Here is a 121,896-nt window from a genome sequence, read left to right on the forward strand (position 1 = left end):
CAGAGGGGCGGCCTGAATGAAAAATGTGTAAAATCAAGCACCGTGAAGGCATTGTGTGAAAATTGTCAAGGATTTTCCAAAGCGGGCAAAAATTGAAAAAAATGACAGGGCCGGTAGTGTTGAAAAAGTAAAAAATGGGAAGGGTGGGGGATTGTCCCAAAACTTGCTACAAGGGGCCAGAGGGGCGGCCTGAATGAAAAATGTGTAAAATCACGCACCGTGAGGGCATTGTGTGAAAATTGTGAAGGATTTTCCAAAGCGGGCAAAAATTGAAAAAAATGACAGGGCCGGTAGTGTCGAAAAAGTCAAAAATGGGAAGGGTGGGGGATTGTCCCAAAACTTGCTACAAGGGGCCAGAGGGGCGGCCTGAATGAAAAATGCGTAAAATCAAGCACCGTGAGGGCATTGTGTGAAAATTGTGAAGGATTTTCCAAAGCAGGCAAAAATTGAAAAAAATGACAGGGCCGGTAGTGTCGAAAAAGTCAAAAATGGGAAGGGTGGGGGATTGTCCCAAAACTTGCTACAAGGGGCCAGAGGGGCGGCCTGAATGAAAAATGTGTAAAATCACGCACCGTGAGGGCATTCTGTGAAAATTGTGAAGGATTTTCCAAAGCGGCCAAAAATTGAAAAAAATGACAGGGCCGGTAGTGTCAAAAAAGTCAAAAATGGGAAGGGTGGGGGATTGTCCCAAAACTTGCTACAAGGGGCCAGAGGGGCGGCCTGAATGAAAAATGTGTAATATCAAGCACCGTGAGGGCATTGTGTGAAAATTGTGAAGGATTTTCCTAAGCGGGCAAAAATTGAAAAAAATGACAGGGCCGGTAGTGTCGAAAAAGTCAAAAATGGGAAGGGTGGGGGATTGTCCCAAAACTTGCTACAAGGGGCCAGAGGGGCGGCCTGAATGAAAAATGTGTAAAATCAAGCACCATGAAGGCATTGTGTGAAAATTGTCAAGGATTTTCCAAAGCGGGCAAAAATTGAAAAAAATGACAGGACCGGTAGTGTTGAAAAAGTCAAAAATGGGAAGGGTGGGGGATTGTCCCAAAACTTGCTACAAGGGGCCAGAGGGGCGGCCTGAATGAAAAATGTGTAAAATCAAGCACCGTGAGGGCATTGTGTGAAAATTCTGAAGGATTTTCCTAAGCGGCCAAAAATTGAAAAAAATGACAGGGTCGGTAGTGTCGAAAAAGTCAAAAATGGGAAGGGTGGGGGATTGTCCCAAAACTTGCTACAAGGGGCCAGAGGGGCGGCCTGAATGAAAAATGTGTAAAATCACGCACCGTGAGGGCATTGTGTGAAAATTGTGAAGGATTTTCCTAAGCGGGCAAAAATTGAAAAAAATGACAGGGCCGGTAGTGTCGAAAAAGTCAAAAATGGGAAGGGTGGGGGATTGTCCCAAAACTTGCTACAAGGGGCCAGAGGGGCGGCCTGAATGAAAAATGTGTAAAATCAAGCACCGTGAGGGCATTGTGTGAAAATTGTGAAGGATTTTCCTAAGCGGGCAAAAATTGAAAAAATGACAGGGCCGGTAGTGTCGAAAAAGTCAAAAATGGGAAGGGTGGGGGATTGTCCCAAAACTTGCTACAAGGGGCCAGAGGGGCGGCCTGAATGAAAAATGTGTAAAATCAAGCACCGTGAAGGCATTGTGTGAAAATTGTGAAGGATTTTCCAAAGCGGGCAAAAATTGAAAAAAATGACAGGGCCGGTAGTGTTGAAAAAGTCAAAAATGGGAAGGGTGGGGGATTGTCCCAAAACTTGCTACAAGGGGCCAGAGGGGCGGCCTGAATGAAAAATGTGTAAAATCAAGCACCGTGAGGGCATTGTGTGAAAATTGTGAAGGATTTTCCTAAGCGGGCAAAAATTGAAAAAAATGACAGGGCCGGTAGTGTCGAAAAAGTCAAAAATGGGAAGGGTGGGGGATTGTCCCAAAACTTGCTACAAGGGGCCAGAGGGGCGGCCTGAATGAAAAATGTGTAAAATCAGGCACCGTGAAGACATTGTGTGAAAATTGTGAAGGATTTTCCATAGGGGGCAAAAATTGAAAAAAATGACAGGGCCAGTAGTGTCGAAAAAGTCAAAAATGGGAAGGGTGGGGGATTGTCCCAAAACTTGCTACAAGGGGCCAGAGGGGCGGCCTGAATGAAAAATGTGTAAAATCAAGCACCGTGAAGGCATTGTGTGAAAATTGTCAAGGATTTTCCAAAGCGGGCAAAAATTGAAAAAATGACAGGGCCGGTAGTGTTGAAAAAGTAAAAAATGGGAAGGGTGGGGGATTGTCCCAAAACTTGCTACAAGGGGCCAGAGGGGCGGCCTGAATGAAAAATGTGTAAAATCACGCACCGTGAGGGCATTCTGTGAAAATTGTGAAGGATTTTCCAAAGCGGGCAAAAATTGAAAAAAATGACAGGGCCGGTAGTGTCGAAAAAGTCAAAAATGGGAAGGGTGGGGGATTGTCCCAAAACTTGCTACAAGGGGCCAGAGGGGCGGCCTGAATGAAAAATGCGTAAAATCAAGCACCGTGAGGGCATTGTGTGAAAATTGTGAAGGATTTTCCAAAGCAGGCAAAAATTGAAAAAAATGACAGGGCCGGTAGTGTCGAAAAAGTCAAAAATGGGAAGGGTGGGGGATTGTCCCAAAACTTGCTACAAGGGGCCAGAGGGGCGGCCTGAATGAAAAATGTGTAAAATCACGCACCGTGAGGGCATTCTGTGAAAATTGTGAAGGATTTTCCAAAGCGGGCAAAAATTGAAAAAAATGACAGGGCCGGTAGTGTCGAAAAAGTCAAAAATGGGAAGGGTGGGGGATTGTCCCAAAACTTGCTACAAGGGGCCAGAGGGGCGGCCTGAATGAAAAATGTGTAAAATCAAGCACCGTGAGGGCATTGTGTGAAAATTGTGAAGGATTTTCCAAAGCGGCCAAAAATGGAAAAAAATGACAGGGCCGGTAGTGTCGAAAAAGTCAAAAATGGGAAGGGTGGGGGATTGTCCCAAAACTTGCTACAAGGGGCCAGAGGGGCGGCCTGAATGAAAAATGTGTAAAATCAAGCACCATGAAGGCATTGTGTGAAAATTGTCAAGGATTTTCCAAAGCGGGCAAAAATTGAAAAAAATGACAGGACCGGTAGTGTTGAAAAAGTCAAAAATGGGAAGGGTGGGGGATTGTCCCAAAACTTGCTACAAGGGGCCAGAGGGGCGGCCTGAATGAAAAATGTGTAAAATCAAGCACCGTGAGGGCATTGTGTGAAAATTGTGAAGGATTTTCCTAAGCGGCCAAAAATTGAAAAAAATGACAGGGTCGGTAGTGTCGAAAAAGTCAAAAATGGGAAGGGTGGGGGATTGTCCCAAAACTTGCTACAAGGGGCCAGAGGGGCGGCCTGAATGAAAAATGTGTAAAATCAAGCACCGTGAGGGCATTGTGTGAAAATTGTGAAGGATTTTCCATAGGGGGCAAGAATTGAAAAAAATGACAGGGCCGGTAGTGTCGAAAAAGTCAAAAATGGGAAGGGTGGGGGATTGTCCCAAAACTTGCTACAAGGGGCCAGAGGGGCGGCCTGAATGAAAAATGTGTAAAATCAAGCACCGTGAAGGCATTGTGTGAAAATTGTGAAGGATTTTCCATAGGGGGCAAAAATTGAAAAAAATGACAGGGTCGGTAGTGTTGAAAAAGTCAAAAATGGGAAGGGTGGGGGATTGTCCCAAAACTTGCTACAAGGGGCCAGAGGGGCGGCCTGAATGAAAAATGTGTAAAATCACGCACCGTGAGGGCATTCTGTGAAAATTGTGAAGGATTTTCCAAAGCGGCCAAAAATTGAAAAAAATGACAGGACCGGTAGTGTCGAAAAAGTCAAAAATGGTAAGGGTGGGGGATTGTCCCAAAACTTGCTACAAGGGGCCAGAGGGGCGACCTGAATGAAAAATGTGTAAAATCAAGCACCGTGAGGGCATTGTGTGAAAATTGTGAAGGATTTTCCAAAGCGGCCAAAAATGGAAAAAAATGACAGGGCCGGTAGTGTCGAAAAAGTCAAAAATGGGAAGGGTGGGGGATTGTCCCAAAACTTGCTACAAGGGGCCAGAGGGGCGGCCTGAATGAAAAATGTGTAAAATCAAGCACCGTGAGGGCATTGTGTGAAAATTGTGAAGGATTTTCCTAAGCGGGCAAAAATTGAAAAAAATGACAGGGCCGGTAGTGTCGAAAAAGTCAAAAATGGGAAGGGTGGGGGATTGTCCCAAAACTTGCTACAAGGGGCCAGAGGGGCGGCCTGAATGAAAAATGTGTAAAATCAAGCACCGTGAAGGCATTGTGTGAAAATTGTCAAGGATTTTCCAAAGCGGGCAAAAATTGAAAAAAATGACAGGGCCGGTAGTGTTGAAAAAGTCAAAAATGGGAAGGGTGGGGGATTGTCCCAAAACTTGCTACAAGGGGCCAGAGGGGCGGCCTGAATGAAAAATGTGTAAAATCAAGCACCGTGAGGGCATTGTGTGAAAATTGTGAAGGATTTTCCTAAGCGGCCAAAAATGGAAAAAAATGACAGGGCCGGTAGTGTCGAAAAAGTCAAAAATGGGAAGGGTGGGGGATTGTCCCAAAACTTGCTACAAGGGGCCAGAGGGGCGGCCTGAATGAAAAATGTGTAAAATCACGCACCGTGAGGGCATTCTGTGAAAATTGTGAAGGATTTTCCAAAGCGGGCAAAAATTGAAAAAAATGACAGGGCCGGTAGTGTCGAAAAAGTCAAAAATGGGAAGGGTGGGGGATTGTCCCAAAACTTGCTACAAGGGGCCAGAGGGGCGGCCTGAATGAAAAATGTGTAAAATCAAGCACCGTGAGGGCATTGTGTGAAAATTGTGAAGGATTTTCCAAAGCGGCCAAAAATGGAAAAAAATGACAGGGCCGGTAGTGTCGAAAAAGTCAAAAATGGGAAGGGTGGGGGATTGTCCCAAAACTTGCTACAAGGGGCCAGAGGGGCGGCCTGAATGAAAAATGTGTAAAATCAAGCACCATGAAGGCATTGTGTGAAAATTGTCAAGGATTTTCCAAAGCGGGCAAAAATTGAAAAAAATGACAGGACCGGTAGTGTTGAAAAAGTCAAAAATGGGAAGGGTGGGGGATTGTCCCAAAACTTGCTACAAGGGGCCAGAGGGGCGGCCTGAATGAAAAATGTGTAAAATCAAGCACCGTGAGGGCATTGTGTGAAAATTGTGAAGGATTTTCCTAAGCGGCCAAAAATTGAAAAAAATGACAGGGTCGGTAGTGTCGAAAAAGTCAAAAATGGGAAGGGTGGGGGATTGTCCCAAAACTTGCTACAAGGGGCCAGAGGGGCGGCCTGAATGAAAAATGTGTAAAATCAAGCACCGTGAGGGCATTGTGTGAAAATTGTGAAGGATTTTCCATAGGGGGCAAGAATTGAAAAAAATGACAGGGCCGGTAGTGTCGAAAAAGTCAAAAATGGGAAGGGTGGGGGATTGTCCCAAAACTTGCTACAAGGGGCCAGAGGGGCGGCCTGAATGAAAAATGTGTAAAATCAAGCACCGTGAAGGCATTGTGTGAAAATTGTGAAGGATTTTCCATAGGGGGCAAAAATTGAAAAAAATGACAGGGTCGGTAGTGTTGAAAAAGTCAAAAATGGGAAGGGTGGGGGATTGTCCCAAAACTTGCTACAAGGGGCCAGAGGGGCGGCCTGAATGAAAAATGTGTAAAATCACGCACCGTGAGGGCATTCTGTGAAAATTGTGAAGGATTTTCCAAAGCGGCCAAAAATTGAAAAAAATGACAGGACCGGTAGTGTCGAAAAAGTCAAAAATGGTAAGGGTGGGGGATTGTCCCAAAACTTGCTACAAGGGGCCAGAGGGGCGACCTGTATGAAAAATGTGTAAAATCAAGCACCGTGAGGGCATTGTGTGAAAATTGTGAAGGATTTTCCAAAGCGGCCAAAAATGGAAAAAAATGACAGGGCCGGTAGTGTCGAAAAAGTCAAAAATGGGAAGGGTGGGGGATTGTCCCAAAACTTGCTACAAGGGGCCAGAGGGGCGGCCTGAATGAAAAATGTGTAAAATCAAGCACCGTGAGGGCATTGTGTGAAAATTGTGAAGGATTTTCCTAAGCGGGCAAAAATTGAAAAAAATGACAGGGCCGGTAGTGTCGAAAAAGTCAAAAATGGGAAGGGTGGGGGATTGTCCCAAAACTTGCTACAAGGGGCCAGAGGGGCGGCCTGAATGAAAAATGTGTAAAATCAAGCACCGTGAAGGCATTGTGTGAAAATTGTCAAGGATTTTCCAAAGCGGGCAAAAATTGAAAAAAATGACAGGGCCGGTAGTGTTGAAAAAGTCAAAAATGGGAAGGGTGGGGGATTGTCCCAAAACTTGCTACAAGGGGCCAGAGGGGCGGCCTGAATGAAAAATGTGTAAAATCAAGCACCGTGAGGGCATTGTGTGAAAATTGTGAAGGATTTTCCTAAGCGGCCAAAAATGGAAAAAAATGACAGGGCCGGTAGTGTCGAAAAAGTCAAAAATGGGAAGGGTGGGGGATTGTCCCAAAACTTGCTACAAGGGGCCAGAGGGGCGGCCTGAATGAAAAATGTGTAAAATCAAGCACCGTGAGGGCATTGTGTGAAAATTGTGAAGGATTTTCCTAAGCGGGCAAAAATTGAAAAAAATGACAGGGCCGGTAGTGTCGAAAAAGTCAAAAATGGGAAGGGTGGGGGATTGTCCCAAAACTTGCTACAAGGGGCCAGAGGGGTGGCCTGAATGAAAAATGTGTAAAATCAAGCACTGTGAAGACATTGTGTGAAAATTGTGAAGGATTTTCCATAGGGGGCAAAAATTGAAAAAAATGACAGGGCCGGTAGTGTCGAAAAAGTCAAAAATGGGAAGGGTGGGGGATTGTCCCAAAACTTGCTACAAGGGGCCAGAGGGGCGGCCTGAATGAAAAATGTGTAAAATCAAGCACCGTGAAGGCATTGTGTGAAAATTGTCAAGGATTTTCCAAAGCGGGCAAAAATTGAAAAAAATGACAGGGCCGGTAGTGTTGAAAAAGTCAAAAATGGGAAGGGTGGGGGATTGTCCCAAAACTTGCTACAAGGGGCCAGAGGGGCGGCCTGAATGAAAAATGTGTAAAATCAAGCACCGTGAGGGCATTGTGTGAAAATTGTCAAGGATTTTCCTAAGCCGGCAAAAATTGAAAAAAATGACAGGGCCGGTAGTGTTGAAAAAGTAAAAAATGGGAAGGGTGGGGGATTGTCCCAAAACTTGCTACGAGGGGCCAGAGGGGCGGCCTGAATGAAAAATGTGTAAAATCACGCACCGTGAGGGCATTCTGTGAAAATTGTGAAGGATTTTCCAAAGCGGCCAAAAATTGAAAAAAATGACAGGGTCGGTAGTGTCGAAAAAGTCAAAAATGGGAAGGGTGGGGGATTGTCCCAAAACTTGCTACAAGGGGCCAGAGGGGCGGCCTGAATGAAAAATGTGTAAAATCACGCACCGTGAGGGCATTCTGTGAAAATTGTGAAGGATTTTCCAAAGCGGGCAAAAATTGAAAAAAATGACAGGGCCGGTAGTGTTGAAAAAGTCAAAAATGGGAAGGGTGGGGGATTGTCCCAAAACTTGCTACAAGGGGCCAGAGGGGCGGCCTGAATGAAAAATGTGTAAAATCAAGCACCGTGAAGGCATTGTGTGAAAATTGTCAAGGATTTTCCAAAGCGGGCAAAAATTGAAAAAAATGACAGGGCCGGTAGTGTTGAAAAAGTAAAAAATGGGAAGGGTGGGGGATTGTCCCAAAACTTGCTACAAGGGGCCAGAGGGGCGGCCTGAATGAAAAATGTGTAAAATCAAGCACCGTGAAGGCATTGTGTGAAAATTGTCAAGGATTTTCCAAAGCGGGCAAAAATTGAAAAAAATGACAGGGCCGGTAGTGTTGAAAAAGTCAAAAATGGGAAGGGTGGGGGATTGTCCCAAAACTTGCTACAAGGGGCCAGAGGGGCGGCCTGAATGAAAAATGTGTAAAATCAAGCACCGTGAGGGCATTGTGTGAAAATTGTGAAGGATTTTCCTAAGCGGCCAAAAATGGAAAAAAATGACAGGGCCGGTAGTGTCGAAAAAGTCAAAAATGGGAAGGGTGGGGGATTGTCCCAAAACTTGCTACAAGGGGCCAGAGGGGCGGCCTGAATGAAAAATGTGTAAAATCAAGCACCGTGAGGGCATTGTGTGAAAATTGTGAAGGATTTTCCTAAGCGGGCAAAAATTGAAAAAAATGACAGGGCCGGTAGTGTCGAAAAAGTCAAAAATGGGAAGGGTGGGGGATTGTCCCAAAACTTGCTACAAGGGGCCAGAGGGGCGGCCTGAATGAAAAATGTGTAAAATCAAGCACCGTGAAGACATTGTGTGAAAATTGTGAAGGATTTTCCATAGGGGGCAAAAATTGAAAAAAATGACAGGGCCGGTAGTGTCGAAAAAGTCAAAAATGGGAAGGGTGGGGGATTGTCCCAAAACTTGCTACAAGGGGCCAGAGGGGCGGCCTGAATGAAAAATGTGTAAAATCAAGCACCGTGAGGGCATTCTGTGAAAAATTGTGAAGGATTTTCCAAAGCGGGCAAAAATTGAAAAAAATGACAGGGCCGGTAGTGTCGAAAAAGTCCAAAATAGGAAGGGTGGGGGATTGTCCCAAAACTTGCTACAAGGGGCCAGAGGGGCGGCCTGAATGAAAAATGCGTAAAATCAAGCACCGTGAGGGCATTGTGTGAAAATTGTGAAGGATTTTCCTAAGCGGGCAAAAATTGAAAAAAATGACAGGGCCGGTAGTGTCGAAAAAGTCAAAAATGGGAAGGGTGGGGGATTGTCCCAAAACTTGCTACAAGGGGCCAGAGGGGCGGCCTGAATGAAAAATGTGTAAAATCAAGCACCGTGAGGGCATTGTGTGAAAATTGTGAAGGATTTTCCTAAGCGGGCAAAAATTGAAAAAAATGACAGGGCCGGTAGTGTCGAAAAAGTCAAAAATGGGAAGGGTGGGGGATTGTCCCAAAACTTGCTACAAGGGGCCAGAGGGGCGGCCTGAATGAAAAATGTGTAAAATCAAGCACCGTGAAGGCATTGTGTGAAAATTGTCAAGGATTTTCCAAAGCGGGCAAAAATTGAAAAAAATGACAGGGCCGGTAGTGTTGAAAAAGTCAAAAATGGGAAGGGTGGGGGATTGTCCCAAAACTTGCTACAAGGGGCCAGAGGGGCGGCCTGAATGAAAAATGTGTAAAATCAAGCACCGTGAGGGCATTGTGTGAAAATTGTGAAGGATTTTCCTAAGCGGCCAAAAATGGAAAAAAATGACAGGGCCGGTAGTGTCGAAAAAGTCAAAAATGGGAAGGGTGGGGGATTGTCCCAAAACTTGCTACAAGGGGCCAGAGGGGCGGCCTGAATGAAAAATGTGTAAAATCACGCACCGTGAGGGCATTCTGTGAAAATTGTGAAGGATTTTCCAAAGCGGGCAAAAATTGAAAAAAATGACAGGGCCGGTAGTGTCGAAAAAGTCAAAAATGGGAAGGGTGGGGGACTGTCCCAAAACTTGCTACAAGGGGCCAGAGGGGCGGCCTGAATGAAAAATGTGTAAAATCAAGCACCGTGAGGGCATTGTGTGAAAATTGTGAAGGATTTTCCAAAGCGGCCAAAAATGGAAAAAAATGACAGGGCCGGTAGTGTCGAAAAAGTCAAAAATGGGAAGGGTGGGGGATTGTCCCAAAACTTGCTACAAGGGGCCAGAGGGGCGGCCTGAATGAAAAATGTGTAAAATCAAGCACCATGAAGGCATTGTGTGAAAATTGTCAAGGATTTTCCAAAGCGGGCAAAAATTGAAAAAAATGACAGGACCGGTAGTGTTGAAAAAGTCAAAAATGGGAAGGGTGGGGGATTGTCCCAAAACTTGCTACAAGGGGCCAGAGGGGCGGCCTGAATGAAAAATGTGTAAAATCAAGCACCGTGAGGGCATTGTGTGAAAATTGTGAAGGATTTTCCTAAGCGGCCAAAAATTGAAAAAAATGACAGGGTCGGTAGTGTCGAAAAAGTCAAAAATGGGAAGGGTGGGGGATTGTCCCAAAACTTGCTACAAGGGGCCAGAGGGGCGGCCTGAATGAAAAATGTGTAAAATCAAGCACCGTGAGGGCATTGTGTGAAAATTGTCAAGGATTTTCCATAGGGGGCAAGAATTGAAAAAAATGACAGGGCCGGTAGTGTCGAAAAAGTCAAAAATGGGAAGGGTGGGGGATTGTCCCAAAACTTGCTACAAGGGGCCAGAGGGGCGGCCTGAATGAAAAATGTGTAAAATCAAGCACCGTGAAGGCATTGTGTGAAAATTGTGAAGGATTTTCCATAGGGGGCAAAAATTGAAAAAAATGACAGGGTCGGTAGTGTTGAAAAAGTCAAAAATGGGAAGGGTGGGGGATTGTCCCAAAACTTGCTACAAGGGGCCAGAGGGGCGGCCTGAATGAAAAATGTGTAAAATCACGCACCGTGAGGGCATTCTGTGAAAATTGTGAAGGATTTTCCAAAGCGGCCAAAAATGGAAAAAAATGACAGGGCCGGTAGTGTCGAAAAAGTCAAAAATGGGAAGGGTGGGGGATTGTCCCAAAACTTGCTACAAGGGGCCAGAGGGGCGGCCTGAATGAAAAATGTGTAAAATCAAGCACCGTGAGGGCATTGTGTGAAAATTGTGAAGGATTTTCCTAAGCGGGCAAAAATTGAAAAAAATGACAGGGCCGGTAGTGTCGAAAAAGTCAAAAATGGGAAGGGTGGGGGATTGTCCCAAAACTTGCTACAAGGGGCCAGAGGGGCGGCCTGAATGAAAAATGTGTAAAATCAAGCACCGTGAAGGCATTGTGTGAAAATTGTCAAGGATTTTCCAAAGCGGGCAAAAATTGAAAAAAATGACAGGGCCGGTAGTGTTGAAAAAGTCAAAAATGGGAAGGGTGGGGGATTGTCCCAAAACTTGCTACAAGGGGCCAGAGGGGCGGCCTGAATGAAAAATGTGTAAAATCAAGCACCGTGAGGGCATTGTGTGAAAATTGTGAAGGATTTTCCTAAGCGGCCAAAAATGGAAAAAAATGACAGGGCCGGTAGTGTCGAAAAAGTCAAAAATGGGAAGGGTGGGGGATTGTCCCAAAACTTGCTACAAGGGGCCAGAGGGGCGGCCTGAATGAAAAATGTGTAAAATCAAGCACCGTGAGGGCATTGTGTGAAAATTGTGAAGGATTTTCCTAAGCGGGCAAAAATTGAAAAAAATGACAGGGCCGGTAGTGTCGAAAAAGTCAAAAATGGGAAGGGTGGGGGATTGTCCCAAAACTTGCTACAAGGGGCCAGAGGGGTGGCCTGAATGAAAAATGTGTAAAATCAAGCACTGTGAAGACATTGTGTGAAAATTGTGAAGGATTTTCCATAGGGGGCAAAAATTGAAAAAAATGACAGGGCCGGTAGTGTCGAAAAAGTCAAAAATGGGAAGGGTGGGGGATTGTCCCAAAACTTGCTACAAGGGGCCAGAGGGGCGGCCTGAATGAAAAATGTGTAAAATCAAGCACCGTGAAGGCATTGTGTGAAAATTGTCAAGGATTTTCCAAAGCGGGCAAAAATTGAAAAAAATGACAGGGCCGGTAGTGTTGAAAAAGTCAAAAATGGGAAGGGTGGGGGATTGTCCCAAAACTTGCTACAAGGGGCCAGAGGGGCGGCCTGAATGAAAAATGTGTAAAATCAAGCACCGTGAGGGCATTGTGTGAAAATTGTCAAGGATTTTCCTAAGCCGGCAAAAATTGAAAAAAATGACAGGGCCGGTAGTGTTGAAAAAGTAAAAAATGGGAAGGGTGGGGGATTGTCCCAAAACTTGCTACAAGGGGCCAGAGGGGCGGCCTGAATGAAAAATGTGTAAAATCACGCACCGTGAGGGCATTCTGTGAAAATTGTGAAGGATTTTCCAAAGCGGCCAAAAATTGAAAAAAATGACAGGGTCGGTAGTGTCGAAAAAGTCAAAAATGGGAAGGGTGGGGGATTGTCCCAAAACTTGCTACAAGGGGCCAGAGGGGCGGCCTGAATGAAAAATGTGTAAAATCACGCACCGTGAGGGCATTCTGTGAAAATTGTGAAGGATTTTCCAAAGCGGGCAAAAATTGAAAAAAATGACAGGGCCGGTAGTGTTGAAAAAGTCAAAAATGGGAAGGGTGGGGGATTGTCCCAAAACTTGCTACAAGGGGCCAGAGGGGCGGCCTGAATGAAAAATGTGTAAAATCAAGCACCGTGAGGGCATTGTGTGAAAATTGTGAAGGATTTTCCATAGGGGGCAAAAATTGAAAAAAATGACAGGGCCGGTAGTGTCGAAAAAGTCAAAAATGGGAAGGGTGGGGGATTGTCCCAAAACTTGCTACAAGGGGCCAGAGGGGCGGCCTGAATGAAAAATGTGTAAAATCAAGCACCGTGAGGGCATTGTGTGAAAATTGTGAAGGATTTTCCAAAGCGGGCAAAAATTGAAAAAAATGACAGGGCCGGTAGTGTCGAAAAAGTCAAAAATGGGAAGGGTGGGGGATTGTCCCAAAACTTGCTACAAGGGGCCAGAGGGGCGGCCTGAATGAAAAATGTGTAAAATCAAGCACCGTGAAGGCATTGTGTGAAAATTGTGAAGGATTTTCCATAGGGGGCAAAAATTGAAAAAAATGACAGGGCCGGTAGTGTCGAAAAAGTCAAAAATGGGAAGGGTGGGGGATTGTCCCAAAACTTGCTACAAGGGGCCAGAGGGGCGGCCTGAATGAAAAATGTGTAAAATCAAGCACCGTGAAGGCATTGTGTGAAAATTGTCAAGGATTTTCCAAAGCGGGCAAAAATTGAAAAAAATGACAGGGCCGGTAGTGTTGAAAAAGTAAAAAATGGGAAGGGTGGGGGATTGTCCCAAAACTTGCTACAAGGGGCCAGAGGGGCGGCCTGAATGAAAAATGTGTAAAATCAAGCACCGTGAAGGCATTGTGTGAAAATTGTCAAGGATTTTCCAAAGCGGGCAAAAATTGAAAAAAATGACAGGGCCGGTAGTGTTGAAAAAGTCAAAAATGGGAAGGGTGGGGGATTGTCCCAAAACTTGCTACAAGGGGCCAGAGGGGCGGCCTGAATGAAAAATGTGTAAAATCAAGCACCGTGAGGGCATTGTGTGAAAATTGTGAAGGATTTTCCTAAGCGGCCAAAAATGGAAAAAAATGACAGGGCCGGTAGTGTCGAAAAAGTCAAAAATGGGAAGGGTGGGGGATTGTCCCAAAACTTGCTACAAGGGGCCAGAGGGGCGGCCTGAATGAAAAATGTGTAAAATCAAGCACCGTGAGGGCATTGTGTGAAAATTGTGAAGGATTTTCCTAAGCGGGCAAAAATTGAAAAAAATGACAGGGCCGGTAGTGTCGAAAAAGTCAAAAATGGGAAGGGTGGGGGATTGTCCCAAAACTTGCTACAAGGGGCCAGAGGGGCGGCCTGAATGAAAAATGTGTAAAATCAAGCACCGTGAAGACATTGTGTGAAAATTGTGAAGGATTTTCCATAGGGGGCAAAAATTGAAAAAAATGACAGGGCCGGTAGTGTCGAAAAAGTCAAAAATGGGAAGGGTGGGGGATTGTCCCAAAACTTGCTACAAGGGGCCAGAGGGGCGGCCTGAATGAAAAATGTGTAAAATCAAGCACCGTGAGGGCATTCTGTGAAAAATTGTGAAGGATTTTCCAAAGCGGGCAAAAATTGAAAAAAATGACAGGGCCGGTAGTGTCGAAAAAGTCAAAAATAGGAAGGGTGGGGGATTGTCCCAAAACTTGCTACAAGGGGCCAGAGGGGCGGCCTGAATGAAAAATGCGTAAAATCAAGCACCGTGAGGGCATTGTGTGAAAATTGTGAAGGATTTTCCTAAGCGGGCAAAAATTGAAAAAAATGACAGGGCCGGTAGTGTCGAAAAAGTCAAAAATGGGAAGGGTGGGGGATTGTCCCAAAACTTGCTACAAGGGGCCAGAGGGGCGGCCTGAATGAAAAATGTGTAAAATCAAGCACCGTGAGGGCATTCTGTGAAAAATTGTGAAGGATTTTCCAAAGCGGGCAAAAATTGAAAAAAATGACAGGGCCGGTAGTGTCGAAAAAGTCAAAAATAGGAAGGGTGGGGGATTGTCCCAAAACTTGCTACAAGGGGCCAGAGGGGCGGCCTGAATGAAAAATGCGTAAAATCAAGCACCGTGAGGGCATTGTGTGAAAATTGTGAAGGATTTTCCAAAGCGGGCAAAAATTGAAAAAAATGACAGGGCCAGTAGTGTCGAAAAAGTCAAAAATGGGAAGGGTGGGGGATTGTCCCAAAACTTGCTACAAGGGGCCAGAGGGGCGGCCTGAATGAAAAATGTGTAAAATCAAGCACCATGAAGGCATTGTGTGAAAATTGTGAAGGATTTTCCAAAGCGGGCAAAAATTGAAAAAAATGACAGGGTCGGTAGTGTCGAAAAAGTCAAAAATGGGAAGGGTGGGGGATTGTCCCAAAACTTGCTACAAGGGGCCAGAGGGGCGGCCTGAATGAAAAATGTGTAAAATCAAGCACCGTGAAGGAATTGTGTGAAAATTGTCAAGGATTTTCCAAAGCGGGCAAAAATTTAAAAAAAATGACAGGGCCGGTAGTGTCGAAAAAGTCAAACATAGGAAGGGTGGGGGATTGTCCCAAAACTTGCTGCAAGGGGCCAGAGGGGCGGCCTGAATGAAAAATGTGTAAAATCAAGCACCGTGAGGGCATTGTGTGAAAATTGTCAAGGATTTTCCAAAGCGGGCAAAAATTGAAAAAAATGACAGGGTCGGTAGTGTCGAAAAAGTCAAAAATGGGAAGGGTGGGGGATTGTCCCAAAACTTGCTACAAGGGGCCAGAGGGGCGGCCTGAATGAAAAATGTGTAAAATCAAGCACCGTGAAGGCATTGTGTGAAAATTGTCAAGGATTTTCCAAAGCGGGCAAAAATTGAAAAAAATGACAGGGCCGGTAGTGTTGAAAAAGTAAAAAATGGGAAGGGTGGGGGATTGTCCCAAAACTTGCTACAAGGGGCCAGAGGGGCGGCCTGAATGAAAAATGTGTAAAATCACGCACCGTGAGGGCATTCTGTGAAAATTGTGAAGGATTTTCCAAAGCGGCCAAAAATTGAAAAAAATGACAGGGCCGGTAGTGTCGAAAAAGTCAAAAATGGGAAGGGTGGGGGATTGTCCCAAAACTTGCTACAAGGGGCCAGAGGGGCGGCCTGAATGAAAAATGTGTAAAATCAAGCACCATGAAGGCATTGTGTGAAAATTGTGAAGGATTTTCCATAGGGGGCAAAAATTGAAAAAAATGACAGGGCCGGTAGTGTCGAAAAAGTCAAAAATAGGAAGGGTGGGGGATTGTCCCAAAACTTGCTACAAGGGGCCAGAGGGGCGGCCTGAATGAAAAATGTGTAAAATCAAGCACCGTGAGGGCATTGTGTGAAAATTGTGAAGGATTTTCCTAAGCGGCCAAAAATTGAAAAAAATGACAGGGCCGGTAGTGTCGAAAAAGTCAAAAATGGGAAGGGTGGGGGATTGTCCCAAAACTTGCTACAAGGGGCCAGAGGGGCGGCCTGAATGAAAAATGTGTAAAATCAAGCACCGTGAAGACATTGTGTGAAAATTGTGAAGGATTTTCCATAGGGGGCAAAAATTGAAAAAAATGACAGGGCCGGTAGTGTCGAAAAAGTCAAAAATGGGAAGGGTGGGGGATTGTCCCAAAACTTGCTACAAGGGGCCAGAGGGGCGGCCTGAATGAAAAATGTGTAAAATCAAGCACCGTGAAGGCATTGTGTGAAAATTGTCAAGGATTTTCCAAAGCGGGCAAAAATTGAAAAAAATGACAGGGCCGGTAGTGTCGAAAAAGTCAAAAATGGGAAAGGTGGGGGATTGTCCCAAAACTTGCTACAAGGGGCCAGAGGGGCGGCCTGAATGAAAAATGTGTAAAATCACGCACCGTGAGGGCATTGTGTGAAAATTGTGAAGGATTTTCCAAAGCGGGCAAAAATTGAAAAAAATGACAGGGTCGGTAGAGTCGAAAAAGTCAAAAATGGGAAGGGTGGGGGATTGTCCCAAAACTTGCTACAAGGGGCCAGAGGGGCGGCCTGAATGAAAAATGTGTAAAATCAAGCACCGTGAGGGCATTGTGTGAAAATTGTCAAGGATTTTCCAAAGCGGGCAAAAATTGAAAAAAATGACAGGGCCGGTAGTGTCGAAAAAGTCAAAAATGGGAAGGGTGGGGGATTGTCCCAAAACTTGCTACAAGGGGCCAGAAGGGCGGCCTGAATGAAAAATGTGTAAAATCAAGCACCGTGAAGGCATTGTGTGAAAATTGTCAAGGATTTTCCAAAGCGGGCAAAAATTGAAAAAAAATGACAGGGCCGGTAGTGTCGAAAAAGTCAAAAATGGGAAGGGTGGGGGATTGTCCCAAAACTTGCTACAAGGGGCCAGAGGGGCGGCCTGAATGAAAAATGTGTAAAATCAAGCACCGTGAGGGCATTGTGTGAAAATTGTCAAGGATTTTCCAAAGCGGGCAAAAATTGAAAAAAATGACAGGGCCGGTAGTGTCGAAAAAGTCAAAAATGGGAAGGGTGGGGGATTGTCCCAAAACTTGCTACAAGGGGCCAGAGGGGCGGCCTGAATGAAAAATGTGTAAAATCAAGCACCGTGAGGGCATTGTGTGAAAATTGTCAAGGATTTTCCAAAGCGGGCAAAAATTGAAAAAAATGACAGGGCCGGTAGTGTCGAAAAAGTCAAAAATAGGCAAGGGTGGGGGATTGTCCCAAAACTTGCTACAAGGGGCCAGAGGGGCGGCCTAAATGAAAAATGTGTAAAATCAAGCACCGTGAAGGCATTGTGTGAAAATTGTGAAGGATTTTCCACAGGGGGCAAAAATTGAAAAAAATGACAGGGCCGGTAGTGTCGAAAAAGTCAAAAATAGGAAGGGTGGGGGATTGTCCCAAAACTTGCTGCAAGGGGCCAGAGGGGCGGCCTGAATGAAAAATGTGTAAAATCAAGCACCGTGAGGGCATTGTGTGAAAATTGTCAAGGATTTTCCAAAGCGGGCAAAAATTGAAAAAAATGACAGGGCCGGTAGTGTTGAAAAAGTAAAAAATGGGAAGGGTGGGGGATTGTCCCAAAACTTGCTACAAGGGGCCAGAGGGGCGGCCTGAATGAAAAATGTGTAAAATCACGCACCGTGAGGGCATTCTGTGAAAATTGTGAAGGATTTTCCTAAGCGGCCAAAAATTGAAAAAAATGACAGGGCCGGTAGTGTCGAAAAAGTCAAAAATGGGAAGGGTGGGGGATTGTCCCAAAACTTGCTACAAGGGGCCAGAGGGGCGGCCTGAATGAAAAATGTGTAAAATCAAGCACCGTGAGGGCATTGTGTGAAAATTGTGAAGGATTTTCCAAAGCGGGCAAAAATTGAAAAAAATGACAGGGTCGGTAGTGTCGAAAAAGTCAAAAATGGGAAGGGTGGGGGATTGTCCCAAAACTTGCTACAAGGGGCCAGAGGGGCGGCCTAAATGAAAAATGTGTAAAATCAAGCACCGTGAAGGCATTGTGTGAAAATTGTCAAGGATTTTCCAAAGCGGGCAAAAATTGAAAAAAATGACAGGACCGGTAGTGTCGAAAAAGTTAAAAATGGGAAGGGTGGGGGATTGTCCCAAAACTTGCTACAAGGGGCCAGAAGGGCGGCCTGAATGAAAAATGTGTAAAATCAAGCACCGTGAAGGCATTGTGTGAAAATTGTCAAGGATTTTCCAAAGCGGGCAAAAATTGAAAAAAATGACAGGCTCGGTAGTGTCGAAAAAGTCAAAAATGGGAAGGGTGGGGGATTGTCCCAAAACTTGCTACAAGGGGCCAGAAGGGCGGCCTGAATGAAAAATGTGTAAAATCAAGCACCGTGAAGGCATTGTGTGAAAATTGTCAAGGATTTTCCAAAGCGGGCAAAAATTGAAAAAAAATGACAGGGCCGGTAGTGTCGAAAAAGTCAAAAATGGGAAGGGTGGGGGATTGTCCCAAAACTTGCTACAAGGGGCCAGAGGGGCGGCCTGAATGAAAAATGTGTAAAATCAAGCACCGTGAGGGCATTGTGTGAAAATTGTCAAGGATTTTCCAAAGCGGGCAAAAATTGAAAAAAATGACAGGGCCGGTAGTGTCGAAAAAGTCAAAAATGGGAAGGGTGGGGGATTGTCCCAAAACTTGCTACAAGGGGCCAGAAGGGCGGCCTGAATGAAAAATGTGTAAAATCAAGCACCGTGAAGGCATTGTGTGAAAATTGTCAAGGATTTTCCAAAGCGGGCAAAAATTGAAAAAAAATGACAGGGCCGGTAGTGTCGAAAAAGTCAAAAATGGGAAGGGTGGGGGATTGTCCCAAAACTTGCTACAAGGGGCCAGAGGGGCGGCCTGAATGAAAAATGTGTAAAATCAAGCACCGTGAAGACATTGTGTGAAAATTGTGAAGGATTTTCCATAGGGGGCAAAAATTGAAAAAAATGACAGGGCCGGTAGTGTCGAAAAAGTCAAAAATGGGAAGGGTGGGGGATTGTCCCAAAACTTGCTACAAGGGGCCAGAAGGGCGGCCTGAATGAAAAATGTGTAAAATCAAGCACCGTGAAGGCATTGTGTGAAAATTGTCAAGGATTTTCCAAAGCGGGCAAAAATTGAAAAAAAATGACAGTGCCGGTAGTGTCGAAAAAGTCAAAAATGGGAAGGGTGGGGGATTGTCCCAAAACTTGCTACAAGGGGCCAGAAGGGCGGCCTGAATGAAAAATGTGTAAAATCAAGCACCGTGAAGGCATTGTGTGAAAATTGTCAAGGATTTTCCAAAGCGGGCAAAAATTGAAAAAAAATGACAGGGCCGGTAGTGTCGAAAAAGTCAAAAATGGGAAGGGTGGGGGATTGTCCCAAAACTTGCTACAAGGGGCCAGAGGGGCGGCCTGAATGAAAAATGTGTAAAATCAAGCACCGTGAGGGCATTGTGTGAAAATTGTCAAGGATTTTCCAAAGCGGGCAAAAATTGAAAAAAATGACAGGGCCGGTAGTGTCGAAAAAGTCAAAAATGGGAAGGGTGGGGGATTGTCCCAAAACTTGCTACAAGGGGCCAGAGGGGCGGCCTGAATGAAAAATGTGTAAAATCAAGCACCGTGAAGACATTGTGTGAAAATTGTGAAGGATTTTCCATAGGGGGCAAAAATTGAAAAAAATGACAGGGCCGGTAGTGTCGAAAAAGTCAAAAATGGGAAGGGTGGGGGATTGTCCCAAAACTTGCTACAAGGGGCCAGAAGGGCGGCCTGAATGAAAAATGTGTAAAATCAAGCACCGTGAAGGCATTGTGTGAAAATTGTCAAGGATTTTCCAAAGCGGGCAAAAATTGAAAAAAAATGACAGGGCCGGTAGTGTCGAAAAAGTCAAAAATGGGAAGGGTGGGGGATTGTCCCAAAACTTGCTACAAGGGGCCAGAGGGGCGGCCTGAATGAAAAATGTGTAAAATCAAGCACCGTGAGGGCATTGTGTGAAAATTGTCAAGGATTTTCCAAAGCGGGCAAAAATTGAAAAAAATGACAGGGCCGGTAGTGTTGAAAAAGTTAAAAATGGGAAGGGTGGGGGATTGTCCCAAAACTTGCTACAAGGGGCCAGAGGGGCGGCCTGAATGAAAAATGTGTAAAATCAAGCACCGTGAAGACATTGTGTGAAAATTGTGAAGGATTTTCCATAGGGGGCAAAAATTGAAAAAAATGACAGGGCCGGTAGTGTCGAAAAAGTCAAAAATGGGAAGGGTGGGGGATTGTCCCAAAACTTGCTACAAGGGGCCAGAAGGGCGGCCTGAATGAAAAATGTGTAAAATCAAGCACCGTGAAGGCATTGTGTGAAAATTGTCAAGGATTTTCCAAAGCGGGCAAAAATTGAAAAAAAATGACAGGGCCGGTAGTGTCGAAAAAGTCAAAAATGGGAAGGGTGGGGGATTGTCCCAAAACTTGCTACAAGGGGCCAGAGGGGCGGCCTGAATGAAAAATGTGTAAAATCAAGCACCGTGAGGGCATTGTGTGAAAATTGTGAAGGATTTTCCTAAGCGGGCAAAAATTGAAAAAAATGACAGGGCCGGTAGTGTCGAAAAAGTCAAAAATGGGAAGGGTGGGGGATTGTCCCAAAACTTGCTACAAGGGGCCAGAGGGGCGGCCTGAATGAAAAATGTGTAAAATCAAGCACCGTGAAGACATTGTGTGAAAATTGTGAAGGATTTTCCATAGGGGGCAAAAATTGAAAAAAATGACAGGGCCGGTAGTGTCGAAAAAGTCAAAAATGGGAAGGGTGGGGGATTGTCCCAAAACTTGCTACAAGGGGCCAGAAGGGCGGCCTGAATGAAAAATGTGTAAAATCAAGCACCGTGAAGGCATTGTGTGAAAATTGTCAAGGATTTTCCAAAGCGGGCAAAAATTGAAAAAAAATGACAGGGCCGGTAGTGTCGAAAAAGTCAAAAATGGGAAGGGTGGGGGATTGTCCCAAAACTTGCTACAAGGGGCCAGAGGGGCGGCCTGAATGAAAAATGTGTAAAATCAAGCACCGTGAGGGCATTGTGTGAAAATTGTCAAGGATTTTCCAAAGCGGGCAAAAATTGAAAAAAATGACAGGGCCGGTAGTGTCGAAAAAGTCAAAAATGGGAAGGGTGGGGGATTGTCCCAAAACTTGCTACAAGGGGCCAGAGGGGCGGCCTGAATGAAAAATGTGTAAAATCAAGCACCGTGAAGACATTGTGTGAAAATTGTCAAGGATTTTCCAAAGCGGGCAAAAATTGAAAAAAATGACAGGGCCGGTAGTGTCGAAAAAGTCAAAAATGGGAAGGGTGGGGGATTGTCCCAAAACTTGCTACAAGGGGCCAGAAGGGCGGCCTGAATGAAAAATGTGTAAAATCAAGCACCGTGAAGGCATTGTGTGAAAATTGTCAAGGATTTTCCAAAGCGGGCAAAAATTGAAAAAAAATGACAGGGCCGGTAGTGTCGAAAAAGTCAAAAATGGGAAGGGTGGGGGATTGTCCCAAAACTTGCTACAAGGGGCCAGAGGGGCGGCCTGAATGAAAAATGTGTAAAATCAAGCACCGTGAGGGCATTGTGTGAAAATTGTGAAGGATTTTCCTAAGCGGGCAAAAATTGAAAAAAATGACAGGGTCGGTAGTGTCGAAAAAGTCAAAAATGGGAAGGGTGGGGGATTGTCCCAAAACTTGCTACAAGGGGCCAGAGGGGCGGCCTGAATGAAAAATGTGTAAAATCAAGCACCGTGAGGGCATTGTGTGAAAATTGTGAAGGATTTTCCTAAGCGGGCAAAAATTGAAAAAAATGACAGGGCCGGTAGTGTCGAAAAAGTCAAAAATGGGAAGGGTGGGGGATTGTCCCAAAACTTGCTACAAGGGGCCAGAGGGGCGGCCTGAATGAAAAATGTGTAAAATCAAGCACCGTGAAGACATTGTGTGAAAATTGTGAAGGATTTTCCATAGGGAGCAAAAATTGAAAAAAATGACAGGGCCGGTAGTGTCGAAAAAGTCAAAAATGGGAAGGGTGGGGGATTGTCCCAAAACTTGCTACAAGGGGCCAGAGGGGCGGCCTGAATGAAAAATGTGTAAAATCAAGCACCGTGAGGGCATTGTGTGAAAATTGTGAAGGATTTTCCTAAGCGGGCAAAAATTGAAAAAAATGACAGGGCCGGTAGTGTCGAAAAAGTCAAAAATGGGAAGGGTGGGGGATTGTCCCAAAACTTGCTACAAGGGGCCAGAGGGGCGGCCTGAATGAAAAATGTGTAAAATCAAGCACCGTGAAGACATTGTGTGAAAATTGTGAAGGATTTTCCATAGGGAGCAAAAATTGAAAAAAATGACAGGGCCGGTAGTGTCGAAAAAGTCAAAAATGGGAAGGGTGGGGGATTGTCCCAAAACTTGCTACAAGGGGCCAGAGGGGCGGCCTAAATGAAAAATGTGTAAAATCAAGCACCGTGAAGGCATTGTGTGAAAATTGTCAAGGATTTTCCAAAGCGGGCAAAAATTGAAAAAAATGACAGGACCGGTAGTGTCGAAAAAGTCTAAAATGGGAAGGGTGGGGGATTGTCCCAAAACTTGCTACAAGGGGCCAGAGGGGCGGCCTGAATGAAAAATGTGTAAAATCAAGCACCGTGAGGGCATTGTGTGAAAATTGTCAAGGATTTTCCAAAGCGGGCAAAAATTGAAAAAAATGACAGGGCCGGTAGTGTTGAAAAAGTAAAAAATGGGAAGGGTGGGGGATTGTCCCAAAACTTGCTACAAGGGGCCAGAGGGGCGGCCTGAATGAAAAATGTGTAAAATCAAGCACCGTGAAGACATTGTGTGAAAATTGTGAAGGATTTTCCATAGGGGGCAAAAATTGAAAAAAATGACAGGGCCGGTAGTGTCGAAAAAGTCAAAAATGGGAAGGGTGGGGGATTGTCCCAAAACTTGCTACAAGGGGCCAGAAGGGCGGCCTGAATGAAAAATGTGTAAAATCAAGCACCGTGAAGGCATTGTGTGAAAATTGTCAAGGATTTTCCAAAGCGGGCAAAAATTGAAAAAAAATGACAGGGCCGGTAGTGTCGAAAAAGTCAAAAATGGGAAGGGTGGGGGATTGTCCCAAAACTTGCTACAAGGGGCCAGAGGGGCGGCCTGAATGAAAAATGTGTAAAATCAAGCACCGTGAGGGCATTGTGTGAAAATTGTGAAGGATTTTCCTAAGCGGGCAAAAATTGAAAAAAATGACAGGGCCGGTAGTGTCGAAAAAGTCAAAAATGGGAAGGGTGGGGGATTGTCCCAAAACTTGCTACAAGGGGCCAGAGGGGCGGCCTGAATGAAAAATGTGTAAAATCAAGCACCGTGAAGACATTGTGTGAAAATTGTGAAGGATTTTCCATAGGGGGCAAAAATTGAAAAAAATGACAGGGCCGGTAGTGTCGAAAAAGTCAAAAATGGGAAGGGTGGGGGATTGTCCCAAAACTTGCTACAAGGGGCCAGAAGGGCGGCCTGAATGAAAAATGTGTAAAATCAAGCACCGTGAAGGCATTGTGTGAAAATTGTCAAGGATTTTCCAAAGCGGGCAAAAATTGAAAAAAAATGACAGGGCCGGTAGTGTCGAAAAAGTCAAAAATGGGAAGGGTGGGGGATTGTCCCAAAACTTGCTACAAGGGGCCAGAGGGGCGGCCTGAATGAAACATGTGTAAAATCAAGCACCGTGAGGGCATTGTGTGAAAATTGTGAAGGATTTTCCTAAGCGGGCAAAAATTGAAAAAAATGACAGGGCCGGTAGTGTCGAAAAAGTCAAAAATGGGAAGGGTGGGGGATTGTCCCAAAACTTGCTACAAGGGGCCAGAGGGGCGGCCTGAATGAAAAATGTGTAAAATCAAGCACCGTGAAGACATTGTGTGAAAATTGTGAAGGATTTTCCATAGGGGGCAAAAATTGAAAAAAATGACAGGGCCGGTAGTGTCGAAAAAGTCAAAAATGGGAAGGGTGGGGGATTGTCCCAAAACTTGCTACAAGGGGCCAGAGGGGCGGCCTGAATGAAAAATGTGTAAAATCAAGCACCGTGAGGGCATTGTGTGAAAATTGTGAAGGATTTTCCTAAGCGGGCAAAAATTGAAAAAAATGACAGGGCCGGTAGTGTCGAAAAAGTCAAAAATGGGAAGGGTGGGGGATTGTCCCAAAACTTGCTACAAGGGGCCAGAGGGGCGGCCTGAATGAAAAATGTGTAAAATCAAGCACCGTGAAGACATTGTGTGAAAATTGTGAAGGATTTTCCATAGGGGGCAAAAATTGAAAAAAATGACAGGGCCGGTAGTGTCGAAAAAGTCAAAAATGGGAAGGGTGGGGGATTGTCCCAAAACTTGCTACAAGGGGCCAGAGGGGCGGCCTGAATGAAAAATGTGTAAAATCAAGCACCGTGAGGGCATTGTGTGAAAATTGTCAAGGATTTTCCAAAGCGGGCAAAAATTGAAAAAAATGACAGGGCCGGTAGTGTCGAAAAAGTCAAAAATGGGAAGGGTGGGGGATTGTCCCAAAACTTGCTACAAGGGGCCAGAGGGGCGGCCTGAATGAAAAATGTGTAAAATCAAGCACCGTGAGGGCATTGTGTGAAAATTGTGAAGGATTTTCCAAAGCGGGCAAAAATTGAAAAAAATGACAGGGTCGGTAGTGTCGAAAAAGTCAAAAATGGGAAGGGTGGGGGATTGTCCCAAAACTTGCTACAAGGGGCCAGAGGGGCGGCCTGAATGAAAAATGTGTAAAATCAAGCACCGTGAAGGCATTGTGTGAAAATTGTCAAGGATTTTCCAAAGCGGGCAAAAATTGAAAAAAATGACAGGGTCGGTAGTGTCGAAAAAGTCAAAAATGGAAAGGGTGGGGGATTGTCCCAAAACTTGCTACAAGGGGCCAGAGGGGCGGCCTGAATGAAAAATGTGTAAAATCAAGCACCGTGAGGGCATTGTGTGAAAATTGTGAAGGATTTTCCTAAGCGGGCAAAAATTGAAAAAAATGGCAGGGCCGGTAGTGTCGAAAAAGTCAAAAATGGGAAGGGTGGGGGATTGTCCCAAAACTTGCTACAAGGGGCCAGAGGGGCGGCCTGAATGAAAAATGTGTAAAATCAAGCACCGTGAAGGCATTGTGTGAAAATTGTCAAGGATTTTCCAAAGCGGGCAAAAATTGAAAAAAAATGACAGGGCCGGTAGTGTTGAAAAAGTCAAAAATGGGAAGGGTGGGGGATTGTCCCAAAACTTGCTACAAGGGGCCAGAGGGGCGGCCTGAATGAAAAATGTGTAAAATCAAGCACCGTGAGGGCATTGTGTGAAAATTGTGAAGGATTTTCCAAAGCGGCCAAAAATGGAAAAAAATGACAGGGCCGGTAGTGTCGAAAAAGTCAAAAATGGGAAGGGTGGGGGATTGTCCCAAAACTTGCTACAAGGGGCCAGAGGGGCGGCCTGAATGAAAAATGTGTAAAATCAAGCACCGTGAGGGCATTGTGTGAAAATTGTGAAGGATTTTCCAAAGCGGCCAAAAATTGAAAAAAATGACAGGGCTGGTAGTGTCGAAAAAGTCAAAAATAGGAAGGGTGGGGGATTGTCCCAAAACTTGCTAAGATGAATAGAAGATAGTGACACTGTGGTTGACTGTATAATGCTTGCATCCAAATTCAGGCAGAGCCTGACGGTAGGGCCGCCACTCATCAGTCAGTATTGTGCAGAACATGGTGCAGAACTCGTGGGATCGACTCAGACATTGTCTTCTGTCCTCTGTGCTTCACACCCAGCATTCCAAACACCCACTTTTTCCGTGTCCACCCATCAACCATTCTTCTTAGAAATGGTAGTTATTCACATGATGATGTGTTACTAATATATCATCATTTGACCTTTAAACATAAAATTCAACTAATTTAATTTATTTAAATTAGTTATAAAAATTATTATTATATCCCTGTAGGTATGGATTCCCCCACCATTGTATCAGCAAATCCTTCCTCTTCGTGCAAATAGTTTTCTCATGACAATGTTTTCAAATTGGCCGCAGCATTAGTGCGCATTATGTGGCAGTCTCCTTACCTGTTATTCATACAGTGACAAAACCCAAATATACAGCTCCTCGTGGAAAATAAATTTGTCACAACGACCTATTGAGTCCACCATTTTGGATTTTCCATCATTTCAAATATTATTACTGATAAGGCAGTAAATATATAAAGAACAATCAAATAAATACAGTGTTTCCCACAGATCTGAAGGCAATGTGTGGTGGTAGGCCGGGGGGGGGGGTTAAAAATGATAATAATAATAATAATTCCTTCGTTAATAACACACCCAACTTTATTGTATTAATATTCACACCTTCACAACACCTATTATGCTACATTTTGTAAACCGCCTACTGATTCCTTCATTAATAACATAGCTAATTACACTGGTCGGACTGTTCAGCTCGGTTTCAGACTGATACCTCCGGTTCAGGCTGGTCCTCATCCTCAACACGTCTCTTTTTCAATCGCGGAAAATATATTTTTCAATACTCATCTGGATTGAAGCAGCAAACATTCAGTGTAAGGGTAAAAAAACTACATAACAGTACTCATAACAACTTTATTTGATTCACAGCTGCTAGTGTTTTGACCTCGACAACCCAACTACATTTTACCGCAAACTTGCGACTAATTAACTTTATTAAGAAGGTCGGGTCGGGACGGGACAATATTGTATTCAAAATATAAAATATTTTATAAGACTTTTTAATGTGTGATTTTATAAAGGTGCACGTGATACCAACCTTTCTTGAATTTCACCAGCCGTCTTCTCTGCACTAAGGCACAGCTTCCACGCTTCTAGGGATGATCTCGCTGATGGAGACACACGTGGTGTGCACGGAGGGGAGGGGAGGGGCTGTGTGTGTAGAGGCTATGTGAGAGAGACGCGTGAGTGACAGAGAGACGCAGGGAGAGCAGGGAAAGGAAATGCAGCTTAACGAATACGATGCGTATTTTTTAAAATAGCGTTAAAAAAATAACGAAACGCAATATGTGGCGGCCGGTGTTGAATCTGTGGCGCACCGCCACGAATTAGTCTATGTGTGGGAAACACTGAAATAAATTAATAGTATTAATTACTGCTGTAAGCGTATTCCATCACTTCCGGTTTCCGACTGTGTTACTGATAGCGTGTCTGCTCTCTACTTAGCTAATTTTGATATATTCTTTATTCCAGTGAATACTTATCCATTGTACACTTAAGCACACGCTAGTCTGTAGTTTGCTGTATTCTGTTTTAAAGCGCCCTTGCTTTTTTGATCTTTTAGCAACCTACTGCTTAACATCTGCTGCTTTTGCTCCCCTGTTAGCTCTACAGCTAATCGCGGTTAGCGGTTAGCCATGGCTTCTCTCTCTCTCACTCTCCTGCTCTGTCTTGCTCGGTGTGTCACATGTTTAGCTACTCCTCTGCCTCCTTTGACAGAGGGTACCTCTAGTTGTGAAGCCAACATTTAGCTTTTCTCCTACCAGACAGAAAACAGAAAGAGATAAAGATAAGTAAGTCCATAAAACAATATCCCCGAAACAAAATCACATTTTATTCACTAAATGCATCAGGGTAGACACAAAGGAATTTGACAAGCAATCAGCATTTTAATGCAAGACTAGACAGACATACAGTGAGGGCACAGATTCAGCAAGATATGCACAATAAGTGCAAGTGATTCCTCTGTAAGCATGCTATTTTACCCATAGACTACATATACATTTTATGGCTTTTCCATCACATCAGATATATCACCCAACTCATAACAACAGTCTTCCCAAAAAGTATTTGAGGTCAATGAGACATTTATCTCCTAATTTGAGACTTAATAGTATTACCTGGTAGTTGGTTTTGTGGGTCTTGGTAGGCGATGTCGTGGATTTCTCGGCCCTGGAGTGCTGATGGCTTCATGAACCTTGCACCAGACATGAAAACGGGTCATGGGTGAAAAAGGTGAGAAGGATACGACCCCTCTAGGGAGTTTAGGGCTTGAAAGCATCAATCTGCATTTTGAGAGGAAATTCAAGCAGAACTACAACCCGACCCCGTATAAGCGGGAGAAGACGGATGGACGGAGGACAGTACAGTTTGATGAAAGTGCAAAGATTAAAAGAAACATGTTCAATGTAAATTGAACACCAACACAACATACAACTAGTTTACTAGTGCACAAGTGTGGATGTAGTAGTTGTTGGAAACTCCTGTACTTGCACAGGATTCACACTGACTGATAAATTCAACACAAGACTCTCAGCACATGCTGTGTGTGTGTGTGTGTGTGTGTGTGTGTGTGTGTGTGTGTGTGTGTGTGATCAAAACAGTCTACACTCAGATATGCAGAAACACTTCAAAGAATAGCAAACAACCTGTTTTTAGAATCTCCACAATATCAAAACATCCCAACAACAAATGTTTTCAGAGTCATAAAAAAAACACAATGCACATTAACAACACACACACACACACACACACACACACACACATTGGAGTAGTTCCCTTATGCAATTACCTTTTTCCTAGCAAACTCCTCCACAACATCGCTAAAGTCCAGGTCTCTGACAGGTTCAGACTCTGTTGCCAGTAATGAGAAGGACTTCAGGCTCATTTTTGATTCAGTTTGTCACCGGCAACGTGAGGAACATCCTCAAAGCCACATAAACATTAGGGAAGACTAACTGCAGGCCAAACTTCAATATCAGCATGTTTGAGGGTGACTTGTCTGTTTCAGCCAACATGAAGGACCGGAACTGCAGACACGTAAAACACGCTGTTCCGCCTACGGGACCGACCGGAAGTTGGGAGGTAGCCACAAGTTCCTCTGAATGTTTTAAACACCGACCCTTAAACATATATATTCATGCCATACATTGTTGGAAAGCTTTCTCCTGATTCATTCAAGACCACTCACGAATTATATGGTTGCTCACAGCCGTAATAGTATTAGCGATTAGCTCGGCTAGCCACTCAGCTAAGTGAGAAAAGCTATAATGCTACATACCTTCAAAGTCTTCTCTTTATCCACAACGATCATCTTATGGCTCAGGACTTTCTGTACAGCTCGCCAAATATCCATTCTGCTGAAATATGAAATCCGTTTCCTTCTAACAGAAATACTTTCCTCAATATGTCCATGTATTTAGTCCAACACGTAACGTAATACACGCGGAACAAACCATATACGGTCCCTTTTACGTCATTTCCTGACTCACGCGTGCATCTGTGGGACACGTGACTGTTTCATACGACACCACACACCAGCCAATCAGTGCTTAGGATGAGGCAGCACATGTCTCCAAAGCCAATGAGGACATGTGACCGACGACAACGTGGGTGACAATAGGTGCGTGTATTAATCGTCTATCTATGGTATTAATGAGGTCTACTCACATAAAAAAAACACCAAGTGACGGAGGCCACTTGACACCCCCCCCCACCAAAAAAAAAAAAAAAAATTCTATCTATGGTATTAATGAGGTCTACTTACAAGAAGAAAAAAAAAACACCAAGTGACGGAGGCCTCTGGGTATTTTTTTCTTCTTCTTCTTCTTTTTTTCTCTCTTCCCAATTCAAGGCTCCCGTACAGTTTTTGATGAAATTTGTCATCTGCAAATTTGTAGTTAATAAAAGACTTACATGAATTACTGAAAAGGGGACTTATCAGCCAATCAAAAATAAGCAGACATATTTGGCAGCAGAGTAGGCCAACCCTTACATTTTACCTCTCCGTGGAGCAGGAAGATGGAAGATCTTTCTCTCTGGAGAAGGAGGTTCAGTGTGGAGAACACTGGAAGCACTGCTTGAAAGAAGAGGAGGTAGACTTCTGTCATCGGGTTGGAAAATGCATCCACCAGCCTTCTAAACCTTGGTTGATTCTGATCTGTAAATAAAAAGAGGATATACTTATAAAATTATGTATTTAGTCTGGTGTAATGCAGTTGCACTATTGTCAATGAAATAAACAACATACTGCATTGGCTTCCCGTAAAATTCAGAATAGAATTCAAAATCCTTCTCCTCACCTTCAAAGCTCTTAATGGTCAGGCCCCATCATATCTCAAAGAACTGATAGTACCTTATGTACCTACTAGAAGACTGCGCTCCCAGCATGCAGGTCTACTTGTGGTTCCTAATATCTCTAAAAGTAGAACAGGAGGTAGAGCCTTCAGCTATCAGGCTCCTCTCCTGTGGAACCATCTTCCAGATTTGGTCCGGGGGGCAGACACCCTCCCTACATTTAAGAGTAGGCTAAAAACTTTCCTTTTTGATAAAGCTTATAGTTAGGGCTCTTTGAGCTCTTAACTTATGCTGCCATAGGCTTAGATTGCCGGGGGACCCCCACCCCCATGATGCACCGGGCCTCTCTCTCCTCCTCCTCCCTCTCTCTCTCTCTCTACCTATCTATATCCATTAACACTCATGTTCTATTAATGCATTCAATAACCTAAACTTCTTCCCCGGAAGTTGTCTTTCTGGTTTCTGGTTTCTGGCTCTGCTTTCTCGTCCTACAGGTAATCTGGGCCTGTAGACGACCGGATGACGGATTCCAGTCCCGGACCATCTGGCTCCATTGTTGATTTTCATTGTGCCTCTCTCCTCTATCCTTCCTTTCTCTCCTCTCAACCCCAACCGGTCGAGGCAGATGTCCGCCCACTTCTGAGTCTGGTTCTGCCTGAGGTTTCTTCCTGTTAAAAGGGAGTTTTTTCTCGCCACTGTTGCTCATGTGGGAATGTTGGGTCTCTTTAAAGTTAAAACCTGAAGAGTTCGGTTTAGAACCTGCTCTATGTGTAAAGTGCCTTGAGATAACTTTGTTGTGATTTGGCGCTATACAAATAAAGATTGATTGATTGATTGACTTAAAGACTTAAAATAGCTGGTAAGTGGCCCAAACTGCTGCAGAATTCGTGTGATGCACATCTCTAGGTTTAACCATTGCACTGAAATGTGCAGCAGAATCTCCATACTCGCTCCCATGGAAGTCACAAAATTCTGGAATAGATAAGATATATATACATAACATCAATAGCAAAGAAATAAAAAAATGTTTGTATTTGTTTTACAACAATAGAGCTGGTTGAATCACAAACCTGCAAGGTAACCTTTACGGTTGGTGCTTCCCTTAAACCAGTACCCCACATCCACAATCAGATCTTCTGGATCAAATCCGGATGTCTGCAATATATTAAAGATTTATTACAACACTATACAGCAAACAGTTCCACTTGGCATTGGGCTTGGCACAGACTGGGAATGTAAAGAGTACATATTTGAACTTACTTCCAAAAACTTCTGCCCTGCATGCTTGGCAGTGTTGTGTACAATATGACAGGGGCATCCATGTATGTAAATGCTGCCATTTTCTCTCAGCATTCGGGCTGCAATTGAATTTTTGGCACCTGTATTGTACAGGAGCATTGTCGATGGAGAGACCTACACAATTTATCCAAGGGATATTATTTTCCTGCAAGGTGTCATTGATTTTTTTATAAATCACTTCTGCAGTGCCACAGCTCTTTCCACTGGTGGTGCACATATCCAGGAATCTGTGCACAACGTTGTTGTTGTCAAATATTCTCACTGTGAGGGGATTCATCTTCTCTAGACCTGTAACAATAACGTGCATAACTAAACTTACATCTTGTTCGAAACTTATGAGTGTGCATGAAGAAATTGATACAAACTTAAATTACTGCTAGTTGTTAAACTCTTACCAGTATCGTTTGAGCCATCTGTGACAAGTGTGAAAGGAATCTCTCTCATCTTCATCACCAGTTCCTTCTTCAAATGTGGTGCCACTGCTTCATTTATGATGCACGTTGTTTTGGTACTTACGCTCTTAAATCTCTGAGCCATGGGGGAGTCTCCAAAACATTCCTTGTTCAAGGGGCTGAAATGGTCAGCAACAGAAAATGGAATATTGTGCTTCACCATTGCAACAGCAACCTTCACCTCAGCTCTCCTTATCTGCAATAGAAACAACTGATTAATAATCATAAACATTAGATATGTTTTTATGGAAACACAACAATTTGATGGACACTGCAATTAACCAAACATCAGCCACTTGGTTTTCCTGTGCTACCTACCTTGGCCTCTTGTACACTCATGCCTCCAACAGAAGTTGCTGGTGTGCAGAACTGTGCAACACTGCTGGCTGAATTTAGAGCCTGTTCTTTGGCATGATGTCCCTTGCCTTCTACATGCCTGGTTATGTCCCTCACGCCTTGATGGGCACAGGAGTTCTCTTGTCTACAGACTGATCACCAGTAGAAGGAGCTAGTGGTTCCCATTGTGATGAATGGCCATCAGGTTGACCATTCCTTCTTAAGGGTACACCTATAGGTGGCTGCTCCACTTAATCCTCTGTTCTTTCTTGTTTCCAGTGGCTTTTCCACTGTCTCATCTATGGTGTCCTCCACAGTTTCTTCCACTGACTCATTCTCTACTGGCACCATAGCTGTCTTCTTCACTGCCTCCTCTACAGCCTCTTCTACAGTGTCCTCCACAGTTTCCTCCACTGACACCATAGCTGTCTTCTTCACTGCCTCCTCTACAGCCTCTTCTACAGTGTCCTCCACTACTGCCCTCTCCACAGTCTCCTTTTCTTGGCCTAATCTGGCCACCTTTTTAGGGAGCTGGGAGAAGCATGAAAGGATGGCTTTTTTGCCTCTTTCCTGACATCTTTGAAGGCAAATGCAATAATTACTACTATGCATTGTCTGGATAAAATACAATGAAATATTTGTCACACACACACCAGAGATGGAAATGAACTTTTTTGTAAATTTAAAAATCAACCTTCCACTACCAGCCACTTTTATACTCAAGCATCGATGTGTGCACAACAACCTAGAAACATATTTTTCTTGTGCAAGACATGAACATAGTATTCCCCCATCAGTACTTGTTACCATAACGTTAGCTCATTATTATGCCAAACCAATAAGGCTAGAGGGATCTTAATCTTGCCTTGACTTTAGTTCATGTAAACTCCGACAAAAAACTAGCTCCTGCCTACCTTTCTTCTTGCACCAGAAAAATACTTTGACTGGATCTAAATAGATTTGCAGAAAGTGCACGGTTATATAGCTGATATTAATTGATTCAGATCTGAGTGGAATAAGTTAACCCAATCTGCTGCTAAGAGCTGGGGATCATCCCTATGTTCCCCGGGTCCTATGTTCCCCGCTTTGTATGTGACCGGGGAACATAGGGATGATCCCGTCTACAGTTAGCCAGTTAGCTGTGTTAGCCGCCGAGTTAGCCGCTGAGTTAGCAGATGAGCTACGCGCCGAGCTAGCAACCGAGTTAGCCGCCGAGCTAGCAACCGAGTTAGCCGCCGACATAGGTACGCTCCCGCTAAACTGCTAACTGCTAACTGCTAGCTGCTAACTGCTAACTTCCATCCCTGACACACACACACATACACTCGCTCCCACTCCTGCTCTGCCTGGTCAAAATATTCATAGACAGTATAAAAGAGACTATTCCACAGCAACGAATAAATGATGACGTGACTTACTGTAATCATTGGGTCTTTCTGTCCTGCTTCACTTCGGCGAGTGTCTGGATGTGTTTAGTCCGTCTCCTTCTGTTGCCTAACCGCGGAATATCAAAATACAGCAATGCTACTTTTTGATTGGCTGTTCCGTAGATATACTTTATTTGATTGGCTTGCGCGTGGCACGCAGCTTCTGAACTCTCGGGGGAACCATAGACTGTGGGGGGTGTCACTATGGGTGTCACTACACGATCTGAATCCCTTGTCGAAACGCGATTTGAGTCTGACATGCGCAGTAGCGTTCTCGATCGTCCGCCATCTTGGACGGTTATCTACGGCAACACCGCTTGGACAAACTACTGCTACCATAGGTTAGACTGTGGTTTTTTGTACGTTGCGTTTCTCGCGCATGCGCCATGGCGCTACCTGACATCAGTCTGCCGCGCATGCGCTTTGTGTGACCCGATGTGAGTCTGGTTACCCGATGTGAGTCTGTAGCGCATGCGCTTTGTATCTATCCGTGCTGTTACCCGATGTGAGTCTACAGCACATGCGCTTTATGTCTGCCCGAGTTGTTGATATGAGTTGATATGAGTCGCGCATGCGCCACTTTTCGCTCTTTTTCAGTCAGTAAAAAGTTTTCAGTCAGTTTGGGAAAAGCTGAGAAGTGGAAGATTACTCGTTCTTTGAGTAATTACATCTTGAAAGGTAATGTGGCTATCATGGTAATTTGGTAATGATAAAAAGTGTTACACATGGCTCATTAGTGACAAAAAATGTCATAAATCAATACATTTTGTAATCAACATTATTTTAATGAAAAACATGAATATAGCAAGACAGATAGAAGACACACAGAGATAGACACACACAGAGAGACAGACACACAATTGTAATTCAAGAATTGTTTTCTACACAGATGGCAGACTGTTCTACACTGGCCCAAACAAACTTTACATGCGGCTGGTGGTTATGTCTGAGGAGGAAAAGAGCGCTGCTCTGAAAGAGTGCCACAACCAGCAAGGCACAGGCACCAGAAACCGTTTGGTTCAGGATACTACTGGCCCACCATCATGGAGGATGTTACTGACTGGGTAAGGCAAAGTTTGTTATCTGGACGATAGAACTTCCAACTATATTTTTATTTCAAGAAAAACTAACTAACATGAGATATCTATTCAAGTGCATTGACCTCTGTTTCAGGTCAGGCGCTGACATTTATATTTGCAGGTGAAAGAAAATTGGAGTGTGCTTGGCATGGATCTAATTGGCCCATTAAAGGAGAGTGCACAAAAGAACAAATACATTCTGACAATGACTGATCCGCTGAACCGCTACAGTCAAAGTCAGCTGTGGAGATTTCAGCCGCAGTAACTGCCAAGTTTTACATGTTTGGCATGGTCAACAAAATCATAACTGACCAGGGGAGGGAGTTTGTGAATGAGGTATGATAAATACAATATTAGATAAACCATGATCATCTTCATAGCTGCAGATCATTCTTACAGACTTTGTTGTATTGCTCTTGTATACATATTTACAGCTCAACAAAGAGATCTTCACACTGCTAAACATGATGATGTGGTCCTGTTGGCTTCATCAGACCGTGACCTCCAACTCTCACTGGATCGTTTCGCAGCCGAGTGTGAAGCGGCCGGGATGAGAATCAGCACCTCCAAATCCGAGTCCATGGTCCTCAACCGGAAAAGGGTGGAGTGCACTCTTCGGGTCGGGGGTGAGATCCTGCCCCAAGTGGAGGAGTTCAAGTACCTCAGGGTCTTGTTCACGAGTGAGGGAAGGATGGAGCGTGAGATCGACAGGCGGATCGGTGCGGCGTCTGCAGTAATGCAGACTCTGCACAGATCCATCGTGGTGAAGAGAGAGCTGAGCCGAAAGTCTATGGGTAACAGCCATAGACATATATACGTCTATGGTAACAGCACGGATAGATACAAAGCGCATGCGCTACAGACTCACATCGGGTAAGACAAAGCACATGCGCGGCAGACTGACGTCAGGTTGCGTCATGGCGCATGCGCGAGAAACGCAACGGTCAAAAAACACTACTGTTACCTATGGTAACCTATGGTAACAGTAGTTTGTCCAAGCGGTGTTGCCGTACATAGCCGTCCAAGATGGCGGATGATCGAGAACGCTACTGCGCATGACAGACTCAAATCGGGTAGGGACTCAGATCGGGTAGTGACACACACATTATAATGAAAACTGGTCAGGTAAGTATATGAGAAAACGGAAGCGGAAACACAATGACTGGAAAAAGGTGTAAAGTCATAAAAGTAATAATAAAAAGAACAAGATTCAACCTGTTTTTAAATCTTTATTTAATCCTTACATACACTTCATATTTGGACCACAATTAGCCTAGTGTCATTAATAAAGTTCTGAACCACAAATCTTTCATAAATCAAATGTGTCTTTTATTCTAAGTGATGGGGGACAAAATTCAGTGTCCATGTGAACAAAATGTGTTTCAAAGTTGATCTGAAGATTATATGAGGCTTCAGCAGTCTGAGTTAGTCATATCAATTGGATATCTGCCACATTTACGGCCTTTATAGTGTCAAATTTCCTCTTTGTGTTTCCTTGTTAAGTGTTTCCCTGTTGAGCTTTTAAATACATTTTTTGCACATTTTCTGATTACAGCAAGAACACCCTAATCTCTTAACCTGACTATCAAGACAGACTTAAAAAAATGTGAACCTGTTTTAAGTGATTGACTTTTTTCCCCCTTTGTCAAGAAACATCAGTTCATGTTTTAATATTGAGTTTAAGGATAAAGCTGGTGATGTTCAGTAATTTGGTAACTGATAATAAATCCCATGAAAAGCCTGAAACCAACAATCTGTTAGTCTATGTCTCAATACTTTATGCCTCTCCAGCTTCACTGTGGCTCTCAGTCATAAGCCCCCTGGTTCTTTCTGAATACATAAATCTTTATAAATGGGATCTGCGAACCTGTACCCAGAGACATGATCCCTTCCTCGTGTGACTCCAGTGAAACAATCAGAAGTCAAAATCCACAATAGGCATTTTATTAAAATAGACATTAAAAAATCTGAACCTATTATTGAAGTACAGCTAAATGCACGAGTCCATATACACAAATCCATGACTGGTGTCAGATGAAGTCCCAGCTTTGACCGACACTGGTGGATTTGCAGGTAGTCACCATCACGATTCCTCTTACTATTGTCAAACATTTTCCTGATGAGGGGTTCTTCAGATGTGTCTGAAAGCAACAACAACAATGTCAACTTTCAATACAGAACCTTCCGGTATGTTTTAGAGGTTTTAGATTTTTAGATTTAGAAACTGTGAAACAAACTTAGAGGTAGAATGACAAGAATGAGGAAATAAAAAAGTAGTAGTAAGTATTTCCTTGTGCAACTGCAGACAGTGGTGTAAGATGAGTTGCTGAAATGGTTGCTGTAGAAATGTGGGTAATACCTGTGTGAAGATCCATACTTGTTCAGGGGTGGCTTTGGTTACTTTCCCCCTCAGCTGACACCGTTCTAGAGACACCAGAGCTCTTCCAGGGGTCGCATGTAAACACAACTCAAACATGCCAGTGCTGAGCCGTAGCTCTTTCTGGGATGTGTACTCAAAATGCTGAAAGTTACACAGACAAACACAGTATTTAAGAAGCGTAAGATACTCTAATGTTTAATCTCATTATCAGCAGTACTGTAGCTTATGTTGATCTAACACAGTGGTTCCCAACTTTTTGTTATATGAGGTTTCATTACCAGTTGTGAGCAGTTCAACCAAATCATAGTTTTTAGAGTCCAGAAGAGTTTAACATATCTGAACACAATTTCTCATCCTTTATTCATGCGGTGACTCCTTAGATTGGAGGGGTCTCAGCCTCCAGGTTGGGAACCACTGATATAACAGAAGTAGCTGACATACCTGCGCTGCACATTCACTGTTGCATTTTAACATTTTAACTGGTTTCACTTTCTTAGTTTTCTTTTTCACATGCAGACAGCACCTCCAACCAGTGTTTTGCAACTGCAGAAAAAAATATAACACAACATCCAACAGCAATTAACAAACAAAATGTTAAAGATGCTTTTTTGGCAAACGTGAATAACTATGTAATATATTGAACTATGTTTTATTGAAAACAATTCTTGATTGTTCATCAATATGCAGTAATATCCATTTATAAGCAGTTCTTTTTTAACCCCACACTCTTATATATCTTACTTTAGGCTGAAATAAACAACAATAATCCTATTTAATATTAGGGGGGATCCTTATGTCCTTCAGAAAGAAGGACAGCACTGAAGAAAAGCTTGCCTCTTGAAATTGGCATGTTTGGCTTCATGCAGTATGTATTTTAAGGCATTGTAAATATGCAATGATAAAAATCAAATAGACAAATAGACTGACCACTGAGGCAGACGTATTACCACCTTACTTCTTAAAGAGCATAAGACTGAAAGTTGAGACCTTAGTTGATATGATTTTTGTAATAAAACAAAACTCCCTCAGGCTTATAACATTCATATTTTATGCGTATTGTAAATTAAAAATGTTTAAGGACCACACACTGTAATATCTTATAAAAGATGATCAAATGTTGATAAAGTAGATTACCTGTCCGTGTATGACAGGCCTGATGTCAGGCACGTAGGCCTCTGGGTAAATATTCTTCAGGTACCAAGAGAAGTTCCTGCACTTTAATCTCTCTCTGAGTTTATGACGTGCAGTAATATTTCCAAATAAATTCTGAGAAGAAAAGGATAACATAAAAGTAACATATCGTGAGGTAGGCCAGTATCATAAATGTGAAATGACTGACTCATAGTCTACTGTAAAATTGAACAACCCAACCTCTTTAAATATGTAAGCAGCCTTTCTATTTGCACGATAGAGGATCCATTTGTAGTCGTCCATCCAGACCTCGGCCAAGCGGACCAGGTTGCGGGTGATCGCAGAGACACCTTTGGGGAAAGTGTGGGGGCTTTTTGTGCGGAAAATGTGCCCTACAACAGAACAAGGAATAATCTCCAGCTGACCTCCACATTGCCAGACCTACAATAAACAGACACACATTACAAGGTTACTGAAGCTGCAAAGTGCACTATATGTACAGTATATATGTGTCTGAAAAGCTGAAGACCTCTTACCCTGAAAGACATTTCCAAATTCTCCCCTCCCCAGAACTCCATCTGGTCATCATAACTCCCAATATGCTCAAAGTATGATTTGGATATAGAGAAAAGACCACCAGCAAAGGTAGGGGTTCTACAAAATTAGACATAAACCATCGTCACTATCAATGACTATTAGGGCTCATGGTTGAAGTGAGATGTAGAAGAAATAAAACTGATTTTCTGCCATGGCAGTTTTTGCTATTCATTTCATCCATTCATCTACTTAGGTTCATAACATGCAGTAATTGGTTTACATTAATGTAAGGAAGAAAGGGATGATTTAAAAAAAAATGGTACAGCATCATGATATAAGATATAAATGACCATAACTAAGTGATTATGAGTCTGATTCGGATAAAATTCTGCAAAATTCCTCCTTGCACAAAGCAAAATCCAGATGCATATTAAATACTTTATTTTAAAAGTAACAAATTCAGATGATCCAAACAGGATTATACAGCTTTGATGTAGGTGCTATCTGGATCTACAATATATGCATGTGTATTTGTATTTACCGGATAGGCTGTGTTTCCTTCTGCCTTTGCTCCTCCTCCTCTTCAGGGACAATCTCCCATCCAAATTTGAGATTCCAGTCAAAATTCCCTCGAATGTGATAGGGTTCATGATGTGGTTTACTAAACTTTAGGTTATCTCGGTCAATAATGGTGATTTTTGGGCTCACCACAGCAGTAGGCTTTTCTGCTATCCGAGCTAAAAGAGGCTCCAACCATCCAGGGAAGCATTCACCTGAGCAGGAATGTAGAGGATAGGAGCGACATTTGTCAGTCAGTTAAAAAGGTTTTCACAGTGCAGGGTGTTGCTATAGTTATATGGGTCAAATGTGGTGACTCTTGGCCCTCCTATTGTTTTTTATTTGTTACCTTCCAACTATTAACATCTACTGTGTGCTCTAAAACCTTCGGAAAAACAACTTTAAACAACACCTTGGACACCTGTCCAAAATCTATTACAAAAACAAACAATTGAATGTTGCATGAAAATAATGGCAAGCATTGCATTATGGGATACATACAATGGGAGTCCAGGAAGGTGAGGACCTTTCCTTGTGCAGCCTGTGCCCCCAACAGTCTGGCTGTGATTAAGCCTTTTCTCTCTCTCTGACGTAACACATGCACTATATTCAGCTGCTGCACATATTCATCCAAGCGAGTCTTCAAGTGATCTAGTAAATGATGGGAGGGAGGAATCCAAATAAGTTATTGTAGCTTTAGAGCAACAAATGTTATCAGGCCAACAGACTAAAATAGTGAGAGAATCTTTACTGTATATGCAGCTCTATGAAGCTCTCACCATCTGTGCTGGCATCATCCACCAGTAAGATCTCTGTGAGCAGGGCAGCAGGAGCTGTGTGTAAGACACTGTAGACGGTCCGCAGCAGAGTGGACCAGGCCTCATTATGAAACACGATGATCACGCTGGTGGTGGGGAGGCCAGGACAATGGCAAAACTTCTGTTCCAAGCAACTGTCAGGACCAAACTGAAAGTTAAAGGATGGTTCACAGTTGTAAAAATCTGTCTTAAAACAGTCAGGTGCCCAAATGAATACTGAAATATATTTTTCTTGCCATAATAATTTCAGCTGTGCATACTGATCCCTTTATAGCTCATACTGAGCCATTTACAATATAAGTGATGGTGGCCAAAATACACAAGACTCCATTTGTGCAAAAATGCACTGAAAAGTTTATCTGAAGCTAATATGTAGGGCCAGCCGTCCAAATTACAGTAGTCAATCAAGCAGATATATTTCAACTTTAGTCTTTTTAGTGCCAAAGTCCCTCTTTTTGTTACTATACTTCCATCGCAGCTCAACAGAGAAACACAAGGAGAGAATTTGATGCTAAAAATCTAAAGATTTGTCAGATATCCACTTAATATGACTAACTCAGACTTCTGAACCCTCATTAAAGCTTTAGATGAACTGTGTATTTTGTCCCCCATCACTTACATTTGAAGCACAGCCAGTACGAACAGGAGTAATGATTACAGCAAGGAAAGCCTCTTTCAGTGTTCATTTGGGCATCTAACTGATGTTATGTTTTAATTATTATCAGCTGCTGCTATGTGTAGTTATTTATCAATTTGCTGTACTACATGTACATGGCTAAAAAAAAAAAAAAAAAAAAAAAAAACTACAACAGTCATAATCTATTGTGGCTATGGATGTAATAGTGCTCATTTGTGGGCAACACCAAAATAATGTTTCATAACAATCAGTATTAGTTGTTTTATGAGACTATAACTAATCATAACTCAGGTTTAGTCTAATATTCAGGACAAACAAGCCACGATTTAGAGTTCAGGACAACTGCTAGTAACTCAGGACTGTCCTGATTTTTTGGGAAGTCACCCTAGTTGTGACTTCTCTTCTGCAGAGATACTGAACAATGGGTTTACTCACTCTGGGTGTCGAGTGTCTTTCCCCAGATCACGGTGCACGGAGATATGATCACTGGCAAACTGGTTGAACTGGTTTTTAATGAATCCACGTAACTTCTCTTTTTGCTCCTCAGAAGTCATCCAGCTTGACACGAAGGCTTTACCATTTGCGCCCGGTGCCCTGGGATCCTGGAGAGGCCTCTGAAGGTGAGGCTTGAGTTCCTGTTTACTGTAAAATCCAGGTTGACCACAGGCATGATGGTTTGATGATTGTGGCAATGCTTTGTACATGTTGTGTAAATTGTAAATTAAAAGCAGAAAGCAGGAAGCTGCAACCTTTACTGGAAGGCTGAGTCGACAAAAATGCATGGCATGCAGAAGGAAGGACTGGCCTGAAATAAAGCTGAAAAGAGATTTATCAGCACAGAAAGCATAAAAAACTTTATAAAAGTACTGAATCTAAAAATAATGAAATAATGAAAACACTGATCAGCCAGCAACTCAGACACCAATTTAAGGTCATTCATTTTTTGCTGGCGTGACAATTATTTGCTGGTTTACAATTCTAATTACCATGACAGTTTTCCTTGTGCTAATATGTCGACATTTCTTCAAACCAGACACCTGAAGACCATCTGTATCTATGTGATGAATGTACAATTTTGACAAATACAGCACTCATAAATACAAACGATACCCATACCAGTAGATTTGTGTGTTTCTTTCTTTTATATGAGACGTAAAATGTAAAATTAATATACAAAGAAATGTAATAATTTATGAGTTCAAATTATAGACACATCCCCCTCCTCCTGTTTGCTTTAGGTCTACTGTAAAATTGAAAAATATATATGTTGAAAAATGAATAATTAATTGGTTTTGTGTATTATTTTTAAATGCACCACACAATGTTTGTTTATTTTGCTTTACATGACTATAGATACAGGCTTCATATAACATTATACTAGTGTTGTGTACATCGCACATGTTTTGTAATTTAAATATGTAATGATACGGTACTTATATTTTACATTTACATTTTATAATATAAACAACAAAAATCACACATAAACATAACAGTACTATATACAGTGCTATGTATCTGTCACATATTTTATAAATTGTTTAAAAACGTTTTTAAATCAGTACTTACAATACTTTGGCTGCAAGACATGAACACGACCTTCCACTGATGTTCTTGTTTCCTTGTGGCACTTCTCTTTCAGTCGTGACGGAAATTCTGCTCAGGCGTTCATACAAAATGCTGGTAGCCCAGCTGGTGTGTGTCCGTTAAACGATAACAGGAAGAACAATTAAACCTGACAGCAAAATGGTCTGTGGTTGTGCTCAGTCCACAACTGTAGTTCCTCTGCCAGGCATAGGCCTACACATCATATAAATTATTCACATTAGAGGTTATAATAGCTTCATATTTTCTCAAGTCTTTCTTAAAACAAGAGTCTGCCAATGGAAGTGATCTACCAATAATATAATCCCAACATGTTTCTGAGGTGTCAGACACATAAGGTCTTTTTAGTTCAGAATTTCCAATTTCCACAACAAATTCATCCAGAGCTACAAATAAAATAAAACAGGATAAGTAGCACAAATAATTTGATCTTATAAAAACAGTACTTTTTATAGATAGACAGATAGTCAAACTACTGAAGCCTCATATTATTATCAGAAAACTTCGTATTTTTGTCACCTGTATAAGAAATGCATTATAATGGCCATTTGGAGTAATGAATTATTACAGCAGGCAAGAACAGTTAGGCACATGACTAGACTTGAAAAATAGTTAACCTAACCCTTCATGGTAAGATTTCCAACTGGTAGCTAAAACACTGATAAAACTTGACCAAATATCAAATAAATTGTGTGATTAAAGGTGAAATTAGGATGTAGAATTTAAGATATTTTCACAGCCCCAGTTAGATACAGATTGTCAGCCACAAAGAGTCATATAAAGCCAATTATTTCACAAATTAATGTGAGTATATGAGTAAATAAATTATATACAGTGTATGGTTGAAACCATAGACTGTACAGACAATAGTATACGTGTATTAAAAGATAATTTAAATGATGCTGTAATCACAAACACAATAAAATATCCTCATACAGTTCCACCTGAACATGTTATAAAATGTTGAAGCCAAGTGCCCACTAATGATGGGGTCAAGTTCAAGTTGACTCCACTGAGCTTCAACATCAAAATGGAGATTGTGTTTGGGAAACATCATGACACGGTCTGATGGCATTGCATTTGTGAGAAGTTAGACATGTTCCACATAACCTCACTGTACACTCTAACTTACTCTAACTCTGTTAAGTACAAAGGGATCTATTTCAAAGACTAATGTAAAAAGGGTAGGTGTTATAAGTTAATCATTTAGTGTATTATTTATTCCCTTTTGGTTTGTCACAATTTCTAAGGTAGACAAAGAAAACAAGGATATATGATTATTTACTTTATTTATACATGTGTAATATGTACCCACTCACTGCTATCTTGTTTCCATTTCTTCTTTAATTCTGTTTTGACATGACATCATTAAGACCACTAATGAGACAAACACGAGAAGCAGAAACAGGAACAAGCAGAGTGCAGGTGCGAGGAGTTTATGGATGTGCACGGGCCTCCTTATTATTACATAAATTTAAAAAAACCTATATTTCACTGCATATCAAATGGCTTTGTTTATGAAATCACAACTATTCTACAATATGAAGCAAATGCAGCAGCTCTGCTTTACTTTTAGGAATAACACTCCCTATAAGTCAAGGCACTCAAGACAATGGTCTAATAGAAAGCCCACTCTGGTGGAAGATGAAGTACACCACACCAGTAAACTGAAATATGTATCATAAAGATTCCTTTGGTGACCCATATCTCCTTTTAATGTCTGGAAATGTTACGGCGCAGATGTGTCTGAATACTCACTGTTACTCTAGTCTTCCCACTGCACCAGAAGGAAGGTCTTATTTGGATGGTTGTTCTTGGCTCTGTACTCAAGCACATTGGATATGGAATTAAAGTGCTGATTTTTTTAGCTTTGAGTGTGATTATGTCAACATCAAATGAACTAAAATTGTACCCTTTTAAAGGGATGTATCATGCATATTTCCAGGTACCCAAATACAGACGCTTTAAAATACTCTACATATATAGCTACATATACATGTGGTGGGGTCCAAAAGTCTAAGATCATTTTCCTGTTTACTTGAATGCTACATTATGGCAGTCTTCATCTTATAAACTACTGGTGAGGATCCTCCACACATGTGCTCTCAGCAGGAGTCCACTGATGACAATGCATGCAAAGAGAGATTTTTATTGTGTGCTGTACAAAAGCACAATACATTAATAAATACAATATATTTACACAGGTATCAATTTTACATCAGCACCAGTCTGTCCTACAACAAATAAGTATATTTAAAACCATAAATAAAGCCCTGCTTCAAAAAAACTAAATTTCAACATCTGATAAAAAATGGTTTGTAACAACACAAATAGAGCTGTCTGGTGCATGCACTCTGTAACAGTGAAACACTGTCTCTCTGTGGTGACAGAAGAGGCATTTTTCCTCTACAGCAGCATTAATAACAGAGACAAAGGAGTTCACCGCTACAGTGAGTGGGAGAGAAAGAGAGAGAGAGAGAAAGAGAAAGAGAGAGAGAGAGAGAGAGAGAGAGAGAGAGAGAGAGAGAGAGAGAGAGAGAGAGAGAGAGAGAAAGAGAGAGAGAGATCCTCAGGCCGTTCCAGCTCCTGTCTCTGCCCGTCACTGGCCTTTCGGTGTAACAGAGTGAAGGCTGTATTTATATGAGCATACTGCAAGTTTTGAGTGAAGTTTTCCTCAGCTAAGCAAAATCAGTTTTAGTTTGTTTTTCTTTTCATTTTTATGTCGATAAAGATCTATTGCTGGTTGCACGGTGTAGATAGATAATCTCATTTTAGCCTGAGTCTTCCTCCTACAAACTTTCCTTATCACTTCCTCATGGTAATACTTTAACATGCCCTGAAAAAGACAGCAAATGACTGATTTGTCCATGTTCTTTGTTATAGTCACATTATCTCAGATAGAATGTATAAAGCCTTCGGTTTCAATTTGTAGTCTTAAGAAAAGTGGTGTGATAAAGGTTACGGAAATGTTACTACTGTCTGTGATTTATGTGACCTGCAAATTATCTGCTTATCACCAGCTGGCACCTGCTCCCATCCATTTGCTGTAACAGCAACAGGTGTCCCATTGTATCCTCCACAGTTTGGATATTAAGTTGTTCTGTGTCTCCAACGTCATTTCATTGAGAACCAATAACCTGTGCAGCATTGTGAATTGATACAATTGATCAATTAAACATGTTTGCAGTTATCTGGGTTCTCCTTTTTGAGAGAAAGAAAGAATATGACGCTCCACTAAACTGGAAAAATCTTGCTTATTCTGGCAAGAAAGTCTTAAAACATATAGGAAAGCCCTTTGTAATGCCAGAGCTGCCTATTACTTGTCATTAATAGTTTTGATTTTTAAGTCAAAACTCTATTGATCCATGTGTTCCTGTAGCTCTCAGTAGTGACAACTTCATGAGTTTCTTAAATGATAAGACTGTCAGAGACTAAATAAATCATCTACTGCCCTCGATAGGCACTGATTTATCCTCAAACACAGGAAACTTAGAAACCGCTGTCAAACCTGATTTATATTTAGACTCTTTTTCTCCAACTGACCTTACACAATGTACTTCAATGATTACGTCATCCAATCCATCCACCTGTCTCTTAGACCTGATCCCAACTACGCCGCTCAAGGAAGTATTTCCTTCCGCCTTCTTTAGATTAGATATGGTCAATCTGTCTTTAGTAACAAGATATGTACCACAGTCCTTTAAAGTAGCTGTAATTAAATCTCTTCTTAAAAAGCCTACTCTTATTCAGGTGTTTTAGCCAGTTATAGTGCGACTATGGCAACTTCTGTTTTTTCTGTCAATGTCAGGGGTATTAAGAATGAAGTGAAAGGGAAGAGTTTGTTCTTATTTCTTCAGAATAAAGGTGCAGATTTTTATTTCATTCAAGGGACCCACTCTTCTGAGACTGATGTTTCATATTGGAGGAGTCAATGGGGAAGAAATGTATGGTTCTCTCATGGTTCTCTCAATCGCTCAGCAGGGGTCGCCATCTTACAGGGAAAATATGGTGGGAAAATTATAAAATATGATACGAATAAAGATGGCAGATGGATCATTATGTTGGCAGATATCGACCAATCGCCTGTTATTCTGATTAATATATATGGTTGAAACAGTAAACTCCTCAATAACATAATTTTTTCAACATTAGAAAATAAGATAAATCAATGGCTGACACTGTTTCCATCAGCAGAGATTTTATGGGGTGGAGATTTCAACACAGTGTTTGATGATAGTGTGGACAGATGTAAGTACACCAACCAGTTATTATATTTGGAACAATGAAGACATCCTTTACAAAAACCGATCATTGTTTTACAAGGACTGGATGGAACATAACATTTTATTAGTTGACCAACTTATTAATGACTATGGCTTCTTACTTTCTTATGAAGAATTGTTGATAAAATTTCAACTCCTAGTCACACCGAAACAATATGCTGTGGTTTTTGATGCTTTACCTCAGGGTGTGCTTCAGCTTCTTAAAGGGACTGAAAGAATTACTGCTGTTCCACAAAATTATACTTGTGATATTTTTTTGGGCGGAGTAGATATTACAAAAAGATCCTGCTCTAACAGATTTTTGAGAAGCTGCTTACAAACCAAGATCCTACCTAGAGGTTTAACTAAACGGGCTGCACAATTTGGAGAAAGTAACTGGAATAAAGCATGGTTAGTTGGTGAAAAATTCTGTTTCAATAATAAGGTGAAAGAAATCTCGTTTAAAATTTTACATCAAATCTACCCTGCAAAGAAAACCCTTGAAAGATTTAAATTAGACATTGAATATGCATGCGATTTTTGTGGACTTGAAGATGAAACCATTTCTCACTTGTTTTATCATTGCAGCTACAGTAAAACTTTTTGGAATGATGTTTAACACTTTGTGCAAGACAAAACAAATGGGCCAAATCTAAACCGAACATTGTACCCTTTAAACATGAACTGCACCGTTATACTGCCACAATCAAGAATATCAGTAATAAGAAAGCTGCCAAAACGTACTTTATTATGGAGAAATGTTGTGCAAGTGACTTGTAAAAACCTCTGACTGTCTTATGTTTGTGTTTTTGGTTTTTGTTTTTGTCTGTTGTGTTGTATTTGTTGTTTGCCTTATTGTCTTAATAAAAAAAATAAAAAAAATACAGTCTATGGTTGCAGTACATGAATGCAAGGGTGGGTGGGAATGCGTGTGTCACACCCCAAATGCCTGAGACTTGAGAGCCCTGTTGATTAATGTCTCAGAGAGCATCATTTTTGAAGAAAAAACACCCACCATCACACAATATCATATCCTATTTTACCTAAGACATGAAAATATAACATAGCAATAATTATTTAAATGAACCCTTTTTATTTAAAATGGAAATTACAAGAACTTTATGGAGCTGTGGGGTTTATTGTATAACCATTATTAAAGCCATCAGTCATTACAGCTACATCATAAAAAGAAATCCTCATAACTATTATTTTATTAAAACTGTTAATAAGCCATTTGATAAAAAGCTATGCCAATATACGGGTCAAATTTGACCAGAAACAGCCGGTCAACCTGTACATTACGTACAATATTTTAATTTTTGTGTATTTGAGCCACTTTAGGAAAACTCATGAAATTTCAGGGCAAAAGAAAACGACATTTGGTGTTTTTACAGCTGTCAAATATTAAAACGGGTCAAATTTGACAGTATCTAAGAGTTAAAACAGCTTTAAACTATGTGCTCATGTATTTGACTCCATCTCTGTAACCATGCCAACGGTCTCCCGGCCGCTGACGTCTGTCACGTCTCGCCGTTACGTCGTCAGGATAGGAAGTACGGCGAGCAGTCAGACCGCGGTGATGGAGCTCCGTCTCTGTCAGGACTGCGCTCACGATGAGACGTAATATCTGACATTTAGAGGAGGACAACATGCACATCTCTCCTCCTGCTTGACACGGCCATGTGACTCTGGAGTCAGGTATGACTCGGGGTGCTTGTAGCCGGCATTTAGCTTAGCGCTCATCCAGCCGGAGCTCCAGCAGCAGCAGCAGCAGCAACAGCAGCAGCAGAAGCTCAGCTGATCCGCTGCAGCACCTCCTGCAGCCCGGGCAGGAGAAGATGAGGAGGAGGCCTCTCATGTAGGATCAGTGTTCACTCATCAAATACAGGTGATGTCATATCAATAATGTCAGTGCTTAGAGACTGCATTCATTGGTGTATTATTTTTATTATTATTATTATTATTATTATTATTATTATTATTATTATTATTAGTATGTGTAATCCAAGTGTATGTGTAATGTGTAGGTAGACAGCAGTGGGAAATAACTAAGTATATGTGTTCAGGTAGTGTGTTTAAGTATGATTTTAAGGTGCTTTATTTGAGTATTTTCACTTGATGATACTTTATATTTCCACTTCACTACATTTCAGAGAGTGTAAATATTGTACTTTCTACTCCACTACATTTATTTCACAGCTTTAGTTACCATTCAGAATACAGTTTTTTAAAATATAAAATAACACATAACATAACGCATTGTTAAAGATCCCCTCCAGACATGTTTTAAGATAAAAGTGTCTGATATAAGATATAAAGAAATTGTTGTGCTATGAGTATGCTCAATGTAACAGCAACACACTGCAGAGACAGTCATGTTTTAGTCAAATCTAAATAATATGTACAATAAATTAAATTAAATAAAGAGGAAGGAAAAATAGAATAAAATACATAGTGCATCTATATACAAGGTTTTACTGATGTTATTCCTGTTTGAGTAACTTTTCTAAAAACATCAGTGCTCAGCTGTTCAAGGAACCTAAGGAGCCTTTTAAAAAAAGAAACTAAGTATTTGTGACCTCTTTTTAAAGGTTTATACTTTAATGAATCTTTGGAGTGTATTCATAAAGTATTAAGAGATGGTCCAACACATCATGACTTTCAGTTATCATGGGATTTGTGGACAATGACCAAAATGTAGAATATCACAAGATAGGGCTGCGACGATTTATCAGTAAGACGATCAACAGAAAATGGATTGCAGCTATTTTGATTATTAGTTGTTTTTTTAAAAGCAAAAATTGCAGAATGTTTTGAATACATTACTGCAGGCTTTAAGAAACTGTGATTGAAATTAGTTGCGGCTTTATCACCACCCTAATTTGCCAATCTACCACTTAAATCTTTGTAACATGACCAAAAAAAGAACTTATTCAGCTGTATTTTATGTACAAGCAGCTTGTGAGGGTTACAATGATTTTCTGTCTGAACAGGAGACTAAAAAAAGTAATACAAAGAGGCTGTCATCTTAAATCATGTAAGCTTCATTGGTTGGATCTACTTCTCTTGTTTCAAGGTGTTGTAAATGTCTGATTGATGGCTGCTAATGATTTTCCATCTCGTCCACAGTCATGGCGTCCCAGCTCCAGGTGTTCTCCTCCCCCTCTGTCTCCTCCAGTGCCTACTCTCGTTCAAAGAGGCTCAAAGTCGAGAACCCTGCCTGGGATGTGTCCAACCAGCTGGGGGACAATGGTTACTACCAGCAGAGCCCCACACAGGGAACTGCACCCTCCACTTCTGGCTCCAACTTCAACCCAGTGTACAACTCCAACCAGGTGCACCCGCCGACTGCAGGGTCCAGGGAGCAGACCGTGGTGCGGGCAGCAGACAGCACAGGTAGCCTCCGCGGACCTCCTTCATCCTCCTCCTCGTCCTCCTCCTCCAGCCGGCGTATCAAGGATGCAGAGTCCTCCTCCCAGCCGTGCGACCTCTACCACAAGCAGTACAGCTTGAAGAGGAAGAGTGAGGAGGTGGACAGCAGCGACAGTGTCCAGATACTGGAGGAGCTCTCAGCCCCCGTCGTGTCAAACCGCACCGGTGGTGGAGGGGGGACCACCACAGCTCAGTCCATAGCACATTCCACTTCCACCACCAAGAGCAGCAACTCCCACAGCGAGGGCGACTACCAGCTGGTCCAGCACGAGATTCTGTGCTCCATGTCCAACAGCTACGAGGTGCTAGAGTTTCTGGGACGCGGCACCTTCGGCCAGGTGGCAAAATGCTGGAAGCGTGGCACAAATGAGATAGTGGCGATCAAAATCTTGAAGAATCATCCTTCTTACGCTCGGCAAGGTCAAATTGAAGTGAGTGTGTTGTGTTGAAAAAAAAAAGAGCTCCAAGGTAGATAGAGAGATTCAGATTGAGGTTGAGGTTTGCTTTATTTGTTCAAGCCACATTGGCAGAATAAAAAGATGTTTCTCATGGAGCGTATGTGCTAAGACACCTGATATAACAGACAAAAAAAACAACATTCAGTTAAAAGAGACAACATTCAAGATAGAAACGCTTTTCACACTCTTTTACCCTTTGTCCCTGGTTCTTGAATAAAACAGAAATCATAGAAATCTATATTAAAAAAAGATGCTTTTTATATATTTATATATACGCTCATCTTGACTGATAATAATCACATTTTGAAGTTCATATATAAAAAGTAATTCAGTGATAATTCTGTGTGTGCAGTGCAAACAGGACCTGAGAAGCAAGTTCTGCACGACTTTTCATGATGCAAATTAGCCAAAATGTAAACAAATGTAAACAAATGTAGTCGACAGGTGACTCACTGGCTTTTATTTTAAATGTAAATAAGACAAAAGATAATACGAGAGACAAAAATTATATGAATGTTTCTTCATGTTTCAGTAACAATAGTTTAATAAGATGTAAGTCTTTTATGAGAACTGTCCTAGAACATTATGAGAAGCCCATCATATTCTAAAAAGTGACAATAATAAAATACACAGAATGGTAGGCAGGCAAAAAATAAGAGGGTTTAAGGAGTTAAAAGAAAATGTGGTGATCTAATGTTTTCTACATTAATCAAGACATAATAACATCTTCCTCTCCTTCCTCCCTGTAATATGCTGTAGGTGAGCATCCTTAGCCGGCTGAGCACAGAGAACGCCGATGAATTCAACTTTGTCCGCTCATACGAGTGTTTCCAGCACAAGAACCACACGTGCCTTGTGTTTGAGATGCTGGAGCAGAACCTCTACGACTTCCTGAAGCACAGCAAGTTCAGCCCTCTGCTGCTCAAGTGCATACGGCCGATCCTGCAGCAGGTCGCCACGGCACTGATGAAGCTGAAAAGCCTCGGGTTGATCCACGCCGACCTGAAGCCAGAAAACATTATGTTGGTCGACCCTCTGAGGCAGCCGTACAGAGTCAAAGTCATTGATTTCGGCTCCGCCAGCCACGTGTCCAAAGCTGTTTGCTCCACATATCTGCAGTCACGCTACTACAGGTAAGACTGTGCGGTGCAGTAAAGTAAATCACAGCACAGTAAATGACCTGCAGTGATCTTGTCTGATGTGCTTGCAGAGCTCCAGAGATCATTCTGGGCCTTCCTTTCTGTGAGGCCATCGACATGTGGTCTTTGGGGTGTGTCATCGCGGAGCTGTTCTTGGGATGGCCCCTCTATCCCGGAGCCTCAGAGTATGATCAGGTCGGCTGCAGCACTCACACACACGCTTTAAAGTCACATTTATATGCTGCTTTAATAGGAAATGGTTGTAAAGCAGCATTCACATATTTAAACATTTAACAAACATGATTTTTAAAGGAAAAGTTTGACATTTTAGGAAGACTGCATATTTGCTTTTTTTGCTTAGTTAGTTAGATGAGAAGGTCAATACCTCTACTCTGAGGTCTGTTTGTGAAGCAGTTTAGCATTAATATTCCAGTCTTTATGCTACTGTAAGCCACATAGCTTTGGTTAGCTTAGCTTAGCTTAGCATAAACACTCGTAACAAGGAGAAACAACTGGCTCTGTCCATTCAGCACCTGTAAAGCTCACACAATAACACCTTATGTCTTGTTTGTTTCAGAGCTTCAACATTTTCAACTATTTTGATAATTGATTAATTATTTCAGTCATTTTTCATCTAAAAATGCCAACTGATAGTTCTAGCTTCTCAAATGTGGATATTTGTTGTTTTTGTCATATAGGGCAACTAAAATCTTATATTCAGTCTTTACTGTTAGTCAGAGAAAACAAGCTAGTTGAAGGTGTTACTGTGGCCTCTGAGAAAGTGTGAATGCCATTTCTTCTAAATTCTTGAAAATTAATCAACTAATCTAAAAATCATCATTAGTAACCCTAACCCTACTGTTTAATCTTTAAAAAAACATTATTTATTTGAACAGACATGAGAGTTCAATCCTCCTATTTAACTCATCAAGACAGCAAATAAACATATTTCTCCAAAATATGAATATGAAGGGTTTTATCACTCTCTCTGTGACTGTGAATGTGTACAAAGTGTGAAAGGGGGCGATTACTGTTGATGGCAGTTAATTCATAGCAACCTTGTTGAGGTGTCAACACGAGTTTAAACTGTGTTTTGATTTAAATGCCCAGATGTTTACGAATTAGGACGCTGATGATGAACTGCAACATCTCTGGTTCAAATCCATCTGGGGACATTTATTGCATTTTTTTCTCCCTCACTTCCTCTTCCTCTTCTCTCCACTATTGTTATGTAGTAAACAATCTACAATAATTACCCACCAATTGTTTGCATTTCGGTAAAATGTGTTAATTCTTCAAGCCCTCCTCAAAGGTCGACACAACCACTCATAATTAACTGCTACTGCTCAAAGACACAACAACAAGATTGAACATTGGTCACACATTATTACCTGACAGTTTCTTTCTTTTTTATGTTCGCTTTCCTCAGATTCGTTACATTTCCCAGACGCAGGGTCTTCCAGCAGAGTACCTGCTGAGTGCAGGAACCAAGACCAGCCGTTTCTTCAACAGAGGCCCGGACTCGAGCTACCCCCTCTGGAGACTCAAGGTAAGCGTCTCTGCGGAGAGTCGGTCCACAGAGACGACGACACACAACACAACATTCATCTACAGTAAACCTAAAATATGTGCATTCACTGAGGACTTGTTTCGGCTATTTCTCTGCAGACACCTGCGGAGCACGAGGCAGAGATGGGGATAAAGTCAAAGGAGGCGAGAAAATACATCTTCAACTGTCTCGATGATATGATGCAGGTGAGGAAGGACCTGTTTGATTTCAGATTAACATTTACACAACTATTTTATTGTTGTTATTTTAAACCTTTGTAGTTCTGCTCAACCAACTAAATCTACCAAACCCAAACTTTTAGGGCAGTCTTTACCACTTGTATGAGGTATGTAATGCACAAAAAGACATTCGGATTTCCTTACGGTTGCTATAGATACAGATTGTGCTAGTGTATAAATGACATCACTGCTGACATAAGAGATCCTGCTTGAGACATTTTTGAAGTTGAGCTGATTTTTCATCTTGTACACAAACAGAATGAGTCTCTAGCATGTTTTTAAAAAAGGTTTTGAACAAATGAGCTCTGTAGAGGTCTGTTAAACATAAAATTCAGGGTAAATGAGAAAAAATCCTTGTTTTATGTGCATGGCCTCAAAGCAAATCAATTATTTTTTAAGTAGCACTTTCCTACAAAGGGTTAAAAACTCCCCTCTCCAGGGATGCATGGCAGGACGCTGTATCGCTGTGCTTTTACAGTTTGACTAATTACCCGTCCCTCTGCAGGTGAACATGACAAACCTGGAGGGGACCGACATCTTGGCGGAGAAGGCCGACCGACGGGAATTCATAGACCTGCTGAAGAAGATGCTGACACTAGACGCAGACAAACGGATCACACCCATGAAGACACTGAATCACCCTTTTGTTACCATGACGCACCTGCTGCACTTCCCTCACAGCTCACAGTAAGCCAACAACTCTGCGGACTGATGATCATTTGTCGTGATTGTGTTCCCATGATTCCACTAATTGATTGATTGACTGATTGATTGAGCTCTTGTGTTTTTGCTCATGTTGCAGCGTGAAGTCCTGCTTCCAGAATATGGACATTTGCAAACGCAGATGCAGCGCCTTCGAGAATGGAAAAAATATGTTTGCCAGCAACAATACCCCGAGTGCAGCCACCAACCTCACAGTCACCTTCAGCAGCCAACTGAACCAGCACAATCAGGTGAGTCTGGATCAGCACATTAAATCTGCCTCAGGGTCATTTCTGTTCTATATAACATTTCTCTTGTTGATCCAGTTTTTAGTTGTTTCAGGTTATATCATAAGCGTTGTAAAGTGAGAGCTCTCAGGCTTCTTTTATCTACAGTCTTCAAACATGCACTCTTCTCTCTATGCATTAGATCTGATTTATGAGTTTACTATTGTGCGTGTGAAGGATGAAGACATGCATTTCTTTTTTTTGTATTTAGTAAACAAATTAATCATGTCTTTCAGGGTTGAAACTATACCTTTAATGCCCCAGTTTCATCTTGTTTCTCATACTGCACCACTGAGCAGTTGTGGCTCCATATTAGAGATTCAAAATGATTCAATTCAATTCAATCAATCTGCATTAATCAGTCACATTCAGTTCAATCAATCTGCATGAATGGCTGCCTTCTGTATAATGTTTTTATTCATTATTAATTAACTGTTATATTTCAGGATGGTAATTTTAATTAATTTAATTAAGCCAGATATATTTTCTATTATTATGAAACTGTTGAAAAGTGCAACAATTAGAGAGCAAATTAAAACACATTTTTGGATTGATTAGTTTTTATTAAGGCTCACATTCAACTAGAACAAGATGTGACGACTGGATTTTCTTACTGCAATAAGAAAATAAGACTAATAATTGTCTTTTCTTGTCTTTTCTTTTCTGTCTTCCAGATGGCTTCTACAGGAGGCCAGTCTCTGTCTCTCAGCAGTAACGTCCCGCTGCTGAACTACCAGCCTGGCCTCTACCAGCAGGCCACCATAAACATCCCCGGTCTGGCCCAGCAGGGTGTGCCCCTTCAGACCAGACCCACCCAGCTCTGCACCCAAACCGAACCTTTCCAGCAAACACTCATCGTTTGCCCGCCCACCATCCAGGGTGAGAGAGCAAGATGTTAGTGTTACTTCAAAGCAAAGAAATCTTATTTTACACTTACCTTATGAAAAAGAATTTTAAAAAAATGTATTTGTCCATCAGACTCCAAACATTCTTTCTGTATTATATAAAGTATTTTTTTTCTTTTACATAATATAATCTGCCTCTATCTTCTCCTTGCAGGTCTTCAAACATCCAATAAGCCCTCTGGTTACCCTGTAAGGATGGACAACTCAGTACCTTTAGTTCCCCAGAGCCAGTCGTCACAGCCTCTTCACATCCAGCCCAGCATGCTGGCACAGGTACGCAGGTTTGAGTTTAAGGGAGTTTTATTGACTGTGAATCCAGTATTGAATCCATCAGCATCAGCCTGAATCTGCAGAGAGAAGGTGTGACAAGACATTTAACTAACAACCAGAGAAGGCAGAGAAACACTGCTTTCATTTGATTTTAATTGAATTGAATAACTTAGTCTAATTTTATGGTGACATCAGTGCCACACTCAGCATTGTCTAAAACGTGTAGGCTAATGAAAAGCTGCTACCAGAACATTTTGCACATTGCAGAGACCAGAGGTAAAGGAGTTTTTTTAATGAGATTTGTCTTGGAGCTCAGTGAATCCAGGAATCTTTTCACCCAGGACCCAGATCCAAAAAGGAAGTGGCTGTTGTAACCTCACCATAATGATGGGAGCTTCTGTGTGCTTAGGTTGGCAAACATGTTATTGCTCGTATGTTTTCTTTTTCATTTACTTGCCAAAAAAACATTCTCTCCTTTCAACTCCAAAACAAAAACGACTATGAATAACATTTTTTTCTTTTTATTCTGGTGTGGCCTGCTCCACAAAGCAGAGACTTCCCCTTCTTAGGCACTCAGCAGAATATGAAGTCCACCTTAACTTAAAAACTCATCTTTTTCTCACTATTTCAGCCCTCCATCCATACAGATTACAATAGAATAAAACTGCATTTTTCCTCAATCCAAAAACTGAGCTTTTCCAAAAAAAAAAAAAACTGCCTCCAGGGTTTGAAAGTATTTAAATGCCAGCTTGGTGTTTCAGTGTTTATGGGGGCAAAGGAATGGGGGTTTTTGTGAGAGTTTGTATAGCGGAAAAGTGAAGAAGTTCTTTGTGTTGCTGCCAACATCATAAAATACTGATTTATCACCACAGTGCAGAACAACAGAAAGTCAAATACGTGTAAATGAAAACATTCATAAAATAAACATCAGTCATTACTTTAATAGATATTGGCCTTCATGCACAGTTTTGTTGGCCAGCTGAAGAGAGATATTTAGTTAGCTGTGCTTGAAAACGTAGCTGATGTAGTGTAGATGTAGCGTGACTCTGTTAGGATTAGGGATGGGAATTGAGAACCGGATCCGGGTTAGAACCAGTTCCAAATAGTCCAGTCCTTTGGGATCGTCTACGTCCAAGCTTATTGATTCAATTATGAGATACTTTCAGAAACAACACTGGCTATTACATACACAGTACAAACAATACACAGTAAATATTATGGGAAACACCTCCGCTCCCTCTAGACTCCCTTCACACCTCCACTCAGGACTCCTTCAGCCCCCTGCTGGTTTGCACCACAGGTTGGGTCCCCTTGCCAGTTGGCTGCAGAGGTGGAAGCCTCGGCGGCCAACTGGATCAGAAAGTCTTCATGATGGTAAAGCACCATCGGGCACAACAGCTACTTTAGTTTAACATTTTTCTTTTATATTCCTTCTCCTTGATGTTCGTCTGTCAGCATTCTGCAGCAGAGCATGGGATGAACATGTGAACATCACCAGTCTGGTTTTTGCTTTTCTCTGCAGCTTCTGGTATCCTTCTTATTTCTTAGTGTTTACAGGAGAGCAGGTTTTTTCTCAAAGATTTAATTTAGATTTATAACTTGTTGCCACAGAGGTGTGCACAGTATTTGATACTAAGATCTCTTAACTGAATATTTATAGGTTAATTTTCATCATTTAATGAATTTCACTTAAACTTTAAATAGTGTTTTATCAGAACTGCACTAAAACACTGAACATTTCCAAATGTCTGGAGTTTTTGTTGCTATGGAGCAATGTTTTAATGACAGGCTCCTGGTTTTGTTCATATTTCATGCACAGACTCGAGAGCACTTCTTTCTGTTCACAAAGATGCGGGTGACACAATACACATGTCTCGGTGTCTGCCAAAGTTTCCACACTGATGAACACCTGATAATGTTCCAAGTAGCGTGCCAATAAATGTGGCTATATGCCAGCAAAATGCTGATAAGAAGATGACTGTAAGAATTTAAATTGTTCAAAAGAGTCAGCTAAAATGTTTTTTGTGGAGGGAAAAGCATTAAACACCACACTATGGAGAGAACTTCAATTATAAAGAAGAAAACTCTGATGTGTTCCTTTTATTTAGCATAACATATGTTGCATTTTGACTACAGCTGATGGATTCAAGCTAGATATTGTTATCAAAAAGTCATCAAAGACAGAATTGAATAGACATGCTATTCAATTCTGCCGACCCCTAGTGGTTATATCCAAAAAGATGCACACTGCTGAAAAGCTTTAAAAACTTCTCCCAGTATTTTTTTTTTTTTTTTTAAATGCAGTATAACAAATGTCAGCAAGAGCCAGTATAGCAGTGGGACAAGCTTTAACATGTATTCTTTGCTCTTATCTCAGTCTAACACATTGTGTTCAGTTTTAGGCTGGTGGTCTTGTTATTGGACCCTCTCGGTTTTTCCTAGCACAGGATTGTCTGACAAAAGAGGCTCAGGAGTGATTTTCTGTTTTTCTGTCTTTCTTTGAGCTTTGTTTAACCTGCTGTGATTCAGAGGTTGATTTACTTGTAGCACATTTTCCTCTCAGCGGTAACACATTCAGCTCTCTGGTGGCGGCCCAGTGCAGTGACATTTCAATTATGTTCAGCTTGTCAATGTGTCACACAGGCTTTTAATGTGACATCTGAGGTGAAGGTGTTTTGTGCTTCTTCTGGAGCTTGTTGTATGTGTACGGACTGCATGTTCTCATCATGTCGTCTCTTTCAGACAGAAAATATCTCCGACTTCTGTTCCACTTAGGTTTTTGGAAATAGACCAACTTGCCATTTTTTAACATGTGTTTATGTTTGTTATTACAGCAGGGTTGGCCAGCAGGTACACAACAGATCCTCATCCCTTCCACATGGCAGCAGATGCCCAGCATGGCCATCCATAACCCCGGGCAGGCCGTAGTTCCCGACTCACCCATGGGAGCCCCTGTGTCCGACGGTCAACAAACTTCGAGCTGGAGGTGAGAGTCTGTGTCTTTTGAGTTGTTCTAGTGTCAAAAAGAAGAAAGGGAACAATAAATATTAAAGATCCTTTACTAAATACTATGTTTCTGTCACTGACCTTTTGTTGCTGGTATTCGCTTTTTCTTTTTTAGTACTTTTTCTCAACCATTTTACCTGTGAAGATGACTACTCAGGTTGGAAGAGGGTGTTTTGATGGTTGCTTTAACGTCAAAATATAAAGGATCGTTTAGTAAAGCACCATTTAGGCAAACAGCATTTATTGCTGTCTGCAAAACCCTAGATCAAACACAGATAAGGTCTATGAACAACAATCTAAAATGCAATACTTCGGTGCCCTCTTTTTTACTGGCAAGCTTGCTAATGTTTGCTAAAAAAGTGTTGAGACCTCCTACAGTGATCTCATTACCAGGATCTTATGCCCACATGCTAACTTTTGTTGACATTGGTATTTGCAGTCTTGCCCATCATGTTTTTTGTTTTCTCTCATACCAGACACACAGGTCTTCTTTGCCTTCTTTGTTCCCTCTTCAAAATACATCATCATGCGATGCCATGTTCTTTTTCAAACACATTTTTTTGTTACATTTCACATCTATGGGTTACACTACAGCATACTGCGGGTTACAGCGAACTCAATCAGTTAGTGCACTTTTAATCAGCAGGCGTGGAATAAACATACTTAACCCATCCTTACCCCATCATCTTAATCTCTAGTAAAGCCATTATTGAGTATAATTATCATCATGAGTACAATATACACCACAACAGAAGTGATATCTGTTGACGCAGTTTAGATTACACAAGTTAAATCTGTTTTCCTTTTCTCAGGGGTCGTCACGGCAGCCAGTACGATGGAGTCAGCCAGCAGGACTCTGGTGCGGGCCGTCACGCTGCCTCCCAAAGCCACAACTCCGCTACAAGATCCCAACAGGGCAAGAGGTCAAAGGCTCGACATGCTGAGAGCAGAGCCAGGTACCCTGTCAGTCACATCATCTGCATGTTGAGCAAAGGATGATTCATTTACCAACTCGCTTCTTGATTAATGTGTCAATGTCATAAAATAGTATTGTATTCTCCAAAACCAGATACATATTTAGCACTGACAAACTGGAATTAGAAAATATTTGACCTTTTGCATTGAAAGCGGTCTTCAATTATTAAGATGATTCATTGTAAGAGTGTCTGTTTCCACCCACAGACCTGTGTCATCAGTGCATTCGGCCACCAGCGTGGTCCACAACACTTCTACTTTGGCCGGTGACCAGTCTCAGCCCATCGTCATCTCTGACACGCCAAGTCCTGCCGTCAGCATCATCACCATCCACAGCGACTCAGAGGATGAGGATGACAGGAAGTTCCCTGCTGCATGGTGAGCCATGTTCCTTTTTATTTGCTCTTTGACCCATTTTAGAGCACTTGTCTCCATATTAAGTCAGACAAGTCTGGACATTTATTTCAGTAGACTTCTTTTTTTTTACTTTGAGAAAAATTGGGAGGAAACGGTTATTTTTACTCCTCTCTTATCCTCTCCTGCAGCTCTGGAACGAGTCAGAGGACCAATGTGATCAGCTGTGTGACGGTACACGACTCCCATGACTCTGACTCCTCCACCAGCAGCCCCCTCAGCCCCAAGGCCTCCTCGCAGCCCACCAAGTCTCTGGCCGTCATCATGCCCTCAGTGAAGAGCCAGCCTGGGGAGAGCACAACCCACAAAGCTCCAGCGGCTCCAGGTCCTGCAGGGTCACACCACTGCCTGACCTGAAACATTAAGACCTCACTTATTTGCATTCGTATTATCATTACACTAGATGTGACCAGATCAAGTCACATCAGTCGATAAATGATCAATTTTACTTCCAACATCTGTAATCTCTGCTCTTCTTAGTTCTCACATTCTCCTGTATGGTTTTGCATCGTCAGATCAAGTCACAACTGGCTCTAATAAGGCCAAGAAGGGGTCGTCTCAGCAGTCCAGTCGGCCAGCAGACTCCAACACGGAGCGCCATCAGCGGGCTGCATCCAGCAGATCTCAGCCTCTCAACTTGAGTCAGGTAACAGGATTTCAGTGCAGGTACTGCCTCTTAAAGAAAGCAGGTTTTCAAGTCTGGGCCTAACCCTGAACTCTATTACTTAAGCCTGAAACTTTCTCTTCACAAGTATACACATGCTTTGAGCTAATCAAGATTGATTTTTGCATGATGTTGCGTTTCTGAGTTTTCACTGGAAAACACTTAAAGGGGATCTATTAAGCTTTGGGGGATTTTCGAGTTTCAAGTTTTTGTTTTTTTTAATGTAGCACTTTTGAAAGCAAACAGACTTTGCACCAGTGCTTCACAAAGGCAGGCATATGTACAGTATGCATATACATGCATTTACTGTATGTACTGTTATGAAGATAAAAATGGTCAAAGTTCCAAAACAAAAAGTGAAAGTATGATTTATGCTTTTCATTTTAAGTAAAGAACAAAAGAAAAAGTGAAATCATGCCACTGTTTGTTTATGTAGCCTCTTGAGCCGACCGATCACAACAGAGTGGGCTCATCAGCAGGGGGTCCTTAAAGAGACAGGAGCTAAAACTTTTCAGACAGAGGCTGAACTGAGAGGCTGCATAAAGAGTCAGTAGAAGATAACTTGTTTTTTAACTGTAAATTATGCAATGATATTGCAGTTGTGACCCAGAACTTAAATACAAATCTGAAAAATCCCTTTAATCACAACAAAAGTGCAAGCTGCAGTCTGAGTGTTTGAGGTCAGGTTGCTATAGCATGAAACAAGAAGAGAAATCAGATCCTAATCATTTGTGTTCACTTCTGCTCAATAAAATCATGCTGACCAGTACACAAATCTCCAGCTGAACTTTGACACCGAGGTCACATCTTCAGTGTTTGTTTTCCTGTAGTCACGGAAAGACTCTGACTAGATTTAACTAACTTTCAGGACCATAAGGCAAGGAGTTGCATTCATGCGTGGAGCCTAAAAGAGACCACTGAAGTATAATATTTGCTTCAGCTGAATGCATCTGATGTGTATCTGTTCCAGTGGAGTCTTGATAGTGCACAAGAATTGTTTATAAAAATATGAATCTATCTTTTAGCTATCTGAGATCTGCTGTCTACTCCACGTCAACCCATAAAGAGTCTGTTTGTCTGTTGTTTCAGGTACAGCAGTCTGTGATGTCATCATCTCACGACCAAACAGGAAGCAGTACTTCTTTGAGGCGGCAGCCCACATACCCTCCTCCCGTTTCCTCCCACTCATCCTACCGGCTTCACGAAAACACCCTCTTCAGCTCGACCCCCAACCTGTACGCCTACCCCGCATCCGCCGCCCTGGCCTCCGTGTCCCAGGCTGTGGATCAGATGCAGGGGGGCTCGTCTCGCAATGGCAGGGCGAGCGGAGCTTACTCTTCCCTGGCGCTGCTCCAAAAGAACGGCAGCTTAGCCCTGGGAGGGTCTGCTCCGGGACAGTACGGCAACCACCACCAACCACAGCAGCAGCAGCAGCAGCAGCAGCATCAGCTAGGGGGGCAACCTTTCCATCGTTCCAGCGCTACCTACCCCCGAAAACTCAACCAGTACCCCTACCTGTAAAGACTGACGGAGACAGACGCTGGCACCGTAGCTCTGCATGAAGACCAAATCGAGACCGAGACTAGAGACGAGCACAAGCTCATCATAGGTGGCTGTGATTGGACCTGTTTTGACTTTGCTTTATTGTCCAGTCTTGATTGTTTTGGAAATTTTCTGTGATGATTTTGCAAAAAAATCTAATCAAACTTAAGATACTTCTTTGTGTTGCATACTGTAAGACTGAAGAGCAGTGCAGTCTGTGAGTATCTGAACAGCGTTGTGTTGGCTCTGGACTCCAGCGCACTGGATTTAAAACAAAGTATAAGAAGAGGAGAAACATCATGACTTAGAATTACAACATCCTGAGTTTGAAGCAGCGGCGACAAAAGGGTTGCTCCTTCTGATGAACCTACAGATAGCGAGTTTCAGCTCATTGTTTTCCTGTCTGGTTGCAACTTTACTGATTTGGTTCACTCTCAGCGCGCTCATTGCATCATTGTCAGCCACATTAGGTAGCTAATTTTTAGAGAAAAAGCTCCAAAAAAACTGTACACTACGGACAGACACAGTTAGCTGTAGACCAGCTGATGAACATAGTGAAGCATTTAGTAGCCAAAGAGCAGATATAGGTAGTTGGCAGACAGCAAAAACAGAGCGAGAAAAAAGTTTTAGGAGAAGACTACGAAAATGTTATTGCATGAGTTCAAAGGTTAAAGTGCTGAGTTTCAACTTAGGCGTTAAGGTTACTAAGGGCGTTAACATCCACATTAGTTGAAACCGTGTAAGAAAAGTCGCCCTTTTTATACAAACAAATCCTCAAACATAAAGCTGTAACTTCAACTTCTTTCAGACTGCACTATAGGCTGGTTTTCGATGTGAAAAGCCCTTAAAAAATGTTTTATTTGATTTAAGAAATGTGTGTTGAGGAAAAAGTGCAATTTGACTCTTTAGCATTAACTGTTCTGCTGCTGTTAAAGGTTTCATTTACACAAATCGCCTTACTTATTTAGGCCAATTTCTTTTCTTTTATCTTTTTAATAGGTTGCACATTGTGATTAAGTTAATACGTTGTATGTTTTCTTTATGAATGTATTGTGTGTTTGTTATCTGTACTATAAAAAAACAAATGGAGTACGTAAGCTATGTACTGTACTGTATAACGATGTGTCATTGTGCTCTTCAAATGTTTTAATTCTGTTTTAGTACTGGCCACTGACTTAATTATATTTATATGTTTAGTATGTTGAAAGACGCAGTGCATTTCAGTGTAGACTGTGGTATTCAGAGGGGCGGTTGTCGTGTTTTTTTTACAGTTTTGAAATTGTAGTTAAGGTTGCATGTGTCTGAAATGGAGTAGCATTCAAGAGAGGTTTTGTAAAACTGCAGCCGCACCAGTTTTGTCAGCCGTTGCTCGCAGAAAGACGGCAAAATGTTACGTTTAATTTGTACGAGAAAAAAAAAATCACACATCAATGATTATTTGGAGAAAAAAAATTGTAAAAGCTCTTGTCTTGTGAAGTGATGTCTGTGAAGTAAAGCGTTTGCACATAAAATCCGATTGATCACGTAAAAGTCGAAGCCATTTAGATTAAGATTGTGAAATTCACAGTAATGCGTTTTTTTGAGTTCTGACGATGGTGACTCATGAAAATATGAATTTGATGTTTTGTTAACTGCTTCTAAGCAAATCATTGGTTTGGTGAAATGATGGTTGTTCTTACAATCCTGCTGTGTTGTGAAGTGCTACATTACATAGAAAACACAATGAACCTTAACCCGTATATACGCAATAAAATCTTCTCAAAACTGAATTCAGGACTCATTTATTATTCAAATTAAATAATATAGAAATTCATGAACATAATCTCATATATGAACTCCCTGATATGATCAGGGGAATATAAATGATCAATAACATGCATTTATCAAAGAGCCTAATTTACAGTGAAGTGTAAGAGTACCATTTAAGAGCAATGTTGAAGTGATCAATTGATTGATTGTGGTAATGATTGATCATATGGTGCTCAGAGAAGGAATATTCAGAGATCTTGGATTAAAAAAACATAAGATAATGGGGTAATTTACAGCGTTACAGCTGCAAAGTGGGTAGCAAAAATAGAAATAGCATCATTTAAAAAAACAAGCAATAAGAACATTTGGAAATAAAAAATAGTAACAGTATATTAAGAGGAATATTGGTGTATGATAATATTACATTATTGTTATCATTATGATAATAGTTTGAAATTTGCACAGATTTTAAAGTGAAAAAAGATTGCACATTTGAATTAAAAGAAAGTATATCTGTGATAATGCGAGTTTATGTGGTGATTGTCGATTGGCAAAGATTAATCAAATCAGGAATTCTGTCTCACTATGCTGTCCTCACTGAAAGTGGTTGCAGGCAACGTAGTCTTTAGCTATACAGCTAGCTTAACACTAATGCTGCTCTTCATTTTTATCCTCCAAGGAACAGGCAGGTTGTTGTGTTTGGCAGGATTTACTCAAAGAAATATCTTACATTTTTGTAAAACTGTGAAAAAAACACAAATACAAAGCAATGAGCCCTTATAACTAAATGTCAGCACTACTACATTATTGAAATAAGGATAATAAACAAATGTAAACAATTGCTTAAAAGTACAACCTAACACAGAGTCCCCAATAAACTAATTATCCAAAAATATAGGGGAGACTGGGGACAGTTGCAACAGGGGAAGGTTGCAACAAGTTTATTTCTCCAATCAGAAGCATGCTAGAGTGATCACACTCACACTGCACATGCTCAGTTAGACCCTCTGCCCACCAAGAAGAGAGAGGCCATATTGAGCATCTGGTCCTGCTTTTATCAAGAAAAAGTTGTTTTGGTGGTATGAAAGTAGCTTTTTTCATGAGCTGTATTTTTGTCATACTGTCCTGACGTTTTGTATGAGTGAATCCAAACTTACCTAGTTTGAATCATTTTGTTTGAATTCGTTTTGTTGACTATTCAGTCACATGGTTAGCATGTGTCAATGTCAGCGTGGCTGGCTAGCACATGATGTTTTGTCATGATTGAGACCATGAGGACAGATGCAACAGTTGCAATATTGTGATTGATATGTTATATGTAACCATCTTTAAATGGTATGGGTAATTAGCAGACATGTGTAAGTTTAATATGTAAAGGTTTGGTGGGCCTAGTCTCTGAGTAACTGAGAGTAATGTAAAAAGTGTTGCAACTGTCCCCAGGCTCCCCTACTAACAATCTGAAATACTGATAGTCATGGGCATCGCTGACAAATCCCACCCACTTTTTAAAATGATTAGTTTGGTGACAGAGGAAGTATTTTGGCCGAACGTGAATCTGCCTGATGAACGGCGCTCTCTCACAGTTCAACTTCGTTCAAGAGAGTGCTAGATTTCCATAGAGCCTTCCAGGTGAAAACCCGGTTAAAACAGGCCTTAATAGCGGAAAAACACCCAATCTGGCAACACCAGCCACCACAGAGTCGCACCGCCGTGTGCATCATCAAAATGCAAAGCACGGAGGCAAAAATAAATGAAGGCAGCAGCACTACCTCAGACTCTGCCTCCACAATTAATACGGCATCTTCGTATGATTACTTAAAACAGTTTTGAAATCTGACGCATAGTTTCAGTGTTAAAACTGATAAAATATTTGCTGTCTGTGGTTCTATATGGGCAGTGGCTATAATTTTGAAAAATAGCTCACAGCAACATATTGAAAAAAATGAACTATGAACTGCCCATGCTGATCAGGAACACTGATTCCTGCCATGACTGTAACTGCCTCCAGTCTCTAGAGTGTTAGCGTATATGATTAGCATATAACCTAAAGCTAATTAAGCTAACAGTTGTGTCTCCATCATGCTGGACATTGTTTCTTTTATCAAAAATGAATCACCTTTCTTTCATTATATTGGCCTGGCACAAATAAAACAAGCCCTTCGTCATAATGGTAGGTTATATGCTAATTGTAAACGCTAACACTCTAGAGACTGGAGACAGTTACAGTCATGGCATGAATCAGTTTTCCTGATCAGCGTGGGAGAGCATTGACTTCAGTTTAAACATTGTTCTTAGCCATGTAAAGCCCACATCACTTTGAACAATCCAAAAAAAGGTCTGCAATTGTTTGTTTTTCTCAAGACCACCTTTACATAGTTAATTGCAGGTAACAGGGCAGGACAACATTTTTGATGTGTGGATCAAAACTTACATCAGAGTCAGTATTTTGAGCCAGTGGGCTTCACCTTAGTGGACAGCAGACCAAAATTGATGAGCCTTGAGATGACTTTTGTTGTTATTTGTCCCTAAAGCCTGTAATCCCGCAGCACATGTAATGTGTTTATTCTTTATTCATATTACCTTGAGAGCAAGATTTAACTTGTTGCCATGTGTGACAAATATGATCAAGATATGTCTGCAACGATGTCCAACGGTGAAAGTTTAAAAGTTTAAGAGGGGACCTGCATTTCATTAAGTGGAACCATAAAAAACAAACACTATTAATACTATGATTCCTGATTCATTCTGAATGAATCATTCTTTTTCCTACAGTAAACAGATGATAATGATTAACACAAGTGTAGGAGTAGCCTAGAAGTCTGTGCGCAAGTATGTCGTCCAAAAAAAGCTGCATAAGAGAGAAGAGTCATGATCGAAGAGCTATATGTGGTTTTCAAACTTTTTTGAGCTAACTAACAACACAAATCCAATGGTAATGATTGGGGGCTTTTGTTTCATATTAAGGCTGTCAAATGATAAAACAATTAATTAATTAGTTGTACAATTCTATTGTGATTAATTACTATCAATTTCTTCCTAATTCATAATAATGACGCTGTATACAAACAAAGCCCAGGCTTGTAGCCTTAGGCTAAGTGCCAGCTCCTTTGACCTGCTCTATGTGTAAAGTCCCTTGAGATGTGTTTTGTTGTGATTTGCCCTAAAGCCTGTAATCCCAAAGTTGAGTGATGCCAAACTAAATAAAACCATACAAAACAAACAATATGAGACTCAGGAGGTAGAGCGGCGGTCGTCCTCCATTGGCTGTGCCAATGTTATGAAGGCGTTGAGCTCCTGCACAAGTGTAAGTGCGCACGTAGCCTATGTCGTCCAGTAATCCAACACACTCATCCCGTTGAGGCACAAAAAACAACATGTATTCCTCATTACCTCACCTCCGAGAGATTCATTTAGTCAATAGGTGTCCCTAATCGTCGATGGGAGGGACTAAAGACGCAGGGGAAAGTGGATGCAATATTAGAGAGTTTGGAAGCGTCCCACGACTAAAACTGGGGAAGGAGCTGCTACTGATCTTCCAGCGTCTCCTCTACACATGAAGGTGGACGGAGTCTGTGAATTAACCTGAGATGAGTTGAGCAGGTGAGAATCCTACCAGAGAAATCTGTAAATGTCTGATGAAAACGATCACTGCTGCATATTGGTTTCATCACATTCTGCTGTATGTTGTCTCTGCTGCTGCTGCGATGTTTTTGTCATACAGATTGTATTTAATGTTTACAAGTATAAATATTAAGACTTTTTAATCTAAATTGTAATCTACACATATTTTAGAAAGATTTGCATGTATCACTTTCAAAAGTTGTACGTGTCAGAACAGGTGAGAAACAGCTGAGAAAGAGAGAGAGAGAGAGAGGAGTTGTGGTCGATGAGCTTTTTTCAAACTTTTTTTTTTGCCAAACGCCAAAGTGAAAGCCAAAATCTCATCTCAAGCCACTGTTTTCATATTTGTAGACAGTAGGAGACGTTCTTCTTCCACCTGATTCAACTTACAAACACCTGCATTAACTTATTGCAGTAGTCATTCTGTGAGGAGGAGGGGGGCAGCTGGAGGGGGAAAAAATTGTGCTATTCGTTTGTTGTGCTAGCTTTTCGTTCTTAAACAAATCTGGGCTTGTCTGACTGACATGGTAACTTCTGTATATTAATGGCAATAGTCATGATGACTGGGCCAGTGGGACATTTGTCAACGTCTGTGTGGGTGTGTGTGCGCGCGCGTGTGTGAGAGAGAGAGAAACCATGTACTTGAAAGGTTGTATAACGAGTTTGGTCAGTTTACTCTTCATCTCAATCTTAAACTAATTTCTTTGGCGCCATCTGGTGTTAAAAATCAAGGAGGACACTGTGATAGACAGCAGTGTGTAATGACTGAGCATTTTTTTGTGTTTGTGTGAAGGTGTTTCTTTGCTATGAATCAGCGTGTGGACCGAGAAGAGGGACTCCCTCCCCCTAAAAGTTCTCTGTGTGGGGAACATGACAGCCAGACCAAAGCCCAGAGGTGAGATGAGTATCTGTGACACATTACTGTTCTCCACTCACATTGTATATTGGTGCAGATTTAGATGCATTTGCACCTTCAAACCTTGTTAGACATGTTAACAATGTTTGTTGTAGCTATGTGGGTAAGTTTATTGTTACAGGTTTACACACCTGCTGTGTCATAGCTGTTGTCCAACAAAACACATACTCTTCATTGTCAACACTGTAAGTTAAACTTATATTGTCACTTGTCTGTTTCAATCAGGATCCATCAGCAAAGATCAAATTCTCCTGAACTCAGCTGTCTGTCCATGAAGAGTGATCGGTCCATGCCTGAATTTCATCATTTCAAATATGAACACCCCTCAGCTGATCAATGGTAAGAACAGAATAGTCATTGCTTTTCTTTACTTAACTCAGATTTTATCAGCATTGAAATGTAAAATTATTTTCAGCTGTATTTTATCCACATAATTTTCTTGAGATTTTAAGCTGTTCATCAGTGTTGTATCACTCTCGCTCAGCTCTGTGTACATGAAGAGTGATGTAAAGACACTTTCTTTTGAAACAGTCAGTATGTCAGCATGTGATTATTTCACGACAAGTTTTTGTTATCAACTCTGTTTTTCTCAGCAGGATTTTATCCTGGAAGAGTTTGACTGAATCAGTGTTTTGTGTCCATCAGGATCCATCAAAAGAGACCAGACTACTCTGTGTCTGTGGAGAGTGAGTGGTCTATGGGTAGACGTGTTTGTTTCAAACATAGACAGCTGTCTACTGATCAGGGGTAAGTATGTAAAATGTTTGCTTCTATTACTATCCAATTCTCATAAGATGAGGTATCATTAAACGTGGAGATTTATTCTTGTACTTGTTTGTAGTGTTTTTAAAAACAGAGGTACAAAGTCTTTGCAGAGACATCAGCTGAGTGTTTTACCTGGATCCACTCTTTTCTTCACAGAGTTTATCAGCAGAGCTCAGAGGTTCTCAGTGGTCAGTTTGTTCAGCAGCATCAAACACACCTGAGGCCTGTACTACGAAGCTGGATTTTCTCTTATCGAGGTAACTTCAGGGTTAACCCTGGGTTTTCCGTACTACGAAGCTGGTTCACTTCTTACCGGGGTAAATCGCCATGGTAACTTATGCTGAACGGCTAACCTGCTCCGGAGCAGGTTATGTTCTGGATAAGAGATCAGTGAGTACAAAAGCACCACCTCCTGACCAATCAGCTCTCTTAGAAAATGACCTGCCCATTCTTAAAAGATCCTGGCTGTCAACATTGGTGCGCGGATCGCGAGAGGAGAGCTTAGGAGAGAATGAGCTTTTAGGGATAGATGCAATTTTTTAATTGGCCAAAATATATATTTAAAAAATAATCATTGAAGCACGTGGGGGATATTATTCTGTATGTTATACAGTTGGTTTGAAATCATTCACTCAAATTGTTGAATCGCATAATAGGTTTGTATTTTGAATGTTGAATATTAAACTAACTTAATGTCTCTTATGAGAGGAAGGGCACTGAGGAAGCACTCTGCCCCAAACGTCTGTGCCGTAATAAAGTGGCATTGTGTGATCAGAGTGCTGTCCGTTTATATTGTCTGATAAATTAATATTGTATGATCTCGTGAATTTACACATTAACAGAGTCGGCAATTTTCTGCCAGCATTCCTTCCTGGCTTTTGCTGCATCAACAGTGTTGCTTTTGGCCTGGATGATGTGATTGAATTCTTCATATAGTTGAAGAATAATTGTCTGCTCCTCCATGGTAAAGTAGTCTGCTCTGCAGGGTTTCTGCATGTTTGTGATTGGTCAGACGCTGCAAACACCTCCCCTTTATGTGAACGCGCAGAGATCCAGATTGGAAAACCCTGGGTTGATTTACCGAGTTGATAACCAGTTTCGTAGTACCGCTTATCCTGGACTGCGAAGATCTGGTTAAGTCAACCCAGGTAACGGAGAGAGATCCTGGATAGGTTAATCCAGCTTCATAGTACAGGCCTCTGGACTCCATATTTACGGTGTGTAACTACTAACTACAACAGCCACAGACTAAATACCAAACTAGCATTGTGGTCCTGGTAGTCTCCATACTGCACTCTGCAGACCAGCAGGTTTTCAGTCTATCATAGATGATCTGATGTTGATTTCTATTAGTTAAATTTACATTTTATTTTGCTGCAGCTGTTGGAGGAGAACATCGTCTGGTTTGTGAAGTATGAGCTAGATAAGATCAAGATGGTTCTGGATCTGGGTTACCCAGAATACTTGGAGAGACAGGCCGAAGATGATGAGGTGTTAGATGATGAGGAGCAAGAGCAGAGGAGGAGCAACAGAGAGGCATTTCTGAAGATCACACTGCATTTCCTGAAGAGAATGAAGCAGGAGGAGCTGGCTCATTGTCTACAGAGAAGTAGGAGGATTCTAACAGATGTAACATGATGGAGAGGCAATACTAACAACATGGGAGATGTTTATATTTCAAACTCTGTAGTTAATATGATGCACACACCTACATCACATATTATTAATTCTTTTGAGAGGAAAACAATTGATGAGCTGAATAGATTTCATAGTGGAGGTAAATACAAACAATGTTTACAATCTTCCGGTTTACTGTAGAATCACCTGACTGATTTCACTGATTTGTTCTTTCAGGAACTCGTGCTGTACAGTGTCGATATAAACTGAAGTCTAAACTGCAGAAGAAGTGCCACAGTGTGTTTCAGGGGATTGGTAAAAGAGGAAATCCAACCCCTCTGAATCAGATCTTCACAGATCTCAATGTCACAGAGGGGGGGACTGCAGAGGTCAATGAGGAACATGAGGTCAGACAAATTGAAACAGCATCAAGGAAACCAGACAGACCAGAAACAATAATCGGACAAGAAGACATCTTTAAAGCTCTACCCGGAAGAGATGAACCAATCAGAACAGTGATGACTAAGGGAGTGGCTGGCATTGAGAAAACCATCTTAACACGGAGGTTCACTCTGGACTGGGCTGAAGACAAAGCCAACCAGGACATAGAGTTCACATTTCCTATCGCTTTTAGAGAGCTGAATGTGTTGAAAGAGAAAAGGTACAGCTTGGTGGGACTTGTGCATCACTTCTTTGCTGAAACAAAAGACGCAGGAATCTGCAGGTTTGACAAGTTCCAGGTTGTGTTCATCTTTGACGGTCTGGATGAGTGTCGACTCCCGCTGGACTTCAACAACAATGAGATCCTGACTGATGTTACAGAGTCCACCTCGGTGGATGTGCTGCTGACAAACCTCATCAGGGGGAAACTGCTTCCCTCTGCTCGCCTCTGGATAACCACACGACCCGCAGCAGCCAGTCAGATCCCCACTGAGTGTGTCAGCATGCTGACAGAGGTCAGAGGGTTCACTGACCCACAGAAAGAGGAGTACTTCAGGAAGAGATTCAGAGATGAGGAGCAGGCCAGCACCATCATCTCCCACATCAAGACATCACGAAGCCTCCACATCATGTGCCACATCCCAGTCTTCTGCTGGATCACTGCTACAGTTTTGGAGGATGTGTTGACAGGGAGAAAGGAAGGAAAAGTGCCCAAGACTCTGACTGACATGTACATCCACTTCCTGGTAGTTCAGTCCAAAGTGAAGAACATCAAATATGATGGAGGAGCTGAGACAGATCCACACTGGAGTCCAGAGAGCAGGAAGATGATTTTGTCTCTTGCAAAACTGGCTTTTGAGCAGCTGCAGAAAGGCAACCTGATCTTCTATGAATCAGACCTGATAGAGTGTGGCATCGATTTCAGAACAGCCTCAGTGTGCTCAGGAGTGTTCACACAGATCTTTAAAGAGAATAGAGGGGTGTACCAGGCCTCTGTGTTCTGCTTCATCCATCTGAGTGTTCAAGAGTTTCTGGCTGCTCTTCATGTCCATGTAACATTCATCAACTCTGGAGTCAATCTGCTGGGAAAAAAACAGACAACATCTTTGTGGTCTAAAGTGTTCACAAGCAAATCAAGATGTTTCTACCAGTGTGCTGTGGACGAGGCCTTGAAGAGTCCCAATGGACACCTGGACTTGTTCCTTCGCTTCCTCCTGGGTCTTTCAATGCAGACCAATCAGACTCTCCTACGGGGCCTGCTGACACAGACAGGAAGAAGCTCACAGACCAATCAGGAAACAGGAAACTACATTAAGAAGAGGATCAGTAAGAATCTGTCTGCGGAGAGAAGCATCAACTTGTTCCACTGTCTGAATGAACTGAATGAAGGTTCCTTAGTGGAGGAGTCTGTCAGGTTGTCTGATCACAGAGGAAGGCTGTGCTTCTCTGGCCTCAGCTCTGAGCCTCAATCCCTCCCATCTGAAAGTGCTGGATCTGAGCTACAATCATCCTGGAGGCTCAGGAGAGAAAGTGCTGTCAGCTGGACTGGATAATCCACAATGGAGACTGGACACTCTCAGGTATGGACAGACAGATGAGTTGCAGCTTGTTTCTGTGTCACTAACAAACTCAGGAACACTGCTTCATGTTGAAGAGCAAATTAGGACTCTTCTTCGATAGAAAATCATTTTGATTTTGTTTTCTTCCACTAGGATGGACCATGGTGGAGAGCACAGGTTAAAATCTGATGTGAGGAAGTGTAAGTGTGGATTGGATTTGATTTATGACAACTTTTTAAATATTTTTCTTTAAATACAGTAAGCCTTTGTGGTATTAATTTGTCACAACATTACAGACAAAATGTGTCATTACATTTTACAGAAATGGATAAGAAGCAGAAACAGAAAATAAATCCATCGTGTGTCAGATGCTAAACTGCCACTGTGTTGTTTCTTCTTCTCTTCATCAGATGTCTGTGAACTCACAGTGGACACAAACACAGTAAACAGAGAACTCGAATTGTCCGACAACAACACGAAGGTGACACATCTGGGAGAGGATCAGTCATATCCTAATCATCCAGACAGATTTGACTACTGGGCTCAGCTGCTGTGTAGAAATGATCTGACCGGTCGCTGTTATTGGGAGGTCGAGTGGAGAGGAAGAGTGTCGATATCAGTGACTTACAGTGGAATCAGAAGGAGAGGGTACAGTGTCGACTGTGCATTTGGAAAAAATGATCATTCCTGGAGTCTGTTCTGCTCTGATGCTGGTTACTCTGTCTGGCACAATAGGAGGGAAACATCCATTCCCTCCTCTGTCTCTAACAGAGTAGGAGTTTATGTGGACAGTTCTGCCGGCACTCTGTCCTTCTACAGAGTCTCCTCTAACACACTGATCCACATCCACACCTTCAACACCACGTTCACTCAACCTCTGTATCCTGGGTTTCGGCTCTGGTCTGGTTCTTCAGTGTCTCTGTGTCCTCTGTCTAAAAGGAGAGTCTCCTCCCCCGTGTAGACAGGCACTAACCCTGCTTACTGAGGACAACTGCTGAAATCACTGTTCATTGTGTCCGTTGGGCGAAAAAGGGAGGTTCTGTGTGCATTTTCACTTTATTTTATCTTATTCTATCGATCTTATCAATATGACTATTTTTTTGTTTGTTTGTTAGAAAAATAATAATATATTTTTTTACATGCCTTTTATGTCCTTTTCTTGTGAAGCAATTTGGTGTAATATTTTTGTTGTAAATCACTTGTATGAAAAGTGCAATACGTTCTTGTCGTTGACGTCCAATTAATTACGTTTCCTGGTCATCTAGTAGCCGTTAAAAAAAACTCCTTTAATTAAAATGCACATTTATAACTTCACAGCAGATGCTCCACCATTGTTAAAGAGTCCAAGAAAACTATTACAGGGCTCAGAGACCAGCTGGAACAGGCTCGAGGCAAGGACACAAAATTCTCCACAGAGGAAATCCATAAGCTCAGACTTGAGCTGAGTGAAGCAAACCAGAAGCTGCAGCAGCAAAACAACAACTATGCTGCACAGCGGTGTCTTCCCACACAAACCTGGAAGACCACGAAACTGGAAATGACATGAAGAGTGCAGAGGAGCTCCAGCAGAAGCTACAAAAGGCTGAGAGACACTGCTGAATACAGGGAGAATCTAAAGGCTCTCCACTGTTAACTTTAAGAGCTGATAGAAAAACTCTGCATGGACAACATGGACAAGCTGGAGGAGCTGCAGAGAGAGAACGAAAAGGTTGTGGCTGAAAAAAAAACAAAAAAAAAACGAGTCTTCAACAGACTCTCCAAGAAAAGCAGGAGAGCTTAGAGGGAAGCCACCCTGAAAACCAGGCTGGCAGATCTCCAGTCCACTGTGATGGCGTTCTAGGAAAACAAGCCAAAGAAAAAGAAGAAGAGTTGGCAGGTCACACCGTTTGGTCACAGCAAGAAAAAGAGAGAAGAACAGGACTCATAATTATACAGTGGACCCTAACCCTAACCCTTGTCATTGTCAACGTGCTGTGAAAATCCTCCTTTTAATTCATTCAAATTGGGAAAAATTGGAGAAAAAACTATATGTAATATATATTTATATGTATATATGTACATTCCATCCATCCATTTTCCAAATGCTTATCCTACACAGGGCTGTGGGGGGATATTTATATTTTTATAGTATATTTTTATATGCATATATTTAACAGTAATAAATACTTGTAATAAAATAAATAATTGTAATAACATTTGAAAAATTATATTGCTTTCATTTCTGGGTTGCACTTGAGTATTCTTTCTGTAGATTTCTCACTAAATAAATTCAAATACTGTATTGAATTATTAATTTATTTCTTCTTCTTCTTTCTTTTGGTCTGAACACTTAAATTTATTCTTTCTAACATTGTTTCCAGAGGTGTGAGAAACAAAGAAGGTGACATTTAGTCCATGTCTTTATACATATCACTACAGTCTTGAGTTTAACTATTGGTACTATTTTAATTTAATACTGATTTTTTTTAGTAGTTACTGTTGTAGAGAGAAAACCTCTGAATCTTTGACAAACATTTGTGAATACGTACAAAAATCTGTCAGGGTAATTATCCTGGGAGAAGTGATCAGGAGAGGAGATGTGTGCTGGTATGTGGTCTGTTTTCTATGTTCTGTTTTTGTGAATGAAACCTGAAGCCTCTGAAGGTTTGAATGTACTGACAGCTTTAAAAAAAAAACTGAGAATCTCAGTCGGCTGATTGGAGCCAGCTGTGTGTCTCTGTGTGTCTGCATTTCCCTAAAAACAGCTGTCTTGCCAGGAGCGGAGATCAAACCCACAACCTCAAAATCCCAGAGGGAAGCTGACCACGAGGACAGAGCTTAAACCACTGAGCCGCCAGATTAACCCCAACATGTGAAGAAAGAGTTCCTTTTTATTGAGAAGAAAATCACTTGGCTAAAACTAAAGCTTGAAGAACAGATATTTATAGATAATTAGCAGCTATAATGTACATCATATCTGCACACGGTGGTTCAACAGGAGTTTGTAGTGCAGTCAATGAGAGCAGGGCAGCGTTCTTATCAATTAAGGTTTAAACATTCATTTCCACAATTTAGGTTATTTATTTATATTTTGCATATTCCAGAGATTTTTTTTATTATATATATTTTAATACTAAACTGTATGGTAGCAGTCTGTGAGAGGAATGATCCATCTCAGTTGAAAAGATGGAAAACTCTTTTTTTGTAACTTTTAAGAATAACATGCATGGACGGACGTTGGCGTTCAGACCCAAACTTTAAAATGTTCACCAAACTTTCAACATTCAAAGTTGTGTTCTGTGTTGTAATACTGGCTTTTCCAGCAGTTTTCAGATCTTATTAGTGTGTGACATGATTTTTATATAAATCTTAACACATCTCACTCCCACAGTTTTAACTCTCCAAGCAAACCTCCCCCCTCTCAAAATGTTAAAATATTTCTATTAAGAGTTTCAGTTTCTGAGATTGAAGTGTTTGGGACTAGTTAGGATGATAATATTTAAAGAAAAAGAACAAAGTGTGATTGTTGCACCTGCAGTAACTATTGGATACAGGATATTGGATATAGGATACAAGATTTATTTATAGTCATTTCTCTGAGTATTTGCATAGTTAGAAAGAAACAAAATATTATGTCTCACTAGCTCCAGTCTGTGCAAGTAAAGTGATGATGTCAGTCTGTTTTAGAGTCTTTAAATAGATGAGTGAGAGAGAGAGAGTGTGTGTGTGTGTGTGTCTATTCAGCATCCTGCTACATCTGCAGATGCTGCTGTACCTCTTTCCAGTCGGCAGGAGGGAAAACAGGCCGTGAGAAGAAGGGTGCTGAGGGTTCTTAATGACGGAGGTAGCTGCTGATAGATCTCCATCAGGAAGGTTAGAGGAGCACCAATAATCCTGCTGACTGTCTTCACAATCCTGTTTAGCGGCTGTTGTTCGTAGGCCTTGCAGCTCCCAAACCGAGAAGTGAAGCTGTACAGTAGGTCAGGATACTTTCACTGGTGCTCCTGTAGAAGGGGGTAAAATTTCTAAATGAAATGATATGAAATTGGCTGCAGAGTAATCATAGAAAGAGGTAAATTAGTACAGATAATGATGAAACCTAATAAATAAATAAATAAATAAATAAATAAAAATAAAATCTGATTTCTTATTTGTACCTTTGATACATACAAAAAAATAAGTGGTGTATCAAATATTCTCCTCTTAATTATACAGCTTCATGTTTTATTCATCATTCGTCTTAGTGCTGAACAATCATGTTTTGCACAATAAGACAGAAACCAGCAGTCAAATAATACCCACCCTGAAACAAGTTTAATAGGTTTATTCATGAGTCTGCAAATAGGAGCAAAAGTGATGGATTTTTACTTTTTAAGACCAGGTCTCAACAATATTGATCCCTTATGGCAGACTTTAAGCTACCATCATTACCAAATGACAGGAGGTATGATGAGTCTACGTAATGTACATGCCTATTTGTTTATATCTATGTACTAAAACAATAAAAGAACTCCCAGTGGTCTTTAATTGATAAGAAATATTTATTGTTTACTAGTATATTTGCAATACATTTTTTTTTTTATAAAGCTGTGTCACATTCCGTCATCATAAATCTTATTTTACAATCCAAACAGGAACAGGAGACTGTAAATCCAAACACTCCACAGGGTAAAATCTCAACAGAGCTGATGAATTTATATTTCGTTGTTTGTCCATGCATTAAAAAAAACAAAAAAAAAAACATGTACAGATGAAATTGTGCAGATTAACCGAGAGAGCATTCAAGAAATTAACAATATGATAAAGAGTGAGCTATTAATTAATGCATTGAGATAGAAAAAGACACCATGAGACCACACCTGTGTGAAACTCGACGACGCAGCCAATCCGAATAAATTAAAACGTACCTTCATCCACATTTTCACAGGAGTACGAAGATTACATTTTTAGTGGCAGGGGACATTTTTGACCTGCCCCACACACACACACACACACACAGGTGAAACTAATTATATTAATCAAGACTTCACGCTATTGTTAACGTCATCAATGACACCTGTGCTTTTCCTTCAATGAACCAAAATATCCAATGTGAAATAAAAAGTCACTTTGTTCTCGTATTGTAATGTTTTTCCTACATTTTCAATGATTAAAACTCTCAGAAGCTTATTAATGAAAGTCTGTGAAGAATATGTTATTGTAGCACTTTTTAAAAAGTTGTATCTTTTTATTTTCTTCTCCTTTTTTTTTTTTTTTTTTTAAAACACAGACCATAAATACCCTGTTGTTAAGTAGTAGGACGGATAATATCTATCGCCATGGAAACAGGTGAACTTGAACACCACTTATGACAGAAATCACCTTTATATACTGTATTTTTTTGGGGGGGTGGGGGGTGAAGGTGTGACTAGACTCATGATATAATATTGAGATCTCTACTGTTTCCTTTCAGCAGCATTATTTATATTTATATTTATATTTATATTTTTTCAGGTCTTCTCTGTGACAGATGTGCGGGTAATGTGATGATGAATATTTACACTGTGTATCGACACACCAGCTCTCCTAGCTGCACCGTCTCTCTCACCGCTGCACCAGGAAAAAAAACACAACATAAAATCTAAATCCAGGGGAGGAGAAGGGGGGAGTTTAAAAAAATCCTCATATACACACATTTCACACAACTGAACACAAATCAAATTTTTGGAGATGATGCAGTGCTTCAAATCCACAAAAAAAAGTCCAACGCTCGATATCCATTAAGAACAGTCTCTGATTGGTGGACAGTCCAGGGCTGAAAAAGAGGGGGGGGGGGGGGGATATTAACTGGAGGCAGCAGTGAAAGAGGACGTTGAGGCTAGACGTTTAAACACAGAATTGCACACTCGAAACATCCTATCATATCTTTAAGTCGCCCTCTCTCTCGTCAGCAAGACAGGCCAGTCCCTGAAGCAGATGTAGGATGTATCAGACGGAGAGAGAGAGAGGGAGAGAGGGAGGGAGAGAGAGACAGAGAGAGAGAGAGAGGGAGAGGGAGAGAGAGAGAGAGAGAGAGAGAGAGAGAGAGACAGAGAGAGAGAGACCAAGAGAGATACACAGAGAGACAGAGAGAGAGAGACAAAGACAGAGAGAGAGAGACAGAGAGAGATACAGAGAGAGAGAGAGAGAGGGAGAGAGGGAAGACAATGACTCTCTTTAGAACTCCTCGTGAACATTTCTGGCGTAATCCATGAGCTTGCTGCCTGTGAAGTATTCGCTGTATTTGAGAATCTCATCGAGCTCCAAATTATGATTCTGGTTCTCGTCGGCGACGGCGATCATCTGCTTGGCTTCGTTCAAAGCGTTGTGCTCGTTCATCGGGTCCATGTACTCCTGAACATCACACAGGAAGACATGGGGGGAAAAAACTGTCAATGAAGTTTCAATCTCACACTGAACAAAGCTGAAATGACGTCATGTTGTGTTGGGATGCATTCAAGATAAGTGAACAGTGAGGAGAACAGATGAACATTAAAATAGTTTACTCTTGCTGTAATCATTCCTCCTGTTCATACTGACCATTAGAAGATCCTTTAATAATGTACTAACAATATAAAGGCCAAAATCCACAGTGTCCTTCTATGTATTTAAAAGTTGATCTGAAGCTAATATGAAGCTTCAGCCGTCCAAATGAATTAAATCTTTCAACGTTAGTCTTTTTAGTGCCCTCTTTTTCTTACTATACTTCCACCACAGCTCAACAGGGAAACACAAAGAGGGAATTTGATGCTAAAAAGGACTGTAAAGACTTGATATGACTAACTCAGATTGCTGAAGCCTCATATAAACTTCACATCAACTTTTAAATGACTGATGTCCTTCATCACTTCCATTGAAAGCACATTTGAAGGAGATTTTTATTATGAACAGGAGGAATGATTACAGCAAGGAAAACTTGTTTCACTGTTCATATGGAGACTCAAATGTTGTTTTAAGACACACTTGAAAAACTGTGACCCTCTCCTTTACAGTATTTTAGAGTATCAGATAATAAAGACTACATAAACAAAAAACAAGCCTCTCTCTTTCTTATTACGCACCTCCAGCTCCTCCATGGTTACGATGCCATCGCGATCTGCATCGATGACGTCTTCAAACTCCTTCTTCCTCTCACGGACCCAGTCGTCATCGATGTCCTGAGCCTGCTGGTTCTCCACGGTGCCCACAGGTAGAGAGATGAACTCCGACAGCGTCAACTTCTTATCACCGTCCTGGTCTGCCAGCAAAACACAACAAACATCTGATTTTACTCTCTGTATTTGTTTAGAGATAGATTCTCATAAAGGAGCCTCATCACAGGATAATGTTTATTCAAATACACGTCAGCATTTATGTGTGTTTAGCATTTTATTATCAAACATTAAGATCCTCTGTTATCCTCATCTAAATCAAAGTCAGATGATGATGTACTGCTGTACAGACCGTAAAACCCCCCTGAGGAAAACATGTGATATATGACTACACAGTAAAATTGAATTGACTATTATATTTATTACATACATATATTTATTACGTGTTTATCGCCATGTTCTCAGATAAGTCTGAAACAGCTGAAACTACTAAATCGATCCACAGAAAATAAATCTTGCTAATCATTGAAGTAATATGCTCCAAATTTGCTGGTTCCAGACTCTCAAATCTGATTTTTTTTTTGTCTTTTATGATAGTAAACCTGTTATTTGTGAGTTTAGAAGTGTTGTTTGGTCAAAATTAACTATTTAAAAATGTCACCTGCTTCTCTGGGAACTTGTGATGGCATTGTTGACTAATTTATAGATCACACAGTTTATCAAATAATCCAGAAAATCATTCATTTCTGTGCTAATGCATCCCACATAACCTTGATGTCCCTTCACGATAATGTGCAGAGCTGTTTGTGCAGACAGTGTGAACAGAAAGTGAAGAGGCGGTATGATGTTTACGTAACCCTGGTAACATGTTTAATACCAGCTGACTCAACTCTGTCAACTTCCTTATAAGAAGAGGGTGAGCTTATGAAAGTTACTCAGACGGGGAGTTCTGGTACTCGGAAATGAAGCCAACGGAAGTAACTTAGAACTGCATTCTATCAAAAGGCCACCAGGGGGCGACCGTCTCTACACAAGTCAATGGAGAATTCACCAACTTCTCACTTGATTTCTAATCTCAGTAAACATTTTCAAAAATGTGTTTATGGTCTCAATCGCTAGTTTAAAGCCTTCTTCAATGCAGTATGATGTTCATTTGTGACATTTTGGCCTCCCTGATTTTATATTTGACGATAAAGCAGGGTATGCATTAGGGCGTAGCTACGTCATGCCCATATATGTAGAATCCATGTTTTTATTTTTCCCAGCATGCACCTGAAATTTTCAAGATGGCGCTGCCTAGATTCGAAACTATTGGCTTCCGAGCAGCAGTCCACAAACCAATGGGTGACGTCACGGATGATACGTCCATTTCTTTTATACAGTCTATGAGATTACCTTATTATAGTTATTACATTTACATAAAGATCAAAGCAGAGCAAACTTCTCCATGTTTGTAAAACTCTGACACATCTCAAACATCCTACAATGTGTATATTAAAGCTGCTATAATCCAGATTCTTGAGTTGTCCTCTGCTTAACGGAGCTTCTCAGCAACGTTCAGCTCATTGTTTTGGTTTTAACCTTCCACTGTTCATGACCTGCTGAACAGAGAGTTAGTGACTAGCTTGTGGTGAACACAGCAGAGCATTTAGCTGACTCACATTTATCACATGACCACAAACCTTGCTCAAACTATTGTTCTGCATTTGTTGCATGTCTAAATAAGCTTCTGTTTGCCACGTCAGACTGACAAGTGATAACGTGTCAGTGTTTTCCGCTTGTTAAAAACCTCAACTAATGCCAGTTTAAGACACTTGAGCTCGTGATTCAGATATCGGGGTAAGTTAAATGTACCTAGGTCTCGCACGATCTCCTTCACCATGTACTTGAGCATGCCTCGGCTGTGCTCAGGGTGGAGGAAAGACAGGAACTCCTGCTCATTCAGCAGCTGGTCGGCTGGAGGGTTATCAGCCTGAAACCAGCGGTCCTTCAGGCTTTCCAAAACCTCCTGAGCTGCAATGAAAGAAGATCAGAGAGATATTCAGACCACAGTGAACCCGAGTGTTGCTGTTAGATATGCTTTAATAAAGATATCTTCTGCACATATTCTCAGATGTTCTTGAAAAGATGAAGACATTTAATTCTCTACTTACTTTCCTCGTCAAGTTTCAGATCTTCATTATTCTTTATTTTTTCTGCAACTTCTTTTTCATTGAAACCTTTGCTGGCAAGAAATTTGATTCTGTATTCATCCCATGTCACGTGACCTACAGACAAAGCGTTAATTTGGGACACAAAGAGAAAATATTAATTAGTTTATGATGTCGTGTTGCAACGTGACAGATCACGAGCCTGACAGGGTTGAACAGATATGTGCTTCTCACCGTCACCGTCTGGATCGACTGCATGGAAACTGTTCTTGTTCTCCACCGTCGCCTCCTGGTAGTGCTCCTCCGTCTTCTCCATGATCCAGCGCTGCATCTCCTTGGCGCTCACACTCCTGTCCTTGTTGAAGTCAACTCTGCGAGAGAGGAACATTTAACACAGTTTTGAGTTATTGAACTTTTAATGCCGTCATAAAAATGCTCCGTTAAACTTCTAATTACATACTATCAGCTGTAATGACCCGTATGATGGATTCTCTGTCTGGATTGTGTCTGGTGCTTTTATTTAAACCTACTGAGCACTAATATCTTTAACACAGATGCTTTTACCATTAGAAAGGTAAAAAATAGGAAAGGAAAATTTGTCATGTTAGATTAGTTTCAAAAGTATAGAGTGGCTTTTCCTTCTATTGCCACTCTTTTGCTATAAAAATGGCACTTTGATGCAATTATGCAAAAGAAAATTGTTGCACAACTTGTTTCAAACATGATTGCTTTCTTTTTCTTCCTTTTCAACGTGTCTGTTTCCTTAAATTTGTTCTTCAGCGAAAGTTTCTCTTTCTGCATTACTGCATGACTTGACAGGCAAAGTCACACAGGTGTGTCACAATGTTCGGTTCACTTCCTCGTCCTGGTGTGTGTGTGTGTGTGTGTGTATTGTGATATCAAGCTGTTGTCACTGCACACCTGAATCAACACATCTTCTTCAACTTCATCATAAAAGTCATAAGTATAGCAGAGCTGCAACATCTGGTCAGTTAAATAATAATGATTAGTTGCCAACTATTAATCTATTTTTAAGAAGAAAAAAAAAGTCTAATTTCTCTGATATTATCTTCTCTCTTTAGTCGTCTGTAACAGGGCTGAATATATTTTGATGGTGGGTTAAAAAACAAGATATTTTGGAGGATGTCAGTTTGGATTTTGGGAAACACACAGATTCACATAATTCACCCTTTTCTAACATTTTATGGACCCAAAACATCTGATCAAATAATAATGAGAAAAATCAACAAACCACTGAGTTGCATCTGTACCTAAATCCAGTACAGCTGTGTGCAGTCATAACAGGAAACTAGAATAACTGGATTTCTTTTTCTCCTCTAAAAGTTAAGTCTCCTAGCTTAGCTGGTGTGCTGCAGCTGCACTCATACTTCATACTGGTGAATCCTGAAGAACCAGATCAGCAGCTTCATTGGTCTGGTATTTTGGGTGTGTCTGATCAAAGATGGTGTAACTGTGTTAGATAGTAGTGTGATTAAATTTATTACTTTAAAAAAAGGATATCACACATTACACCCTTGTTATATTCTTTACATTGGCTCCCCATGAGGATTAGACTTCCTGTCATTAAACCACCCAGTAGAGGATATTAAAAAAGCAACTGAAGACTCACCTGTTTAAATTAGGATTTTTTCTCACCTTATATTGTTTTAGTGCTTGTTTCTCTTGCATGTCCTCTGTTTGTCTGTGTTTTATTAGGGCCTGAGCCTTGTGGTCTTTTATGTTTTAATTTAGTTTTATTGCTTTTCTTGCTTCTGCCTCAGTGATTGTACTTTTTTTTTTAATTGCCTTTGTGGTTTTTTTTATGTTTGCATATTTTTATGGTCTTTTTGTTCTATTTTAATCTTTCATTTGCACTGTATGCCCTTAATAATTTTAAAGCAAATTATTATTTAATGCTCACTTTTAGTCTAGCTTTTTATTTTCTTTCTCTTTCTTATTTATTTATTTTTTTTTTGCTTTGTTTTTGTTGTTTTTTGTTTTTTTTTAAAAAATGTATGTTTTTATGCTTCCAATTTTTACTGCTAACTTTTTTAAAGAAATGTAAAGCACATTGTGTTGGCCCTAGGTATGAAATGCAATGAATAAATAAAGCTGCCTTACCTTTACCTTCTGTGAAAGGTGCTATGCAAAATATTGTTTTTATTATTGTTACACTAAACAAATGTATTATAATTCTAGCATACGTGACAGTACAGGGTCTGTGACTTGTCCTGTTATCTTTGTCTTGTAATCCCTGAAGGAGGAAGTGCTTTACACAACATGCAAACTATACTACACCCATTCTCTCTCACACACACACACACAGCAGAGGCTGTAACGCAAGGTGCCAACATGCTCATCAGGAGTTTTTAATGCTCTCTATCTCACACACACACGGCACAGCCTTCGACACTCTACCTCCTCAGCCACAGCAGTTACACGTATTTGTCACAGTGTGTGATATTGATATTGACTGTGACCCAAAGAATAAAAAGCATGTCTTACTTGGTGAATATTTCAATGAGCTTCTTCCTGTTCCTCCTTGGCTCCGAGTCCTCCTCGAACTCCTCCATCTCTTTACCCAGGAAAACCTCCTGGTGGAAGTCCTTGTTGAGGTGGCCGTCCAACTCCATCTTCACCCCGTTCAAGTGGTCCTGGGGAAGAATCTCGTTGTCGTCCTTGCTGGTCGGACTCTTTTCTTTAGCGGCTGACATGTTGGCTGGTCGTGCATCAATGATGTGGAGCAGGAGATAACACAGCAGAGAAACAGGGAGGAGGTTTCTGCACCAAACAGCCATGATTACCTGAGGAGCAAAAGTAAATTTTATCAAGGAAAAGTGAAGTTAAAAAGGTATCAACTACTCTCATCTAAAGACAAACACAAGATAATGTTGAGTCACATCATCGACTGTGGTTGTGCAGCTTTTACACTACTGCCTTACATGCAACATTCATGACACATTGGATTTTCCAAAATTGCAACAAAACCCCAGAAAAATCCAATTCATGTCAACTTTAGTACAAATGATTCCTGTGTAGAAAAATCCAAATAGAACAAATCAACAAAAGCCTTTTCACATCTAGAAATATATAAATGAAACTGAAAACTGAAACTGTATGAACATAATAAATGTTGAATGAAAGCAGAGCTGTTGCATTGGATATAATTAAATTGCACAGGTGTACCTAATAAAAAGGCCAGTGGGTGTATATTCGCATTTGAGAGTTATCATCTGAGCTCTAGGCTGATTTATTGGTCATTTACTGTTAACAATAAAAGTCCATGTTTGTTTGCGGACATGAACGCCTCTCAACATGTTGCTACGAGACGTGGTGCGTTTAATGACCGCCACATAGTAACGTTCAAATAACATTTTAATATCATTGTCACTGACAATCCCTAATATTTACTTTAATATACAATACCAATTGTATATCAAACGTTGAAGCGAGATGGATGGTAAATGGAGAAGCTGCAGGTTCTTAATTGTGAGATAGCACCAATAATGGTTTTAAATTAGTCATATTTCAATATTTATTACAATAAAATCTCTTTGAAATAAGACGCTGCATTACTGTACATACTTAACTACGAGCTCATGAAGTAAACAACGGTTACATTGCGTAAACAACGTTCGCATTTAGCGTCACGTCCTTCTTATTATTTTACAACGTAATTAACTAATGCTAAACAGCGAGCACACACAGGTTTATAAAACATTATCAAACACTACAATTGAAAGTGCACGGTCTGAATAAACACGGTGACTCTCCCCTTAAAGACCTACCTGTCGAGCTCTGATACCGAGGAGGAAACAGCTGAGAAATGAGCTATATGAGCTCCAGCAGCTAGCCGACGCTAACTAAGTGTTAGCTGTGAGAGTCAAACAGACCTGTCACACTTCAGTTCCTGTACACGTGGCTCCTTCACAACGCCCCCACCCCAGAAAATGTGGGATGATTCGCCACTAAACAACACTACAGAGACACAGGGTCGGGTAGGGGGACCGCGCCGATGTTCCAGTTAACGCTGATTCACTGGAGCTGTCAGTTGAACTGGGAGCTGAGCGCTAACGTTGCTCTGGTATTTAAAAAAAGTGTAAAGCTAAGGGGAAATACTTAAGTACGACATCCGGTTAGCATTTCAGAATAAAAGTCCTTATTGACTGATGTTTACAGGGGTGGCAAAAGACTTTAGTAACAATGCCAATACCACAATGTAAAAAAACCCAACTCTATTACAGGTAAAAGTCCTGCATCAAAAATCCTGCTTAAGTAAAAGTATACAAGTATTATGAGCTTAATGTAGCTAAAGTATTACAGTAAAAGTACACAAGCATTATGAGCTCAATTTAGTTAAAGTATTACAGTAAAAGTACATAAAATTATGAGCTTGATGTACTTATAGTTGTGTACACAAATGTGTTTTCAGTTTTTGGACTTTTTCCTCTAATCTTTGATGTTTGGTGAAATATTAGATCATTTGAACATTTATTGAAATGAAACTATGTGAGAAGTTTAGAGGGAGAAATCACTATTTGGTGGAGCTGTTAACAACTCATAGACATCTGAAATGTGAGCCTGACTACACACTGCTTTTTATAAGACGTCAAAAGACAAAAAGGTTGTAAACCACTGGTTTCATCTTTAACAATGGTTTGTATTTTAAAACCTTGTTATATCATCCATTTTGTCAAATCTGTATCTGAAAAGTAAAGCTGTCAAATAAATGTAGTGGAGTAGAAAGTATAATGTATCATAAAATGGAAATACTCTGTTTTATTGCAACACACACACAACTTGAATATCTGTCTTTTATTTTAAAGGCGAAAATCATCCAGTTGGCCGGTTTTATTGTGTTTTCTTCTGGTAGGCTTGACGCTCCTGACGTTGCTGTGTTTTCAGGAAAAGTGCCAGAAGATTCAGGAACTATAGATGGCACCAGTGTGAAGCCATACTGGAAAGGTACCGGTTGAGTTTGTACTTCAGGCTTCTACCTCTGGGTGGCAGTATATTAAAACGTAATAATGTCAAACACACCAAACAGCAGTCTAGGAAAAAAGTTTTCAAGTATAAAAAAAACAAAAACATAACAACTTGAAAGGCACTCTTGAGCTAACATGTTATTTATCCTAATAAAAGGGTGATTTCCTTTAAGTCAAATGAGCTGACTGTAAGAACATCACACCAACAATTTGTTCACATCAGTCCTGAGCAAACCTACAATTTACAACACTTGAAGTATAAGTATTACTTCAACTATTTTCCTCATTGAACATTCAGGAAAGTGCTTGAACATCTGAAGTGAATAAAACAAACAGGTATGCGTTGTGGTATATTGCACAGTCAGGAATCTTTGGCAAGTTTTCAAGCAACAGATTACACAAGATAATGCCTTAAGGTCACAAAAAAAAGTTCATGAATTTGTTTCTGTTTCTTGCTTGTATCTAAACACAGAGCTTTGGTAGAGTAGGCTAATACTGAGCCAAAATGACAGAGACACACGTCCTTCACACACAAACACACACACACACACACACACACACACACACACACACACACACACAGCTTGTCTGCCAAAGAACCTCTTCAGCTTGAGCATTTCATCTACAGTATGAGATAAAACAGAGCTGAATTAGCCAGTGAAGTTGCCAATAGAGGCAAGGGAGAGAAACAGAGAGGGAGAGGGAGGGGAGGGGGGTGGGGGTGGGGGGTAAGAGAGAGAGGGAGAGGCGGGAGGGAGGGAGGGAGGGAGGGAGAAAGGGTGATGATAAAACTCCACTGTGAGCCCTCCTGTACGCTCAGTCAGAGAGCAAAGGAGCAACTGAGACCAGAGGGACAGGGAGTGCGACGGAGCAGGCATAAAGAGATCTACCACACATCAAAACTGCCACTCTTTGACGTGAGACGTGCACGTGGCCTTGGACTTGATGACTTGTTGGGACAGTCAGTAGAGAGCACCTGAGCACAAGCAACAAAAAAAAAAAAAAAGAGCACACACTGCTACCTGTGAAAGTTGTGTGAGTGAGTTTATACTTCAAGAAGAAAAGTTTTGGGCACAGATCAAAACCAGGACCTCATCCATCTATCTCCTCTCAGGCTTTGTTCACCCTGCATCCCCCCAGCCAGCGGGGGCACGTTGCACGGACAGAGAGATTGATTTGAATGCTGAGCTCCATCTTTTGATGAAAGTCCAACTTCTGTGGATCTTGCAGTTCTTCCAGCCATCGCTCTCCCACTTTGCTGGAGACTGGATCCACTGCTCAGTGTGAGAAACAGTAGGAGAGACTCAGGGGGGGGAGAAAGAGAATATTGACATCCATCTCTAACCCCCACAGCCCACCCTCAGCTTTGGACGCCCCTCCTCTCTGCCTCTTCTTTTGCCCCCTGCACCCCCCCTCCCCACCCTACCTCCCCTACACCTCACCCCCCAACAGAGCAGAAAGCGTGAAAAATCTCACTAATGGGTTTATTTGCTGTCAGATCTGCGCCGATCTGTCATACCCTTGGACCATTCTGCTTGACACATTTCATAGTTGAGTAAGCCTCCTGGCTTTCTGGCTAGAGTTAGCAGTGCCCCTGCAACGTTGTGCTGGCTGAGAGCTCATCAAGAGGGGAGCAACGGCGGCAGCAATCAGTCTCTTGGACAGGGAGTCCCTGAAGCTGCATTCCTCCAAATCTCCTTCTACCCGCTGGGACTTTGTGTTTGTGAGCCTTGTGGGCATCTTCAAGCCTCTGACTAATCACACGGCGGGTCCTCCCCAAAAGGTTCAGGTTGTTTCTGCAGGGATCCCGGTGCTGATAGAAAGAGTGTGAAGATGTGGTGTGGGGCAGGGCCTCTGGCTGTGGTGGCTGCAGTATTTTGGACTCAGTGTGTTCTTCTGGATGGGGTGGATGCCAAGAAGGAGAGAAAGAGGCCAAAGGAAGCCACCCCACAGCACACGGAGACGTACAACGCTACTCTATCCAACAGTGAGGAGGTCGGTGGGAGCATCAAGGTAGTGACTGCAACTCTCTAAATGTTACAATGACTTTTTTTTTTTTTTAACGTGAAACTTGTTAATGTCTCTTTTATGAGCTACTTTCTTATAGTGATGTGTCATATAGATAAAAAAGAAGTGTAGATTAAAGTTTGAGGTCAACCTGCAGATATTTAAGATATGTGCAGATTTCTTGTCAGAACAGGTAATATGCAGGGAAAATAAAAGTGTGGCAAAGGTAAAAAAAAAAAAAAAGAAAGAAGGCTGGGACAGGACAGGTGTGCCCTACCAGGTCAAGCCACAGACAGTGAGACGGACCAAAATGTGTGAAACACTAAATGGATGACTTCCGGAGGTATGCCAGGAATGTGGACATCTAAAGGCTGATCAATGCATCAATTAGCGCTCGCTGCGGGTGTCTGCCACCAATTTTACAGCCAATGTGAACAAATCAGGACATTGCAAAGTTTCATGAATCAGGCAGACGAAGATAAGCAACTTACTGATGCCTCGTCACAGCAGGAAATTCATGTGTAAACAAAACGATTAAACATTCAAAAACAGTTTTTATTAGCTCGGGATAATTGTTACCATGACAACAAGTGAGAAAAATAGTCATCTGTAAATGAAGACCAGCGTTGTTTTCATTAGAAACGTCTGGCAGAACTGAACCACAGTGGTACAATTCCATTTTCAGGAGCAACGGTTGGCCCTTGACTCTGTTATTTATTGGTTTATTGCTGGTGTTGCATATTTGCGAGGGTTTCCAACAGGCTATTTGTTTTGCTTTCAGCCCACCCATTATGTTGGCATTCTCATATAACTCTCACTGCCCTATATACCCGCCTTCACTTCAGCCCCTACCAGCCAGCCTCAGGAATCCTAACGGTAACCTCCACCGCCTTTTTTTCCCCCCTGTGAAAACCGCGCAGTGAGGTCTCTTTTGTATCTTTAAGAACACATTGTAGGTGGTTGCGGTCTGGTGGTGTTTATTTGACTTGGTTTGCCCTGTAAAAGCAGAGGCTATGAAGGATGACCTTGTGTCAACCCTCAAGCCTGCTGAAGATTGCACCCCGCTGGGACCTCACTACTCCATCTCATCCCACAGGGAGCGGGGTGTCTTACTGTCTTCACAAACTTCCCCCCCTGCTGCCCCACTGCCATGATGTAACTCCTGGGAAAGTTAGGTGGGCAGATATTTAAAGACCTATGGCGATGTTGTTCCCAGCCCATTGATTCTGTCATTCACAGGCCTAGTCTGACTCCGCTGTGTCTGGGACATCCGATAGGGGCGGTGCGGCCCCGAAAACTGGGGCAGCATGCCGTGTAAGCCCCTCACAAAGCCCCATAGAAAGGGTCCTGAAAGAGAACACCTCGGTGAGGATTAGCCCCCTGTGCCTCCCTCCGTCACATTCTTTTCATCTCATCTCTCACAATCAGAGGGTAATGACATAATCACTCTTAAGACGCAGTGTTATGCCAGATAGCGTCTTTGCCAAACAGTGTCACCTCTGATGAGAACCTGAGCTTTAAGCTTCAAGACATCTGTGGAAGTGGTTGTATTCAAGGTTGGAAAACGCATTTGTTGTTGCCACTCTATGTGAGATTTCTGTTCAAGAGAAGAAGAAGAAAAAAAGAGTGTGCCACACACCAGGAAAGTGGTAAACTTGCTTTTCTTGGGTAGTTTGTAAGTTTACCCTATTACACATCTGTTGCGTCCCAGAGAAAACAACACGTCCATTGGAGCTGTCTTGGCAAGAAATTTGTGTTCTCAAACAAGCCAAACATTTACACTCCACATTTACATTTTTTTCCCTTGTGCCCAGTGGAAACAGTGGAAACAGTTCTTATGATGGTATTCACTTTCTATCTGACCAATCCCGTGTGTGGGCTGCTGGCAGCGTGCAGTCGTACACTGCATTCCTCGGGAGATTTTCCATTTGAAAGTGATCACAATAGTGAGGTGTGGAGTTGTGCTACGAGTGGAATTTTTTTAATGAGATGATGAACATTTCAAACAACCGTGATCTCTGTGAACCCCTCACGTTGTCCGATTTCTACTTTTCGAGGGTGCACGTATGTAAGCCTTATTGCTCCCCACTCTAAAGATGAGAGGAATCTGTCATTATTGAGAGCAGTGAGGGATCTGTGATGGCTGTAATTGAGGGAGTCAAGTCAAACATCACGCCTGGCGTGTTGAGTAATGGCTGGGTTTAGCCCGAGGCGAGGGTTTTTGTTTCCTCTCTCTCATCCCCAATGATGATTAATGTAGCAGTGTGTGGGACCTTTTGGATCAACCTTCACATGAGAGACAAGACAGAGTCCCACAGGAAACAGGACCACTGTGAGAGCACACACCTCTCATACACTACTGATGGTGTGAACTACCTACAGTCTGCCTTTCAACATGTCAGACCACTCAAAGGTTACGCTTATTTAACATCGTGAAATTACCTAATGAAGTCTTCAGAGGGAAAGCGAAAGAGAAACAAATAATAAACAGTCTTTTGTCATTACATCTGAAATTTGCTAGTAAAATAAACGGCACAGTATTGTATTTTCACCTCCTAGACACATAGAGGGACTGTTTTATTTGGGTTTTGTTTCATTTGTAATGGATTCAGATTGATGCCAGATTTATGCAAAAATCCCTTAATCTTGCCTGATTCTTATCATGTGCTGGTCATGTTCCTGAAACCATAATTTCAGAATTATTGCTGCATTTTTATAGTCGATTAGTCAACTGTGGCTTAAAGTAAAGACAACTGCTGTAGTGATTAGTTAACATTAGATGGCCATTATATTTTTTTATCAACAATGACGGATAGAGGTAACATATTTATTCAGCAGATGCATACTGTATGGTGTGCGTTACAATATGCAGCTATATTTAAAAACTCCCATTCATGCTGCATTTGAGATGCTCAAATGTAGTATTACCTGTGCAACAGTCAGATTAAAGCAGTAGCTGAACATTTTTGGGAAATATGCCTTTTCACTTTCTTGACATCAGTTATATGATTGTACTCTCTAATCTGTACATTAAATATGAAGCTCCAGACAGTAGCTGCACGGTTTAGCATGCAAGATACAAAGGAACAAACTCTGTTGAGCTAGATTTAATTTGTGACCTTCCAGCACCACAGTTGCTCCACAGTGGACTGTAGACTGTATGTAGAGATGGATGTAGTGAGGTGTGTGTGTGTGGCGTCACCTTTTGGAGCCAGTTTGAAGCCCAGAATTGCAGCTTTTCCATTTGGAGCCAGGACTTTCCAAATAAGGAGTGCAGGGTCACGCTTTGGAAACACTCCTCATTACCTTTGGACCGAAGCTAACGCTAACTTACCGGGAATGCTGAGCAGTGCATACTTGGGCAAAACTGTGCTAACAGGGAAAGTACCGTTGTCAACTAACATTAAACTTACTGAAATATTTCGACAATGGCCAGGGAAAGCAGCAGGTGAGCCAACTGTCAATCACAGCTGTCAATGGCAGACCTCAAAGCCACTACAAGTCTTCAAATCTTATTAACAGAGCAATAATTTCCAAAATGAGTACCAGCATACAGTACTTAGTAGAGGGCCTGAATTTAGCAATTGAGACCATAATGACTCGTTGGAAAAAGTGATTGACTTAGTATTCCTAGAGAGAGCCAGAATCATTCAGTGGCATTGCATTTGCTTCAGCCTCAAGCCGTGGTGGTTGATGCTCACAGTGGACTGAGCCAGGCTAGCTGTTTCCCCCTGTTTCAAATATTTATGCTAAGCTAAGGCTGCTGGCTCTAGCTTCATAGACACAAGAGTAGCATCAATCTTCGTGAAATATAACGTAGTAGTTATTCATAATGCATGCATATGTAGGGTCATGTATAACCCTCCATAAAGCCACATCTTTTCATTGTTACCCTTAACTTAATCAGTGAGTTTTAGAGTTAAGCTAACAGGCTGCTGGTTGTAGTTTCACTTTGATTGGACAGATATGAGAATGGTTGATTTTATTATCTAACTCTCTGCAAGAAAGCAAATAAGCGAATTCCCCAAAATGATGAAGTATTCCTTTTATAATGCATACAATTGTTTTTGGCATGTATTATAATCTTTTACACAAACACACCGCACAACTGTTTTGCAGTTTTAGTCAGTTAGTCACTCTGTTGTGTAACAACCTTTCATATTTGTCCAAATACTCAGGGTCTAATTTGTTTCATGATAAAATAAGAAACTAAAAATTAACCATTTACAGTATGTACTTATGTGACATGGAACCACAAATGAATCATATAAAAGGAGGAGGATCTGAAGACGACCTACCTCAAATGTTCTGCCCACAGTCAAACCACGGGGCAAACCTGTACCTGAGGTGGAACTGGATCACTGGTGCTTTTTCAACATTTTACCTACCACAGGGAAAATGAGCACTCACTCCAATTTCAAAGCTATAATTTGTACACAAAACAGATGTGACAGAGCGATCAAAGTCTCTTCCAGCTTATATTGCCTTTTTATATGAAGAGGAAGCCAAGGTTGTCTCTGGTAATTTCTCAAGCGTAAACACAAATTTATTCACTTTCTCTCACACATGATAAATGCATACCACACCTTTGTTTGAACAACGGAACAACTTGAAATCAGGCCATATTATAAAAAAAAGCACGTTCAACTATATCATTATAATAAACTGTATTTAATTTACACTTCCACATGGTGTTCCTTCAACATTTGAACATTTGCTGAACTAATAGCAGCATCCATAGTGTGTTAGAGTAATTATCTTTTGCACATGTTGCTTGCCAATTGAGTAATAACACAGTGAGAAGAAAACAGAGTCAACATTGCATGCCGAACTGTATTTAGCTCTTCAGCGATAAATCCTCGAGGCAATCTGTTTGTGTGAAGTGCAGCGGTGGGGAACACGGGGGAGGATGCATGACGACTAGGATGCACGCAGGTTACCAGGATCCCCTCGTCCTACACAGCCTGGGGATCCCTGCCTCTAGGGGAGGGATCGGCCCAGCGTCGGGCCCGTCCACCCATGCATGGATGACTGCACAGGGAGCAGTATGGGGATGTAAAAACAAGGGATTATAGAAGGCTCTCCATCATCCTGTCCAACCCTAAACCTGCCTGTGCAACATTTTTTTTTTTTTTATCAGTAACAAAAAAAAGTTTCATGTCCTGTAGTGTGCATGAACAGGTAGCGAACAGATAACACATGAAAGAAAGTAAGATAAGTTCGGCTGTACTCGTGGAAGAATTCAGGAGCTGCCTGCCGTGGAGTAGAGTTTCAGACATGTTTTAACAGTTGTGTTTGTGTTTTTGGTGGCATGCTGCCCCAGGGAAATTTTCCTATTTTATTGCTTCAAATAAATTCAACCTAATTTTCCTCCAAACTACATGACAAACACACTCAAAGCAGTGCACAGGGATTATTCATGTGCAGCCAAATTATTCTTTACTTGGTATTAAAATCTCATAGAGTTCAATGAATTATCAACACTGGTTACAAATGATTCACTAGGCTAATAAAACAAGGGAAGTATATTTACTCAAGTACTGTACTCACATTTTGAGGTATTTTTGTACTTTATTTTATATGTCTACCACATTTAATTGACTGATTTTAGAAACTAGTAATTTTCCAGTAAGTAAAATAACATTTTAAAGTAAAAGACAAATAGTACGCTTATAAAATACAATGCATTGCTGAAGTTTAACTAGTGGTTCCCAGCAATTTGAACAAAAAAGCAGCGTCTAGTTTTCTTCCTTCTCTCAACTCAGATGTCTACGAGTTGTCATAAGTTCCCACAATGAATTATTACCCCTTAAAACTTTTTCAATGGTTTTATTTACAGTGACTGTGGTATTAAAAAAAAGCAAATACAAAAACAGCAAAGACTGGAGGAAAGTCTGAATACGAACAGAAATTTGTGGTTTTCTCTCCTGCCCCATTAATCATCTCATGACCTCCCAGATTGATCTTATGATCCCCTGAAGGTTGGGAACCACAAGACTGAACAGTTGTTTACAAACTAGTTTCACCCCGGCCAGCTACAACAGTAAAATGCTGTTCATAAATTGATGCATCGGTAAAAACAATCTAATAAGTTCATATTTAATAATGATTCAATCACAAGAAGTACTGTTACATGTACAACTTTAAGTACATTTTGCTGATGATACTCTTGTATGTTTACTTGAATGCAGTACTTTTACTTGTAATGGAGTATCTTTACATTTCCAGATCTATATTTATATTCTAGGTTTCCATTGAAACATCTTTACATGATCTACAGTTTAAAAAAATCCTCTTTATTTATCTTATACTGGCTCTTTATACAGCCCCTCAGTTCAGCCTCTGTCTGAAACAGGCCATTTCAGCTCCTGTCTCTTTAAGCCCCCCCTCCTGCTGAGCCCACTCTGTTCTGATTGGTCGGCCTCCAGAAGCTTTCTCACAGCAAACAGCAGCTCAGGCCGCTAAATGAACAAACAGCAGTATTCAGATTTTGCTTCCTTTATAAACTTCTACATCTGCACATGTTCGAGTCTGGATCAAATCAGAAATATGCAAGTGTGGACAACATATGTAGCAGCGTGAGCTTGGAGTTTTGTCTACCTAGCTTCCTCTCTCTGTCTGGCGTCCTTCTGGCTTACAACCCTCCAGCTCCACTTCCTGGATGCTTATTGGCTCCATGGGTTAGGCTTTTGAGTCAGGGTAATTGTCCACTCGTTTGTCCACTATGGCAGAAGAAAAACTATAACACACAGCACAACTGAACAGTTCAAGACAAATAATCCAAAATATGATTAAAGGAAAATAATTAAAGATAGCAACTAATAAATAAACATGCAAAACAACACGTTAAATCTGCCATGTGACAACAATCTTAACAATAAAGACCACTGACGGACCAACGTTTGTGGACATACGGGAACAATCTGACATCAGTGCAATGGTAATGTGGAGGTAACATTAAGCATTCAGAGCAGGCTCCGGCTTTTGACTTTCAGAGTATTTTTACATGCGTTCACCTCAAGTTTTGGAAGTTTGACCACGTTTAACATAAACATTCGACATCATAACGGTATGAATGACAGAAGTCTCACAAAAAGGGCTTTATGTCCCCTTCATGTAAAGGCTTTGAGTACTTCTTTCTAGACAATGCTTCCCAGTGTTAAGATCTGAGACTCAGTAATGCGGCATGATTTAACCCCCCCCCCCCCCCTTCCTCTGCCCCCCCACCACCAATGAAGATAAACACTGTCTGGAAGATTTAAAGTTTCTCACCTTTAGACAGAATACCTGACACATTCTCTTGGTCCGTGCTGGAAAAGGCGTACACACACACCTGCTGACAGACGAAGCACTCACACATCATCGCTGATCAAAGCCAGAGACCTGGTGTTCTTCATCAGCTCTCAGACTGATACCTGGATCTCCTCCCGCCCCACTTTGTTCACGGTGTTGTACGTGCTGATACAGAGCTATGCGCGAGGGAATCCGTAGTTTACTTTGCGCCACAGTCAATAGCGGCGAGTGAGAGATTGAACACCTCTGACAGGTTTCCTTGTGTCGTCAAGCGATATGGTTTTCATGTCTGCATGTGTGGAGGCTTTGATATTCTCGGTCGAGACAGAGACTCACCTGCATACAATGAATCACATTTCTTTCAGGCGGTGTGAGCCATCCCAGCTGTCATTATAGTGTATGTTATGCTCCGACAGCCTGAAATAAAATACAATGCGTATAATGGAAAGTTAGGAGGAGTTAAGAAATCCTTGAGCTGATGATTAAATTATTTATACAGTGATTTGCTGTTATTTTTCAGCTAAGAAGTGAAGGTAATAATTACCTTGGTCATAGCCTTTCTTTCTTGAGCACAGAAAATCCTTAAGGGCAAGGTTTTAATGGTTTAATTACAATGACGTGTGTTAAAGAGAATAACAAGCTGAGAGTATAGCTGATTTCCTGGCAATGATATGCTGTCTTTTTTTTTATTATCATGTAGGGAACAGCGAAGATGTGTCATTACAAGTCATGTGTGGGCCGACTTGCAAATTTTTCATATATCTGGCAACGTCAGACGATGATCTATGACATAAACACAAGAACAAATGTAAAGCTTTGACTTTAAAGGAATTAGCGGCTCTCCTAATCAAGACAGTGTCTTTTAGATGATACTGAGCTGTCTAACAGAGTCTGAGGTGATGATTCACAGTTTTACGATTAATCTCAGTGGAAATGTACTCAAACCGCCACAGGCATGGAATACCAGCGCAACCCCCAGCTCCTCCACAACTCCCTTCATATTATCATGTTAAATATTTGATAAAGCACACAAGAACTGATATGTTAAAAGGACGAGCTAGACATCTGGGAATATACACTTATTTCGCTCTCTCGCCAAGAGTTAAACATGAAGATCAATGCCACTATCTCATGTCTGTAAATATAAAACTACAGCCAGCAGCCGGTTAGCTTAGTTTAGCTTAGCGTAAAGACGGGAAACAGCTTGCCTGGCTCTGTGCGGTGAGGAAGGTTGCTAATTTAACATGCTGTATCATATTTGTTCAATGCATACAGACCGTGACACGTTTATGAGACGTAACCTCCTTCATGAAAAGCACAATGTGTTGTTTCTACACTACAGTGTTTGAACAGATTAAGCAAATAAGATTAAACATGTTAATTATTAAGTATCTAGTCTTTATGCTAAGCTTCATATTTAGTAACAGATTTGAAAGTGGTATCAATCCACTCATCTAACCGCCAGCAAGAAAATTAACGTATTTCTATTTATTTTGAATAATTGTCTCAATTTCAGCAATTTTTATTATTAAATATGGAAAAACTACCAGTATTTACAGCTCTCAAGCTTTTATATTATCAGACAAGACTTTTATGAATGCAAGAGTTGGTTTCCTTACATTTTTCATATACTAAGTATGATATATCGGAGCTCTTTGAGAAAATCCCAGCAGTTGTTAGGACAACTTGGATGTTGAAGTGAACACTATTTACAAGTCGGAAACTCAGAAACAAGTAATGCGATAACTCAGAGGTGAAGTGGATGTCGCATCTGTGAGTCTTTCCATCATTATGAGGTTTATCCAGGAAGTCAGTGCACCCGAACGGGAAATAGAAAAATGCATAACCCTCCATAAAACCACAGCTTTTCATTGTTACCCTTAGGTTTTGGCATTTATTAAGCAAATGAAATATGATGTGGTAATCAGTGAGCTTTAGAGGAGCTGATGGTGATGGATTTTGCTACCTTTAGACTGAGCCAGGCTAACTGTTTCCCCTTGTTTCCTGCCTTTATGCTAAGCTAAACTAAATGGCTGCTGGTTGTAGTTTCACTTTGAATGAACAGATTTGAGAGAGTGGTTGATTTTTGTCATCTAACTCTCAGCAAGAAAGCAAATAAGGGTATTTCCCAAAGTGTCAAACTATTCCTTTAACAGCTTATGAATATGAAAAAAATTGAAAGGAAAAAAAAAAAACGTTTTATTCAACAGGCTCCCCGAGTCTTATGGAAACAGTATTGAGCGGTGTAAAAGTATTCTTGTTTTGACCAAATCAGCCCTGCTTTTATCTGTTTCCAAGCCTCAAAATCACAACAAAAACACAGAGCGATCCGACATGCAGCCAGCGCAGCGCCTATTAAGTTGTTTATTTTGTCTGCTGTCAGAGAGAAGAGAAAGTCACAGAGAGGGAGGGAGGGAGAGGGGGTGAGAGACTGCTGAAAATCCCAAATATTTCAAAAAAACAGTTTGTATTCCAGCATATTGAAAAGACAAACAAGGAGTTACTTTGTTGTGGTGGAACAAGAGGCGCGTCTTTAACAGTGAAGAAAGGGGCATGTTGGTTTTGCAGATAAGTGATCCGTGTCCCGCTGCCAAACCTAAACAAATTCCATTTCAGACAGCTCACCTCCAAAGCTCGTCTTTATCTCCTCTTCTATCTCAACTGAAGGCACTTGACATTTTTGGGGAAGGGTTCGGGTAAGATTCAAAGCTCGCTGTAATTGGAATTCATACAGATTCACATTTGACCGGAGATGAAAATATGCCAATTGCAGCACTGTGAATAAAAAAATGTTGCTTCCAGAGGTCTTCTCGGAGTGTGTTTCTTATCTCTGCAGCAGATCCCAGTCTCCTATACAGTAATTTATTATAACTGAGTTATTTCAGATAAGAAGATTGAGCGTACACACAGTTATGAAATAGACTAACAATCCTAAATCATAAGACACCCTGGTATACATACTGTATATACATTTTTGTCTGGTTTATTAAATTCTCCATCATTACATTACTCACCAAAGCAGTAATAATAGAAGAAAATACTAGTGTGTCCTCGAGTGAGAGAGAAAGTGTTGGCCATTCTGACATGTTGTTATAAACTACATAAACTACAGTAATTGAGCTCTGCAATCCACACAATCTACATCACGTGTACACGAGCAGACTCATTTTTCAGAGAGAGAGAGAGAGAGAGAGAGAGAGAGAGAGTGCTCATGGAAATTTTCATGTGTTGAAAAAAAAATTCACTTGACAAGGTTTGTTTACATTTGTCCGAGCCTTTTGGGCAAATAAGAACTGACGCGGCACCTGAGTGAATTATCTGGAATGAAATAAAATAAGCATAAAGCAAACCTTTCGGAGAAGAGTGGTGACTGTGACTGCAGTCGGCCGTGCAGGGGAGAGAGAGAGAAAGAAAGAAAGAAAGAAAGATAGAAAGAGAGAGAGGGTTTCCCTGTTTGACCTTGCTTGGTGTCTGGCACCATTTAATTGTATCTTAGGGCCAGATTTTCCAGTGATGGTTTAAAAGAAGAAATCATGACTCACAGGGTTTAGCTATGTAGGTACAGTCATTTGTATTATACCCCACTGGGATGAATTATTAAAAGATGAAATATATGATTAATCTGATAATTAGTTACTGAATTTGGGGAAAATGTTGAAATGTTAAAATTGCTTGCTTTCCTACAGCCTATATGTATTTCCTATATATATATACATGTATCTTGCATCACCTTACCACATTCTTTACCATTATTGATTATATTATACACGTCTTTGATATTGTTTTATACTCCTCTAATTATAATCTCTAATTATTATCCTCTAATACTCATATTGGCCTTTTTCTGTGTTTTCTTTTCTGTAGCAGATTTCTGATAACCAGAGAGTGGATCCACTGGGATCATGGATGGACTTTGTCAAGAGACCTGTAGGCAACTTCCCTGGAAAATGTCGCAAACGGAAAAGACCCCTGGTACAGTAAACCCAATAGATGGACTGTGTGTCATGCAGTTTTAATGATGATCTTTACATTTTATGACCAGTAACTGACCTATTAGTGGTAATCAGTAAATAAGGTGAAGTTGCATATACTCAAGTAAGCTAATTGCTCGTGTTTTGTGCATCTATCTTTCAATAGCCGGGCCCACCTGGACCACCAGGTCCTCCAGGCCCACAGGGACCCCCTGGCTCTCCTGGGGCAGAAGTGACCCAGGAAGTTCTCCTCCATGAGTTCAAAGATATGATTAAAGGTAGAACACATGTTGATTTTCCAGCCCATGCAGACACATTTCAGCTCCTCTCCAGGTTATCCAAAACATTTGAGGATACAGACTATCATGTTCACATTAATGTCAGTTTTGGTAACATCCAGTAATTCGTCACATTATCATGAAAGTTTGGTTTGAAACCTGAGCCGGCGCTGTGATAACGTGGATGTGTTTCTGTCAGAGGCTACAGAGAGGAGAGCGGCAGCATTCGACAGACAAACCAGCCCCAGCCAGCTACCTATGGCTCTCCTCACCCTGGAGGGGATGACCTCCTACCGACGAATAGAGGAAGCTTTCCACTGCAAGCTCAAAGGACCCGTAGTGGTCGACAAGAAGACTCTGGTGGAGCTCCAGAACTTTCAGACAGTATGTTTGTTTGAAACCAAGTAAATGTTTATGAACTGGTTCGGATTTGTTCTCTGCGCGTGGCTGAAAAAGTAAAGTTTTGGCTAATCCTCCTCTGCGTGGTTACATGCTTTGTTTCTGACCCATTTGCTTCTCTGTCTTAACTGTGTTTGAAAGAGCGAGTGTTTAGTAATCATTGCTTAGTTTGCATGTGGGGGAATTATGAGAGGATCATCCCCTCGACTGGTAACTGGCACTGGCAAAGCATGCAGTGCCACTCCGAGACTCAGACTGGCTCTTTTGGTCAAAAATATCTACTTTTTCAATTCTACACATCACTCTCTGGGCGGCATACAAAAGGCACTCTGTCTACGACTTGGAATAAAGTGTGGAGAGGACAGAAATAGACACTGTTTAAAAGAGCATGCTGTAGTGGAAGAACTATGCCCTGTTGGGATGGGCTGACAAGGCTGGAGGAGGGAGGATTAGGCTTAACATGCTAACACAGCATTATGTTAGTGTAGATGTGTTACTATGACTTTGGAAAAGGGGGGTTTAAAACTGGGTCTGAATCCAAATCTTTTAATGTTTGAGGAGTAACCCTGCTGAAGTGCCCTTGAGCAAGACACTGAGTGACCTAACTACTGATTTGTTTCTGAGCCAATGCTTTATCGCTCCAAAATGTAAACATATTAATTTGGATTTTCTGTGCTTTCAGCCGCCGGCTAAAGGAGCCTTCCTCAGAGGGTCTGGGATGGACCAGTCTACTGGGAGATTCACCGCTCCCATCACAGGGATCTACCAGTTCTCTGCTAATGTCCACATCGGTAAATCACAGCTATTGTCCGATTTGGGGTGTTATACTACATACAGCGAGGCCTTAAGAGTCTAAAGGAACAGCTCCGACTCTGCAAAATTTTGTGCATTAATAATTTAACATTTAAATGATAGGTTTCTTTCTCAATTGTCAGTAATCAAACTCTAAATGTGGCAGATATCCATTTGAACTCTGTCGGCAGTAATAACACCTGCTGCTGTCAGATGTGTCAACTGTAGCTAACTAGCTTTTTTGTGGCTAACTTTAACTATTGGTTTAAAACACAACATGGTTTCTGTCTGATGTTTTAATGTTTCTAGCTGATTCTTTTTAAAATAAAGAAAAGAAAACAACGCTTTTCAAGTATGCATTTGATTGCTACATTTGAAGCTAAAGCTAAATGTCACTGGCAAAAAGTCAGCATTCTTGCTTGTTGATGATCCATGAAGAAGACATGAAAATAAAGAAGCAGCAATCACTCTTATTGTCATAAAGAGCTATTTTAATGCCAATATTATTTTTAAAAAAAAGGAAGATTGTTATTTCATTCTAACACAGCGCTGTCTGGCTGCTTAGTTTACATGCAACATGTTTTCACTTTTAATGTTGGAAGAGAAAAGGAGGACACCAGAATGATGCCAATAAGATGCAAATTAGAAAGATTTTCAGAGGCTAATAAAATGCACCACATACTGTGCTTATTATGAGAAACCGAAAACAGTCAGACCATCCAACATGTTGAATGTCTTGACTTTTCAACATGCAGAGCCGTGATTGATCAGATGCATTTTTATCACTGAAGAAAAATTGGAAAAATTCCCCTTAAGGCCAAAAAATAAATGCCACTTTTCACACTGAAATGTTAGCTTATCAACAGATTACAGGTTAAAAATATTACTCATGCAAAATAATCACAAAAAATTGCAAGGTGTGTTCGACAAACACAAAACATTAGCTGGAAGGGTAAGCGTCCCCAAATCCGATAACAAGCAGGAAAGAGCCACTAATGTTACCCTTACCCTTTTTTAATGTAACCTGTAACCCCTCAAACATATGTAGTTGTTAATGAAATGCTCCTTGGCTTTGGATGTAACCCTGGCTTACTGCTGCAGCCTAAGCTAGTAAGCCAAACATGTTTGCAGGAAGGTTGCAGTTTACGTCAGAGCAGACTGACGTTTTTTAGGGTTTTAAAAGGCTAAAAATAAACGATTATCACTCTTACAACCTCACACATACCGCACCAACATGTGGCAAAATCCAAAGCTTAACACACCTGTCGTTGCTGTAGTTGCTAGGGGTTTAACGAAAAGTCAATTCAAGGGCAACGTACATTTCTGTGAGCAATGATACAGCCAGGATCTTCATGATGTAAACATTTTTCCTTCCTTACAGATCACAATGAGGTGAAACGGAGTAAGAGTCAGCTGAAGGCCAGGGACAATGTTCGTGTGCTGATCTGCATTGAGTCACTCTGCCACAGATACACGTAGGTATTCAGTTAATCCAGAATCAAATACACACCACCTTACGCTCTTTGTTACCACAATAGCTCGTAACCATGTGGCTCTCATTTGTTATGGCGATAGCACATGTCGGTCAGTCGAACCCTCAGCTATTACCAATAAAAGTTAATAAAAAGAAGGTCTTGGGAAGCAATTAATCTGGCTGCAACCGCACTTTGCAGTCTTGACATTCTTGCTTTGACAATTTGTTTACTTGTAGCATGTAACAGCGGTATTTTATTGGTGTTTAATGCTGCTTTAACTTTCACCAGAATTTATGAGCTGTTAAAGGTGTTGTCTGTTACAGTTTGTGTGGAACCAGTTTGGCATTTCCTGTATAAAGGCAGTGCAGGTCTTTAAAGGAAATGTCCTCATCCCTGTCGCCTAACTAATCTTTATAGACTCACCTTTGACACTTCAGGCAGCCTGTTATATTCACCAGTACAGCAGTGAAATGTCCTTGTTTGGGATGTGGAAGACAGATAATGAAGTTTCTGATACAGAGTGTCTACAAGGCTGAAAAAAAATTACAAATCCAGTTGGGAATGGTTTTGAGTTCTTTCCAATATTTCAACATTTTTATTTACATAAAGTCAGTGAAAATTGCTGAAATAAATTGCTCCCTCAAGTCTCCCCCGGATTGTGCAGAGCTCCACAGCCTCCCTTATAGTGTGGTACAATGAGAGGAACGTATAAATAATTTTATTATGATGGGTTACCTAACCCAAAAGAGTGCTTGGCTTTTGCTTTTTTGAGCCAAAGCCCCAGCCAGTCTCGCCCTCCCACACATGAAAATGTAGAGAATGTGAAATGAGGCTCATTGTGATGGCAGTTGGAGTGAAGACAAACATGATTGATTTGCCATAAAAATGTAGCATTTTCCACTTAACAGGAGCCAGTGCTCTAACTGTGTGGTTAAAGCCTGCAGAGATGTAACAACCATATATACAGACTCTGAGAGCACTGAGTTGTCGAAGGAAAAGTTAAGCAATTTATGAGATATGTTTATTCGTTTTTCTTACCGACTGTTAGATGAGAAGATTAATCCGACTCTCGTGTCTGCATGTTAAATAGTAAGCTACCGCCAGCAGCTGGATAAAGTTGCTTTTCAGGACTGGAGCGGGGGGGGGGGGGAACAGCCTGGCTCTTTTCAAAGAGTAACAAAATCCACTCTCTAGCACATCTGGATAACTAGATTACGATCACTGAATTAAAATAGAAGTGTAAAAATGACATTTTTGCTGTTGCTGTGTCCGAAATCACTTTCTATTTACTATGTAGTGCACTATGTTAATATTTCACTGTAGAATGATGAAAAAATGTGGCATTCATGTTATGTACACTACGTTATGCTATGATAACAATAAGTAAGTGGGCGAAATCTCAATCAATTTGACATCTATTGTGTCAAATTATCTGTTATATTGTCTTTTATAGAGAGTTGTGATGCAAGTGAACAAGGGCATGATTTCAGACGGAGCATCACATACTGGCCAGAAAGTTGATGGGCTGGTACATAACCCATATAAAGCAGCATTTTACATTTTAGTTATTGAATGAATTAAACAAACCAGATTCAATGTGTCTAATATTATGCTTTCGAGGTGCTAGTAGGTGGGTTTTGTTGCCTTTGGACAGAGCCAGGCTGGTTGTTTCCCACTGTTTCCAGTCTAAAACTAACCCAACTGGCTGCTGGTTGCAGCTTTATATTTGCTGTACAAACATTAGAACGGTATCAACTTTCCCATCTAACCCTCGAGTAAGGGTATTTCCCAAAACCCTTTCCTTTAATTTACAGCATTTTGCACTTCTGGAAGAATGCGAATTTGACAGGAATAGTTGGAAACCCAATATTCATCCAGAAATGTCTTCTTTTTTTCTTTTTTTTTATATAAATGATTGCAGTTCACTGGAGATGATTGTTGGATTAGAAAGTAACAGCAAGATCTTCACAGTCAGTGTGCAGGGCCTGCTGGAGCTACAGGTGAGCAGCACGCTAAGTAACACACAAGCATGACATATCAGTATTTGTGAAATCTTTCTGCATCAATGTTTTTCTTTTCTTTTTTGCAGGCTGGGCAGTACACCTCCATATTTGTGGATAATGCAGCCGGCGCCTCCATTACAATACAGAACGGCTCCGATTTTATGGGCATGCTGCTCGGTGTATAGCCTCACATGAACAGCGGCAACGTCCAAGCCATCCACTATTATTTTTCTCAATGGACTGCTAATGAGCACCACCACACCAACACGGGGGAGGTTTGAAGGAAGGAAGGAAGGCTGATATTGACTTGACTTGCTTGTCAGACAGTGAAAGGACAGTGTGAAGAACTCTAGGACTGAGTTTGTTTTTCACAGCGCACTGCCACTTCCCGGAGGAACTTGGATGCCTGTCGCTTCACCAATAAAATAACCTGAGAATAAAGCAGTATGTGAATATGTCTGTTACAGTATATCGTCATGGTTGTTGAAGACCTTTGCGCTAAACCAAATATCAATGTTTTTTCATGTTCCCTGTAGATGTTGGAAGAGCTGGGGAACATGAAACAGTGCATTTGTGTGTTTAATGTATACTGACATGTTGATGCTTTTATTGTGTACACACTCATGAACTCTAGTTACTTTTCTCAAGGATTTAATCTCACATTTATATATGTTATATGGTACATAGACTCTGTGAGTACACTGGACAATGGACAATAGAAGAATATGGCCTCACATGGTGTTGGAAAAGTGATGTCCCATATATGTAAAAATTACACATTTTGTAACATAATTGTTATTAGTAATTTTAGTTATGCTAGTGGCATGGCTCTATAGTGATGGCGATGATAGCCTGTTGGTCCACATGTAAACAGAAATATCTCAGTAACTACAATGCTAGCGAGCTAACACTCAAAACTCAGATGTTGTACATTGTAAACATACTAAAGTTTAGCATGTTAACATTGTGAGTGTTAGCATGCTGACATTAGCATTTAGCTCTAAACATTGCTGTGTCCGAATACAGCTTCACAGAGCTGCTAGCATGGATATAAACATTTAAGAGTATTCAGAGTTCAGACCATGGATGTTTAATAAGAACTGGATACTGGACTCAAAGATAGAGACTATTCAATGAGTGAGAATTGCTCTCCTGGTGCATGAGCCAAAGGTTTCTAGCTTGGATTGACTTCTGGTTTGTCGCCCTGGCTGCTCGGCCCATAGACTTTACATTGTGGTGATGTCACAGGTTTATAAGTCACATTTCTAGGCTTGAGGGACGTTTTACAAATATGAAACCTTAATGTTTAAAATTATAATAGAGTTAGAGTTCATGTTATATATACAGTTTAAGGTAAAATCAACAGTTTTAGAAACATTGTTTTCATAACGGCAACATAATGAGCATATCTTTTTTGCTGTTTGCATCACTGTGTCCAGTTCTTATTATACATCCATGGTTCAGACAGATTACAAAGTGAAGAGTTTTACCGCTGCACCATTTGTGTTTATTCACCCTAAACAGCCAAAATACCAACTGGAGCTATTAACTAGTTAGTAACCAAGTGCCTTTGTGCTTGTATTCAGTTTATCCTCTGACTGAGAGTCAGTCACCAGAGACTCAACTTCTTTGTTATTTCCTTCCAGTTTTGCTCTCTCTTTGTTCCCCTCTTGTCTCTGTAAGTTTATGAAGCAGATTCTTAAAGCTCAAATGTTTAAAATTCAACCTAACCTAACCAAAAACATGCATCTTAGGTTAATTGGTCACTCTAAATTGCCCATAGGTGTGAATGTGAGTGTGAATGGTTGTCTGCTTACTGTGTGTTAATCCTGTGATGGACTAGCGATCTGTCCAGGATAAGCGGTTTGGAAAATGAATGAATGAATGTTAAAATCACACGGACATATATTTGTATCAATTTGCGACATCCCAGGTAAATTTGTGTGTGCTTACATCTTTCGTATGAAATCGTGCCGTGTCTAAAATTTGCTTTGTGTTTTGTCTGAACAAACAAATCCAGATACACATTTCAACTTAAGAGATCAAAACATTCACTTTTACAGGCCCGTTTGTGTTATCATTTATCACCTGTTTATTTTCACTGTATTTTATTCTTTTCTTTGCATATAGATATTTGTAATTTATCATAAGTGATACACCAGTTACTTTGGGAAGTGTTGAAATTTGATATGGTATTTATGTTTGAGAAAATGTATCGATCATGATTTACAGTCTCGTGGACTGTTGAAACCACAAGAATAAAGTTATATCTTTTTACTATTTTTTTATTACTCATAATATGCTGTAATTTGAAATTAAACTCTTTCAAATCTTTGCCATTTGGTCTCTGGACATAATAATGATGATAACGATGATGCATTTGAATTTAAACACTCATAATCACAATATAGTCAATAGCTCACGGGAGGTAAATGTTGCTAAATAACTATCAGGATTTCTTTCTTTCTGATATGTTTTTGAAGTCATCCTCTGAAGTGCAACAAAACTTTTCTCTGTGGCATCATGTGAAATGTAAAATAGCCCAAATACCTCAAATGCTTTTGCAAACACTGGCAGACTGCCAAGTGAATCCATGACTGCAGTTACCTACCTACCTGTAAAATATTACTAAAACATCTTCGTGTTTGAAATGAGACACTCTGCATGTCATTCAGGATTGTATATCCAAGGAACTAAATCTAATAGCTATTACCTTTTGTCCAGACTGCTTTTTCATGTATTTTTATAATCCTCAAGTTTCCAGTTTAATTAAAACACACTGCAGTCCAGGCAAATCAGGTCTTTATCATTACACTTTAGTGATTATTAAAAAATCTTTAATGTCAGTATATTGTTTCTTGGGTGGTCTCACAAGGCACTAATAAGAAGGTCTTAGACTTTATGTCTCGAAAGCTTGTCCAGCCAGTAAAATGAGCTTGTTAGCATCATTGCATGAATGCTTTATAATAGAGGCTTCTCATGGAAGCATTGCTGAAATGCCAAGTGTCACATACTGTACCCAAGGACCAACCACAAGAACGTTGCACCCACATGCTATTTCAGCCACCTACTGTAGCACACATTTCAGAGAGGAATGGGCTGCTTGCTGAAAAGCACACCCAAAATATGGAAGGCAAACACGACTCTTATTCATTTTTTAATGAATTGCTCAACATTTTTAGGTACCAGTTAATGTGCGTTCTTATTTTATGCACAGCTTAATTTTCACATAAACTACCATTCAAGAGAAATGTTTTTAAAATGACAAATGAAAATAAAGATGTTGAAAATAACTCATCAAGAATTTATAGTCTATATTAGGTTACTGACTATTGCTAAAGCATATTCAGTTTCCTGTTTTTCATAAGCTGTGGTCTTTCAACGCGTTAAACTGTGCAGGGATGACAGACGATATAGGTTTCACATAATATTTGCCTTTTCATTGCTCAAGAAGCAAGAGAATGGCACACACTTGTGAGTTTTGATTGTCTTCTGTTTTTTTTTTTTTTTTCAAAATGTGTTTAATGACAGATATGTGAGCGTGCCGTAACGCATTCGCTGCCCTGCAGTGGAACACGGAGCCTGCCAAAGTGGTTGCGAAACCACCCTGCGCCACGACTCTGACAGGAATTTCCCATCGCCCCATTATCAGCATCAGACAAGCTGAGTGATTGCAATTACATCTGCCCAAATGCTAAGAGCAACTGCTTTTTCTCTTTTCCTTCAGAGAAGTGAGGTATTATGAATGGCCCCATTGTGAATCTGTGAGGTTTCTGTCTGCCCTGTAAACCAACATAGTTGGGCTGTGTGGCTTTAATGAGGCCTTAATTATGAGATTCCTCTACCTTAGTGACTGACTCATTGGGTGACGGCTTTGAGCAAATCCTCTGGTGTACAGGCGTCCTTGAGACAAAGAGACACCAGAACTGAGTGTGACCAAAAAACAACACACCACATATTTTTAATACCTTAAGGCATGCTCACATTATCACACTGACTACATTATTGTGTATGTGATGTGTTGTGATGGCTCTGTGTGGATGCACCTAGTAGAGGGGGTGTGCCGAAAGTTCACATTTTTTTAACTTTGACCCGAGCTGCACCCTCCTGTGTGGGTGTAGCCAATTGTTGTTGACCACTGCTTGAACTGAAAGATGGGTCAAAATAGACAAACACGTTTTTAACATACAACACACTTTTACACTTGTCCTGTCCTGTTTCCACAAGATACAATTAATCAGAGGAGTCCTCATCCTGGAAGCCTTTTCTCTCATAAAACTGAAATACCATTAAAGCAGAACGTAAATCCTACATTTGTAATAGCTTGTCTATCAGTCACATACTCACACACTCTCCTGTCAGTGTCATGGAAGCAATCAGAGTAATTTTCTCCAGCAGTTAGCATTTTTCAGGCTATTTTTGAGCTTCTCAACATCTGTGTCAGCGGTAATTGGCAGTTAGACAGATGATTTGGTCCATTTCTGCATTAAACATGTCAGTAGAGGCTTTTTCGACTCATGTTTGCAACTAAAAAACTTTTTGGGCTAACTAAAAGGTGCAAAAATGGGCTTGGAGAGATTCCCAAACCTAGCAACATGAAGACTACAAACAACATCTTAATGACTTATAATTGTTTCTTAATTTCCTGATATGCACAGTAACAAATTGATGTCATATCGAGTCCATAGCCATAAAAAGATAATCACTTGGTTATATATCAGCATGCAGATGTAGCGACCAGGTTTTCTTACATAAACACAGTTTGAGTCTCAGAAACGTAACGATCTGCAGCTAGCAACGTTATCATCGTAGCTTATCCGTTTTTACAAAAGTCAAGTCGGATAATCAGAAGAATGAATATGGCTAGATACAAAAGGAGTATTTAGTGAGAAAACCTCATTAGAAAAAGGTGACGCTGTTCTAAACGGCGCCACCTTTTGGGAGTGGTACCCTGCACAAGCTCTTACTTTTGTTTTTCTGCTGTAAAGAATGCCTTCAAACATTGTTTTCAAACTCCAGACTTCATGCAGTTCACTTTAGATTATCAGTAATAGCTCTTAAGTTTACTCCAAACACAAACAATCAAGCGTGGTTTTGAGCAGTAACCATAGTTGGAGCCCAAATATGAAGAGGACATGACATTTTGGCGAGGAGCCAGCCACTGGCCGGGACCCCGTGCATTCTGTCTTTCTTCTCTGTTTGTCAGCACTTCCAAACATGGCTACCTGCAGAGAGGGACAGACAGTGAGACTCTCTCTAAGGGATGCCAGGCTCCTGTATATTATGTTTTTAGCATGCCTCGGATTTTTTCACAGCAGCCTAAGTTACTCCAAACAGAGCCGAGCAGTCCAAGTCCTGCTGATACCGAGGCTGCCCCTAAACAAACCTGTTGCTATGATACCGTCCCCCGTCCCCTCTGTCCTGCGAGTCGAGAGGAAGATGAAAAAGAAAAGCAATGCAGTGTTACTCATTTCTTGCTGAGTTTGACATTAAAATAATATATAAAACTTAGATTATCCCTCTAACATTCACTGACTTGCTGTCTTTTTAAAGGAATAGTTTAAAAACATTTGTGAAATATTGTTTATTTGCTTTGTTGCAGAGAATTAGATGAGAAGATTGAGACGGTTAGTTTAGCTTATCATAAAGACTCAAAACAGCTAGGATGGCTCTGCCTTAATCTAACAAAATGAGGAGCTAAACTAGCTGTCTGGTTGTAGCTTTATACTGTACAAACAGACATAAGTGTGGTATTTCTTATTTAATTCTCAGCAAGAATGCAAATGTGCATATTTCCCTAATTGTTGTGCAACCATTTTACTACTGTTAGACTTGAATATGTCAGTGTGTACAATGTCTGTCTGTTAATATAATAAACATAGAATATAAATGATAGCTCAGGTACAGCCAGTGTATCATTTTTCATCATCTACTTGTTTTGTCAGTGGCTTTTAAGTTGAAAAGGGCATATTTTAATTCACACTTATTAGTTAATTGTGGGGTTTTTTAGGGTTTACATGATTTGGGTTTTGGTTCAGCGGTTTAATTACTGCCTTGGAGAAGAGGAGAAGGACAAACATTAATCTTTAAACTCTGCTTGTAGGACATTATCCTTATTTACTTGAGCAAATTGAGTGTCAAGACCACTTTTCTGCTTTTTTTCTCCCCAGCCACACAAACTAAACATGTCGTATCTTTCTCAGAATAATCTTGTATTAATGGTGTCTGGAAGAGAATGGTTTCAAAACAAGGCAGCTAAGCATTTTCAGCAATTTAGTTCTCAAATTGCTGCTGTCAAGTGTGTTTGAGGCTTCCCTCAGTCATGCATGGCCCCTCAAATTGTCTCCCATGTCTCTGTCATGTCTACATGGCTGCATCTCTGCACCTTTACAGCTTCACTCAGCAACCAAGTGCAATTACACAGAAAGTTATATGAGGACACACTGGAAGCGACACAAGCGCTGGTCCGGCTTGACATTCACACAGCAACAATACACACACACACACACACACACACACACACACACACACACACACACACACACACACACACACACACACACACACACACACACATCTCACAGCATGGACGAGTAGCAGGAAAGAGTCTGTTGCACTTGGAGTGGAGACGGTGGGTTTTAATGACACAGTATCTTTCAGAACGGCGTTCCCATAATTACGCTCTGTCTGACGGGGATCTGTCATTGGCATTGATTGTTTGTCCTGATGGCCACCTCATTGGGGAGGGAAGTGTGTGAGAGTAGAGGGGGAGGCATGGATGTTTGGATTCCCTCGAGCCGGACAGGTTGCATTCAGGAGCCCACTGGAGGCCCGAACTGGAGCCATTGGTGAGATTGGTATCGTGTTAATGGCTCCGCGGGCTCCATGATACATAGCAGCAAAACCATAAGAGGCACTGGAATGTGGAGCTCCCTTGAATCATTGTCATAATTAGGGACAATTGCACACACAGACCCAGGACCTATTGTGCTCATTTATAACCTGTCTTGTCTGACTTTTCTCATGCCACACTACATTTCTTCTGTGTGTGTGTGTGTAGCCTATGTGTGTGTGTATGTGTGTGTGCGTGTGTGTGTGCTTGCATGTATGTGTTAAAGAAATACTTTGACATACGTTTTTTTTCACCGTCTTGATGACAGTTTGACAAGAAGATTGATACCATGCTCATGTTTGTGTGTTTGATAAGAAGCAACAGCTAGGAGACAGAGTTAACTTAGCTTAGCATAAAGTGTGGAAAGAGGGGCTATAACTTGGCTCTGTCCGACGTGTCTTTTTTTTTTTGTATGAATTAAACAAACATGACAGAACGTGTTAGTAAGGAGGCTTTAGAGGTGCTGATAGGTGGATTTTCTAACCTTTGGATAGAGCCAAGCTAACTGTTTCCAGTCTTTATGCTAAGCTAAGCAGCATATCTACCATACAAACATGAGATTGATATTGATCATCTTGACAAGAAACAGATTTTTCTCCAAAAATGTTGAACAATTTCTTTGATTTAAAGCATTTTGCACTTGGTTTGCCCAGTTCCACTCTTTATGCTAAGCTAAGCTAACTGTTTCCTGGCTGTAGCTTCATATTCACCGTTCAGCCATGTGTAGTATGGAATTATGCTGGTATGCAACTTCCCTTTGTAAAGCACATTATATGCATCTACATGATAAGTGTAGAAGAGTATTACCCAAAATGTTAAACTTTTCCTTTTCTCACAGTTATGTTCTCACGCTTTGTTGTGCAACAGCAGCACTAAGCTCAGTTATTATGAAAAACATGTCAGACATCCAGCATAATTCTCTGTCTCTCCATAAGACAGATGATTACACCTTAAATTGCACTATTGACACTAATAAGGGCAAATATCCCTCATTATCTTTTCCCCGAGTGATTGCAGAGGATGGGGCAGGGGGGTGAGGTGGGTGAGGCGACCCATGTTTGGGGCTCCTGGGAATAGAGACAGCAGATCTGCTGGTCTGGTTGTGGGTTGGTAGCTCATAGTTGAGGGTGTGGTGAGTTTGAGGTTGATAATGTGGATAAGATAAGGCTTAGAAGTCATATCAGTGAGAGTTCAGAAATGTATGCATGGAAAACCGAGGGGCCCCGTAGTGATGAAGCAGGCGGTACATGATTGGAGTCACTGATACTGATAGCGGTGTGGATGGTATTGTGGTGTAAAACCTTGAGATTCAACTTATGTTGAAAAAAAAAAGAGAAAAAGACTGAATATAACTTCCAGAGAAACAAATTTCATAGAAAGAGTGCATCATAACCTAACACCACTAAGTCTACGTCTCTGATGCTTAGCAGGTACAATGTTTACCAGGTGATGGTGCTGCAGGGAAGATGTACAAAAGTCTTTGCACTCGTAAACAGGCAGGTCCGTCAGGTATAAAGCAATAGTTCAAAACAAAAAACAGAACTCCTTAATGACTTCTACCTTCATTAGCAACATTTTGACCAACTACAGGTCTTCTTCAGGCAAAACAGCCAATGAAAAGATTTGCTAATAAAGTCTGTGATTATTTAAATTTTATTGATTGAGGTTTTGTGGATGTCCAAAAAGTAACTACTGATGTCATTATCTTTACCTTTCATTTTGATCATTACAAGGTAAACTGCATAAATATGTTACAATGTAATCAACCAAGAGTGTGCGCTTGCATTGCACATATGTGATTGGCCAATGCAGTGACTGATCAGATGATGTCATATTTTTTTTCCACCACTGAATGTGTGTGAATGTTCATGAGGGGTTAATGTCGGTCTGCATCGGCTTTCAATGCTTGATATAACTTAAGCATCCTGCCCCCCTCCCAATATGGAAGTGATAGAGTACCTTACGTAGCCTAATCATACTAAACACATAGCTCAGTCACCAATCATGAAGATGGCACTCTTTGACAATTGCATTTGAATTTGTTTAATCATTATTTAGTCATTTTGATCTTTCTGAATCATTCCAGGCTAAACAGATCAGCATAGACCTAGACCATAGACGAAACACTATGGGACACTGTACACAACATAGCAAACCATTAGTAAACCTAGCAATGCAAACTATATTGAAGGTTGCTGCTAAAGACATATGTGGTGTACTGCAGGTACTGAATGTTTTGGGGCCACAAGAGAACACAGGAGAACAACTTTTTTTTAAATGGACTGGATGGATGGACTGGGATCAGGTTAAGCAGCATTGGTTCACAAGGTGATTCGAATTAATACACTTTTATATCAATTCACTATCAGAAAGGACTAAGCTGTAAGGACACAAAGAAAATAGTTAATATTTAAAACTCTGCTATACCGTATCTACCTATATGGTCACCTCATTTCCCTTTGGGTGCTCGGGTTTCCGAACACCCACACACCAACACCTATGTAAGTAAGTAGAACTGTAAACCTCAAACCTGGCCACACCCTGTCTTAGTAAAATACTCCGCAGTGTAATCATCCATTCACCTTTAGTGTTTTAACTCCCTTGTTTGTGTTTCTGTCTTTGTAGGCTTTAGGAGCGAGGCTTCTTGCAAACGCCACACACACCTCCGCTTCCTCTTCCTCTTCTGCAGCTTGACCCTGCGTTGTCACCTCGGTCAGTGGCTGTGTGGAGAACAAGTGGGACTTTTTCATTAATCAAATCAAAACTGTCAAACGACTATGTATATATCCTGGCAGAAACTGATCCCGTAGGCTCATAAATGTCCGGGCTTCTGCCATCCATTTGTTCACATGTGTGATCTCATATATCACACTTGTCACTTGTGGGCAGCTATAATCTCCCAGAGGCTTTTAGTAGAAATCCTGCTGACAGTGTTATTTGAAATGCCCTGTAATTATTCATTATAGAGTTTACATATCGCCGGAAAGATCTTTAAAGACGAAGAACAACAGAACAGAACAACTGTATGGACAAAAATAACATGCAAATTCCTGCAAGGAAAGAATCAGATATGTATTTTTAACAGTGCCTTTCATTTTTTTGTGCTTGTTGCTGAGACTGTTGTACATCTACTCTGCCCAAAAAAGCTGGTGTATTACCACCTTAAGTCACCAGGATATAATGAGATGGCTTGTGGGATGAGGTGTTCAGTATGAAAGGATGAACACAAAACACCAGTGTACTTTCACACAGTTCACAGACTGCAAACTATAATCTTCCAAATCCTGTTAAAAATCCCAGGGATGTACGTATGTTCGCAAGTCAATAAACAAACATACTGTATGTCGCTTCCTTCTTTCTCCCATTACTATGTGTACATGCATTTGAATGAGAAAGAGCATTTCTAGATGTTTTGGCAGGCTGATAAAACTGTAAAAAAAAGAAAAAAAAAGTAATATTTGTGGACGTAACTCTTCTGCCTTGAGACAGGTTTACAGTCTCGTGCTGGCAGGATGGATTCCTGAAATAAACTTTCCAGACCCAGGGAGTGAAAACAACTCCCTTTCTTTTGTGAGGGAGACGAGGCTCGGCCCGATATTCATCAGTGGGGATAACCTCTGACCCCAGAATCATATGACGCTGAGTGCTGGAGATCCCGGTGCAGCCAGACAGTCTGTCTGAGACGCCATCTCTCTCTCTCTCTCTCTTCTCGACACTTTCTCTCCCTCTGTGTCTCCCTGTCTCCCACTTTTTCCTCGTTCCTCACCTCTCTCACTATTTTAGGGACTGTATGAAAATTACTGAGGTGTGGCAGGGTGCTGAACTTTATGTTTCACGTTTTTTTTTAAAAAACAAGGCGTTCCTCAGAGTTATTAATATTTTCTTTGGAGCTTAGCCTCGACTTTGAAAAAACCTGCAACACCGCCCTTCAACATGTCAAAATAACACAACAGCATTGAATTGGGTTGATAATGAAAAGCAAAAAAAAAAAGAAAAAGCAAAACCACAAAAAATTACACCAATTTAAACAATTACATCTTTAAAGAACTATTATTTTCACATTGCTACTAATTATGTGTTATCTTTGGAACAATGAAAGAAGATCAGGTAAAAAAAAGAAGCTAAATAAAGACATGCAGCTATTAGCTAACTTTTTAGTAAGTATTAACTAAAACCAGGATAAGCAGAGCAGTAAAAGTTTTAAGAAATATAAAAAAAAATATGAAGGAGATTTATTGAGCCTGATATCCTCAGGCAGGTTGTTCAGCAAAAGAAGGGTCACCTCTCAGGGACGGACAAGAGGCTGCTAAAGATGTAGACGCTCTTTAAAGTTTCCCTGTGGAGTTTCTGGCCTCTAGTAGCACTATGGAGACAATCTTTTTACGAGAGAATCCCTGTTGTTGATCCTCAGGCATGTGGATGCACGTGCAGGTGCTCCAATACACAGTCCTGCTAACTGTTGCACACTATTCCACTAATCTACAGGTGACAGTAATGCACCAAGAGTCACAGAAATGCACCAGCGCAGGTTAAGAAGAAGAAAACGGCAAGAAAGTAATGCAGGTTTTTGAAAAATTAGTTTTCCAAATGCTTTATGGGGAAAGAAATTGAATCAACAGGGATAGGATATACATTATAATTTTTGGTCAGTAACTGTGAATGTAAACATAACTCCACAGTGCACCTTTAATATTGCGAGGGGCTTGCACATGAAGTAATCAATAAAATGTGAAATAAAGTACGCAGCCAATAGAGGGAAGCTGATATTGGAATAATATGATCAAATTTCCTGTTTCTCCTTTTTTTTCTCCACTATTTGATTTATTTTATTCCACAATGAATTTCACAGGGGACGGCTGAAATTAAGTATAAATTTCAGATGAGAAAGCAAGAGAAAAAGTCTCTCCACTGCCCCCCCCCCCAAAAAAAAGTAAAACAGACCACCCTCTAATAATTTTCTTACAGTCCCATACTTACCCACTTTTGAAATATTACTGACATGCATCCCTGTGTCTTGTACCACCATATAAATGTGTTTTATGAGCAAAGGAAATCTGGAAGAAATGAGAAACCTTAAAGTCCTCCTCCGCTCAGTAATGTGTTTTGCTTATTGTTACGGAAGTTGGATGTTTGAGCTTCGCTGTGCAGAATGATGAATGTGCAGAGTTTGACACCAGAAGGTTGTTTTTCATCTGCAGAAAGTGGAAAGTTTCACTGTGCTCACCTTTTAAATCTGAGTTTAACACGAGTTGGATCTGGTAATGTCATGTGGAAACTTGAAGAATTTTAAGAATTTGTAAGTATTTAATTGAATTTTTTTTTTTGTATGTGTGGGAAAAACATATCAGACACACATTTTTATTCAAAGCAGAGCATCTTTACCTATCTTAAAACATGTCTGGAGGGGATCTCTAAAGAAAAGTCTTTGTCTTCTAATAACAGCCCCCCTCTCCCCTCCCTCTGCTCCACTGCCACTCCTCAACTACCACTGCTGTCGCCTCCACACGAGCCCCTGAGACACCAGCATGCAGACAAGACGGTGGGCTCTCACCGCTCCACACAATTACCATTAGGTAGGCCATGACAGAGCTTTTCCACACCGTGCAACGGGCTGAAGCAGCTGCTGACAAGCCCATCTCTTCTTGAACCCTGCCTCCAGGCGGACTGTGACACTGGTTTTTCGGATAAGGTACTCTCAGGACATACCTCAAGATGAAGTCCTGATAAACAAATACCTAATGGGGCTTCCCGCTACAGCACATTTGATTTAATTTAACTGAGGAACCAGGAAAATTGTTTCCATCTTGCAGGCACCATATCAGCAGTGATCACAGGTTTTAACCTTAACATGATGCAATGGGTGTCATGGTTGATGTATTGGAGGGTTTTTATATGAGACGTGCAGTAATTACAGAGCAACTATGGATAAATCTCAGGGTAGGGTGGATTCATACTTTCACTAATCCAGACATGGAGCCACTAAACATGTAATTACGTTATAAAAGAAGTATGCCCCATTTACATGCACTCAGATCATTCAACAAAATGTAAGGGCAGATAATGTGGTGATAACTACTAGGATCTAGTGTTTATGCACTAATCAGTGTTGAAGCATATTGTGCACAGCCTACATAATGGACCCGAGCAATTATAACAACTGTAATTTAATGTTCTCGTCCACAGACTGTTACCTCATTTTATTACTCTGGTGTTTACAGTAAATGAAATACATTATGTCTTTATGATGTATGGTGGCAAAATATGACGCTGTGTTTTGATTAAAAAAAAAAGGGGAGGAGGGGTGGCGGGGCTCACAGGTGGGCTGCAAGTGGCTGCATCAAAGCACCCCACCCTCCCCCCTCCCCCCTGCTTACAGGAAGAGGAGGCCTAGCCCCATGCATACATTTCTGTTCACTTCATAATCTGGCAACCATAATGTTCGAGGCATTTCACTCAAGTGAGTCATGGTTAGAGTGAAGCGCTGTGCCAAAGAGGTGTTGGGCTTGAGTGCTGCCGTGTTCAGAATGAGGCGGAGAGCATGAGGTGACATGTTTTGCTGGTATAGAGGATATGGGAGATACTCCTGTAATGAGTGCTTTGTGAGATAATGGTATGCACAAGCCCGCCTCCTGCTATGTTTCCTCACTCAGCTCCAGAGGCAGAAACAGCAACAAGAACAATGCCGAAACATGTCATGTAGACGAGTTCGGGACACACATGCATGCGCCGCTCGAGGAGTGGTTGGAGGGGTGTGTAAGGCAATATAATCTGGTTTCTACACGGCACATGATTGTGTGCGAGGGGGGCTAGGGGGCAGTTCTGAAACTCTTTTGCACCTTATTAAAAAATAGTTATGTGATTCACAATTAGCACAACTTTTCCCACTTATCTGCCTTGCACATTACACTACTTGATACCGCAGAGCACTGGCATCTCTTGCCTGGCTGAGCACTGACAGACCTTGTGCTGTTTGTGGATGCTTGTGTGTGTGTAACCTCACGCCGCAGCACAGCAGAAAGCAGCGTCTAGACTGAGGAGCAGTATGGCTAACAGCTGTGTGCTCCTGTCCAGGGACAACTGGCTGTGACGGCATTTCCTTGGATATTTTCTCACATACTGTGCCTTTATTTCCAGCGGTCAAGCTGCCGTGCTGAATCCCCATACAGTGCCCACTATGGATAAATGCTGCTTTGTCAAGAGTTTTCCCCCCTCTGAGCAGCTGTCCGCAGCCCCTCAGGCTCTCTTCTGCTCGGCAACCCAAGCAAGTGCATGTCGGCTGTCAGGACGGCCAGAAATGAACATTCATTCAATTTGAGAGACAGTTTTCATTACAAGGCACAGGCTACCCTTAGACGTGATGTTGAAAAAACATGTATGCGACCAATTAAAACTAGACACACCTGTGTACTGTACCTACTTGATCTGTGTACATAATGCATACTTCATTGGAATCTGGCTCGGATACACCTCGCATATCAAACCGTTTCACAATTCCTGGTAGTTACATGACTCACTGATGCTCTAGTGGATGTTCCCATAAGTTGGTTGTGTTCACTCTAAGCTGTTAACTTTCCAAGATTATGTGGCCAACAACCTAAACACTGAGATCCAGCACTGCCTTGACTTTAACTAGACAGAGCTTTTTATGGAAAATAAGTGTTTTTTTTTCTTCTAATGTGCAAATTATTGCAATTAAAAGAAAAAAAACTTGAGTTGAGAGGTAAATGAAAACTCTTAGCGGCTGGTTAAATACAGGGGATGCCACAAAGTTTTGAAGCCAAGCAGAGCAAGTGTGTCACTAATAAGAGCTTGACTATTACCTGGACTGACAGCCAGAGAATGGGAGGAGAAGGGCTGGCTCCACACTGCTCAGTCAGCCAGAAAGCCCCCAAACGGCAGGGCTAACGCAGGTCAAGTGATTTGGCGCCTTGGGTGTATTAAAGCTATTTACAAGGGACTAAAGGATTTACGTTGCTTCACCCATTCGGTCTGCACTTTTATACGACCTGGCACTGGGCTGCTGCGTTTTCTGACCCCCTCAATCAATACGAAAGGGTGATAAAGAACGTTGCCTTTACGGGTGTTTCGGCCTTTTTTGTTTTGTTGCGGAGGAAAGAGGTTTTTATGGGTGGCTCCTGACGCCTGGTGTGAAGGCAAACACATGGAGAGCTGTGAGATTACATGAGACCCTCTGCACTCTGTCACAGAGGAGCTCAGGTTGTAGAATAAGTACCAGTATATAGCAGCACAGTCTCCCTCTGTCACAACTTTAATTTAGGTTTAGAGCATATTTAATGAGCCTAACTACTTTTTTTTTGTTAGCAGGTGGGTTAAGGTTAAATTACTTATTCTTTATTTCTTCTTATTTTTTCTTTTCTGTACATTTGTACCAACATGCAGTACTGTGAAAAAGTTTTAAGCACTTCAGATGTTTAGATTCTTATCAATGATGCACAACAACACCATCACTGTGGCATCTAATCAGTCCCAAATTTACTCTGCACCATAGCAACGGCCCCAAACATCCATCTAGAGTCATAAAGACATATCTTCATCAGCAAGAAGAACAAGGAATCCTGCAGGAGATGGTTTGATCCCCACAGAGCTCTGAGAGAGAGAGACAGAAGCAGCTGAGACACCCGAAATCCACATAAGAAGAAGAACGGTGGCAACTTCTCCGAGATGCAGGAACAACAATAACCGACCTGTCGACTAGCTTAAAAACTGTGTGCAGGTGTACGAGAACTGCTGCTGCTGCTTTAAAGGCAAAGCTGCTCACAACAAAAACTGATTTCATTTAAGTTTCTGCTGTGTAATCAACTTTATATGAAGTTCACTGAAAGCACCCTCACTTCACTTTTAGTGCCTGGAACTTTTCCACAGCACTGTACATCATTATATTTTTTCTTCAACAGCGTTCATCTTAGATGTTATTGTTTTTTTTCTCCTTATTTGGTAAGGCGTTTTTTGTGTGTGTGAGATAAGCTCTCTTGTTTTGTTTTGCTCACCAGAACAATCCTTTTAATCACATCATTACTTTTGTCTTGTTATTTGTGCAAATAAAAAATAATTAATAAAGAAACATGAAACAAATTGTATAGAAATATAAAACTTGATGTAACACACCCCCACATTAAAACACATTATTATACACTAACCATTTAGTATCAGTTTGCCTCTTGTGTTTGTGTGTCTTAGAAAGAATCTAACTTTTTATTAATAAGTAACTTTATTTGACCAAAAATACCTGGTTTTATATTACTTCCCTTTCTCCTAATGAGTTGTTACAACATGCTTGCACACTCATACATGCTTCTAACTTTATGTAATAGTCACTTGATGTGTGCTGCTCATAATAATCCATCTCTAAAGATTTCCCTTTTTAAGGATGTCAGATTATTTCATATTGAAGTAAATCTTTTAATATCTACTGCAGGGGAAGCTGCAACATACTTGCTGCAGACTTTTTCCAGATAAAGACAGATGCTGCCATCTTGTGGATGATTTTGGAGGAAACATGCACATCCAATAATGGGTTTACACAGGTTTAGTAAAGGTTGCCAGGATATTTCTGTCTTCTTTCTCCTGTATAAACTGAGTCAATGAGACCCACCTCTAAACAAATGTCTGAGTTACAGCCTTTCATCATTTGCCAGCCTCCAGCTGAAAGGTTATGAGGCTGCAATATGCCGATGCTTAGTAGAACATAATGAATCCTGAATGATACTTGCCCTTTGATCACATCACACTACTCAATGGTGCAATTAGGCCGGCAATTAATAATAGATTAAAATCCACACTGAGTGGCGGGCAGTGGGCTTTATGAGACACATGCTTCAAATCAATTTAGAGAAATGGGGGGAAAAGGGGATAAAACTCTAATTACTCGCATCAATCAAAAACTGTAATTAAACAAAACCTCTGGGGCATAAAGTACACACAAACACACACTCACACACACACACACACAGTTTTACAGCCGCTGGCCTGTCGTTGCCCTCGCCTACCAGATCCAGACAGGCAATGTGCTCCAGATTAGATCAAACTCCAGGTTGCCCATTTCGATTCTAAAAGCAGCTGTATGGCACTTTGTTACCATGACGACACTCACAGTCTGGACCGCTGTCTACGGGCATAAAAATAGACGGGGGGTGGGGTAGTGGTGGTGGTGGTGGTGGGGGTCTGATTGTGGTTCAGTTCAGGACTTGCTGAGATGAT

General features: G+C 41.1%; 5 protein-coding genes across 6 annotated transcripts; 3 read left to right on the top strand and 2 right to left on the bottom strand.

Annotated features, from left to right (window-relative positions):
- Positions 1-36,200: 36,200 nt before the first annotated feature.
- LOC128357665 (polypeptide N-acetylgalactosaminyltransferase 6-like) lies at positions 36,201-40,935 on the bottom strand. Its single transcript, XM_053318033.1, has 10 exons — positions 40,667-40,935; positions 39,556-39,728; positions 39,278-39,427; positions 38,760-38,991; positions 38,218-38,335; positions 37,922-38,122; positions 37,685-37,816; positions 36,992-37,093; positions 36,530-36,691; positions 36,201-36,311 (listed from the first exon to the last, which is right to left on the bottom strand). Exons 1-10 carry the CDS (start codon positions 40,933-40,935, stop codon positions 36,201-36,203), a joined length of 1,650 nt encoding a protein of 549 aa, XP_053174008.1.
- Positions 40,936-49,226: 8,291 nt separating this feature from the next.
- hipk1a (homeodomain interacting protein kinase 1a) lies at positions 49,227-61,717 on the top strand. The gene is made up of 15 exons (XM_053317274.1): positions 49,227-49,958; positions 50,745-51,118; positions 51,196-51,319; positions 52,554-52,673; positions 52,793-52,879; positions 53,418-53,599; positions 53,715-53,865; positions 54,576-54,780; positions 54,961-55,079; positions 57,911-58,062; positions 58,895-59,038; positions 59,265-59,435; positions 59,603-59,796; positions 59,987-60,117; positions 61,225-61,717. Exons 1-15 carry the CDS (start codon positions 49,227-49,229, stop codon positions 61,654-61,656), a joined length of 3,318 nt encoding a protein of 1,105 aa, XP_053173249.1. The 3' UTR covers positions 61,657-61,717.
- A 5,889-nt stretch (positions 61,718-67,606) lies between these two features.
- LOC128357666 (NLR family CARD domain-containing protein 3-like) lies at positions 67,607-73,891 on the top strand. The gene is given in 11 exon segments (XM_053318034.1): positions 67,607-67,635; positions 67,841-67,942; positions 68,189-68,302; positions 68,609-68,710; positions 68,885-68,966; positions 70,112-70,357; positions 70,600-72,191; positions 72,193-72,366; positions 72,499-72,545; positions 72,756-73,302; positions 73,666-73,891. Coding segments are annotated over 11 exon segments (3,261 nt in total).
- Positions 73,892-78,430: 4,539 nt separating this feature from the next.
- sdf4 (stromal cell derived factor 4) lies at positions 78,431-85,651 on the bottom strand. Of its 2 annotated transcripts, none has more exons than XM_053317286.1 (7): positions 85,477-85,651; positions 84,089-84,387; positions 81,818-81,954; positions 81,587-81,700; positions 81,288-81,446; positions 79,404-79,579; positions 78,431-78,696 (listed from the first exon to the last, which is right to left on the bottom strand). In XM_053317286.1, exons 2-7 carry the CDS (start codon positions 84,379-84,381, stop codon positions 78,520-78,522), a joined length of 1,056 nt encoding a protein of 351 aa, XP_053173261.1. In that variant the 5' UTR covers positions 84,382-84,387; positions 85,477-85,651; the 3' UTR covers positions 78,431-78,519. The 2 variants fall into 2 exon arrangements, with proteins under 2 accessions (XP_053173261.1, XP_053173260.1); XM_053317285.1 differs by having other exon boundaries at positions 85,372-85,651.
- Positions 85,652-88,401: 2,750 nt separating this feature from the next.
- On the top strand, positions 88,402-104,971 carry c1qtnf12 (C1q and TNF related 12). The gene is made up of 8 exons (XM_053317287.1): positions 88,402-88,581; positions 99,733-99,840; positions 100,006-100,117; positions 100,317-100,501; positions 101,199-101,307; positions 102,690-102,783; positions 104,705-104,783; positions 104,873-104,971. Exons 1-8 carry the CDS (start codon positions 88,402-88,404, stop codon positions 104,969-104,971), a joined length of 966 nt encoding a protein of 321 aa, XP_053173262.1.
- The last annotated feature ends 16,925 nt before the right edge of the window (positions 104,972-121,896 follow it).

Source organism: Scomber japonicus, chromosome 4 (genome assembly GCF_027409825.1).
Source record: "Scomber japonicus isolate fScoJap1 chromosome 4, fScoJap1.pri, whole genome shotgun sequence".
Taxonomy (NCBI): domain Eukaryota; kingdom Metazoa; phylum Chordata; class Actinopteri; order Scombriformes; family Scombridae; genus Scomber; species Scomber japonicus.

Bases quoted from the DNA above. Each gene is read 5' to 3' on its own strand.
- LOC128357665 (XM_053318033.1), bottom strand. From the start codon at position 40,935: ATGTACAAAGCATTGCCACAATCATCAAACCATCATGCCTGTGGTCAA. The intron at 39,428-39,555 runs GTGAGAGCTTCA...ATCATTTACTAG, and splicing joins GGATGATGCCAGCACAGATG to ATCACTTGAAGACTCGCTTG. The intron at 37,094-37,684 runs GTAATCTACTTT...TTTTTTCTGCAG, and splicing joins GGCCTGTCATACACGGACAG to TTGCAAAACACTGGTTGGAG.
- hipk1a (XM_053317274.1), top strand. From the start codon at position 49,227: ATGGCGTCCCAGCTCCAGGTGTTCTCCTCCCCCTCTGTCTCCTCCAGT. The intron at 54,781-54,960 runs GTGAGAGAGCAA...TTCTCCTTGCAG, and splicing joins TTGCCCGCCCACCATCCAGG to GTCTTCAAACATCCAATAAG. The intron at 55,080-57,910 runs GTACGCAGGTTT...TTGTTATTACAG, and splicing joins AGCCCAGCATGCTGGCACAG to CAGGGTTGGCCAGCAGGTAC.
- sdf4 (XM_053317286.1), bottom strand. From the start codon at position 84,381: ATGGCTGTTTGGTGCAGAAACCTCCTCCCTGTTTCTCTGCTGTGTTAT. The intron at 81,955-84,088 runs GTAAGACATGCT...CCTCTCTCGCAG, and splicing joins CTCATTGAAATATTCACCAA to AGTTGACTTCAACAAGGACA. The intron at 81,447-81,586 runs GTAAGTAGAGAA...CTTTCATTGCAG, and splicing joins TCTGAAACTTGACGAGGAAA to CTCAGGAGGTTTTGGAAAGC.
- c1qtnf12 (XM_053317287.1), top strand. From the start codon at position 88,402: ATGTGGTGTGGGGCAGGGCCTCTGGCTGTGGTGGCTGCAGTATTTTGG. The intron at 88,582-99,732 runs GTAGTGACTGCA...TCTTTTCTGTAG, and splicing joins AGGTCGGTGGGAGCATCAAG to CAGATTTCTGATAACCAGAG. The intron at 101,308-102,689 runs GTAAATCACAGC...CCTTCCTTACAG, and splicing joins CTCTGCTAATGTCCACATCG to ATCACAATGAGGTGAAACGG.